Genomic DNA, 139583 nt, shown 5'->3' on the forward strand with positions numbered 1-139583 from the left:
CTGGATCGATGGGCTGAGGGCAGCTGTAGGAGGTTCAGCAAGGCCAGGCGCCGGGTGTTGCGCTTGGGTCACAACAGCCCCGTGCAACGCTACGGGCTTGTGGAAGAGTGGCTGGGAAGCTGCCTGGCCGAAAAGGACCTGGGGGTGTTGTTTGACAGCCAGCTGAACGTGAGCCAGCAGTGTGCCCAGGTGGCCAAGGCGGCCAAGAGCATCCTGGCTTGTATGAGGAACAGTGTGGCCAGCAGGAGCAGGGAGGTGATTGTCCCCCTGTACTTGGCACTGGTGAGGCCGCACCTTGTCAAAACTGTGTCCAGTTTTGGGCGCCTCAGTACAAGAAGGACATTGAGTTGCTGGAGCGTGTCCGGAGAAGGGCAACGGAAGGTGGTGAAGGGTGTGGAGCACAAGTCTTAGGAGGAGCGGCTGAGGGAACTGGGGTTGTGTTTAGCCTGGAGAAGAGGAGGCTGGGGGGACACCTTGTTGCTCTCTCCAGCTGCCTGAAAGGAGGTTGTAGTGAGGTGGGTGTTGGTCTCTTCCTCCAAGGAACAAGCGATAGGACGAGAGGAAATGGGCTCAAGGTGCGTCAGGGGAGGTTTAGATCGGGTATTAGGAAAAATTTCTTCACGGAAAGGGTAGTCAAGCATTGGAACAGGCTGCCCAGAGAGGCGGTGGAGTCACCATCCCTGGAAGTGTTCAAAAAACGGGTAGACGTGGCACTTTTTGGGACATGGTTTAGTGGGCGTGGTGGTGCTGGGTCGATGGTTGCACTGATGATCTTAGAGAAGCTTTCCAACCTTAATGATTCCTAGCTTTTACTTGCACTATAAATAATCCAGCCACCAAGCCAGGGAACATGAAATTACCGCTCTACCCTTAACTGGTTTAGTGGTGGACTTGGTAGCGTTAGGTTAATGGTTGGACTGGATGATCTTAAAGGTCTTTTCCAACCTAAACGAGTCTATGATTCTATGATTCTGTGACTCCAACCGGGGGAGTCTGGGCCCCATCCAGCCCCAGCGGAGCCCAGGGGACACCAGGAACTGAACACAGAAACCCTCCTGGAAAAGTGACCGCGCCCTGGCGGTGTCTCCACAGGGTGTGTGTGGTGCAGCCACCTTCGTCAAATGGACACCCAGGGCTTGGGACTGGAGGCGGCCATATGATTTTATTCCCGTCTGGGTGGGACAAGGTCCCTGAGAGCGAGCCAAGTGCTGGCTGTGACTCCCTGTGGGAGGAAGCGGGGGAGCCCTGAGGGCCGGCCAGCAGTGCTGGGGTGTGTGTGGGGAGAGCCTGTGGGACTTTGTCCTGCAGCCTCCAAGGGAGGCACGAGGTGTTCCCTTGCCGCATGTGCCTGGAGACGTCAGCCACGGCCAGAGTGACTTGATGGGGCCCTGGGAAGACATGCCCGAGGCCTCGGTGACCGGCGTGAAACACCAATGCCGAGCGCAAGACAAGCGATGGGGGGGACGGAGTGGACAGTGGCGTTGCAGTACCACCAGACACAAGGGCGAGCACCGCGGGTGAGGACGGCCCGTTGTGATGTCCCCGAGCGACGGATGGTGACATCTCCAGCGACAGACTATGATGTCCCCAGGCAATGGATTGTGACCACACGTCCCTTGCTGCTTAGATCGGGGTGCTGAGTCTCACCCAGCTGGCTCGTGCCCGCACTCCAGCTGAGGCGAGTACGTGAGGTCGGAGTGTGGAGCGAGGCTGTTGCTAGTGCTGAGGTCGTGCTCGGGGAGTTCTTCACTGCAACTCTCAGTGCCCGACCGCAGAGCCATTGAAGGGTGTTCCTGGCCCTGACTGTTTCAGGCAGCCAGGGCACCCAGGAGGCATGCTTGCAGCAGCACAGGTGAGCCGTGGAGGGAAACCTCACCCTGGGGAGCTGGGAGGGTTTCCTTCTTGAGGGGCCTGGACTTGAGGGGCCTTTCTTCCATCCCTGCGTGGACCAGCAAATGACCATGGCCTCTCTTCATTTCCTAGCGTGACACCCGCTGCTGCAGTGCCTGTGCTTCCCCCAGCCCGCCACAGGGCGTGGAGAGCATGGCCATGGAGCTGGAGAACCGCTGTCCAATATGCCTGGACAGCTGGGAGGAAGCCAGCTACATACTGCCATGCCTCCACCGATTCTGCTACGTGTGCATCGTGCGGTGGGCTGAGAGCAAGCCCGAGTGCCCCCTCTGCAAGAGGAGGGTGACCTCCATTTTGCACTCGGTGCGGGCGGATGACGACTTTGAGGAGCATGTCATCCCACCACCTGCAGCACCATCAGTCATCCGCCTGACAGGAGGAGCTCCTGGACACCCAGCTGCCCACAGCCCCCATCAGGCTGCAGCACCCCGGCCTCCAGCCGCGGGGCCGCTGCCCATGGCTCCAGTGGGCGGCTTCTATGCCCACGTCTGGGCATCCATCTTCCGCGTCTACCCCACTGTCCTCCATCCCCTGCTGCCCTGGCTGCATCAGGAGCTGGGGCAGCTCTTCGAGGGTGCCCAAGAAGCAGCAGCAGCTCAGAGACTCGTTGTATCCAGCCTGCACTACTTTGGCCTGGATGAGGAGGCTCTGATCCGGCTGCTGCAGGCCTCCCTGGGCAGGCACACGAGGAGCTTTGTCCGGCGGCTTGTTGACACCGTCGTGCGTCGGTGCAGCAGGGAGGTCCGACATCGGCTGGGCCTCGAGGATGCCCGTGCTGCTGGAGGGCAGGATGGCAGCCCCGAGGCTGCTCCCAGCCCTGCTGCCTCCCGAGGGAGGTCTCCTGCCCCCGGCCCAGCCCTTCGCGGGGGTCCCAGCGGCCCCCCCAGCGCCCCTGTTCGTACCCCCGGGGAACAAGAAGAGCTGCAGGGGGACCGAGAGGAGGCTGTGCCCGGGCCCTCCACTCCCAACCGAGGCAGCCAACGCTCCGCTGGGCGGCCCCAGCAAGCCCCGAAGAGGAGGGCCAGCAGCCCTGGGGACCACTCCCAGCCCCGCAAGAAGCCACCCCGCCGTCGGTGACAGTGGGAGGGTGCCTCAGGGGCTGGCCAAACCACGGCCAGGCCAGCAGCTGGGGCTCAGACCAGTCCCCCAGAGATCCTGGACCCCTACATCTAATTATTACGAAATAAAATAAAACAAAACAAAATAAAACAAAACAAAATAAAACAAAATAAAATAAAATAAAGGCATGAAAACTGCAGACAAAGTCTCAGTATTACTAACAGTCTCGGTGGCATTGCTGTCCCCACCTGTGCTGCTTTCTCCCCCTTTTCCTGGTACTAGGCGCACCGTTTCCTCTGTTTCCACCGTGTCCACTGGGCTCTACTACCTCCTCCACCCAGAAGCCTTGCAATTTGGTAGAGAGCCTGTGGTCTGGTACTAGCAACGGCAGTGCCATGTTGCTGGGCCGTGGGACTGGAGGGACGGGGTGCCCCCACTGTGGGTCCTGTTGCTCTGCGGGGCAGAAGAACAGGGGCGGGAGATGGGACGAGGCTCAGGTCCTCTCTGCTTCAGTTCCCCTGGTGAAAGGTGGCAATGCCTTGCACCAGCCGTTTCCTCAGAGGTGCTCTGGTTGAAGCAGCGCTCTTGTTCTGTGGAAAGACCCCCACCCCGGTGTGATCGGGAGGGTGTTAGAAGTGCTTCAGGGAGGTCTGTGTGGAGCCCCAGCACGGATGCCCTTTGCAGCACACAGAGAGCGAACGTTGTGGTTCAACGACATAGCAAGTGTTTCCCAATGCTTGTCAACCCATAGAAATTGCAATGCCATCAGGCTGCTTTATCTTGTCGTCTCCACAGGGTCTTGCCTAATGTGCAGGTGGGCTCTTCTGGGAAGAAATCTGCGGTTTATTCTTGTGTTTGTTTTTGAAAACGAAGGCCTGCAGCCATAACTGACCTGCTGCAGGGCTTGTGCTGACTGGCAGTGGAAAACCTGTACAGTTCACAGCCAGCAAGAAGACTGGTAGGCTCTCAGTGGTAGTCTAGGTCCAACTATTAGACTGTATCAGAAAATAAAATATTGAAGATGACAGAAAAAAGGCCTCAGCTTTACTAACAATATTAAAGGCAGGGATGTTGAAGTTGATGGTTTCTACTTGCTCGCACTAGGATCTCCATGGCATCATTGTATGATTTGGTAACCTGCACTCTGTTCTTGCCCTTTTCTCTTTCATCTGTTACTCTACGTTTCCTCTGGATATACTGCATGTTTTTCTGGAGACACCAGGTACTATTTCCATGTTCCCTTTGCTCCCCCTAGAAGCATGTTTTGCCCAGCTCCAGGCCTGTATCTCTGTGCTGTTTCTAGCTTTGGGGTTGAGGACACTGCAAGGTGTCCTGCAGGTCTATTACCTTGCTTAAGAAGTTATCTTCAATGCACTCCAGAAATCTCCTGGATTGCCTACAGCTCACCGTGCTACTTTTGCAATAGATGCTGGGATGGTTGAAGTTGCCCAGCAGGACGAGAGACTGCAAGCACGATGCCTCTTGTAGCTGGAGTAGGAAGGCTTCATCAATAGGCTCCCCTTGATTGGGCAGCCTGCAGGAAACGCCAACCACAAGGTTCCCTTTGTTGCCTCGGTCTCTAATTCTTACCCATAAGATTTCAGCCTTCTTGTAGCTATTCTTCAGAGACAGCTCTTCACACTCTTTCTATTTCTTGACATAGATGGCAACCAGTGCTTTTACAGATCCTTTTAAATGACTCTGTGGCCAGGTACTAGTGGCATGCTTTTGGGATTAATACCAGAACCAAGGCTATTTAGCATCTTTACCCACTGGGCTGATGGGATGGCATGCACCCTCAGCAAGTGTGAAGATCCATACACACCTGTGTGGAGATATCCAGCGAGCATTTACTGTTAGTTGTAAGCTCTCCCAAATCAGGGAAGGGAAAAAAATTTTGTGTGAGGGGAGAAGCAGTGTTTGAACTTCAAGAGCTGAGGCAACCAACCTCACACTTGTCCAAAGAAAGAACCCAAATTCAGTATCCCCGCAAATTTTCAGTACTCCTGAAATCCAAGTGTGAGGCTTGTCAGAATGTGTTTGTGAGCAGGACAGTAACCTTAGTGCCATCCAGTGACCGCTGGATGTCAGAAAAGAGGAAAACTGCACAAAGTCCAAAGGGCTAAATCAAGAATGAGTTCAGATTTCTGGCCAGTCTTACTCAGATATTCACCTTCAGTGCTCAGGGGTATTTCCATCTGGTAAGCCACTGAAATACAGCCACCACAGAGCTTTACCAGCCATTATGGCTGTTCCCAGAATAAAACTGTGAGGAAGGCAGGAGAAATATTTTATCCAGTTGTAAATTAAGCATTTAGTAAAATACAATTACTCAAAGTGATCAGACAAAAGAAATTGTTCAGGAATTGTACTTGCCTGACAATTGTAAGGTTAGCGAAGTGTTCACTTTAAGACTGCTTGTTCACAGAAGAGCCACAGCATGACAAGCCCTCTCATCTGCCCTACAACGCAAGGAAGCAGTGCCAGCAACTCTCCTGCCTCCTGTATCTTGGCATGGGCTTCTCAGAGAGGTTACCCAAAACCACACTGTGACAGCTGCACCAACAGGAGCTTGCTGGCACACTTCATTCAGCATTCCCCACCAGGATGTCCACCTCAGCACTTCAAACAACCAAGACACAAACAGAAGAGAGCTGGTAACATCTTGCAACACCCACCTCTGAAAAGACTGTATTAAAGCTGGAAGTACACTGTGTGGTAAAATACATGGGTATTACATATTTGTATCCAGCTCACTGACTTCTCTGGTCTAGAAGGCTGCATTAATAATGCTCCTTTTTAGAGTATGCTTTAGCTGTGGTTTCAGTTATGACATTTCAAGTTATTTAACATGACCTTTTGGGTCAAAAGAGAGTGAACTGTGGCCAAAATTGCATTCAATCTCACTTTGCTATGGTTTCTTTAGCAAGTAGTGTCAAAACTAGCGGCAAAACCTCTTAAATTACATGCACGTAACGCACCATTCCAGACCAAATCCTGTACGGCCTCTTTTCCTGTGGTGTCTAGGACTAGTTACCCTTGCTTCAAACCTTTCTTGCTTCAAAACCATGTAAAAGGAGTTAATGTTCGCCACGTTTGCTAACATTACCTGTTCAAATGCACCTGTTTCTTTTTCCCACCTGATACCACCATCTGGGTGTCCAAGTCTGGGTGTTAGTATCATTGTGTCAACCTGCATACTTGCTACATCATGTGAAAATGACCCTTCATGTTGTAAACTGCCTGTAAGATCTTTTTTGTGCATCTTGAGATCCGGGACTTGTCTCTGCATTGTCCCTACTATTAGAGGGAGTTTGAGACAAGGAACAGCACTTGCTATAGAGTTTCCTTGGTTTCTCCACAAAACCATTGTGAGGACAGCCCCAAAACTCCCCTCAAAGCAAGAGTGGAGGAGCAAAACTGTGTGCAGAGCTGTGCAGGGTCTGGTATTTCCAGCACAGTGCCAAACAGTTAGCTGAGTGTGTGAGTTTTGGAGGTGTAATGGCTCTGAGTCTTTCAGAATTCCCTTGCTTCCACTTTATGGTCTATCACTGACGTTTGTTTCAGATCTACTAAGGTTTTTCCTGTTGGCCACTGCCTGGGGGACATTAATTGAGACTTGGGAGGTTGTATTTTATGACAGGCCATTTCTTTGCTATGGAGTGCTGAAGGCCCTCTCTGTAGTGCCTGGAGGATGTTCTTTGAACCTGAAATAAACACTCATTTCACAGCTGGTGCATCTGCAGGATATGAGATTTAGTGATCCAGGTAATCCCTGTTTTTGTCTTGCCATGTTCCTAGGAGTTCAGTGGAAGTGGATGGCTCTATGTGCCATGAAAAACATAGATCCCCTTGAAGGATCAGGACCCAAAAAGCATGCACATCCAGATGGTCCAAGCTAGCCTCAGTCTCATGGGGTTTTCATTATGACTCTAGAACTACTTTTAGTCTAAGTTTATTGGGAATTTGTGCTGTATCTGTATGCACCATAGGTATCACAAGGATGGATGGCTTTATCATTATCTATCACATTTTAATATGGTGTATTGGGTTTGCATGTGTGGTGGTACATCCCCCCCCCCCCCCCCCATTTTTCTGTTCTGTTTTTCCCCTTCACTTCAGCTTCTTTACAATCTCAGGAATTCCAGGCCGCAGCTTTTGTGTAGCGAGTTGGTCAGTTAAGCACCCCTTAATTGTACCAGAAACTCCTACATGGCTGAGGCAGAGAGCGGCCCTGTCCTTATCAACATTCATATTATGGCTAACGAGGGGAACGAGAACAAACAGCTACCCCTGACAGCCTTGAAACAGGGTGGTATCATCGCTGCTGGAATTCCAGCAACAAGCTGACCCAAATTGTGGCTCAGATGGAAATTTACTGGTGATTAAAGTCAATCATCTCACAATCCTATAAACAGCAGTCCTAAGTGAGGCCCTTTGAGCTCTCCTGGACTGCCGCGGGCTGCACCAACATCTCCCTCTGAGCGAGACGCCTCTCAGAGCCAGCAAACTGTGAAAGTTTGCTGCAACCAGAAATCCATTGCCAAAGACTGACAGGGGAGCTTGGGCTGAAACCCTTCACTCCTCGAGGCTCAACCCTCACCCACTGAGAAATGCCAAGACATTAGATGTGAGTATTTCACTGAACTTGAGGGGAATTTTTAACAGGTATACCATTTTCATATATGCATTCATATTTGTGAGTGTGCATGTGTGAATCAATTTAAGTGATTTAATTTCAAAGGGAGTCTTACACTGCTGTATTATTCTTATAGCATTACTCTCATAAACCGTTGACCAAGTCTGAGACTAGGAGTGTGCCCAGCCACACCTAGGCTCCTCTCTGAGAAAGAGTTTAGAAAGCAAGAGGGTCCATTCTGAATCTTGTGACTCAACGGGAGGGTTTCCTTATCCCCTACATACGATTTCTCCCTCTCTCTCTCTCTCTCTCTCTCGTAACCCAATTTCCTTTATACACTTCTTCTATGTACTAGATATATATATACACATATATATATTATCCTTATTCATATAAACCATTGACCAAGTCTGAGACTAAGATTAGACCTAGCCGCACCTAGACTCCTCTCTGAGAAGGAGTTTAGAAAGCAAGGGGGTCTAGTCTAAACCTTGTGACTCAATGGGAGGGTTTCCCCTTATTCCATATATAGGCAATCCTTTTATGAATCATTCTAACTCATTGTGATTTAATTCTCTTTTATGCGCTTCTATGTAGTAGTAGAGTGAACCTTGCTATCTTCGAATCTGTAACTAAGTCCCTGTTTTGATTGATTTTGTCTAATCACCTTATTAATCATTGATGATTGAGTGCTGTTAAAAATATTATAATCAAATTCTGTGATTTGCTACAAGTAAATTCTGTTACTAAATCAAACTGTGTAAAGTCACTCATTCATAGTGAATTGACATAATCAACAGGATTCACAAACCTGCATTTGTGACAGCATGGCAAGGTTTTGGGAGCTACAGGGGTGGCTTCTGTGAGAAGCTGCCAGAAGCTTCTCGCATGTCCAACAGAGCCAATGCCAGCTGGCTCCAAGATGGACCCGCCGCTGGCCTAGGCTGAGCCCATCAGTGACAGTGGTAGCACCTCTGGGATAATGTATTTAAGAAGGGGGGGCAGGGAGAAACTTCTGCACAACAGCAGCCAGACAGAGGAGTGAGAATGTGTGAGAGGAACAACTCTGCAGACACCAAGGTCGGTGCAGAAGGAGGGGGAGGAGGTGCTCCAGGCACCGGAGCAGAGATTCCCCTGCAGCCCCTGGTGCAGCCCATGGTGAGGCAGCTGTGCCCTTGCAGCCCGTGGAGGTCCATGGTGGAGCAGATATCCACCTGAGCCCGGGGAGGACCCCACGCCAGAGCAGGGGGATGTGCCCAAAGGAGGCTGTGACCCTGTGGGAAGCTCACGCTAGAGCACGTTTGCTGTCAGGACCTGTGGACCTGTGGATAGAGGAGCACACACTGGAGCAGTCTGCTCCTGAAGGACTGCACCCTGTGGAAAGGACCCAGGCTGGAGCAGTTCGTGAAAAACTGCAGCCCGTGGAAGGGACTCACGTTGGAGAAGTTCGTGGAGGACTGTCTCCTGTGGGAGGGACCCCACGCTGGAGCAGGGGAAGAGTGTGAGGAGTCCTCCCCGAGAAGAAAGGAGCGGCAGAGACAACATGTGATGAACTGACCCCAACCCCATTCCCTGTCCCCCTGTGCTGCTGGGGGGGAGGAGGTAGAGAAAATCAGGAGTGAAGTTGATCCTGGGAAGAAGGGAGGGGTGGGGGAAGGCGTTTTGAGGTTTGGGTTTATTTCTTGTTATCCTACTCTGATTTGATTGGCAATAAATTAAATTAATTTCCCCAAGTCGAGTCTGGTTTTGCTTGTGACAGTAACTGGTGAGTGATCTCTGTTGTCCTTATCTCGACCCACAAGCCTTTTGTTATATTTTCTCTCCCTTGTCCAGCTGAAGAGTGGGAGTGATAGAGCAGCTTGGTGGGTGCCTGGTGTCCAGACAGGGCCAACCCACCACATATGGCAAAAGCTTTTCTGGGCTTTCTCTATATAAGCATCCCAAGTCTGTGAGAGTGTCAAGTGACAGTTTGTATTCACCAAGCAAGAACCTCCTTGCTACAATTCAATGTTTGGTTTGTCAGTAAATGGAAATTACAGGAAGCAATATAGTTCCTGCTGCGATTTCAGGCTGTTGAAATTCTCACATTATAGAGAGAATCCCAATTTCAGCATTTCTGAATACCTTCTAAGGTAGATTCTGGTTCCTGCCACACGTGGGCATTGGTCTTCATTATGCAGTAGTAAACAAGGTGAGTTACCAATGCATTTATTAACACTCACTGCTCTGAATTAGTCTTTCTCACCTATATGAAACATTGCCTGTATGATTTCCGCAACTTCAATATTTCTATTTAATTTTTTAAATAAAAAAATTCTGATTCTTTTATCATGCACTAGTATAGGGATTTATAGCAAGAAAGTTCAGTCCTACAGAGATGAAATGAAGGTAGGCAGCAGTGTCTCTGTCTTGGCATTCATGAATTGTACTGATTTACACTTGCAGACATGTGTCATTCATCCTATTTCTTTAGGTCTGTGCATTCAATGTACTTCTTCCTTCACACTCTTGCCCAAGCAAGTGCATCAGTAAAATCAATGTTTACAGCCAAGTGCTCAAGAGAAATCCTATTTTATAGCAGTCCTGTATGCACGTAAGTTCATGACAAAGTGTTATGGAAAAGAAACAGATATCCCAGGTCCAACCCTACAGAGTGCTATGGACTTCCAGAACACCAACAAGTGTTCTTCTTTTCTGTTGACTGCAATGGACGTAGGACTTTTGGCTGCATACAAACTCAACTTTCAACTATTGGGCTTTTACAATATAACTAAGGGGAGGTTTCTTTTTTTGATTTTTCTTATGTGCAAATATAGTATTCTGTAGGAAGATGTTTTAACAAAGGAAATTCTGTCAAAATAAAATTTCAATATATTGTTTCATGTCGTGTTCTGTTACAGTGTACTGTAAATAGTAACAGTTTATAACAAACAAAATTGCAATATTTTGACTGACATACATAATTTTACTAAAAATATTGTTTTCCATTTCTTTTAAAATATTATGATTGTATTTTGAAATACAAGTGGATTTCTTATTAAGGTGGAATTTGCAAGAGGGTGGAAGTTCCCCTTGCTGTACAATGCCACTTGAGGTGTAACCCACTAAGAGCTTGGCCCAGGGATCTATAAAAGTGAGGAAATACAGCCTCATTTTCTGCCCTGTGAATTTTCAGCTTTTGGTGCTTTTGTTCTAGAGAAAATCAAGAGTAGTGTGGTACTAAATGGGGCCTTTAATGTCTCACACACCTTTGGCTGAAAGTGAAGGGGCCACACTGAATAAGTAGGCAGCTGACCATCTTATGCCAGGGCACAGCTCGGCAGCTGGCTGTGCAGGATGGGTGCTGTAGCCAGCTCTGTCAGGAAGCAATGGTATCTACCTCGCAGAAGGCCGTGTCCTCTCTAAACTCTGCACCCACCACGACTGACGCAGCTTCCCAGACAGAGCTCCGACGGGAACACGCCGCTGCCCAGCTGTCAGGCTGCGGGCTGTGCCCCGCTCCCATGCCAGCACCGGCCGGCGGCAGTGAGCAGCCCTGCGGGAGGTGCGCCCTGGGAGAGGAACCCCTCCGCTGAGCGGCAGGGCTCTGGGAGGAGGTGGGGAGGCTGAGGAGTATCGGGCAGTCTGAGAGGGAGATTGACTGCTGGAACCTCACCCTACCTTCCCTGGGACAGGCCTGTCAGGCAGACAGGCTCATTGCGGTGGGGCTGGACTAGATGACCTTTAAAGGTCCTTTCCAACCCAAAAAATTCTATGATTCTCTGACACACATTGTGAAGGATTTCCTATCCTCTCTCCACCCAGCAGAACGTGGTGACTCAAGGGATAGGGGGCAATGGCAACGAGTTTCTGCCCGATGCAGCAGGCTTGTCTCCTCTGTGACTGCCTCACCTTCCCAGTTGCCCTGCTACAACAGGTACAAGGCTCTGCAGGTGGAACCAAACAATAAGGAGGACAATGGTCCATCTAGGTTGGAGGTGTCACCAAGGTTAAGTCGGCCTACGCCCTGCATGAAAACCACTTCCATTAAGAAAAAAAGACAGGTCATTGTCATAACAGACTCTCTTCTGAAGGGAACAGAAAGCCCAATAGGCAGACCAGACCCACTTCTTACGGAAGTCTGCTGCTTCGCTCAGCCTTGGGTTAAAGACGTGACAAGAAAATGTCCTACCCTGGTATGGGCCTCAGATTATTATCTATTATTGCTTTTTCATATAGGCAGCAGTGAAGTTGCAATAACAAGTCCACAGGCAATCAAGAGACACTTCAGGGCCTTGGGATGACTGGTTAAGGAATCAGGAGCACAAGTGGTTTTTTCCTCTGTCCTTCCAGTTGCAGGGAATGATGTTGGAAGAAACAGGAAGACCCAGCTGATCAATACCTGGCTCCAAGACTGGTGTCACTGGCAGAATTTTGGGTTTTTTGATCACGGATTAGTCCACACGACACCAGGCCAGCTGGTGACAGATGGGGTACACCTGTCTCAAAGTGGGGAAAAATATCTTTGCGCAAGAGTTAGCAGAGGTCATTGAAAGAGCTTTAAACTAGATTTGAAGGGGGAAAGGGATAAAACCAAGCTCACTGGATTGGAGGCAGATTCCAGGGACATGGGCTAGTGAGGTCTTTCAGTCTGCTCTGTGATGCACTGAGTTACACTGGAGCACATTTGAAATGTCTCTGTACTAATGCACACAGCACGTTAGCCATCTCAGTGGGGGTAGTGGGTGGAGATCCACGTGGCAGCAAAGATGCAAGTGTTGTCAATGTGTTAGAAACCATGGAAGCACCTGAGAGCAGTCACACAGGAATTAGAGCTTCTCCCCTAAAAAAGGTAGCAGGATCAATAGCTCAACTGAAGTGCACACAACATAGGCAACAAACAGGAGGAGTTGGAAGCCACTGTGCAGCTGGAAAACTATGATATAGTTGCAACCATAGATTCATGGTGGGATGACTCACACAATGGGAGTGCTGCAATGGATGGCTACAAGCACTTCAAAAGGGCGAGGCAAGGAAGGAGAGGCAGTGGGCAGTGTTTTGACTGTCTAGAGCTTGACAATGGTGATGAAAGTGTTGAGTTTTTATGGGTAAGAATCAGGGGAAAGGCCAACAAGGCAGATATCATGGTGGGAGTCTGTTATAGACCACCCAGCCAGGATGAAGAGACAGATGAAATATTCTATAAGTAGCTAGGAGAAATCTCACAATCACTAGAAGAGATGTAAGGAGGGGGGTCAGCAGAACTGCTGCCTTGGACTCCCGGAGGGCAGACTTTGGCCTGTTTAGAAGACTGGTTGACATGACTGGTAGTCCTTTGGGAGGCAATCCTGAGGGGCAAAGGAGTCCAGGAAGGCTGGACATTCTTCAGGAAGGAAATCTTAAAGGTGCAGGAGCAGGCCGGCCCCACACGTCAAAGGATGAGGCGGCAGGGAAGAAGACCGTCCTGGCTGAACAGAGAGCTTTGGCTGGAAGTCAGGAAAAAAAGGAGAGTTTATGACCTCTGGAAGAAGGGGCAGGCCTCTCGGGAGGACTGCAAGGATGTCATGAGGTTATGCAGGGAGAAAATTAGAAGGGTCAAAGCCTGACTAGCACTTAATCTGGCTGCTGCTGTAAAAGACAATAAAAATGTTTCTACAACTACATTAGCAACAAAAGGAGGGCTAAGGAGAATCTCCATCCTTTATTGGATGCGGGGTGAAACACAGTGACAAAGGCTGAGGAAAAGGCTGAGGTACTTAATGCCTTCTTTGCCTCAGTCTTTAATAGTAAGACCAGTTGTTCTCTAGGTACCCAGCCCCCTGAGCTGGAAGACAGGGACGAGGAGGAGAATGAAGCCCCCATAATCCAAGGGGAAATGGTTAGTGACCTGCTACACCACTTAGACACACACACAAGTCTATGGGCCTGGATGGGATCCACCCAAGGGTACTGAGGGAGCTGGCAAAGTGCTCACCAAGCCACTTTCCATCCTTTATCAGCAGTCCTGGCTAACCGGGGAGGTCCCAGTTGACTGGAGGTTAGCAAATGTGACACCCGTCTACAAGAAGGGCTGGAGAGAGGATCCAGGGAACTACAGGCCTGCCAGTCTGACCTCGGTGCCACAGAAGGTTATGGAGCAGATCATCTTGAGTGCCATCACACGGCATGTACAGGACAGCAAGGTGATCAGGCCCAGCCAGCATTGGCTTATGAAAGGCAGGTCTAGCTTGACTGACCTGATCTCCTTCTATGACAAGATGACCCAATGTCCTGGTTTCGGCTGGGTTAGAGTTGGCATAGTGCTGTGTTTTGGATTTAGTATGAGAATAATGTTGATAACACACTGATGTTTCAGTTGTTGCTAAGTAATGCTTACGCTAGTCAAGGACTTTTTCAGCTTCCTGTGCTCTGCCAGGTGCAAAGGAAGCTGGAAGGGGGCACAGCCAAGACATTTGATCCAAACTGGTCAAAGGGATATTCCATATCATATGATGTCATGCTTGGTGTATAAACTGGGTGGAGTTGGCTGGGGAGCAGCGATTGCTGCTCAGGAACTGGCTTGGCATCGTTCGGCAGGTGGTGAGCAGTTGCATCACTTGTTTTTTCTTGGGTTTTATTCCTCTTTTTGTTGTTTTCCTTTTCACCACAATTTTTACCATCATTATTATTATTATTATTATTATTATTATTATTATTATTATTATTATTATATTTTATTTCAATTATTAAACTGTTCTTATCTCAACCCACAAGTTTTCTTACTTTTGCCCTTCTGATTATCTCTCCCATCCCACTGTGGCAGGGGAGGGTAAGCCAGCAGCTGTGTGGTGCTTAGTTGCTGGTTGGGTTAAACCATGACACCCTCTTAGTGGATGAGGAAAAGACTGTGGATGTTGTCTACTTGGACTTCAGTAAAGCCTTTGACACCATTTCCCACAGCATTCTCCTGGAGAAACTGGTTGCTCATGGCTTGGATGGGATGTACTCTTTGCTGGGTAAAAAACTGGCTGGATGGCTGGGCCCAAAGAGTTGCGGTGAACAAAGTTAAATCCAGTCAGTGGCTGGTCACAAGTGGTGTTCCCCAGGGCTCAGGATTGAGGCCAGTTCTGTTTCATATCTTTATCAGTGCTCTAGATGAGGGGATTGAGTGCACCCTCAGTAAGTTTACAGGCCACACCAAGTTGGGTGGGAGCGTCAATCTGCCTGCAGGTAGGAAGGCTCTACAGAGGGATCTGGACAGGCTGGATCGATGGGCCGAGGCCATCAGCTGTATGAGGTTCAACAAGGCTAAATGTCGGGTCCTGCGCCTGGGTCAGAACAACCCCGTGCAATGCTACAGGCTTGTGGAAGAGTGGCTGGGAAGCTGCCTGGCCGAAAAGGACCTGGGGGTGTTGTTTGACAGCCAGCTGAACGTGAGCCAGCAGTGTGCCCAGGTGGCCAAGGCGGCCAAGAGCATCCTGGCTTGTATGAGGAACAGTGTGGCCAGCAGGAGCAGGGAGGTGATTGTCCCCCTGTACTTGGCACTGGTGAGGCTGCACCTTGAATACTGTGTCCAGTTTTGGGCGCCTCAGTACAAGAAGGACATTGAGTTGCTGGAGCGTGTCCAGAGAAGGGCAACGGAAGGTGGTGAAGGGTGTGGAGCACAAGTCTTATGAGGAGTAGCTGAGGGAACTGGGATTGTGTTTAGCCTGGAGAAGAGGAGGCTGAGGGGAGACCTTATCGCTCTTTCCAAGTCCCTGAAAGGAGGTTGTAATGAGGTGGGTGTCAATCTCTTCTCCCAAGTAGTTAGCGATAGGACGAGAGGAAATGGGCTCAAGTTGCGCCAGGGGAGGTTTAGATCGAGTATTAGGAAAAATTTCTTCACGGAAAGGGTAGTCAAGCATTGGAACAGGCTTCCCAGGGAAGTGGTGGAGTCCCCATCCCTGGAGGTATTTAAAAGACGTGTAGATGTGGTGTTTAGGGACATAGTTTAGTGGTGGACTTGGTAGTGTTAGGTTAATCATTGGACTTGATCTTAAATGTCTTTTCCAACCTAAATGATTCTATGATTCTATTTATTCACCATTTTCTCCTTGGAGCATCACCGAGTAGGCAGCATGCATTCTGTTTTAACAGGTCTATTCCCTTTTGTTTCATCAGCATTCTCCTCTTCATAGTTTCTAGAAGGTGAGTATGGATTATCACAAATTTGATTCATTGTTCTATTGCAAAGTGTAGGAGCTTTCATGTGCTAATGCATTCTTGTCATGTTCCTTCATGTTCTTTCCTTATTATAGGTGGAAGAGGGAGAGCGGTAGTAGTCAGGGTAATAACCAGGGATTTCAGAAGATGTACTTTCAAATACCTGTCCTATTCTTCAAGATGTGGCATCCCAAAAATCTTAACCTCAGTTCCTCTTTTGTAACTTCTATCTGGTAACATTTTGCTGCTGCAGAGCAGTATTGTAACAACTGCAACAGTGATTACTGGGAACAGTTGCAGTGGCATTTACTGGTACAGTAGGCAACATACAGTACCTTGCACCATGACAACAGTACATGAGTCCCTTTACATACCACAGTCTTACAGCAACAGTAAAATAGGCAAAGATCTGTACTAAGTTCAGCTAATGATTATTTTGCATATACACCATCAGAGGATCATTAGGTAAGTTTACCACAAGAAGAAAAAAACAGCATTAAATGCAGTATTTATCCCAGCTTTACTGCAATTAGAAAATTCTGTCCTTTGTCCTTCAGCATTTTTCCCTATACATAAATACAAGATCTCTGTTACCTACATATGAAATACCTTATCAGAAAGCATAGTCCCCAGTTTGCTGGCACCTTAGATGAAACAATGTTAAGAAAGCAGCGTTCTCTGGAAAGCACTAGAACTTTGATCTCCCCATTAATCAAGAAATAGACTTTGTTTCCATGAATAAATTGCAGGTTTTTGCCAACTTGCCTTAACATGTTCATTATCCTGTTTACCTCATGAAATACCCCCAAAATTATTTCAGTTGGAATTTACTTTGCTTTATATATATGTTTCTATGGATGCAGCCTATACCAACTGCCCCTTGAGGTGGGGGAGTTTATACACATTCTGAGTAACACAAATAGCATCACTTAATCAAGTTATTTGATATTTTGAGTAAAGAAGCCTCCATGTTTGTAGCATAAGGCCAAGACCTCAAAGGTTCTCATTTAGGGCTCTGAATCAAATTTAACAGAGCAGAGAAGTTTAAGAATCTAGTGTAGTAGTTACCGCTGTGTATAGGAAAGTAACTTAAGAGAGGTTTTCAAATCATTGTCATCAAACAATGAATCTTTTTCATGTAAATCCATGAGGAAAAGTGACTAACACCGTTTTTCCCCCAACATTTTCCTCTTAGAACATCTCATGACATGAGACCAGGTCTCCCCTTTCCAGAGGTCATAATAATCTAGTGGGCATCGTTTGCTTGTGTCATTGGGGAAAAAGTAACTGGACTGGTCTCCATACTACCTTCACAATACAGCAACAGAGGAGGTAATCTTAATTTATAGGTAAAGTGAAAGTAGCACCACTTTATGCTAGCACACTGGATGGTAGAAAGAGATGGAGACCAGAAAGTGTGAAACACCTTGTCCAGCTGTTCCTGCCTGTGGAGTCAACAATCTCACACTGACAAAGGTGTAGCTCATTCACCCTATTGGATTTGCCAGTTCACGCACACAACCTATCTAAAAAACAGGTACTGTTATTTACATGTCTTTGCAGGATGTACAATGGTACTAGAACTCTAAATTGCCTTTGAGGGATCAGTTAGTTGCCTGATACCTATGGCTTGCTATGCGCTGAACAAGCTGTATTAGGTCTTGCCATCCTTTCAGTACAAACCAACACAGATGAAATACTGCTCCATGGCAATAAGCAGAATTCTCAATTATTATAGAATCATAGAATGCTTTGGGTTGGAAGGGACCTTGAGAGATCATCTAGCCCATCCCCTCTGCAGTGAGCAGGGATTGATTACAAGTTTGATACTGAAATAAAGCTCTGACCCTCAAGTCAAGCTGACAAGGATCCCTTTTTCTTTAACTCTGGCATGCAGTTGCACTTTCAGAGCTAGACATACCAAAGCTAATGAATCTTCCACCACCACATGACCTGAACACCTCTCTGCCTTTGAGAAACCTTCATCTGATACACTTTTGTCTAATAAGTGAGACTTGCTACACTGATGGGGTGGGTTGACCCTGGCTGGATGCCAGGTGCCCACCAAAGCCGCTCTATCACTCCCCTTCTCAACTGGACAGGGGAGAGAAAATACAATGAAAAAGTTCATGGGTCGAGATAAGGACAGGGAGAGATCATGCAGCAATTACTGTCATGCGCAAAACAGACTCAACTTGGGGAATGAGTCAAATCAGAGTAGGATAATGAGAAATAAAAACTAAATCTTAAAACACCTTTCTCCCACTGCTCCCTTCTTCCCGGTATCAACTTCACTCCCAATTTCTCTACCTCCTCCCCTGAGCAGCGCAGGAGGATGGGGAATGGGGGTTGGGGTCAGTTCATCACATGTTGTCTCTGCCGCTCCTTCCTCCTCAGGGGAGGACTCCTCCTCACACTCTTCCCCTGCTCCAGCGTGGGGTCCCTTCCATGGGAGACAGAACCCCACGAACTTCTCCAACATGGGTCCTTCCCACGGGCTGCAGTTTTTCACGAACTGCTCCAGCCTGGGTCCTTTCCACAGGGTGCAGTCCTTCAGGAGCAGACTGCTCCAGTGTGTGCTCCTCTATCCACAGGTCCACAAGTCCTGCCAGCAAACCTGCTCTGGCATGGGGTCCTCTCTCCATGGGTCCACAGGCCCTGCCAGGAGCCTGCTCCAGTTTAGGGCTTCCCATGGGGTCACAGCCTCCTTCGGGCACATCCCCCTGCTCCAGCATGGGGTCCTTCCTGGGCTGCCGGTGGATATCTGCTCCACCATGGACCTCCATGGCTGCAGGGGCACAGCTGCCTCACCATGGGCTGCACCAGGGGCTGCAGGGGAATCTCTGCTCCAGTGCCTGGAGCACCTCCTGCCTTCCTTCTGCACCGACCTTGGGGTCTGCAGGGTTGTTCCTCTTGCATATTCTCACTCCTCTCTCCAGCTGCAGTTGTGCAGGTGGGTTTTTTCCCCTTCTTAAATAACATTATCCCAGAGGTGCTACCGCTGTCGCTGATGGGCTCAGCCTCAGCCAGCAGCGGATTCGTCTTGGAGCCGGCTCTATCGGGCATGGGGAAAGTTTCTGGCAGCTTCTCACAGAAGCCACCCATGTAGCCCCCCCACCCCGCCCCAAACCCTTGCCACACAAACCCAGTACAAATGAATATGAAATGCAGTAATTTCTGATGTAATTTAAGACTTTACCATCTAACTGTGCCATATGTATCAGTCTGAAGGATGCAAAAATCAAACATATTAGACTGAGGAGCTAATAGGTAGCAGCAGCAGCAAATAGCTAAGCACTTGCCTTTGCAGCAGTGCATCACATTTGCGGGTCAGTGTAACAGGCTGCTCAGAACAAAAATCCCACACTACACAAACATCATGTAAGACTTCGCAAAGCAAAGGCTTTCATTCCCACCCATAGTCAGAATACCTGCCATACCACTGTCCAACTGTACCATTGCTCAACAAGCCCTTAGTGACTTGTTGACCTGCTTTAAGATGCTTGGAGCGGTTATTGTAAGAACAAAAAGACACATTTATGATTACTTCCTCCCACATTTAAGTGTTTCCCAGCATATCACCAAAAAACACATTTCAGATGCACTCCTGAGCCCTGTTTTAAAAGCTTCACCACCACTTACTTTCAGACTCTCAGATGGATCAGCTGAAAGCTGAGTGAGTACGGTGTATTTGTCACCTACTAAGAGAACAGCAGGGCAAGATTTCTTTTTGTTTAGAAACAGCCCAAGTAGAAACACTGAAGTATCCAAAAGCATTAACTATACTTCATTTAAAAATGTAAGAAAGTGCAGTCAGGTGCACTCCATTTTCAAACCTGGCTGAAAATTTCTTCAGTGATTTGCACAAATTGGTACAGTAACTGCTGATCCTTCAGTACTGACAAAGCAGTATGCTGCTTCTGGAAATTCATGATGAAACAAAAGGAATTACAGTAAGGCCAGCCTCAGAAGCTTAGAAGCATCAGAAGCTTTTGGTTTTTTAGTATTTTCTCTTCAAGGCATCTGAAAATCCTCTAAACTCTTGCAGTGATTACCACAATGCCCCAAACTTTCGTAACAGCTTATGATCACTTTTTTAAAGCAGAGTTTGAAAGCCAATCAAGTAGCCCAGTCACACACTACGTAGGGTACAAATTCATCAGTAATTCACTCTATAATTCCTTTGTACCCCAAGTGACTTCTGTATCATACTACCTACCATTTATTGATAGGCCCAGCATAGTTAACTCAGATCTTTTTGTGCATCAGCTTTCCACACCAACCTCCCCAGACCATTCTGGGCAACTTCTGTCTCAACTACAGCAGATCTCCAATCCTTTTGTGTCTGGCCATATGAGTGCTCCGGACTTGGGAGTTTCTTTTTGCCCAAGAAGCACTGACCCACTGAATAAGCAATACTTTTGCAGGCCTTTCAGCACCGCAGAGCAGTGAAAAACGGCTAAGACTGGGAATCCCTCTTTATTTCATACCAGAACAGCATGTAGAGCCTTTATTCAAGTTACTGTCTTTAAGCTAAATCCTGACTCTGCATGCTAGGGCACAATGAAACTCAGAGGCAAGTAGGGCAAGTCCATAGTGTCAACATTCCACTGCTCTTGCAGGTGTTGAATAACACATACAAGCCTCTTCTTAAGTTCAGTGCAGAGATAATGGTCCTCTTCAAGGCAGAGGTGTTATCAAATGAAAAGTCAATTAAAGGATTGTTTTTAATGAATTGTTTCACTGCATACCATCAAGAAACTGTGGGTGTAAACATATGTATTTTCAGGAATCCTGCATTTCACTGAATTAAAAAACATGTATAAAAGGTGACATTTTCTGGATAAGACCATTTATTTTAACAAACAGATGAGTCTTTACGATGAACTGGAGGCTGCAACAGCTGCTCTCTTGGGCTTCGGTGTGGTTCCCTCACGGAATCCATTCCTGCAAGTAGAAATATGGTTACCACTTTTTGGAAGGATGATTCCTGCTCCAGGTTATTTTCTGACAAGTAATGTTTTAGATCAAGTTCACCAGCTTTTTTCAGCTTATCTCAATAATGCACCAAAACCACTACTGAGTTCATATGACCAGACATTTTTAGTAAGAAACATCTTGTTAACAAGTGTTTCAAATAAGCAGCATGCTTTCTGCTCTCTTCTGAAGTAAAATTTGACTTCTTCAAACAGAAAGATTTCAAAAACTGAGTGAACACTGCAAGACTGCATCAGATACAGCACACCTTACTTCATGTTCCTAATAAGCAACCCAGCTTAGTAAGAAGATGTCACATTTGTGAAGTGTAAGTCAATTTCTTACAGAAATCCTCTATGCCTCCAACCAGAGGTTAAGACAGGCATGACAAAAGAAGAGTCAGCCCCAAGCTTGCTTTTGGATATGACATTTCTACCTCAGCAACAGTCAGTGGGAAGCAGGCTACAGCTGCACACTGTAAGGTATTTTCTGTCTGTTGCTGGGAAAGATTGTGCTTACCAAAACAAACAAATGGGTGGATCTCTCAACTATACCCAGGTCTGGGACTTAAAATGACTCCTGCTTTTCACTGTTAAATCCAGTCCACATTTTTACAACAACACTTTTGAATGACTTGGTATTTTTCATCCAGCTTTCTTGTGTATTAAGCCAGAAGCTACAGAGCTCCATTTTAGAACATGGAGGTCATACGAAAGAAATTTTTAATGAGTTTAACAGTACAATTATCCCCACAGTTACCTTGTAAGTACAACTCAAAGCTCTGTAACAAATCTACAGAAACATCAGAAACCAGTAACTCAGAATCTGATGTTATAGCTACTTACTGCTAACTGAACTGCAAATAAGAGTGACTACTAAAGTTTTTCCAGTCCTGAACTTTTGTTTTTGTGGGCACAAGGGGACTGCAATGCATTTCAAGACTTGTCTCTTAAAAACGCACACTTCAGTGCACTGGCAATTTAGTTGACTCACAAATAGAGGCAATGCTACACAAAGCATATCTTTTTAAATGCGGGCATTTTATTGCAATACTCTGTATTCTGTACTATCTACACTTAACAGAAACATCAGAGTTTCTTACACACCCTGTATATTAACAGCAAGTGAGTGTTTTTATCCTCAAAGGAATATGCAACCGATTATATAATGCATAATTTATTTCATGCTATATTTAAGAAGAAAGACCACACCACATTAAGTGCCCTAAATAAATAAAAATGTTAACTTTGAATGATGAATTTTATAATGAAGTGGTATCTATGCAGGATTTCACACCACACTAGTTTGTATTAAAATGTTATACCTGAATCGACGGTAGACCTTTTTCAGGTGCCTCATGCGACCAGTACCAGTGGTGTTGCGTCTTTTCGCCTTTGCACTCCAGTTATCTAAAACATACAAGTTACTGTTACTCATCTGCACCAAATAATGAAGATGCACGTTACATTTGTACAGCACAATTATTCAAACTGACAGAAGCAAGAAAAAATTATAAATTAAGTTAATTTATACGTAGTAATACTGGACATTAGCTAAAATGTGGTTAAATTAGCATTAATTTGAAAAAAGCTCCAAACACGGTAAGATGACAATGTTCTTCCTTGGCTGGAAAAGAAGTCATACTATTGAAGAAGACAGAAAAACACGGGTTTTTAAACTCAACTCCGTAAAAACTTTATTACTTACACTTTCTCTTACGCTTAGCAGGGTAACCACATTTCCCACAGGTAGACTTCTGCAGATGGTATGCCTTGGACCCACATCGACGACACAAGGTGTGTGTCTTATTTCGTCGCTTACCAAATGACGATGTACCCTTCGTCTGAAAAGCGTTTCAAGACATGGCATGTTGGAAATATCACTAGCACTTGCAAGCCAAGTAACTAAAAGAATAAGCTCCCCTAAAAAACATGCACAAATCCACTAAGCCCGATAAAACACACCAACTCAGTTTCACCTGCTGTTTTTAGAAATTACTTCCTTACGCCTCTCCTCGCCATGTCTTGTCATCCGTCGTCCCCCCCCCTCCCCCCCGTGCTGAAATAAAACGAAACCACGGAGCGCTTATCTCCAGCTCCCTTCCCATCGCCCCCAAACTCATCACTGATAAACACTAAACCGCTTTTTCCTGAAAAAAGCTTATTTCCCTCACACAGATCAGCCGCACACTGATCACAAGAGACGTTGGCGACTGATCTCCCTCTTGCTACGTTATCCGCACGGCTGCCTCCACCACGGGGAGAGCGCCGGCCCGGCCCCCAGCAAGCACGGAGGAGACCCCGGAGAAGACCCCAGCGGCAGCGCGGCAGCGCGGCCCCGCACCGCCCCGCGGCCTCCCCGCTGGGGACGAGCCGCCCCGCGCCCCCACCCGGGCCAGGGAGGGCGGCGGCTGTCGCCCGGCCCTCAGGCCCAGGCCCCGGCCCTCAGGCCCAGGCCCCGGCCCCGGCCCCGGCCCCGGCCCCGGCCCCGGCCCCGGCCCTGGGCCCGGCCCCGGCCCCGGCCCTGGGCCCAGGCCCAGGCCCAGGCCCCGGCCCCGGCCCCGGCCCCGCCGTGCCGTGCCCGCCCCGCCGCCGAACCCGGCCGCACCAGGCTGCGGGGCCGCCCAGGCGCCCCAGACGAGGCCCGCGGCCCCGCAGGGCCCGGCGCGGCAGCGGATGGCGGCCGATACCCCGCGCCCGCGCCCCAGCGCTCACCATCTTGCCCGGCCGCCACCACCAAAGAGGCCGGGCCCCGCCCCGCTTCCGCTACGGCCCGGCAAGCGCTTCCGGGAGCGCGGCGGCAGCGGCTGCCCCGCCCCGCCCCGCCCCGCCCCGGATGTGCCCGGCGGTGCCCGGGAGCCCTTCCGGGTGGCGGCGGCGCCGGGGCAGACCGGCCACCCTGGGGCCCCGGGGGCCCGGGTGAGACCCTCGGGGGCCCGGACCCTGAAAGCTCGGTTGTCCCCGCTACCACCACCCCAAAACCGGTGGGTGGGGTGTGGCGGTGTGTCCTGTGCCGTGCTCCGACTGGTCCTGCAAGTTACGTGTAAAGATGTCTCTGCCTGGTAGAGGAAATGTTTCGCGCACCTGAGCTGCCGTACGGGCCCGTCGTGTTTAACTCCGCTGCTGCTGCTCTGCTGCAGTGCCCGGAGGCGCCTGCAGCTCCGCTTCAGGCCGCGGAGCCCTGGCCCTACTTACACCTTCAAGTGAAAATTACTTCAAAGAATGAAATTCAGGGACAGGGTAGTCTTGGCTGTAATACGTACTTTCAAAGTGAGCTGCCTTAAAAAACATGCAGCCCCTCCTGTGCGCTCTGCTTGTCCGTGTTCCCCCCGCCCCAGGCCCCCCACGCCACGTGGCGGTCTGCCCGCCGGCGAGAGCATCACAGTGGACATCATGAACGCAAAATTGGGCTTTTTGCAGATGCACCATTTAAATTCTCGCATGCCAGCCTACCACACATCTTCAGTAGATTCACAATCTACACGTGATTTTGTCTTAGAATAGTTAATGTGGGGGAAATAATGTACAGAGAGAAACTGAAGAAATTTGTGTTTATCTTATCACCAGTTCAACACCTTGGCATCTCAAACAAAGTCAGAAATTGATGATAAAGCCAGTTTATTTATCCTTGATTGTTGAATTGTATAACTTTGTCTAACAGCTCTAGATAAAAATATGAATTTATCTGGCAGGCTGGATCTCACTCCTTCTGCTTCTGGTTTGCTGACTATAAATACAGTTATTCCAAAACACAGGTGTCTGTGCCTGCTACAAGCTGGCAAACTGTGAGGAACACTCCCACGATGAACGTATGGACAGTTGAACCCCTGTAACATGGAGCTCGTTGTCCAGAAAAAGGGATTGTCCCTTGGCACAGTCCCCAGAGCCGTGAAGCTGTGTCCGACTGCTGCATTTTCACTGCTGGACAAACCAGCCTTGTATAGTTGCCTGGATGTTAATTTATCCTCACTTGTTTCCTGAGTGTGGCCTCTTGCTGAATTACTTTGGTGCTAACTTATGTGCTGGGAGGCTTTTGACCTCTGCTAAGGTTAAGGGATGGGGCAAAAAGCCATTTTGACTTTAGCTGCATTGATTCCAGACACACAAAGATGTGGCCCAGGCTGTTCACTCAGCTCTTTCATTTTGGTTGGCAATTTCTATCACCAAAATAACACCTAAGGCAGAGGCTTTTGCTCATATTCATTTTACCTCACCTGAAAATCAAGGCAAAAAGCCCATCCATGGTCCTGCTGTAGTTAAAGGAGAGAGATAAATGGTTCCACAGGGTAAATCATCCCATCTTAAATTAGGTGTCCAAAGTAGGCTAGAAAAATCATCCTTGGGAGAAACACTTCTCCTTCCGTTAGTTCTAACAGGAGCCTAGACAGCGCCCTTAGTCTAGGCACAGAGGTGGCTGAAGTTAGGTAAAATTAATTTTGCCCTGACTGACTTAACGAAAATGTTTTTATAGCAATTCTGTCTTCCTTGCCAAAAATCAATAGAGAAAACTCAGTGTCCTATGGATTAAATGCCATACAGGAAAAAAAAAATCCCAATTAACTCAAACAGTATGAATCTATCCTACAGGCTGGGCTGGAGTCATATTTCTCCCCAGCAACCTTGCTGTGTGTCTTTTAACTAGGGCCTCTTTTCCTCTTTCTCTCTCGTTAGATCTCAGAAATCTGGAAGATGCTATGAAGGCATTGGACAGATGCCATGGCAACAGCCTCCAAAGGAAGTACGTTGGTTTGGCTGCCTTGAAGGATATGGTGCCAGAGGAATTATTCTTGTCCTTTGTGGGATAAAAATAATCTTGTTCGTTTGCGTGTCTTCAAACCTGTAAGGAAAGAAAGATTTTTGGTATCGTCATGCAGTTGTCTTTAGTGTTCAGGAACACTGGACACTTTTAGGGTAGAGAACGGGCAGAGTTGTGGCTGACCCAGTACCTTCTCAGAAGCTCTTAGCCCCTGTGCAGGTCGCAGGTGAGGACAAAGTTCACTGCCCCTAGTGAATTCCAGGCTGCTCAAAACCCACAGACTCATGTGCTGGCAGCTGCTGAATGGCACCAGCCTAAATTCAGCGCTGGCTGATTCACCCTTCTTCTTTGATACATGGGAAGTAGTCCAAAATTTAGAAGGTGACACGTCTGAATTTCAGCGCTGTCTTTTTGAACATGGAAAACAGCAGTCTGTCACTGCAGCCGGTGTCCTATCACAGCTTCTGCACAGCACTTGTGGTCCAGACAGGCCTGGTGATGCGAGAAACTCGTTGTTGTGCCAGCAAACACTGATCCTATTAAGCATCTAGGTCAGGGTTTACTGAATACTATGGAGGTGAGTGCCTTTCAGTATCTGCTAGCACCATGTTCTGCAGCCTGTCCAATCTGGTTGGGGTTGAAAAACTGAAGCAAAATGCAACACTGGGTATGCCCATCCAGGGTGCAAGCCCCGCTGCCTCAAGCTGATCCCACCCAAGGCCCATAGACCATCCTGACCTCTGTGCTCTGCCCTGGCACTGTGCTGGGAAAGAGGAGAATCACCCACTTCCAGTCCCTCCCACAACTACAGCAGAGCAGCCTTACAGATAAGTCCAGCTGAAGGACAGGGAAACCAAAACCAGGGCTGGCTAGGCAGTAGAGAGGAAGGTGGGTACGAGTACCAAATAATCTCAGCGGCATTTGTTTTGCACGGGTTTGGTGTCATGCTACAATACACCGTCACCATGGTGCAGTACAGTCCCTGATGTGACCGTGGTGGGGTTTGCTCAAAAAATTGGGTAGTTGTACTGGTTCTACAAAACTTGAACACTCTGAAAGGGCTTGTGTGTGGCAAATGCAAGAGTGATATCCAAGCAATTTCTGTCTGATGTCATCATATGGCATCACTTATTTGTGCACATGTGTAGCACCCTTTGCATAAATGGGCTGACTTCAAGGGATAGGAATAGTGAAGATTCAAGCTTCATATATACTAGAAGCTAGTCAGTGCTTGATACCAATTATCTTCAGAGGAGCAGACAAGCTGAAGTCTTTATTTCTAAATGTAATATCTTAGATCAAAGGAATGCCTTTCAGTATCCTCTTGGATATTGATCACTTTGACCTGGGTAACTGTCTCAGGAGGGCTGCAGAACTGAGGAATTCAAAGGCAACATTTTCATGAGGGTCAGTTTGGATGCCTTTATTTCTGGATACCATCTTGGTTTGCAGAGGTAGACACCTGGGTTGGAATTAGCGGGGAAGAAACTACACTGAGTATCTGTTACCAAGCAGCCACAAGAAACATAACTTTATTTGTACAGTATCCAGTTTCTTCAGTTCAAAAAGAAAACTTTTATGTGTGAGTTTGAACCAGAAACGTTGGTCACCACAAGATGACAGTATAGTTCAACTAAAACTTTTCTCCTAAACAACTCAGTAAAAACTCTCTAGCAGTAACACTGAATTAGGTTAATAAATTGGAAACAGTATTATCTGTACAGTTCTTAAATCTCTATGACAATAACAGAAAATATGAGCAAGCAGCAATGTTTATGAAAAAGGCTGTTGCATTCAGCTAAGAAACAAATGAGTATAATACAGAAGGCTTTCTATTTGTTTAAGATGAAAATGGGTAGAAGAAAATTAAACAGCTGTTACTAACATGAAATTGCTTCTTACAATATAGTGGAAATAATAAAAAAAATAAAAATTCTTTGTATAACAAAGCTTATACAGTGTGTATAAAATACATTTGGTACTGTTGCTTCCTATAGCCAGTCCTGAATGGGAAGAGCCCCTTTATCACAACTACATACTCTTTCTATGCATTGAGACTCTTCTTTTCCATAAAAACCAGCACAAAATATGACCTCATATGTAGCACACAGAAATCAATGCCAGAGTTAATAATAAAAATCAATTATTTGAACTCACAGTAAAGAAAGTCTCTTGAGTGTTTTTCTCAATAGTGAATTAGAAATTTTCATAGTCAGTCATCCTTTCTATTTATGATGGCAGGAATAGGTTCATGCTGATGATCATATAACATCTATTCTACAATGTTCATAGGCAGTGCTCATACAGGTAAGTAACATTAGAAGAGCAATATTTCCTTATTACTACTCCTTAGCATCGGACAGAGAGACCAGGTAGTAGTCTTCAGACCACTGGCAAATGCTTGGAGTGTGGCACTAGTACTTGGTAGATCATGGTTGGAGCATGACTACCATCACAAACACAGCAGGAGCAAGAGCTCCCCACTCATTTCCAAAGCTGCCTTCAACCTTTACCTTAGGATAGCAGGGGAGGATCCTGGGTCCTCCTCCACCAGAAACCCCACTAAAGTCTTTCTTTTCCATCTAGCTAGGGGAACGGGCAGCATACCTCTGCACAGGACGGGTAGCTGCAAGCCTGGGACACACCTGTTACACACTGCAACAGCATAATTCAGAATTTTGAAATTTCCCTAGGTTTTTTTTAATGCTTATACTTAGATACATTACCGGTTTGTAGTGCATTGTTGCACCAAAGCAGTAAGTCTTTGAGGGGGATTTCACTGGCTAGCCTCAAGCTTGCAGAGGTGGTTGGGTGGCAGTTTGGGCTGAGCACCAGAAAGGGTGCATAGGGCAAAGCCACAAGTTCCTTTACAAGGTGACAGCCATTTTCTTCTCAGTTGTATAACAACTAAATATTCTTGTCTTGTATTATTTTGATAAAAAATAACATATATTGATCTTATTTTGTTTAATATTGTTGTCTTAAACCCTTGTTGCATTATTCATGCACAAATGTATGCACACACAAGCCTAGAACAAAATTTTCGCTGGAGGTGCACAAAAAGCATTTGAGCCACCATGGTCTGGAATTGTAGTCTGCATCGCATTACAGGTGGGAAGACCCAGCTTCTAACCACATTTCCCTTACATTGCAGCAGAAAATATTTTAGTTAGTTATTAGGAAAATTTTTGTACCAGTACAGACTGCAAAGCACTGGACTTAATTTTCCTTCATCTGGAGTTTTTGAGAAAAGACTCGACAAATGTTTGTCTGACATGGCTTGAGTGTAACGGATCTTGTGGGAAGGTAAATAGGCTGGATGATCTTATAGAATCATAGACTCGCTTAGGTTGGAAAAGACCTTTAAGATCATCCAGTCCAACCATTAACCTAACGCTACCAAGTCCACCACTAAACCAGTTAAGGGGAGAGTAGCAATTTCATGTTCCCTGGCGTGGTGGCTGGGTTATTTATAATGAAAGTGAAAACTAGGAATCATTAAGATTGGAAAGGACCTCTAAGATGATCAGTCCAGTCATCAACCCAACACCACCATGCCCACTAAACCATGTCCCAGAGTGCCACGTCTACCCGTTTTTTGAACACTTCCAGGGATGGTGACTCCACCGCCTCTCTGGGCAGCCTGTTCCAATGCTTGACTACCCTTTCCGTGAAGAAATTTTTCCTAATATCCAATCTAAACCTCCCCTGATGCACCTTGAGCCCATTTCCTCTCGTCCTATCACTTGTTCCTTGGAGGAAGAGACCAACACCCACCTCACTACAACCTCCTTTCAGGTAGTTGGAGAGAGCAATCTTCTGAGGTTCCTCCCAGCCATACTTCTGTGATGCTGTGATTTTATAAAAGGCCTCTAAGTATAAAGGCATAACTGTATCTCTAATATCCCTGGCTGTCATGTTCTCAGACAAATGCATTAGACCAATTTCATGTTTCGGAAAAAAGGTCAGATCTTCACGAATTCTGCCTTCAAATTTTGCCTGCTTGTCCCGTTATGATGGTTGGCCAAATAAATGCTATGGCTTCTGTCTTACAAGCTTGCCTTGCACTGACAGGCCTGCATTTTAAACATCCATCATTCCCCAGAGTAATGTAGGTCTCTGACTTGCATTTTCAGAATTACTCTAAAGGACATTAAACCCAAAAGTTTTATTACTGAAGAAAAGAAAAGCAAATGTTGCCCAGTCATATGTGTATATATGTGTGTATCTCTCTGTGCAGGCACATACACATGAATGGTACATGCTTACCAGTACTAGCAATGTTTTCTTTTCTTTTTTTTTAACTAAAAAAATTATCAAAAACTTGTCTGATTCATAGCTAGATACAGCCTATATCTAAGCCCAGACATTATGGCTGAAATTTGCTAACTTGGAAGCCAAGTGTCTGAACATAACTTGCAATGTCCATTCTTCTATACTTCCAAATGTTCTGGTAGGAATGATACATGGGCATACTCTTTGGAAAAGAAATATAATTTCAACTGGTTTGAAATTTAAAAAAAATACCTTTCCCGCTGAAATGTTGAAGTAAAAGTTTTTGCCAGAAGCTCAGGAAAGGAAGACATCTTAAATTTAAAGCTAGATTCAACAGTTGGCTATCTTATCCTCTCAATTTTCCCACTTTTTATATGGAATTACACACTTGCCTAGGTGTATCTCTACCATCACATTCCCTCTATGTATTACTCAGCTATGCTTTAAGTGCATATGTGAATGATTTTATCTTTAGTAAAAGTATGTGAATGATTTTACTTCTCACCAGCCATTCCTTAGAACGTGACTTGATGTTGTTCTCCTCCAAGAATACTTTTGGATAGAAGGAGATATGTACATGCATGCCTTATAGTGCCTTCTGTCTCCAAAGGTAAGCAACTAATTCAGTTTTACAAGACCTCTCCATGTTTGGCACCTGTTAGTGTTAAAAGCACTGGTACAGAATGTACATAGTACAGTACATTTTCAAATTTTTCATGTATGTTGCAGTTAGAAGTATCCAAATGTGTGAATAAATACAAAGCCATGCACAAAATGTGCATTAGGTAAATATATGGTGCCTGATTTTCTTTCAGAAATATGTATCTACTTCTTACAAATATTTACTGTTCATACATTTCAAGTTTTACTCTAGATCTAACATTCAGGGAAAAAAATACATGTCTGTAGTAAAGTGGAAGGTCAGAGAAGAAAACATTGGAGAAAACTGGGGCACTCATGTTTAATCTGAAAACTAGTAAAAGAAGCCTGATATATTATTTGTTATTTATTTACTTTATCTCATATCTCACTTCAGGCATCCTAAAGAATTCACATTTATCTTGCTTTGGGACTACTGCAAGTGACTGCTTTCCCTGGTCACTCTGTCCCTTCTCTAGAAATAAAAATACAAGCTCACTTCAAAGTAGAAAAACCCATCACTTGCATAGCACTCTTTACCCTGTATGGAATTGTGGGGTTTGCCTTTAATATTTGGATGTGAAACAGAAACTGTAAGAAAAAAAGGCTTTGCAGTGGAACGAAGTGGAGAAATGCAAGTTCTGTATTTATTGAAGATAAAGTCTGTTTCCCCAGGTAAAATAAGTTTGCCTTGCTTCATCAAAATCACTGTTGCATTTTATTATTTCACCAGCTGAGAACCTTCCCTAAGTACAAACACTTTGCTAACAAAGGTCAGCTCGACTCTGCAGTAACAAATGTTATCTTCTGTTTATTCTGGAATATGTTTTCCCTGTATCAGGCATTTTCAGCTTTGCATTTACTGGAACTGGGGCATACTGGCTCCATCAGGGAATTCCCCTAATATCCATGCACAATTTCCTTCTTACACTATTTCACTTTAATAAAAATACAGGACAAAACAGTGCCTGGCCCTAATAGTGTGTGGAAAGAGGACACAGAAAAGAAATGGAGCTTTTTGAACTTTTTCTTATCTGATCATAACGTGGAGGTCACAATCCTGTGGCCACGAGACCTAGATGGGACTAGCACATGTAGCACAGCCAGTCTGCTTAGATTGGATACTAGGAGAAATTTCGTTACTGAAAGAGTGGTCAAGCGTTGGAACAGGCTGCCCAGGCAGGTGGTGGAGTCAGCATCCCTGGAAGTGTTCAAAAAATGGGTAGACGTGGCACTTTGGGACATGGTTTCGTAGGCATGGTAGTGTTGGGTTGATGATTGGACTGATGATCTTAGAGGGCCTTTCCAACCTTAATGATTCTATTCTAGTTCTACTTTCATTAAAAAATAATCCAGCCACCAAGCCAGGAAAATGAAATTAACTATTACTCTACCCTTAATTGGTTTAGTGGTGGACTTGGTAGTGTTAGGCTGGTGGTTGGACTTGATGATCTTAAAGGTTTTTTCCAACCTAAACGATTCTATGATTCTGGAGGGGGAGGCTGCACACCAGCTGGCAGGGCACAGGGAGATGCCATTACTGGTCTGCCTGCTGAGGCAGCAGGTATGCAGAAATGTTTTCCAAAATGTTCAGTTAAGTAGCTCCCATTATTATGGTTGGAGCTACACCTTAGCACCTTTCTGTCTCTGAAAGGCTGCCTTTGGATGAACCAGGGCAAACTCAGCATCGCCAGCGCTTACGCAGATGGTGGAGAACATGCCAGTACTTACAGTTTTAGATTTGGTTTATCATGTTAGTTAGTACTTGTTAACTAATTGCTGTAAATTAGAAATGTTTTTCCGTTGTGCTTGAACATATGTTAGGGAGAGATGTAGCCTAAAGAATGGCTGCTTGAGAAAAGAAAAATGCCTGAGGGAATGTTGCCCTGTAAAAAGGTCACAAAACTGTGACAAGTCCAAGCCTACTTATTCTGTCTTACTGTATTTTAGCAGCAGAATAAAATGGGTAACCCTCAAAGCAACAATATTGGTAACTGAATTTTTCTGCTGAGTCTCTCAACCATTTTACAAGTTTGTTATTGACTTCAGTGAAAACCAACCACCAACCTTTCACAAGGTACCTTTCACATGGCTGGTGCATTTTTTTTTACATGGCACTATTTCCCTGCCCTGGCTTCATTTCTGCCTCAGAAGACATGATATATAGTCACCAATAAGTGTGCAGAAGTGCATACGTCTCTTGCCATGAGCCCACACAAAGGAGGAAACTGGAGGCTTCCTCGTCTGTTCCTATCACAAGCCTTACATTTTGCATTCTTTCCTTGGGATGATTAGTATTTAGCTCTTTTTTTGATCATTTTTGAAAATCTCAAAGCCATTTGCCAGCTCTAAAAAGCCCGGACATTGCTGTTTGCTGAATAAATTTTCCTAGCTATTAACTGTTCTACAGAACCTCCACCAATATTAGAAACACCATACTTTTAATCACTCTCATGATGGTCTTTCAACCAAATAAGCACAGAGTGGGATGTGTTTACAGGCTAATTAAGAGCAAGTGCCATCTCCAGAAGTGCAGATTCTTTCGAAGATATTTAGTGATATGGTCTCCACTACCAGATAAAAACATGTCCAATTTAGACAACTCCAAATCAACTTTTTCCATACTCATCAAAATTGGTACGTACTGGTAATTGCATGGCTTGATAGGCAGAAATTTTCTGAGAGTTTTGTATCTGGATATAACAAAGTAAGTACATCATTAATATGGGCACAGAGATACGTATTCACCTAAACCAAAAAAAAAAACCAAACCATTGATGGCATACTTTGACCCTGTGCTTCAGTGCTGCTCCTTTGAGCTGAACTGCAAGTACAGAGAGAAGCCAGAATAACTCGCAAGAGGACATCACACCAATTTTAAGGGCTTATAAGCTTGTTGTAGAAGAAGCAGCAAATGTTGAGCACACCTAAATTTCTCTGGAGCTCAGGGGAATCTCTACAACTGCATCAGCCCTTTCTTATTACATGTTTTCATTTATTGCAGTCTGATAGTTGTATGCGTAGACAGCCCAGAATCAGGGAGGGCAAAAGTCAACACTATGTTATGTCTGTTTCTACACAATGCTCTGCATCTCGTTTGTCTCTATGAAAGTTTGCAAAAGCTTACTTTATTTGTTGAACTTTGCTTCCAGCTGGAAGATATCTACAAAAGCTTATTCCAGAAAGTTTCACAGTAGCAGTTAGGGTTAATTACTGACTTCTCGAGAAAGCTGACAAAATTTTAATGAATTTCAGATGGTCCTAAAGAAGTGTTGTAGTTCAAAAAGACATCCTATAAGATCTGTTTCTTTGAAGTCCTGCCTTCATTTTCTTCCCTAACTCTGCTTTATAGGAGAGGAATCTTTGTTCTTCGTATTGAAAAACATTTTAATTTCAAGATACTTGGAAATTTTCAGAGGGAGACTGATGGACTTTGATGAAAGATTTTTGTTCAAAGTTTGCTGCTTGAAGCATTTTAGCTTTCCAACTAGTTACAGTAATAATTCTAAAATATATAACGCACATACACCACTGATTCAGAAAGAACCGGAAATGTAAAAGCATGGGCAATGTTGCTAATGGCTGATGTTTGACATTCTATTCACTCTACAAAGAACAATCAGAAAGAGATGATATTTTGAAAAGCACCAAGACATCAGGCTAAAAGAGACCTTCTGGATCATCAACTCAAGATACTGCTGTGTCAGGCAGTCATATAAAGCTGTTTATTAATTTATTGAACTGTATGAATTAAATTCATAGTTAAACAATGTAGAAAAAAAAAAATCATTGGATACTTGTGAAAAATTTGCCTCGTCTGGTTCTGAAGATGCTTGTAACAGGCTCTGGAATCCTCCATGTGATTTAACCTCTGATACACCCCTTTAAACACTATGTGTAGTTTTGTGTCACTGTTAACACAAATGCAATAATACTTCCACTTTAGCCCGTTTCATGTGACTCTTTCTGTGTTAGCCTATTTGAAGTGCTAAAATCATGAGATCAGTTCACTGGTTCATGAAATTCACCTATTTTATGCATGTGCGAGCCTCTCTGTTGCTGGGCAGGCATGTGAGGGCATATAGATCTGTTGTAGACACAGTACCTCTGCTTCTGCACACAGCTGGCAGGTGAGCTCTCAGAAGAGCTTGTGCAGAAGCCCTGCCCCCTGTGAGCTCGGTGGGCATGACATTCAGGTTGAGAAGGACTCAGGGTGGACCTGAGCCTGCTTCCAGCCCTCAAAGATGAAGGCCATTGAAAATCTCACTCATATTTACTATCCATACTTTGGCTGCAGTCATCTCCAAAGACAGATGGTCTGAACCTTAGCAGGTTTTTCAGCCTGAAAGTGGGATGTCTCAGGGAAGCAAGTATCAGTAATGGTAGAAATGAAAAATAAATATTCAACTTCAACGAACACCTAAATCGGGCCTGTCTGGGCAACCAATCACTAGATAGAATGGTGAATTTGGATGCCACCATCTTGTCCAGGAGAGTCCTGTGAAGTAGTGAGCAGTGGGGTGGTCTGTATCTGCTAGACTAGGATGAGCAGCAACCAGAAGAGTTTGTGCAAGGTGGTGGTTCACTGGCACTTGAGGAGATGCAGTGGCTGCCCTCCCTCCTCTCACGCTTCCCACCTGTTTTCTCCCCTGTCTCTCCTCCGTGGCTATATATTGTTACCCTCTCTCTGGGTCTGTTGCCCACCAGACCTTCCAGGGAGATGATCTAACTCATTAAAACAGCACAAAACCACCCAGATCTTTTTGCTGAGTTTATTTTCTGTCATTGTAATAAATTAAACTGTCTCACAAAGAGGACTGAAATGTGCCAAAGCCAGCACCAGATGTGCAGAAGGAACGCATGGTGGGGATTGGAAGGGAAGGCAGGGAAAAATGTGGAAAAAACAGAATAGTAACTCACCATTTTAGGCAGTTTCAAGCTGCTAAATTTGTTCACCATGTCTTGTATCCTAAGATCAGAACCTAACTCTAAAGAACCGTAATTATTTGTTTGCCCAGTGATGACTTTTGTGTACACACAGGCTGAAATGTCTATGCTCTAGAAAAATCTGATTTATTACCTATATACTACTAAAGCTCTCTGACTTTTGAATTAGAATAACATGAGCTCTTCTCTTCCAACCCAGTTCATTCAAACCAGAACTCTCACAGCCCTTGTTTGTTTGGCATAGTTTTTGCAGCATATGGATTCCAGTATGAAATATCCTTCTACAAGGTCCCCTGAGAGGTAATAATTTGCATTACAGTTAGCACAGCATTAATGCTATTTGACATATTTCATAGAGACACATCCCAAGGCATTGTCGTTAATCCTTGAAACGTGACAAATATATTAAAAGCAAAACAAGCAATTAAAATGCTTTTTTTTAAAAAAAAGTGAGATGGCTTTACCAAACAGAAACCAATCCAAAAACTCTCCAAGTCTATTTCACAATTTAAAACCATAATGACAAGATGTTCTTTCTCTACTCAGTTGTCACTGGATCCTTGGCATTTGCAGCAGTCACAGAGCACAGACTGTCTTTAGGGCTGTAACACATAATGAACTTGGACAATGAGGACACAAGACTATTTAAAGCTTGGTAAACTATTGAGTAACCTTAGCATCAATCCTATAAAAGGCTGGAAGTCTACAGGGAAATATCTCTGATATAATTATATTCTGGCTGACCTTAGCGTGAAGTAGAATACAGACAATACCATTTCATGCTGTCTCCAGACCAGGCAGGGTATCATTAGCCCAGCAAGTGAAGCATTGCATTAATCATTCTTGTGCTAGAATTATCATTTGGTGCAAGACAAGAAATGCCTTGCCTTATGGCTAACTCTTTGTGTCTCTCCAACTACTCCTCTTTTACCCCCCTAAAACATTGTTTTTAAGCCTAAACACCGTGTATTTCTGAACAGATGGTAGAAATGTTTAGCAATAACTTAAAAGTTGCTGTGATAAAACACACATTTTTAACTGCAAAATGGTTAGTAGATTGTTGCTGTTTTCACTAACAGTAAAGGAAAATCAGCCCCTTCTGCCCTATAAGTTACACTGTCCCTCACTACCATGCAGTCAGGGGAACTAACTGTAGAGCTCCCTCAGTCAGGCCTTTTATTATAATTTATGTTATTGTAGAAGTGTCTGTCAGTCAGACAGGGACAGTGCTATGTACTGCATAGTCCCTTGTCACAAAATTGCAGTGTAAGTAGATTCTCATGCAACTGCACATAGCCTTAAGTATCAATAACACACAAAAGTAGGAAACTATCTAAATGGTCCAGAGGCTAAATGCTAAGTAGAAAAAAGTTACTATAAGTACCCTGTGAAATGAAAGAAGAATCAGCCATTCACAGTCCCACTGTTGCAGAGGAGACTGAACATCCATCTGCTGCAAACCAGTAAAGTGCCACAGGACCTGTGGAGTTGTAGTCCTACGAGTGACACAAGTCCAGCTCTAACCTCCCTCCTTTGTGCACCTTGTGGGTTCAGTCTCTTTGCTTTTGTTACTGCTGAAGCCAGGATCAATAAAAAAGCAGGATCCTGTTTCCAAATGAAAGGAGATAAAGTCTTTAGGCTGAGGTACCTGAAAATGTGTGCTAAAAGAACTGTTATAAAGCATCTGCCAAAGCAACATTTTTGTCTTACTGAAATGCTTCTTGCAAGAAGACATTCCATCAATATAAACACATTTGAATATGATACCCATTACTATCAATGATTTTACTACCTATTAATTAAGAGCAGACCCCCACCACCACCACACATACTTTCTTTGCTAGCTGTATTTGTCCTTTTATGTTCATTTGCATGTTTTGTTTGTGAGCAAATTACAGTATATCTTTATCTTGAGGGTTACTATAGCTAATGATGTACTTCCAGAAAGTGAAATTGCTATCTAAGCCATTAAAACAGCTAACTGCAAGATCAAGACATAGGTCTGGAGAGATAAAATATTCATCAGAGTTCCCGTATTCTGGGCCAGCTATTAAAGGGCTTAACTCAGTTTTAATCATTTCCCTCATAGGCAAATGACCACTGACAAAGTTACACAAATCACTCATAAAACTTAATAGGAGTATGAGGATTTTGATCAAAAGCAGTAAAATATATACAGAAGTGATGAAAGCATATGAATTACATCACCAAAGATTTTCATAGTTACTAAAACTGAAAAGTCACAAAGACAGGCTCTGGCTTAGCTAAAGTGGCTCTGGGGTTGCTCACTTCTGAGGAGTGGACAAAGGCATCCCTCATGTGAATGGAGTAATGTGACCCAAGATCTAGACATCTTCTTAAGGAAAGCAGACCATGCCAACAGAATGTAGGGTTTAAAAGTCACCATGTAGTGATGGTGTGACATGAAACATTTCGTTTTCTGAGGACTGTGTTAAAGTCTTCAAAATAGATGTAGTATCTGAGATGTAGTATATGAAGAGTTTTCATAACAGGGTGCTGCTTTTCCACGAGGGCTTCATCCAGGCTCCACTAGGATAAATTCATGTAAATTTCCCCAGCAGTGGCATTTTCTTACTGTTACTGGAATGGATCAGCTCTGGAAAGTGAAAAAAGTCAAAAGAAAAAATAAGAGGGCATGGCAGGGTGAGGAAAGAGAAAGTGCTCTTACTTCTGTAAGGGCATCCCCACAAAAAGCCATCTGTTGATGTGTCATTGAAACTAGGGGCTGTGTACGATCTCAGGAAGTCTTTCACAGGCAGGACCATGCCAGAATTGGCAACACTTGCATTCAAATCCATAAGCTGATTTTCAGTGTGAGAACTCATACACAAAAATCAGCACAACTGCAGAAGTCAAGACTGAAGATTCATGATCAAAATTAAACCTTAGCAACATCAGCCTAATTCTAGAGCAGCGCTTCCTACTGAAGCTGGGGACTCAGCTGTGGTGTAGTCTGTGTGACACCAGGACTGGTCTGGGATGTCTGAAAAGTCTTGTTCAGGGGAAAGAAACTGTGAGAGAGAAGATAAGGAAAAGACGATGTTCTTCCAGTAAGCACTGTTCACAACTTTGTGCCAGCCCGTCACTACTTCCAAGCTTTGATTTATATCTCTTAAAAACACTGAGCAGCTCCCAAAGCAGTCTGTGTCCCTAGAGAGGACTTGATGGGTTAAGATTAAAATTCCTTGGCAATATTCAGCCTTTTTAGGGAAAGAAAAGCAGAATAGCAAGGCAGAGTGAGCAGAGACATACAGTAGCAGACAGACTGACTGACTCCTTTGGCTGCTGAATTGAGTGGAAATGCATTTTGCCTGATACTTGCTGGACATCTGAGTACTTCATCTAACATGAAGGTAAGACAATTGCTTACCTAATTTGTACTGAAGAAGTGAATATGGCAAGTGCAATTAAATATTAATTTATATGGAGAAATACTTAGCTGAAAATGTAATTGGGCAGTATTGCAAGAAAGAAGAAAACTAAAAACCAACAGCTTGCACAAGAAAGCTAAGGAAAGCCAGTGTGATGCTCTCTTTTATTTCTTAAGCTGACTAGTATAAAGATTGCAGAAAGTTAGAACAGCTGCATAAGCTTATGGAAAAAGCAGAGAAGCAAAGTAAGTTTGCTTTTGCTCCTCTTTTTTCAGGTGCTGGGGATTTTTCTGTTGCTGGAAGTTTCAGGCTTCTCTTCCATTTTTTGCAGGTGAATATTTCTTTAGTAAATTACATGCTGAAGACTAAGCATATATAATTTAACAGACAACTTCTGGTGCATGACATGGGGCAGGGTTTAAGGGGTCTTCAGATATATTTCCTGGGAGAGGAGACACTGATATCAGTGCTACCACTGCCATCAACAGTGGCAAGAGTGAGGCATTATGGTGTCCCTTACCTCTTCCCAGAGGAGTCAGCTGCCTTTTGGGAAAAGAGCATACAGCAGTGGTGTGAGCCACAACAATGCCCATCTGTGAAACACAGCACAGCTTACCCCAAGCCAGCCCTGATCCTGGGGGCAGGAGCATCCTCAGTGCCTCCCACTGGCAAACTGGCGGTTTGAGAGCTGCCACAGAAAGGTCCGCTGCACGCCACAGCACACACAGCCCCTGGCAGCTCCCTGTGGATCTCCAGGTGTTGTCTGGACTCTCCCTGCTTTGCAAGGAGAAGCTTGTATTATGGTTGCACAAAGTCCTTGCCGATCTTCAGGCTAAGTGAATGTGTCTAGTTTCTTCTTTTCAGTGACCAGAAAGCCCAGGCTGGGACTGATCTCATTCTTACACATGAAAAGCAAATCCCAGTGGTTTTAGAGGGAGCCTGATCATACCCCTAATTGTTATTGAAGGCCTGCTTTGCTCTTTAGGAAGGTTTTGCACTAATGCTTACAGATGGAGATCCCTGATGATTTTCCTCTTTTTTTTTTTTTTTGTTAAATGCAAAAAATATTACTGGAGCAGCCCTTCTCCTCCAGTCCACTGCCGCTGGAATTCATTTGGCCCTTGGTCCGAGTGCGATGGCTGTACTCAAAAACAGGTATAGACAGACACACCTTTTTTGTACTCATGACTTCATAAGCATATGCAGTTTTTCCCAGTAATTAAGAAGCCACTGTATCTTTAAAAACCCAAATCAGATGTCGGACAAAAGCCCCAGCAGAACAAAGAACTCAGAAGGGAAATCCACCAGTCAGTCCCCAATATGTTGCCTTTCAAAGCTATGATATTCATGTTGTAAAATAATTTGTGTACTTTTTATTTTGGTTATAGTTCCAGAAAGCTCAACTGAACTGTTCAGTAAACTGAGACATTCCTCTGCTGATGCTGGTTTGTACCAATTCTGTTGATTTTTCATTAGTGGAGTCATGTCTCAAGGAAAGAAAACTTGCTTGCAAAGTATTATCCTCAATGAAAACATGTTGATGATTTTTACAGTGCAACTCTGCTGATGTGCAAGACATTTGCTTTTGATTTTCCTTCTCACTTACTTTGATGTTACATCAATTAGGGAGGGATTACACAAAATTAAAGATGCACCATGAGACAGTACTTACTCTTTTTAGAAGCAAAAAGTAGCCCACTTGATGTTAGGTTTTATCATCTTCCTTAATGACATTGCTTACTTTGAAGAACTTTAGCAAATTCGTATCAGGCATGATTGGTCCTATTAAAAATGTAAAATAAAACTGAAATTTGTCAGCAGCTTTCTCTTGGTTTCAGTTACATGTTAGATTTTTGAACAAACCAGCCAAGCTTATACATCAGTCTAGAGACCTTATAGATAAAATAGTTGTCTTTCTATTAACTTGAGAGTTTGTTACCAAATTGTGGTAATACCAAGTGTGGTTGTTCTCAGAAAAAATAGTGAATGTCTCATTTCCTTACAGCAGTAGAGTGGTAGCATTGTCTTCACACTAGTAAACTATTCCTGCTTTGTATTTGGATTTTCTAAGATCTCCCTTGATTTGCATTCAGATTCGGAGACGGACAGTAGCAGTTTATGGCCAGTATGGGGGAAACCCCTGCTCTGGGGATGCCTTTGAAACAAGATCATGCATCCCCACAAGGGGATGCCCAACAGAAGATGGCTGTGGTGATCGGTTCAGGTGTTTCTCAGGTATCATCCAAGATCTTTTTCACATTTTCTGGTCATAAAGTTAAGAAGAGAACCTTGTTATCTTTGAGCTTTAGTAAATGGGCAATGGCTTTGCAGAACCCTTGACCTACATATAAATTTGGTTTAGGAATATGTTTCCTTTTTTCCAGTCTTGACTATGCATGTTTTTAATTTCATCTGGAGTGTTACAGAGCTTTGCAGATAATATGCTGTAGCCCTGGTAGCCTCTCTTAGTCATTCTGCCTTACTAATTCGCCCCAGAGTACAGGTTTTTTTCATTACAAGAAGGTAATTAAGGAATGCAACCTTAGATGTGATTGTTCAAAGCTGTTCTAGGCTATATCCAAACATCTTGGAAATCACCTGGGTCATGGAAACTAATGCTCCCTAAAACAGTCTTCATATCCAAGCAACTTCCATTACCTTCACAAAAAAGTACATTATCTCAGTAGGTAAATGCTTATCACAGAAGAATATGATAAACATGTTTTGGTGCTACCACAGAGATAATCACAGTTAATCACAAGTGATAGGGTCAAAGGATGAAAGCTCAGGAAATAAATCTAGAAGTCAACTGTCTTATTGATATAACATAAGCCTTGAATGGCTGTGGTTCCCTTAAGTATACTATACACTATGGCTTTATGCCTACATTAACTGTTGTTTCAGAAGCCCTCCTGGGCAAAGACTGTTATTGTGGGAGTGAACAAGCTAATTAATGTGGCAGATAAGTGGGACTTTTGCTTTGATTTTAGGTGATTTGTTTTTAAATGAACAAACACTTCTTTCCCCATGCATTTTTGTTCTGATTTAGGTCAGTGCATTAGCAGATCTCTTGTTTGCAATGGAGATCAGGATTGTGAGGAAGATGGTGCAGATGAAGATCGATGTGAAGAGAAGATGACTGTATGTGATACTGATAAAACACCTCCGAATTCAGAACTTACAGGAACAGGGTAATGTTCTGTGCTGGACTCAATAGTACTGGTGCCAAATGCATTTACATTTTTGTTGTATTTACAAGCTCTGGCTGTACAGATAGGCTTCCTGGGCCTATGCTAAAACATCCCATATATAAAAGTGTTCAGTACAACGGCCTCCATCACACCAGTGGCTCAGCGCAGCCAGGATGTACAGGCCCTTTGATCTAAAGCACAGAATGAAGCTTTTTATCTTTCATTCGTGCTATTGAAAAACATATTTTAAGATATGAAATGAAATGTCAACCAATAACACATGATCATCAGCATGGAAAAAAATGAGCCAGCAATGCTCATTCTTTTTGTTCACTGCTGTTGCATTTAGTACTGTGGATCCATATGGATTTCTGTTTATACATCCCATCTGCAACCTAGCAAAATAATTATCTGAAGTTTCTTTAGCATAGTTGTATCACTTGGTATGGGGTATAATTCAGATACAATACAAAAAACATTTTGGAATGGATGCCCTGCTGCTTCTGTGTTGCATTAATTGCTGGAACAATAGAACTTAATAAAATCAGTTGTGATAGATATGTATGTCTTAACGTTAAGAGATATTCATATGCGTTCATTTTTGTTGACCAATCAAGAGCAACATTTTGCACACTGCAGTTCTGCAGATATAAAGTCTATCAGTCGATATCACCTTTTCTTGGGTAAATCAGTTTATAATCTTAATCTGCAGATACAGCATTCAGTTATAACGGCTGTGTAATTTTTGCCTCCTGTAAAATAATTTGCTACCTGTATGTCTTAATGGTCTTTCATGTTTTTCTTCTCGTAGCTTTGATGCCATTACTGGGGAGACTAGGGGAAGAGTCATTCATACAAAAAGCTTTGGAGGACAATGCAGAAAGGTCTTTAGTGGTGATGGGAGAGAATACTACAGGCTCAGTGAAAGCGTTCTTGCTTATACTTTCCAGGTACATTTCCATTAAGCACAGCTTTATATTTAGAGTCGTGATTAAAACTGGGAGAATGATGCAAAGCTTGCAGTGTCTCTTGGCAGGTAGGTTTCCCTAAATGCAGCTGAATGATACCTGTTCCCTCTTTGCAGTGGCTTAATATTTTGAAATACAAACTGGTGTATATCTTGCTAAAATGAAAGGAAAAAAAAGAAAAATTCCTTGGATGTGATTTCTAATTCTCTCACAGTTAGGCTTTACATTAGCCATCTCCTCAGCATAAGTGGTGGCCTGAATCACCCTAAGAAATGTTATGTGCACAAGGCTTTGGGGTGCTTTGTGGACATCTTCCAGAAATGTGCTTTGTTTGAAGTCACTGTCCCAGAGATTTGGTTTGTCTCACATTTATCAAAAGCATGCCAAGCAGTCCTTGATGTAATTCACTTCATAACATACTTAATATACAAATATATTTTAAAAATTGTGTAATGCTTTTCCAGTAGTGTTAAGTACTTTTCATGAAATCTGAAATGGATTCAGCCTGAAAAACACATCAGGTTTTTTGCATCAGCAAGGACTTGCTCTACTCTATAAATTGTCATTTTTAACATCCTTCATGAAGCTTTTTATACAGAATTCTATCTTTCATCTGCTAGGTTAAAATTCAGAATGATTTCAGTTATGAGTTTTTCAACAGCAGCTGGTCTTACATGAAACACACAGAGAGCTATGAAGATTCAAACAGTGGACACCGTTATTTAGAGAAAAAGAGTGATGAAAGCAATCAAAAGGTATGTATAAGTTGTCACTGGGACTTAGTATTTTGTGTAAACATTTTCATCATTTTTTTCATGTGCATTTATAGTGAGATGCAAAAATTTATTTTATCCAGATTTTTTGGTACAAAGTGCATGACAGAAAAAATCCCATAAAACCTTTACAAAGAGATCACTGGTTTGATTATCATGTAAGAAGTGTTGGCTGCTGTTTTTACTTTCTCCATTTTACCTCTTTATTAGTGATTTATTTATTTACTAGCTGTTTTCCTCCCTATTTGAGAAAGAAAAACATTAGCTGCTTCTCATAATTGATCAATCTTTTCCATTTTCTTCTAATGATATAGTGCCCTTTTTTTTTTTTCTATTACCTCTGTCAATATCTTGGAGCAAAAAAATGGATATAATTCTGTGATTAAAGTTAATTTATTTTATAATAAATTTTTCACTAGTAGAACTCCATTATGAGGAGTCTTAAACAGCCAGGAAGTCAGAGTGCTTATGCCTTCGACTTATTTAAAAAGGAGTGTTATATAAATAATTTGAGAGTAACTCTCAATTATGAATTATAACCTCTATCTTATAGCAAATAAAATCAAGTAACAAATTTATACATTTTGTGGCCCCCAAGCTGACAGAAGACAAGCTCATTTTACCACACTAACAATGACATATTTTGAGACTTAACAAAGTTCAAAAGCAACTTTGAGAGGCTGAGGTTAACAATATTGTGTAGGCATATGGAATTTTATAATTCAGCAATATCCTCAAAATGGCTAGAGCCCCTTACAAAGAAAGGCTCCTCTAGACAAAACAGGGTGCAAAGAAGACTCTCTAGTTCCTCCGATTTGCTTTCAGACAAGGCTTGTTAACTTGCTACTGCCAGGCTTCTGGTGTTAGAAACCACCATTAGCTTTGAAGAGTGATATTTTCCTTTCTTATTTGTCATGCTAGCTTTCACGTACACAGGAGGAAAAGAAAGATGTTACAGCAGTTATAAATAAAGGTCCAAAAGATATTTCCTAACTTCGCAGTATTCTTTTTGCATTCACCGTGTTGCTAGACATATCTAACAGGTCTGTAAAGCTGTTGGTTAGTAGCCAATATAATGTGCATGTCATCTGTCTAGTAGGAACCACCATGATAGTGACATGGAACATGACTGATGTCTTTTCCTTCCCCCAGAGTAAGCAGCTGATGGTTGTTGAGAACAGTGTGGAAGTTGCTCAGTTTATTAACAACCGCCCAGACTTTCTTGCTCTTGCGGAGCCCTTTTGGAAGGAACTGGCCAACCTTCCAGTCATCTATGATTACAACGTCTACCGAAGATTTATTGAACGTTTTGGGACTCATTTCTTACAGTCTGGATCTCTAGGAGGACATTACAAAGTTATTTTTTATATGGATACTGACAAAGTGAAAGCAGAAGGTAGAGTACTAGAGTATTTGTTACAAGAAACAAAGTGAATAAACAAGAATAAAAATTATTTGCATGTTCTCCCAGCTAATATCTAAAATCGAGTAAGAGACTTCTACTAGTCACCGCGTTCTCTTCATGGGCAAAAGAAAGAAGATTAGACAAAGTGCTCAAACCGCAATATTTAGTTCTAGATCCACATCTGTGTCCTGCAGTGCTCTGATTAGCAAAGGTTTACTAGTTGGTTCAGGACATCATCAGGCTAAATTTGAATTCTAGTGCCAATCTAAACCTCAAATAATGTTAAAGCTTAAAAGTTACTTGGAGATAAAGGTTGGATAAGACTGTAAATTATGAACAGAGAAAACACCAGAGTGACGCATATTATGGTACTCAGTATGGAGCAGTGCTGTAGAATTAGGGACTGCTGAGAAAAGAGATGAAAGAAACAAAAAACTTTTTCCAGATACACCTCGCATCTCTCAGCCTCCATCTTTAGTATCTTTAGCAACACATGGACCTTCCCACAGGATGTGCTAGTTAGTTGCCTTCTAATTTAGGCATAATACTTCATGACATCTCAAGTCAATGGGAAACTTGGAAAAGAATCCAACACACTTTATGTGTACAGAATTGTTAATGGATCAATTATCTGCAGGTATGAGCATAACAGACATGTACCGGTGCACCACATCAGGCTGGAACGCATTCTTTGTGAAAAAGAAAAAAACAGAGTGCTCCAAATTGGATAAACTGCTACAGACTTCTTCAGGTAAATGTTCAACAGTGACTCATACAGTTGTCATGTCTCCAACTTTCATCTCCTCCGAAATAGCTGCCAAAATGAGGAGCAGGTATTGATAGCTTTGTTGAACTGTATCTTAACACACTGAACCTAAACACCAAGTGCCTGGTTTAAAAGGCTCTCCAACACTCATCGAACATTGCTAGTTGTGTACATTGCTACTAGTGTAACTAGTACTTTTCTGGGCACCCTAAGTCAGGGCTGCCAAGACACCAGCAAAACCAGATACTTCTTATATATTATCAATAGATAAGAAGCTCTTGATCCAGGCACAGGTGGTTGATCTGCACCGAGTCCTTTCACTACTTGCTAGCATAGTTTTTGCATGTATTGTTTCTATTTCCATTTGTAAATATAGCAATGCTGGTATTTGCTGTACTTCCCATCCTGAATCTACAGGAAAAAGTGATACTAGGATTAACGGAGACCCCTACGTAGAAGGAGGAAGCCCAAGTGCTGTTGCTGGCCTTAGTTATCTAGACCTGAATGATCCTGCTGGGAACAGTGAGAGATACACCTTTTGGGCGAGATCAGTGACAGACTATCCCAGAGTAATTAAACAAAAGGTAAGGCTATTTTCCCAAAGGAGAGATGAGCAGATGGGATCACCTCAAGGGGAGAAATGATTAAGTTATAGCTGGTGATTAATCAGGCTGTAGCCTGCAATCATTTTGTTTTCAGATCACTTTGTAAAAAAGAAAAGAAAAAGGAAGAAAATGCCATGAAGCTGGCATGATCAGCTGCATCACAAATCTAAGTCCTTTGGCAGGCCAATACCTACAATGTTACCAGCCTTCAGTGACTTTAGTGGAGTTCTGCTTAAGAATAGAGGGTCACCCTAGCATTGGAGAAAGCCCAAATTTGAGATAGCCCCTTTCCTGAAATGCATATTGGCAGGTCTGCGTGGCTTACACTCAGTTTGCCAACTTCTGTGTATCCCTTCTCCTTCTCTCTGCATCCAGAAGTTTAGCATAACTAGAGATTCTGGAAGCCAGACATTTTAAAGTTGGGCATGGCCATATTCACTGCTACCTTGTCTAAGTCCCTTTTGGGACCTGCCCACATACTGAAGAATGGTATAAGCCCAAAAGGTGTCTGTCAGGAAGTTTTCAATTAAATGTAAAAGCACAGAATATCATAAAATAGGCAACAGAAATGCAAAATGTTTTCGCTTATTGTTACTTTCAATCACTGCTCAATGAAATACCATAATGGGTTGTTTAAATGTCCTGCCTTTTAGGCTGGGAATAGCTGGGTGAGAATTCAGGTTACTGTACACTGGTGGTCTGTGTTACGCTTTTATCTTGACTGCAATCACATAGCTCAAATATGTTTAAACATGCCTAATCTACCACTAGCTTTAAGGGATGCTCTTAAGCACAGTTGAATTTTCAGAAAAAAGATAATATTAAATACTAACATAACATAGATTTTAGCTACCTAGCTAGCAAATTAGAGCATCTGTCAAATCCCATGTGCAGGAGCATACATCACAAATTATTCTGCATGATGAAATGTGCTTATAAACTCTTATATTCCAATTATAACTATTTAATATAAATGTTTATCTACTGTGTGTAGCTAACACCATTATATGAGCTGGTAAAGGAAGTGCCCTGCTCCTCAGTCAAAAAACATTACCTAAAACAAGCCATTGAAGAATATATGGCTGAAAACGATCCCTGCAAATGTCAGCCTTGCCAGAATGGTGGTGAGCCAGCTGTGGAAGGAACTCGGTGTGTGTGTTACTGCAAGCCTTACACCTTTGGAGCAGCTTGTGAGCTGGGAACTCTCGTGCAAGATCACCCAGGTTAGCACTTTTTAAACTTGTGAGAGTTTAGAAGTGGCAAATTGTGTTCTCCTGCTTCCAGAGTCTGTTTGTCCCACTGCACAACCTGAATGAGTGGCTGATGTGCAGTGACTGCTTGGGTCAGATATCACTGCAGACATACAGCATTGGGAGGGTCATGCTGAGCCTAAGTCTTTGCTTAACATGTCCAAATAGTACTTAACAAAGAACTGGTTTTATTATTGTTGTTAAATGCAGGGGACAATACTAACCACTCAAAATGTAACCTTCTATAAATATGTATATATACTAAATGAATGAGTATCAATAACTTCAAAAATTTTTGCTTTTTGATTTTGTAAACAGTTGTAGCTGATACATATTTTTATGTTCTCTCAGACTGATAACATATTGACTCCATGGAATTATACTTATGTAAATGGCAAGTTTGGGAATGGCGAGAGGTTAGATCATTGCAATCTGGAATTCTCTCTAAGGGCACAGTTTGGACCATCACTAGCTTTGAACAGCCTGTGCCTTTAAACCACCTACAGAATGGTTTAATGTGAAATATTCCCAAATGTTGCATAGGTGGTGTTGATGGACACTGGAGCTGCTGGTCTGCCTGGAGTCCTTGTTCAGGGGGAAGGAAATCAAGGAGTCGAACCTGCAACAACCCCTCCCCGCGTGGTGGTGGGAAGGCCTGCATAGGAGAGCAGCATGAAAGCAGGCCGTGCGAAGATGAAGAGTTGCAGCATTTGCGGTAAGCAGAAAAAAACATTTGGAGCACAACTACAGGAAGATTTAAAAATTTATTTCAGAAGGGTGCATAAGCTATTGAATTCAGGGAGAAGATCACTTACTGAGCTTTCATATTTCAGTTGAAAAAAAATGAAATTCAGATGCTGTGAATCTCATACAAGGTAAGAGTAGAAAATGGGGTAAAAGCCAGTAAACTTGACACCATTTTATTTAACACTCTCTCAGATAGCCTGGCAGTGTGTGATTTAAGTATAATTGTGATGTAAATGGGATGCATAATAGTCTTGAAAATGTGCTTCACTGAGAAGTATAGAATTTTGAAAGGAAGGGAGACTAAATTCAAACTAAATCGTACTTCTGTTTGCTTCCTAGCTTGATTGAACCACACTGTTTTGATTTATCCATCACTCCTGAAGAATTCTGTTCACCGCCTCCTGCCTTGGAAAATGGATTTGTTCAAGTCAGTTATTTCTATTACTGTGTTATCTGTCCTATCCCTACATGCAGTGTCTCTGTTACAGTTAATATAGATATTCACTTGCAAATTTGTATTTATCTTGGTAAGCTTAGTATCATAGCTACTGTATAGCAGCTCTCTCAGCATTTCTCCTTGGCTGAAGTTTACACAACATTAGCCAAGACTTCTTATTTAAAAAAAAAAAAAAAAAAGGCACCCCACTCCCAAAACCAGAACAAATTCTTTGCTTTTCTGGACCATGTTACCTACAGATGAAAGTAATCTACTTGTCCTTTACCCTATACACATATTCAAAATTTTCTGAGCTACATGAATTACATATTGAAGCACAGGAAACTAGAGAAAAAACAATAGAGAAAGTTAAATGGTCCAAAGTCATCCAGCAAGTCCATAGCAAAATTATAAACATATTTTAGGAATCTTCACTCTACACCCTGTAACTCAGCATTGCACTATCTTGTTCCCTGGTGAAACTGTGATCTAGCAAGTTATTTGGCTGACTGTTAACTTGGGCCTATTTAACAAGGGAGACTAAATTCCTCCCTTGGAGGAATGGATTATGCCTTCTCCACATTACGAGGCTGTCAAGAGTCTTTTTGTTCAAGAAATAGATAAAAGGATTAGTTCAGAATCCATTAGTTGTCTCTGCACAACTGCAACCTGAGGCAAGATCCAAAATTTTGTGCTCCCTCTTTTTCCAGTGATTTTCTTTTGGGTAATCAATAGTTGTCTCCTATATTGATATTTTTGGTTTACAAGCTAAAGGTAAAACCCTGCAATTCATGGAGCAGTCTCAATTTTTCGTAAGATCTGTCCTTAGAAAAGAGTGGGTATAAAATGAGAAAAGACCTGTGTCTTCAAGTCCAGCTCTTTTGACTGACCATATCACATTAACCTTTAGCAAGCTGAAAACATGTCATCCTAAGAATTAGTAAAGCCATATACTCTCCACCGATCCCCCAGAAGGCTGTTCAAGAGCTTATGTTCCCCCTTTAATGCTTGATAACAGCCATATTTGCAGGCAGTTTATAACTGGCAGGAGAGCATTGTTCCATCACTGACATACCACTGCCAGACCCCTGTCACAGGGTTAAGATAGCCCAAATATTCTGTATTCTACCAACTTACTTGCAGCATCATCTCCATTTTGATCACATTTACTGACTATTGATAACAAGAATTGCCCCCAGTATTCCAGACACTCTCGTCAGTGCATTGTAGAGTCACATTAATATTTCTCACTGTCCTCAGCTACTGCATCCCAGAATCAAAGGGAGTTCAACGCCACTGGTGGTTCTTAGATTGTATATCCAAAATTTCACCTGTTTCTTTTCTTTCAGAATGCTGAAAACTCATACCCTGTTGGGAAAAGCATTGTTTATGCTTGCAGATATGGATATTCTCTTGTTGGTGATCCTGTTGCTAAGTGTGGCAGTAATTTCCAGTGGCAAGTTGGAGACATATATTGCCAGGGTATGTCTAGCTGGTTCCTGTTTTGAAATACAGCTCCATTGCTGAATTCCATCTCTGGACATCTGCTTTCTAATAACAACAGGGGGAAAATACACACCCGCATTTCCCTGTTCCCTAGACATAATCAGGTACAAATCGATTTTTATTTTGAATCCAGATACTGTAATACTGAGATAGAAACATGCTCATAAAGTCTGGTTTTAAGGAAGGCTGGAAGTGAGGGAGACTAAATTCCAGTCCATGAATTACTTCCTGTAGAAACAAACTTTTGTTTAATTCAATCCTGTGGCTATATCCAAGAACCATGGGAATGAGTCTATGTCTAAAGCCAACTGAGAAGAAGGTCCAGTGGGCAGCACTAGGCAACCACAAAGTTCTCAAATAACTGCCTTGTCATAAAACCACAGCTCCAAGGATCACTTTCATCTTGGATGATCTCCCCATTTCACTCTTTTCCTCTAACCTGGTCAGTAACCATTAGGGTTTCTTTTTTTCCCTGCACATTTTATTTGTGAGTCAACTTTGAGCATGATCACATAGACTTGGGAATTTTCAGACCTGCTGTTCAACACCATCCTTTACTCCTTCCAACCAGGACTGACTGCCCACAAATGCTAGTCTACACTGTTTAAATGCCATCTTTTTGTGTATCAGTACATGATCTCCCAGGGTACTGTATGTATGACCTCTCTCTTCTGGGATGTTACTGTCTAGTATGAACTGTCAACAGAAGCATCTAAGAACAGAGAAGCCCTCTTCAAGCTAGGGCTGGACCTGCAGGCAGTAGGAAAAGATGTTGTCACTCTCTCCTTGGTATTGCACATGTTTGGCTGGTGTGATGAGTTAATATCCTGTGTGAATGTGATTGATACGTTTCTACAGGAAAATCAGCTAATCTTACCATTCAATTTGTTAAGGAATTTAGGAGAAGGTAAAATATGTGACTGCTTTCTGCAATCCACTGATTCACTGTGGCTATCTCAAATGCTTCAATCCTTAGAAACCGCTTGTCTCCTGCCCGTCCTGGAGTGGGGTTTGCAAGGAGAGCCATGGAAACCTGTGTATGACATCGGTGAGAGAATAACTCTGTCTTGTCCACACAGCATGCACTTAGAAGGGGCACGCTCCATTTTGTGCGAGCCCAGTCTCAAGTGGTCTCCTGATGTGAAGAATATCCAGTGCAAGACACCAGGTAAGCCATTGCAGTCCTCCAAAAGCAATGCAGGAGTTTCTTTCCTGGACAGACTATGGCTTATACAGATAAGATATAGACAGAGCTATAGCTGATATAGTGATAGAGAAGCCATACTTATATCACCAGCAGGATGCACAGAAAACGTGAGTGTGTGTTTTCTGTTGGCTGTTCAAACAAGATGCCTTAAGACATTTCTTGTGAGGTTTCCTTACGGCTTTTTGCTTCCCACTCCCCTATTGCTATTGAGTATTGTCACTAACAATATTTTAAGAGATTGCCTGGAATGTGTGCTGCCTGTTCTGCCACCCAAATATACTTCACTTTCAACGCATGTTGTGTAACACCAGCAGCATGTGAGCTGCACCTTAGAGATACAGCTTTTCTATCTGGAAGCTGTTCAGTGCGTCATGGCCTCTCATAGCAGAGAAAGACAGGGATGGATGACTCCTTTTGCTCATCTGACAGTCACACAGCTGATATGGAGTAAATCTCCAGGAACTGGAAGCAATGGGAAAATGCTGCTTCAAGTTCATGGTAACAGCTGTTTAAGCTCTGGGTTGATACTGGCAGGCACTGGCAGAGAGGGGAATAGGTTATAGCATACAGCAGCTCTAAGTCATCTTTTCCACCTGTGGAAGACAGACAGGCTTTCTCTGGAGCATTCCTATGATGCTGATCAGTGACATACAAGTATTCAAGCAGCTTGCTGCTTCAAGCCAGTTGCATCTTGGGACTGATGTCCCAAGGTCCCAGATGTTCTCATACCCTTGGGGAGACCCTTGCTTGAGGACAACAGCCACTGCTATGGAAGACTAGGCATATCTCTTACATTTCATCTGTCCTCTCCTTATCAGCCAACTGCTGCCTGAGGTTGCTTCACCGGAGGGAGGAGGCAAGTGACAGTCAGGCTTAGACCTGTGATATTCCCAGTGTAAGTCATCTGCCGCTGTGTCATATTCACATGCACAGGAAGCGTAAGGATTTCAGAAGGAATAGCATAGCTGTAGATAAACAGCTCACTGCTGCTAAGGTGCTGAAGTACCAGTGCTGAAGTACTGTTGCCAATTACTCCTTAGGTTTAGCCTTAGTGACTGATTTTCATCTTTTTTTTTTTTTTTTTTTTGGTTACATGATGTATTCAAATTCCAGTAAAAATTAGAAACAGTTTCAAATGCTTCCATCTTTAGAAACAGCTTGTTCCTGGCTGTATGGGACCATTACATTAGTATAAAAGCTAGAAAAGGGAAAAAGGACAACAATTAAATTAGAATAACAGAACAACAGTTAAAGAAACAAGGAATATGAAATAAGAAGGATAAAAATTAAGAGGATATGTATACACAGACACAGTGGCACGCATACGTTTGGATGAGAGTATTTAGTCAGTAATAGTGTCAGTAACAGTCAGCTCTACAACCAGCAGGCCCAGGGATGGAGACAATGCAGTGATTTTTTGTGGAAATTTCCCCTCTGCAGGAAGACAGGGTTATGCCTGCTGTCTGTATTGCAATGCACTGCAACTCTATTTTTGGTTCTCTGGCAATTTCTGCCTGTCTATTTTGCTTAGCAAGCCTTAATCCGTAAGGCAGAATTTTCTATTTTTTTTTAAAAAAAAGGCAACAAAGTTCAGGGGTATTAAAGTTTCATGTTAAAGTAGAAAACTGCAGACACATAATCTAAAACACAAATCAGGATAAGCTTTCTCAGAAAGTGTGTCTGTACAGATTTAGCAAAGTCTTGCCATCACTTGCTACAGAAATCTCCAGAGGAATGTTTCACAAAGGCCTGTTTCATTTTCAAGCTTGGAATACAACTCAGCACTCAAACAATAGTACATGTGCATTGATGAAAATTCCCCAAGAATCACTATTGCTTTTATTTTTAAAGTTAGTGCAGACTGAGGACTAATGATGGAACTTTTAGTTTTCATTACCATCAGTGTATAAACATATTCAGGTTCACATTTCTACATAGGACTTCAGAGCCTTAGCTTTCCCAGTGACAATAGTGAAGCTAGTAACTCTGAAACCTAATGATGAAGCTGTTGCCAGCTATGATTCAGCACGGCTAAGTTTAGCAGAAACAAACATCTCTGAAGAAATGAGATGAGTGTTTAAGCTTGAACACAGTACCTGTCTCCTTCCATCAGACTTGTGACCTGTGGATAAATTACTGAACAGTAACTTTGCAAAGTGTATCATATCTTTTTAATAGTGTTGATTCCTTCCATGCAGTAGATACTTTTAATGAACATGCAGGATGTGACTTTATGTCATGGTTGTATACTTCAGTGCCTTTTAAGCTCAACTGATAGGATAATCTCAGAGTAGACCTTTAACAGCCCTTGTTTTTCTGACCCTTAATAGCACTGTCTGTGTTCTTGTACTTCAGTGCCCAGTGTGAAACCAGAAGTGACAGAGCCTAAATGTCAGCCATGGGAGAAAGTATATCAGTCGCAATGTGTGTGCAAAATGCCCTATGAGTGTGGGTAAGTTCAGGCTGAATTGGCAATGACTTTCTCACTTTATTCAAGACCAATTAAATTTCTTAAGTCTTCAGTCCATGACAGATGAGAAAGCTTTACCCATATGAGACAGAAGCATTGTGCTTTGTTTGCTTTACAGCTCAATCAATGTCCTGTTCATCACTTACCTGCCTTGTCAGAGCTGTCAGTGGGCTTTAGCAGTGATGGAATTTGGTTGGATGACAGAAGGTGAAGGCATAATTTCAGCTCCACTTGATCTGTGAAATAGATGGAAAAAGATAAAATGATATTTTGAAGATTCAGAAGATTGAGGAAAAGTTAGAACAGAGGCCCTTGGGACATAAACTATCAAAGCAGTAAGCTAGTGAAATAAAGCAGATTTCTTTTCCCTGCTGAGAGACTGGAGAGTTATGAAAGGCACAATAATCTAATCTCCCATTTACACAGCAGTTTGCGCAGACCAGTCACGTCATTTTTCCTGACTTCATAACTTGCAGACTAGAGCTTATTTTTTCCTGTTTGATCTAAGCCTACATTCTGCAATACGCAATGCAGAAGAAATGTAAGGAAATCAGTAACTCTCTCAGTTCTTTGCTAAACATGGAGGTAACAGAACCAAAACAGAGGAGTAACAAGAAGACACCTGAGACCACCTGGCACTGATGGTCAGGTGTGCCAAAGAGCTCAGCACTCCAACATCTGAGCTGCTTTGCACAGACTGGATGAAGTCTCCTATAGTCATTACAGTGGGTGTAAGCTCTGGATATGAAATCTGGCCAGGTTTGTGTCACAGCAGGAGTAACAGGCCAAATTTGTCTTATCCTTGTGTAGTAGGAGGAAGAAATTTTGAAGTCATCTCAAGTGATATCAAGGTAGCAGAACTTCTCATTGGAAGATGTGTACTTTCTTCCATCAGCCACATAGTTCAAGAGTGCCCTGCAAGGTGACTCTGGTTCTAAGCCAAAATGAGCACACTTTCAACATCTCAAAATTAAAATTGGTAAGCTTAGTTCAGGTTTTGTAGATCCAGTGGGCACTTCCGTAAGGTCTTGTCTTGCATGCGAAGATAAATGCCAGGTTTGTAACAACTCTGCTAAGACTCTATTCCTATCCTTAAACACATAAATATTTTAAATAATCTGGTCCTACTCTTTTTTTGTCTCAATACTCATTAAAGTGAGGCAACAACCCCTCCTCTGTTTCATGGGTATGTTGAGGTTAGTTACACAGAAGATGAAGGGAGTCGACAATGCTAGGGAAGGCTTTGGGCAGAGTCGCAAAAACCTTGGAAGTTAAATGAATTACATTCAGTTATGCATTCAGGCTTCAGTTATAGTTAATCTTCTACTTGCCTGTTTCTATTTTTTATAATTATGTTCAAAATGGCAGGAAGATAGATAACACTCATTTCTGTTATCTGATGCCATCTTGTCACTCTGTCTTGAAATAACACATCTAATAATAAACGGATAAATCATCAGCTGTCAAAGCAGACTAATCTGCCAGCCTCCTAAGGCTGTAGAAGTAAGGTATGTAAGCAGATCTTGGTCCTTCCTCAGAGAGCAGAAGTAACTTGGCTTGCTGTGGCAGTGACTTTCAGCAGCGGCCTCTGCTCAGAACAGAGCTGGGAAAGAGTTCATGTGGGAATTCTGGAACACTGTGGTTTCAGACCCATCCTACATCCTTTCAGTTTCCAAGAGACTAGCAGCTGAGACTTCCCAGGGCAGCATAAGAACCCCACAACAGGCTGGTGAGGGGTAATTTGTCCCTCATGATGTGGTGCCTTAGGCTACGTCTATCGTCGTCAGTTAGAGCATGGGAATGATAGCGCTCTCTGCGTATGAGAGCTGCTGAATTGCCAAAGCAATTAAATCTCCTGGTAGAGATTGGCAAGGGCCAACTCCTGGATAATTCCCTGGCATGGCGCAGGAGTTACTAGGCTCAGGGACCGTTCCAGTCTGATGCAGTCCCATCTTTTGGGGGCAAAGAGAGTTTAACAGTATGGACACCAGCTATTCTGTGTGAATTGACCCAAGTAGGAAAGGGCCAGAGCAGAGTTAGCATGTTAATACAGATGAAACCTCAGCCTCCAGTAGCTAAAGATTGTCCCCACAGTGAAACATGAGATTTAATAATTTTTAAATACTATCCCCTTTTTTCCTCAAAATTTATTTACGTAGCATCTACGTCTCTCCTAATAGTTCTTGCCCTGTGTTATATTAAAACTTATGGACTTGAATATAATTCTAAGAAGTTAAAATAATTTCCAGCATGCTGAATTTTTCACTTTTTAGTTTCACTGAAAGTTGCCTGCCTCTCATGGTAGGGGAAGGGAGAGAAGGTATTTGCTGACTTACATATGCTATTTCATTTCTCACAATATGTGCTTTAGTAAAAGCTTGTTCTTATCCAAGCCTTCTTTTTCAGGTAAAAGGTATTGAATTTCTCACATTTACTTTGCACAAGTATTCTTCCTTGCCTCTAATAATTTTTATTGCACTGTTGTGATGCTCCCAGCCCCGTAATATCCTTTCTCAGCAATGAGTGCAAATTATTAATTTCTCTTATGAGTACATATTCTCCATCCTTTTTCTTATGCATCTGAACATGTTGATTTCCACCATCTTTCTCCCAGCTGACCCAGATATAGCAAATATATGAAGCACTCTCAAGACAGTTAGAGGGATTATACTGTAGTGAGAGATTGACAACATGGACCATGAACTCCCTGGGTTCAACCTTCAGCAGCTGGTTAAATCAGCCTCCCTCTTGGGTGCTGCTAAAGTGGTGCAAAGCAGACAGATTAGTGCACTTGTGTCTGGCCTTAATCTTTTCAGCTAAATTAAGCTGCCTTGTATACAAGATTTTGACCTTAAGACTCAGATATTGAGATTTATCACTCAGGAAAATAAAGAAGGACTCTGAACAATTTTAAACATAATAAACAGTTTAATTACAGATTAGGTGCTTTCCCTGCATCACACTTTGTTCTTCCAAGTTTAAGATGATATTTAAAGATGAAGTTTTTCTTATACCTCTGTCTGTAAAGATAACTTTCACATTATAAATCAGTGCACCACTAACTCATAGGCTATGCAGCCAGGTGAACAAACAATATAATGCAGACAAATGCAATGGCTTCCTTCATCAGCTGCTTGGTGCTATGTATCCATTGGGCTGTCGTCTTCTTGTGCCTCAGAATAAGAGGGTTAACCTCATTCCTTATGTTAACAAAAGAGCATTAAGGCAAATTCTGGCAACAAACTTTAGTAGGGATTTAGTGGCTGGTATTTTGACTAAGCACAACAGTTAAGGGACCCATCGCAGTTGAGGATGTTGACTTAAGTAGGAGATGTAATACAATTAATAACCTTTGAAGACATATTTGGTTGCAGGTAGATGCAGCAAAGTTTTCAGGCTCAGCTAATGAACTCTGGGCCAAATTTTAAATATCTTAAAGGTGCACTATGTTACAGGTAGGTTAAACTTCCTGTAAAGCCAGCTTTCTTAAGAGGCTTCAAAACCATCTCTGAAAGAACCATTCCCAAAGCTTGGATCAGGTGCTTTTCCTCAGTGCCTTACTTGCAGATCCACCAAAACCCACTTCCTAATTCCCAGGAAAAAAAAAAAATAAAAACCTTAACACTTGCCCAGCAAGTGAGCAAGGTTTGAGTCAGGACTTTATTACTAGGCCTTCCCTCTTCCAAATTCCTCTTCCCTACTCTGACAAGCTGCTTTCACAGGGAGTGTTACCCTGCCTTTCAGGCAGCCTCATGAAGCTCAGCAGGGCCATTTGCCTGTTCCTCATCAGCTTCTCCTCCCCACCAAACACCTGTTTAGCTGAGGCTGACCCTCAGAACTGACCCATTAAACATTAAAAGTTTCTGTGGGAGTGTTTGTGAGCTCAAAAGGAGGAGCTGTGCTGAAAATAAGCCTTTGGGGACATATTTCAACGCTCTCCATCCCCTCTCATACTCTGCACAGCAGCTTACCTGTGGCTGTAAAGTGCATCCAGGAGAGCACAGGCATGCCCTGCTCTGTAGAGGCACTTTTTTTTGTTGACTCCACACAGATGCCACTGATTACATTGCAAACAAGTGGAGAAGCCTGGGGTTTGAGATTAAAATCCAGAAATAATGGAAGGGCTTTTTCCTCCCTTCCTACACAGCATGAAACACAAGTGCTAACAACTTCCTGGAACTGTCCCCAGAGCAAACACCATTTAAGGTTGTTCAAGAATGGTTATTTCCACTTTTACAAGCTAATTTTTGTGGGTGTTAGAACAATATCCAAATTTCAAGAAATAAACAGGCAGATTCCCTGCGTAAATAGAACAGGTTTTTCATAAAATTTCTGTGGAGATGTATGCATATTTCCAGAAATATCTTCGGTCTCTGATGTTGGATCATAACATTTTATTTAGTAAAAGCTGAGGCTGTTATAGGACAACAGAGAAAAGGTCTTAAGTATATTCTGATGTCTTATAATTAAGAAATCCGTATAAAATATTCTAATATATGTGCATGTATGTATACATCATTATATATATATGAAATGTTTTCTGTGTATGTACTTAGGTGCATGCATGTGTAATATATAAAAGAATCATTGAGATCTGAACTGTTTTTAACTAGAGTCTCACTCTCACTGCTACTGACACCAATGGCAAACACTCAGTAATACCCCTGTTGTTCAGAGGGGACAGATCCTGATGCTGCTGAGGTGCAGCATCCTGTGGAAAAGGAAGGAGTCTGAATTATTCACATGTCTATGACTGAAGTTCCCTTGCTGCAGTCTGAGGATGTACTTCAGTTAATGGGGAAATTGGAACTGGACCCTGAATGTTTTCCACCCTTTCAGGTCTTTTTAAGAGGTGCCAAGATAAAACACATTTAAATAGCATGATCCCTGCTTTTGTTTTCAGTCCTTCCCTGGACATCTGTGCTACAGATCAAAGAACCAAGAGAAACACACCTTTAACTGTTTGCAAGATGCATGCCTTGGAGTGCATGGGCAGAAAATATTCTCTTACTAATGCAGAAAACTGCAAAACACCTCAGGAAGTTGAAATATCATGTGGATCATGTCGTTCATGGGAAAAATGTGATGGTAAGAGATTCTTCACAATTGTAAGCAAAATTGTTTATATGACCAAGATGAAATCTTTATCCCCAGTTATGCATTAGCTGTAGGTCTATCCTTGTATGGTATGTCCAGACCCTGCCAGAAGCACCAGGCACTGCTAAGCTGATTCAAGCCACCAGCGTAGTCTTTGGTGTTCAAACATGGCAGGAAGCTCTAACCATGGAAAAAGAAACCCCGCAGGATATCATAACAAAATGCACTATCTACAGGAAAAGCTTATTCCTAGTTCCTGTTAAGTTGGTTACCCTGTTGGTCCTCTGGAAGTTTTGGGTGAAACCCTTGCCCTACTCTTTTTTCACTGTATCCACCTGTTTTAAATTTCTTAACACAGTAATTGTGGAAGTCCTTACTGCCCACAGGAATAGTTAATCCTTTCCTGAAATTTCCCGAGCAGTCTCCCCAGCAGTATCTTGTAGCAAGGAATTGAATGTCTTATTCTATACTATCTAGGAAAGCCACTTACTTTTCTTTGTACTTCACTGCCTATCCCCAGTTTCTCATATTATGATCAAAGGTGAATGTCTCTTCCTTCAGAGGAAATAGCCCCAGTCTTTTGCAATCTGCCTGCAGTGGAAGTTTTCAAATTCCCTGATCTAATTTCCCTGAGCATCCTACACTACACTGCATTTAATGGAGGGTTGGCAGAAATGGGAAGATAAGGAAGTAAATTAGGTTTTTAGAAGTGCCCCAGATAGAGGCACAGTTATTGTCATATTTTGAAAATAAAAAAAGATTACTTGATAGGAGTTCATCTGTTTTGTCTAACAGGGTTGAACAGACAAAAATAATAACAAAAAAAGATAATCAAAACTGGCTGGAGTTTCAGCAGATATAAACACAGGCAAAAAAAAAAAAAAAACAACCCAAAACCCATACAACACCAAAACAAACACACAGTTATGAAAAATAAATCTCAGACAGGCCTTCTTCTTGTCTGATTATTTAGCTGTTGTCACTGATACAACTACGCACATTTATTTGTAGGAGTAGATCCTTTGGTCTTAGTGAAACAGCCTGTATGTAAATAAAGATACTAGTTGTAAGTGTCTGCATGATCAGTTTGTTACTGTCCAAGGACAGATCTCTCACCTTACACATTATCTGGATTCTGGAGCAGTATATACATGAGCTGGTTCAAGCAGTAACATCAGAGAAACCTTTGAGAGCAATATCTCAGGCACCTTGAGCAAGCTTTTCCCACAAGCGCAATCAGCCTCTCCAAGCAGAGGAAACCCCAGCAGTGCACCACTCATTGCCACTTCTAGTTTTTCAACTGAACCTGAATATCTGCTAATGTTACTTCTGGTTAGGAAAAGAATGGTTTGGGTTGGAGGGCACCATTAAAGGTCATCTAGCCCAACCCCCCTGCAATAAGCAGGGATATCTTAAACCAGATCAGGTTGCTCTGACTCCCATCCAAGCCGACCTTGAGTGTTTCCAGGGATGGGGCATCTGCCACCTCTCTGGGCAACCTGTTCTAGTGTTTCACCACCCTCAGCATAAAAAATTTCTTCTTTATATCTGGTCTGAAACTACCCTCTTCTAGTTTAAAACTATTACCCCTTGTGCTATTACTGCAGACCCTACTAAAACGTCTGTCCCCATCTTTCTTATAAGCCCCCTTTAAGTACTGAAAGGCCACAATAAGGTCTCCCCGGAGCCTTCTCCAGGCTGAACAACCCCAACTCTCTCAGCATGTCCTCATAGGAGGGCTGCTCCATCCCTCTGATCATTTTTGTGGCCCTCCTCTGGACCCACTCCAACAGGCCCATGTCTTTCTTGTACTAAGCACCCTCCAGAAAATTGCTGTCAATCCTACAATTTTGCTGGAAATATTTTAGCCTGTTATTTGTTGAGTTGGATGCCATCCTGAGTGTTTTTCCTCTGTGCTTTTACTTAGCGCAATCCAACAGCTGTGTTTGTGATGAAGACAGACCGTGCAAGGAAGGAGGCATCAAGATCTGTGTTGAAGTGAGTGGCTCTGCTGCCCGTCGGACCATGACTGAGTGCGAGGCTGGGCAGCTCAAATGCCAGGGGGAGACTGTCACCCTTGTCAGCATAAGACCCTGTGACGTACAGAGCAAATAAGATATGTTACGGTTCATTTTGCTTGTTGCCATGGGATATGTCAAAATATGTCAAGTCTTGGGCAGGACATACTTTGAACCTTGCTCTGTCAAATGTAAGCTCTGCTGTGAAGTCCACCGCAGCTGATGAGACTGTGTGCATCAGCTCTGGTCGGCTCTGAATCAGGGTCCGAGGGTCTTCATTAGGCAGAGCTGCACTGGCTCCTACTGCTCATGGCAGGGCTCCTGCTTAGGCCCCAGACTTAGCACTGGCAAGTTTACTTCACATTTCCTTCAGAATTAAAAATTGTTGCTGAAGTGTGATTGCCAAAGTAGCATTTATAGTGATGGATTACAGTGTGTAACATTGTAAATACATTTTACTTAAAGCCACACAAACATATGCATGCACTGATTAGATTTAGATTGCATAAAAAAAAGAATAAGCTTTACAAAGTAAGACACATGATTCTTCTAATAAATTAATTTCTTCCTACTGTACCTTATTCAGCTGAGCAAACAGTATGCACAGCATTGAGCCTGTTGTTGAGCCTGAAGCTCTTCAAGGTCAAAGCAATGTGCATTAATAGTAAAGTCAGCTTAAAGTAATGAGAAGACTTCCTATGCTCGCAGCTTCTCGTACACACAACTGCTTAATGAAAAATCTCCATTTTACGTTCTCATAACTATCATCATGATCTACATTTCTAAGCACAGGTAACTCCATTGCATTTGTCACATGCATTTATGTTTGTGCCAAGACCAGTTTGCTTACAGACCATTGCACATAGAGGCCTTCCACCACAGCAAAACTTTCTCAAAGGCAGCTATTAGGGAAAGTGCATGTTCACAGAAATGGAGACACTCTGCATACAGTCCTCCTGGAGATACCTTTGGACAATGTCCTAAGACTGTTCCTAAATAAAAGGAGTCTCTTTCTTGCACTCTTTCCTTACACAGCTAAGCATGCTGTCTAGTGCAGTCAGACAGTGACATCTTTGCTCACATACAGAGTACCTTGCAAATCTGTTCAGGTACCTGTCCTGGCAGTCCAATCCCTCCTGCGTATTCTCAGATGCAAAAAAGGATGAAGAGATGGTGAGCAAGTGGGTAATCAAGCAAGTGCGGTACTTTCAGCAGGAAGCCTGTATGCTTTTTAAGTGACAGATTTTATTTCTTACTATCAATAAATACCTACCAGATAAAACATCTCTCTTGGTTTTCATGTTTGTACCTGTAGCTTCCTCACATAAACCCTACCCTGTATGCTTTTTAAGTGACAGATTTTATTTCTTACTATCAATAAATACATACCAGATAAAACATCTCTCTTCGTTTTCATGTTTGTACCTGTAGCTTCCTCACATAAACCCTACCCTCAGCTGGAAAAGCTTTGCTTTCCGTGGTGCTGGCAAAGAGGATTAAGCCAGGACAGGAGTGGTATGCTTTCCCTTGGAGACTCCCTCTCCTGGGAGCAGCTGTGTCAGAGGGCAAGGTTGCCACTGTACTGACTGAAAGAACCTCCTGACCTTTATGCTTTCTGGAACTTAATGGCACTTTTTTGGGTTTTGAGCAAATTGTGAATTTTTGCAAACAGCTTACAGATGAAAACAAGTGGAATAAAAGCCAAATGAATTTAATCAGTTATTTGCTCTGTGTTATTTTCTCAGGAGTAGCATGTTTGGAGAGCAGCCTGATGTTTGCCCCTTGGTTACTCCCAACTCTCTTGTCCACAATTTCTAGCCTTTTTCCTGGGGCAGCTGGCACAACATGTGATCAGACCATGAGCCCATTAGGTAGCAACAGCTTCTGTAGCTGCCGGAGGCAAGAGAAAATCACCTCTAAATTTCCTGGTAGATAGCACAGAAATAATAGTGACTTGGTGATTCATGTCTTCAAACATAGGGAAATGTAGAAAAACAGCACAGGGCCTCAACAGATGTTGAGAATTCCTGCTTATGAAACAATTCAAAAAGACAATAAGGTTGCCTGATAATCATCTCGATACATCAGCAGGAACAGATCTCCATGTCCATAAAATAAATTAGCCTGAGACAAGACAGACAAAATATTAATGAAGGCTGCATTTCAGATGCTTCACCCAGTCCCTTTATCTCACTGTTTATCTGAGCCATCTAAATCTTTGCAGGGATCCTTTTACTCTCCTTTTTCTTTCTAATTACCCACTTCATCTTTTCCCCTCCTTCTTCTCCACCCAGCCAGCTCCTTCCTTGTAGACACTTCATAGACCCTTTCCCTCCCAGCTGTCTGCCCACAGGTGTGCAGCAAGGATCTGCTTCCCTTCATGCTGTGATTCCGCAGTCCTTTCCCTGCAGCTCCATCATCCCTCCTGAAAATCTGATGACATGATGCCTTTTTTTTTTTTTAAAAAAAAAAAAGAACCAGCTGACTGACTAATGCTGCCTGGGAGAGGGGAAGAAGTAAGGTGAGTAGACAGAAGTCTTCTTCAAAGTAATATGACTATTTAAAAACCAGGTTCATGTAGGACCAGTGCCTGCAAGGATGATCATTCATTCATCCCTATGGCATGCAAATCTGCTGGCCACACTTTGTCCCTTTCAGAACAGAAGTATCCCCAGTCACCGTGGTCAACCTCTTCACCATACTGTTGTTAAACTAACAAGCAACTGTAGGACGTTTTCTCTTGGTGAGGAAGCAAAGTCAGATAAACTAGCATCAGGTGAGAAGAACAAAGAGGGGACCATGGTTCCATGGAGTCAGTCAGCTTAGCAAAATTAGCTGGCAGAGAGTGGTGAACCCCTTTGTTTTACCTGAGTATTGGGTGAGCGTTTGCCCCATCACCATGTGTTAGGATACTTGGGAGGAATTTGATATTAGATGACCTGAGCTTTGGGCAGCTGAACTGTGAAGACCAGAGATAGAGAGCAGCAGGACACTTCTGTGTCAGACAATAGGCTTTTACAGGAACTGGGCTCTTTCAAGTTACTGAAAGCATCACTCTGCCTTGCCTTCACATTATCCAGTCTATGATGCCAGATCCAATGAGACCTGCAACGCATACATATCCCATGAGGGAGCACCTTAATGTTAATGTTCATGCAGTATCATAAATATCTGCCCCTATTATCAATGAGATGAGACCCTCCCAGGGATGTGTAGAGGCATCAACACTTTCATATATTGGGTGAAGAGAGAAGGTGAAAGAATGAAGGAGAAAACTCACAGCGAGCTGGTGAATTTTTGCACATGACATTCAACAAAAAAAAAGTATTACCCTATAAGAAGCTGCTGAGAGACAGAAACCAACTGGGAAATTGAACGATGCTGTGGCAGATGAAATTTAACTCAGATCGAGGTAAGGTGAACTTGTTATCCATATTGATGAGCCAGACTCATGGGATCATCTGAGGCCAGTGACTTGGAAGATATCATCACAAACTGTGCAGTAAAAAGGCTTGCCTGATGCAGAGCAGCAGGTACAAGGACAGAGTGGAGGGTCCTTTATAAAACAGTAATGCTGAAAAAATTCCTCCTAGTTAACACTATTTGGTGAACAGTACTAGCATGTGGAGTGAAATTCAGCCTTGGTTGCTTCCTTGCAAAAAAGTGGTCCCCTGAGCAGCAGTACTATCAAGACCTGGTTTTCTAGGATTTTTTTTTTTTTTAATAGATTCTCTGATGAATAAGAACAAGTCTGCATGCGTTTCTTCCCTTGGGAAAGATACAGGAGAGATCTTCCTCTACCCAGCTGCCTATTTTCATGAAAGATTCTAAAGAATCAATACCTTTGGTACATCTAACCTTCCATTACATGTTGTTAAAAGGTAGACAAGACATTCAAATACTATTGAAGGGGCCACAGAGGTAGATAGATTCCTGCTCAAATGGCCCTGTCACAGGCTCAGTTTCTGAAAAATGGCAAGCTGGAAAAGGAAGAAGGAGATGCCCCAGAAGTGAAGGTGGGAAGAATAGAGCAGGACTGGCACAGAGCAGTAGTAGCCCCAGGTTAAGTATAAGACATGGAGTATTTCCAAGCAAAACAGACAAGTATCTCGCAGAAACTTAGAAAAAATAAAGCTCTTCTGATATACCTTTTCCTAATCTGGGAGCAGTAAATTAACACCTGAAGAGTGACAGACACTTTGTCTTCCTATACAGTGACATGGCAGAAGTTTCCCGACTTCCTCCCAGATGGGAACCTGCCTGCATGGAAAAGATTTGGGACCAATGTGCATCTGTAGACTAGCTGAAGGAGAGCAAGTAACGTCCACCAACCTGCTGTTAAACTAAGAACGGTAGCACTAGTCATGTGAGCTACCATTTGCAAATCTCTTTTTCACTGGAGACTGATATCCCCAGTGTGCTTCTCACGGCTCCTTGAGCTCACCTCCTGGCACCCATAGGTATCCTCCACCTTGCAGGGTGAGAGACACATGGAGCAGGACACTGTGGTTTCCGAAGCACTCCCTGATCTGCAGCCCTGGACAGGAACCTCCCAGGTGACAATGGATCAGCAATTCAGTTCCCTGCCTAAAGCAAAACATCACTAACTAAAACAAAAATATTTTGAAGAAAAACATAACTTGAAAACATTAAAAAGCCAGTGTAAGTAACATATACAAGGTATATTATTCTGTGCCACCAAGAAGTCCCCATTCTCTCCTGTTCTGCTGATATCTTCTTAGGCAGCTTTGGTCAAGCACACTTCCACTGTTCCATCCCTCTTCTCATAGGGTTTAACTTGCTGTTTTCCCTCGCTTGCCAGTTCATAATCTGATGAAACACACTTACAATCTCTTTGGGGACAGATCTTTATACCTGATGATTTTGCCAATTGCTTTCAACCTGGGAGCTGTTGTATCGCTTCTGCATTCATCCTCTCTCCAGCCCCAATAGAAGCTCAATCAATAACCTCCTGCCATGGTCTTGTCACCACCTAAAGCCATTGCATCACCATATTCATAATGTTATTACAGATCAGCTCCATTTCCGCCACACTGTGGCTCTGCCACATTGCTTACTGTGATGAGCCACCACTGTAACAGCAGAGCCATTACTGCGTATGATAGGAGGCACAGGAATATAAACTGCTTTTGATTTCTTTCTCTCTCTGCTGCAAAACACAGAAGAATTGTCTCTGACCAGCAGAATATGGTGCTGGCACCCTGGATCTTCTGGCCAAATTCAGGAGAGATGTTAACTGCTCGGGGCTCAGCCTCCAGGTCCTGCCCTCCTGCATGTGTTCCTCAGGCAGCTGTTTTCATTTCTTGTGGTCAGGAGCCAGTGGGCAGACTCCTGCCCCACAGCAAGCAAGAGAAAACAATCAACTCACTCTAGCACTTCTGCAAATGGATTTTTATTGTACTCAAGCTTCTAAAAACTGTATTAAATATGAATGTACAAAATAAAATTTAGCAAGAGGGAAGCAGTGACAAACAGCTGCAAATAGCGCTTTTGAGGAGAGTGATAATTTAACCAGACTAGATCACTAGCTTCTGATAAAGCAAAGTCATGGGTTTACGTTTTACTGTTGACAGCAATTACACTGAGACTTTTATAGTGATTGTAGTATTCACTTCCTGAATAATTACACAATGTATGATGATAACTGAACTTGCTTGTACTACAGGTCTTATTGATCTAAAGGCAACCAACAAACACAAGCTATGTTCTTTTATTTTGAGAACTGTTACTCAGGTGATCAAATCTTCTGATGAGGAGAGCTATATAAGTACTGTCACATGCATAAAGCAGGTTATAGCGTTCTACTTGTGCAATTAGTCCAGGAACGGGTAGCTGCAAAGGCTGCTGCAAATCCTCTCCAGATAGAAAAAGACTCCAAGGCTGGCATTTCTCAGGTGAGAATGAATTTATTTGGATCATCTCCCAGGACATGTACATGCTGATACTTCCCTGAAAACAGGATTGCCATCTTTGCTTCAGCACATAACATTGCTCCCAGCACATACCATTGCTCCCAGCACACAAATACTGGATATTGTCTTTCTGCGTGAAGCTCCCACCAAGATGCAATCAGACTGCTCCTAATCCTTGGAAAGCTGGCTGAAGCAAGAGGAGGAGGTATTGTGACTCTCAGTGGGAAAATTTGGGGACATTATCTACAGAATAGTTGGAGTTTTATTCTTTTTTTTTCTCTACATTCTTTCCTCTACCAGATTTTATGGAAGCTCAGCAATAAAATGCTGTTCCAAGAAGGCCAAATCCCCGTAAGTCCCAAAGATGGCCTTAGGCTATGCATATCTACTCTGCCTGCTCTTTAAGCTGTCTAGACACAAGACAGCGTGATCTGGGGACCATGAAGCTGCACGAGGGTAATACAGTGGCTGAGCTAATAAGCCCTGGGGGGATCAGGATGGATTAACTTCAGCACAGGGCAGTGTTTCTAGGCTTCAGCCAGTTTTCAGCCTGAGAAGAGGTGACAAATACAGAGCTGGGGCCAGCAGTGCCAGCCACAACTGCATCCAGCAAGGACTGACTGCTCGTGCTGTTTTGCTGCTGCACTCAAGATGTTTCTCAGTATTTACAAGTCTTGTTGATTTTAGAAAGAGACGACATAGATCATAAGGCTAAAAAGTAAGCCAAGGTCCTGACATTGAGTTTATACCTACAGAGGCAAGAATGATTAAGTCTCTGGTGAAGTCTCTCTGTTGTGCACACTCACATATGCAAGCTAGCTGCAGCCTAAATGGTGACTGCAACATCCAGGGCTATATCAGTGATGGGAGCATGTGGTAGTGTTGGCCAGTACTAAAGCATTTTCAGTCCCTCCAGTAAATGTGTATTTCTGCACATGTGTGCAGACACGTACCTGTATGCACACCCAAGCACACCCAGCAAGGAATGCAGCCACTACCCAGCTTTTTCTTGGCAGGGCTCTGCACATTGTGTCAGCCAAGAAAAATTTCACATTTACAGGAAAACCCACTGCTGTTCTCACCCTGTTACACAGTAAATAAAAGCATTGCACAACAAATGTTGACACAGTAACTCTCAGAGGAATTTCACAGACAAAACAACCATGTATTCACAGATGTTAACAAAATAACCCCAGATTTCACATGTACTTACTAAGAAATTATTCTCTAGTGAACTAAACCAAGGATATGAGATGATTATCATAAACCATCTGACAACATCAGGTACTGTACTATGCAGGTTTAATTTAAGAGAGCTTGAAGGAACATACGGAGTATTGCTTGAGGTTTTGGCCAATGCTGAAAAAAGATCTTTGTTTCTTAAAATTTCCCAGCCCCATTTAGAGATTCCAGATGACTGAAACACTACTGTCAAGTTCCATTTATACTTCAAAAACTGGAACATTTCTCTGGCCCTGAACAGTGACCCTTTGGACTGTTGTCTGTCCCTAGTGCATGCTAGAGAGTTTCAAAACAGATACAGGAATGTGAATAAAGTAAATCAAGTCTAGGAATTCCTGGGAAAGAGCAAATAACCAGTGCTTATAACAGTAAATAAAACTGTACAGGCCTCATTTTACAGTCCCAGAGGCAAAGGGGTATAGGTCAGTTCACATCCAGCCAGCTAACCCCTTGCCACAAGAACAGTTGTCTTGCTGGAAAAAGTCCTTGGCCCAGTTAAGGGGTTGAATTGGGCCCAAATGCTCTTTAGGGGAGGGCTAGCTAGCACAGACCAAAACCACATTAAATAATTTGACAGGAAGGATAATCATGTGCCCTTTCCTGAAGCCCATGACCTGGTCGTCTTTTGTTTAAGCAGCACAGACACAACCAGGCTGCTTGACAGAGGACAGTAATGGCTGCAGTGTTATGGTGACCCCACTCTGCTGCTTCTGGGGACACAGGACAAAAAATGCTCCACTCACAAGATACCCTGAACTTACATGAGCAACGAAATCTTTAATAAAGCAACTGCTTTATGAAGTAACTGTTCTGAAATAATTCCAGAAAATTAGCCCATTGCTAAGATGCAACTCTAAAGTGCTATTTATTTGCTAGATCATTTTTACTTCTTGGATGATTGCTGTGAATAACAGTAGCTCCCAAAATGGTTTCATAAGAGAAGTCCTTACTTGCCAGACTCATCTCTATCTTTCAAACCTCTGCAAATTAAATCAGCACATCATTAAAGTCAGTACAAAGCTTTGTAACCAGCAGTCACAGAACTTTTGTGAATCCAAGGACTCACCATCAAATTTAGTTTGGAAAATGTGAGACCTAAGTCAGGGCATTTGAAAGTTATTCCTAATGCATTGCCCAGTGGTAGCAGTTGTCAAACCTGCAGGGCTGTTTCTTTCCAATCCTCACTGAACACTATCTTTGCAATAGCACAATTCATGTCACTGTCATGATTACAGGGACCAGGACACAGGAAGAGCAGTTACTAGTCATCCAGACATTTTCAACTGAATACTGGCAATGTGGCTTCATTCTCTTCTATTCTGCAAGTTTGACAAGGACACAGATGTCTCCAGAGCTGTTACTATAAAAAAAGAAAAACTTAAAATGAAGCAGAAAAAGTCCTTAGTCCCCAAACTTGATAAAAGGCCAGTTCACTTCTGCCTCCTGAAATCTAAAGCACACTTGTTGAATCTGGCAGCGTGACTGGTGTGTGTAGTGGTTCTTTGTCCCTGCTCCTGTTGCAGTCCTTAGATACCTTTTTTTTGCATAGATATTTTTCCTCGTGCGTGGCCCTGGTGAAGTGAGACCACCATTTTTCTGTAATGCAATCTAGCATTACCTGGCATATGTTTGGGTTTGAAATCACATCACCCTGGATATAAGTACGGTTCATTTTTAATGGGTTATTTTAGAACAGCAGTTTCAGGGTTTCTGGTTATTTTTAGCTCATGTGGTAATAAACTCAGGGAATGGAAGCACGAAACTTCCCCACATAATCTTATCCACAGTCTTCAGCTGTAGTCACACAGATGCATTGGGATCCAACCTGCCTTATCCAAAATTACAATTATCCCCTGAGCTGCCCTGAAAGGCAGCAGGAGGTGGCAGGCAGCAATCATTGCAGCTCCTGGGGGGAGCACAGATGGGCTCCAATGCAGTCAGGGCCTGCCTCAGACTTGCACCCCCCGAGTGGCCGGGAGCATACTCAGTGACTCATTTCTGGAGAGAGACTGTGGCAATGGCACCTATGCCACCTGCTTACTATAACCTGCATCACCCTGATTACGTGTGTGTTGTAAACAGTAACTGTGGAAATTAGGAAAAAGAATAATCAAGTGCTTTCAACCAGTCATGGTTTATTCTGCTGTAAGTTTCAACTGTCTCTAGCCAAGCTGATTTCCAGGAAGAGATCTTCTAATTTCTGCTCTGCTGTTAGTTGCAGCTCTCTCTCCAGATGGGTAATCTGAAGCTATGGACCAGCTGCTTTGCAGTGCCATGTCATAAAGCCTCCCTGAGACACAAGTAAACAGCCAGTGAGCTGAGGAAATGGCAGATAATCGGCTTTATTTTCTCCCTGAGTGGGTTTTAACACATGGGTCACATTGACCAGGGTCTGAAGTCTCCCAGACAGCATTTGACAAGACCTACTTGTTCATCAGGGGCCTGAAATTCCCAGCTGGTGCCCAGTTACCCACAATCACTTGCGTGTGGTAGCTTTTGTAGTTGATTTGTCTGAAAAGTAAGATATCACCATGGGAAAACTAATGCTCTCCTGTCAGCTGCACTATTTACACTATGCTCGCAGAAGGATCTAGCAAAAGAGGAAGACTGGTTTTATTCTTTTAGCAAGATCTCAGCAGCAGAGAGCAGTAGAGAGAGAAAGTCCCTGGTAACTGGGTTTTATGCCCAATAAAGAAAATATCATTAGAAGTTTGCACTTGCTGACACGTTTATGACTTCCAGCTAAATGTGCACTTCTTTACCTTCCTGTCAGGGTGCTGTGGGGGCCGGGGGCTCCCCGGGGACCCCCAGGGCAGCAGGCAGTGCCTGGCAGCCCAGGCCTGTCCTGCCCCACAACCAGGGAGCCAGGCAGCCCCAGCCCCAGGCACCTCCCTGGCGATGGGGACAGTCCAGGGCCATGCCGGGACATTGGCCCATGGGCAGGCACCCCAATCAGTGAGGTCCATGGCCAGGCAGGGCAGGGCCTGGTGGCCTTGGGGGGCTGAAATAGGGTCCTGGGCCATGGGCAGGGCAGGGGAGGCCCCTGGGAAGCTGCTCTGGGCCGTGAGCGTGGCTGGTGCCCTCAGGCCCTGACGCTTGAGATACCTTGTGTACTCTAGGTACGCCTGGGGATGGCGCTGGGTAAAGGTCTCTGCTACCCTGCAAGTTATGCAAGTAACAGCTTCCAAAACCAAAATGGGAATTTTAGTATCTCTCTCTCTCCAGTAATTTCTTGTCTTCCTTTAAGCTCATTTGTGTCAGACTGAAGACCCCTTCACTCTCAACTTAGGATGTAAGGGGGCTCTGGGGAGGGATGATAATAATAATAATAACAAAAACAAAAGGCAACCAGGCTGCATCTGAAAAGCAATACGTTAAAATCAAGTCCTTTCTTGCCCTGGGTTTGGTTATTGCAGGTCCTGGAACAACTGAGCCCCAAACCCCACTGGGTAACGAGCAGGGCACAATCACTAAAATCATCTTGTCCTCGGTTTGCTGGTGGCTGGCTGTGTCTCATACAGACACGCTCATCTCTTCCACCCACACGTGAATAACGCTTGACAGTTTCTGGCTCACAGAGCATGCAATGGGAAGGAAGCACAGGAACCTTGTTTGGTGCTCAGCACCGTTTTGGGAGCCAGTCTCTAACTTTGAGTTATCACAGTGCCAAGCCCCACAACAGCTTTGGTCTTTTGTGGATGGAGCTAGTGGCAATATAAGTGGTGCTGATCTGGAAGACAAATAATCCAGTGCTGGAAATGAAATGTTAGGAGTGTATATATATATTTATATATTTTAATTTTTTTTTTTTTTTAAATAGAAGAGGTAGGATTAATTTCATCCAATTTTAGGCGCCTATAGCATAAAGATTTGTATTTGGCCTAGTCGCCCCCCAGCTCCCTTCACAGTCAACAGAGGAAGACAGACACCTTTAGGGTATGATTCACCCAGCCTGGTTTTAGATGTCTACATAAGACAACAGAAATCCTGTCCTCTAAGGGACTGTTTCTCTCCTCCACTGACTAAAAGGGCAGCCAAAGATGATTAGCTTGGATGCAGACATACACCTTTAGGGGCATCTCACTCCCAGTAACCAAGGAAGGAAGATCAGCTTACCCAAACCCCTCCACATCAGAAATCTTCACACCTGCCCACACACGAACACACAGCCTTGGAAGCGAGTTGAAAGACCTCCTTATAGTCAAAATGACACTTCTGAGCAGATGGTTTATTAAATCTAGTTAAGTTTTAACTTATAAACAATCTTATTTGTAGAATCTTTATCCCATAACACTCCACCAGCAGAGCTGAGTCAGTTCTGTCACAGATAGAGCTGAATCCTCCCTTTTCTGAAAAAACTAGCCAAAGCCTACTGCTCAGGGATCTTTGGGTGAGGAGTAACACGATGGATCTCTTCCTCTAAATACGTAAACTGAGTATGTTGAGCTGGAGCTATCATGAATGCCACAAATTATGCTGCTGCTAGGCATGCATCCCTGCACTCCCTGGAATGCAACCTCAGGAGTGCGTTGGACAGCAGTGAGCTCTGCAGGAACCCAGTGGGAAAAAACTGGCTCAGATCGCCTCTGGTTTATCACTCATTGGGAAAGTGGCACAGGCAAAAACTCTGGTACCCATCTTCTACTGTGCACGCTGCATCTAGCAACTTTGCATTTAGTAGTCACAGTCATATTTTGCACCAAATTCTTAAATTAAGAGATGTTTAGCAGCTGAAATAAAGACATCAGGACTCAAATATTTAATACAACATGTTTTCTCTCATAGCTGTAACAGGAAACAGTAATTGCTATAAGCAGTGGCTCATTGGCAAACGTTTGGTGGTTGATATTTAAACCTACATATCTGCCTTATCTTCAAACCCTTGAAGCAAACTCTGGATTACCCCTTTCTGAGGTTGCATAAGGATAAACATCATAACAGACACTATATATATATTCAGTTCTTTTCTATATTTGGTCAAATTTTGCATTCTATGTTACAATTGCAATAACTATTTTTACAGAAGCTCGCAACAGCAGCTGCTAATTGTCCAGCCATCGAATCATGCCTCAGCTGTCTCAATGTGGTAAGTGCATCCTACATAGACTTCACATACTCTTATGCTAGTGAAAAATTAGATATGCTGGGATGTTGTATGGAACTTTGAATCAGTGGAAAGGCTCATTATATTCATTTTGGATAATGCCTCCTCTCTGATGTTAAGAAGAAATAGATGGGATTTTTCTGTGCAGTGGAGAAACTGCATTACTCAGAAAGCTGTCCTTCAAGAATCAGTAAGGTCTCTGTGACCCTGGTTACCCTGGAAGATTCAGTTCAAGTTTGCTTCATCTTTCCCAATTATAATTTATGACCCAAGGCAATGATCCATCAAGCCAGATAACATTACGTGGAGCTTACAATGGCAAAGGAGGGTAGGCATTTCCTGCCACCAGTGAACAAGAAAACTCTATCATTAATATAAGTTACCACAGTAGAAGAGGAGAGCTTATCCAAAAAAAAGATAGATGTTGCAGGAAACATTAAAGAGCTGCAGTCTTTGATGTGAGGGTTGGGGACTGCTGTGACACAGCACAGCAGCAAACCCGAAGTCCTTGCAAGTGCAGTCCTGACCCTGCTGAAGCCAACAGCAAAACTACTAATTTCAGCAAGCTGAAGATTTCCTCTGGATTCAGTTTATGGCTGAATCACCACCTTATTTGTTAGTGGCAGATGATGTCTCCACTCTATGCCATGCTCAGCTGTAAAACAGAATATACGGGAGTTATCCCCATCAGCAAGAGAAAACAACAAGTCTTAATGTGAGCGCTCACACAGCACACAACCACTGAGACCAGAGGTGCTGGAGAAATGGGGGCAGCCAGGGAGGTCTCGGCTGCTTTCTGTTTACCAGGAAATAACTTCATCTGGCAATTTATCATGGTGTGAAGTGGCAGGGGAAAAAAATTCCTCCTATCAGAAACATTGCTAGACAGTCACACTGGAATCAGAGTCCTGTAATGAAAAGCTAGTATTAAAGTTAGAGGGTCAGGAACAAGAAATCTTCATCGCTTGAGGGTACAGAAGGCATATGCAGCCATTTTGAGTGATTATTCCCCCACAGAAAGCAACCAGCAAGAAGAAATAGGGGCACTAAAAAACAATCTGGGGACAATCAAATTTGCAACCCTCTCCTGGACCATCAGCAGAATATTAGTACATATCTTCAGGTGAAGGAAAAAGCTATAGAAATACAAAGGCAAACCTGTCTCAGTTTTTTATAATCATTTTTACTATTTATTTTAAGCAAGAAAACATAATGCTTTATTGTATTTAGCAGCAGGATTAATTGCTTCTTTTCCTTGAGCTCCATCCAGTTGAGACTAGCTGCTGAGTTAAGGAGCTTGGCAACATCCCAAATATAGGGGTCTGATACCTCCTTGGAGGGAAAATAACCATTTCACATCCAGCCCACTCCCAGCTCCCAAGTGACTGCCTAGCCCCTGGCGAGGTGTGACATTTATACATAGGAAAGGTTATTCACCAATGGACACTTCTCACACTTTTTTTCCTGATTTTCATTGTTCTGCTGACTGCTAGTAAAAAATAGTGATGTTAAGCTTTCCCCTTCTTGGAAGACAGGTTTCTAATCTACAATTTTATAAAGTTCTGAGTGTTGAAAGGGAAATTCTAATTGTAACTGCTCAGCAGTGGTAATTTGTGACTGAGGAATATTCTGGCATATAAGACCCAATTACAAGAAGGGGTTAAACTGGCTGGAAGCAGAAATGCCAGAGAAAGAAAGACTCCTTGCAAGGGAGTGGAGTTTCCTTTAGTGATGAAACAAGAAACGGCATCAGCATTGTCTTGTAGCCATCCTGGAATGGGAGCACTCAGGAGCCTCCTTTGGGCAGCAGAGCTGGGCCTGGAGGATGGACCCAGGGCCAGGTGGAGATGGTCAACACAACTGCTCTCAGGACTGGTGCTGGTGCAAATGTATATAAGGAATCTGCTTGTGATGCATCTTTGCAGACTCCTTGTAGAACCACGTGTTGCAGTAGAACTCAGACAAAAGCATTGTTCATTAAATTTTTCTTTTATATTTAAGCACAAATGTGTGTTTAACTCACCTTGGGGGGTACCATAAAAATTCCCCAGCAGCGTCTAAGGCTCAAAATCAGCAAACCAACCCAGAAAGCAAACACCTCCTCCCACCAGTTATTCTGATTAAAAATCACATGGTTTTGAAGACTTCACTTAATCATTGCGTATTTGTGGTTTTTAGTATTTTGTATTGCTCTCTGAATTTGTACCACGAGTGCCCGTACAGGTAGCCTCCTTCATGATCCCGTTAGGTGTCAGAAGGAACGTGCAATGATGCTGAAATGCCTGGTCTGCCTTCCTAGATGATACAGCAGGTACTCAGCCAGCGAGACAACCAGGGTGCACAGCAGTCACAAGCATAGGGACAAAGCAACAAATGGCTGAGGAAAGGAAAAGTCTCATCCAGCATCAGGGGATACCAGAGGCAATGCTCCTCTTCCTCCCTTCCCATCGGCTCCCCTCCCTCCCTCTGCACATCCACAGAGTTACCAGCAGTGAGAGCAGTCCCTGTACCCCATGCCCCAGGTCATTTTCAGACCAAAAAAAAAAGCCAATTGCCACCCTTGTCCCAAAAAATCTGTTAAGTGAGCTCTATTTTTTTTTTTTTCATCCTTGGTTTTGATCTATTTGTCCTTTCATAACCAGCCAAGTTTTTCCTAGGACAGCTCAGCCTGAGTGCAGTGGGATGATCATGGTGGCTGCCAGGAGAGCTGATGGGTTATGCCAGGCAGCTTCCCTGCTCCAGCACTTCCAGTTTGATGCCAGCACACTTCATCGTTGCCAGTGTGCAATGACTGACTGCCCTCTTCCTCCCTGTTGACTCCATTCGGATGCAGTGAGGGCGGCTCTCTTCTTTGGGGCACTGGTAAGGCATCAGACAGGAGCACTGGGTCTGTGTCTCTGGGAATGAACATGTTGGAATTTTAGCTGCAAATGTCATGACTAAAAACATATTTTATAGTTTGACAACATTTTGAAGTCCAACAAGGAAAAACAGTATTCGACGTTCATGATACATTAGTTACAAAAAACCTATAGTGCATACACTAGATGGTAGGATGTTAGGAATAGAGGCAAAAGCAGCTTTAAATATCAGTTTCTGCAGCAGTGGCCCATATAGAAGCAGAAATGAAGTATCTATCTATTTTTATGCACTAGCTTTCCCTGACCTTTCTTCTAAACAAAAAGATATTAAGTTGACTTTCTGTTCCCAATTATCCTTGCACACAATGTTGCTGTGAAATGGAGTCTTAAGGTCCATATTGTGTCAGCTCCTATTTCATTAAAGCTCCCTTTATGTATGGTAAGCTACCTGCTGTTGGCCTGTGGTAAAGCTCAGTCCTGCCAGTTATTTCATTACCCATTTCTGATGTAATCAGATTCTGAATCTTTATATTCTTTCCCAGAAATTCCCTAGGCAGGAAACTAAGTTTCTGCCTTCCCTTTCTTAAAATAAATGAAAAATGTGTGTTTTCCTGTTTAGCTGCTTTCGCATGGTACTGCAGTATCTTCTGCTTCTGTGTTGATACCAGCTACTTGTTCTCAGGAAAACCAAAACTTCCATTTCCTAAATGTTTGTGCATACTCATGAGAAAGAGGACTTTTGTGGAGATGGTGAGGAGGAAAGTCCAATTCAAACCTCTTGAGCACCACAATGAAAACATATTTTATTCAATGTATTTTTCTCCTCTGTCTCTCATTTTTCCTCACTGAACAGGGCTCCTCTGTAGGCTTTCGAGAGAAAAACACGGAGGTGCTGGCACAGGATCCAGCTTTAAGCCATTTCCACAGTGGGAGCAGAACTAGGCTTCTTAGGGGCTCTGAAATAAATAAGCCAAATAGTTTTTTTTAAATTATAACCACCTTCTGAGGAGCACAAGGTGCCTAGAGGCTCCACCACAGCATGTCCTTGAGGGGCACACTTGGTCATGCCCTCTGCTTCAGCCCCACAGGGAACAACATCTTATGCAGTAATATTGCAGCCACCTACTTCAAATCCCGTGCTGCAGAAATCCTGCATCTTTGAAACAGGGTTTTAGGATTGCTGCACACTACTGTTGCTTTATTTATCATAAGTAGACAAGGTGTGATAAGGATCATATTTGTCTCTGGAAGCAAGTGTAGGAATGAGCATGGCTGCCACTCAGCCTCTTCCCAGCAAGGGCTTGATGTGCACGGAGCCAGCCAGCACCTCAGACATTTACAGGAAAACCCACTTCTCTTATCACCAAGTTACACAGTAAATAGCCAAGTTGCACAACAGTGTTTATAAAATAATCCTCTCAGGGATTTCACCAGCTTCGCTAGTTCATTAAAACTCTTAATAAACACAGTTTTCACATATGGGTATTTGCAAATTTTAACATTAAAATCCCATTAAGCCTGATGGACCCAGTCTTGCTTTTTAAGTAGTATTGTGATTTAATTTCATAATTTAATTATATGCTATAGAGGGTGTGGCCCAAATTAATTCCTCAAGTACAAACTAGTGGTTCTGGTAGCCTCACAGGAAATGGGTGCTGACATTGCTGACTACATCTTTGTGATTAAAGGTTCAAATGTTAATTCTCCTGAAAAAGTTCCTTAATCTCCAAGTTCCTTTTGTGACTTATACTAATGGCAAGTGGCAATGCTACACCACTTGTGCCCAAGGGAAAAAGCACATATCTAAGTGTAACACTTGGTAGCAAGGACACAGGACTGACTACACTTCCACACTCCTTGCACCATAAATAGCTCAGATGGACCACAATGCCTGTAAATCCCATTCTTGGAGCAGTGAAGATGTCAGCACATTTTATTTTTAGATCCAAAGAGCTGGATAAATCCTACCATTCAGAAGTCATACCTGAACACTCCTCCCAGTCATAGCAGGTGTCATAGCCACAGGGCACTTTCTTCAAGCTATTTGTAGAGAGCTTTGCCCTTTCAATAGCCCAGTCTACGTTGGAATCACCATGACAAGGGCCAGCATGCAAGAAATGAAATGACTGCTCTCCAAGGCACATTTCAGCTGAATACTGACAGCTGGGCTTGGTCACATTCTGTTCAGAAACAGCATGTAGCACACAGATGTCTTCTGAATAGTGGCTGCCCCAAGGGAAAAAGAAAAATTATTTTAGCAGGCTGTGGAACAAGTCCGTGCTTCTAAACGCTCCACCAGCATTGGATGAAATACTGCAAAGCCATGGCCAGGTTGGATATCTGTCTAAAGACCTAAGGCTGTCCCAGCTACTGCAGGACCTGGACCTGATACAGCATAGTACTGTGAGATGAGGAAGCTTTGGTCCTGTCCAACAGATGGAAGGTGAAGGACATGTGCCTGCACAAGAAAACAGGAGATGCTGTTACCTCCACAAGGCATGTGAAATTTCCACAGGCCCTGGGGTGGCTTGTCTGAGTTAATGCAGCCCTGCATCTGTGTGTGCAAGTCTGCCTCTGAGGCAGAATTAGTTTGGTACCAATGGCAGACAAACACAGCCATGCTGCTTGTAGTTTCTTTCTGTATTGCTCTTGGTTCCTGAGTGGATTTGTTCTCAGCAAGTGCAGGCATTTCCAAGCAGCATCATTTTGTGGAACTTAGTCATTTCCCAAAGACAGGGAGCAATACAGCTCTCCTTGTTTATGTTCCTGAGCTAAGCTTATAGCTTTAGTCAACAAAACCTCTCCAGTTTTCAGATTATTTGGCCTATGTGTTTTTGACAATGTCTATCACCCTCTGAACATGCTCTTTCTCTACCCAAGGACTCTTGAGAGAGAAGGTACCTGGTTATTTGGGCATTGACATGAATGAGATAAATCGCATGCCAAGGGACTTGCCTGTGGTCACACAGGAGCCTTGTGGTGGAATGTGTGTGGATCTCGGCCCTACAACTGCCCAGTTCATATTCAATCTGTGCTCATCTTTCCTATCTCCAGCCCCACACCACACCTCCACCCTGGCCAGTCATTTACTAAAAATCTTCTAGGATAACCCTCTATTCACTTGAAGGCTCAATGGTCTGTGCAGGTCATATTGTGTAAAGAGACAGTAAATCCAAGTCTTACATATTTTTATATGCTCTGGAGACTGAAACATACAGTGTATTTTGCACCATGTTCATCTGAAAAAGGTGAGTCTCAAACACAAGGTGCATGACCTATTGTATCAAGGTGATGACAGTGAAAATATAGAATTGGAGAATAAAGAGAGGAAAAGAAAGAGTTGGGATCTCCAGTAGCAGATGGTAGTGTAGATTAGAAGGATGTGCCATGGTGTGCCATTTGGTTAACGTCATTGTCCTTTTTTTTTCATAGGCTATAAATGGGTCTGTAATATGGATACAGACATATAGCTGGCTAATATCTGAACAGAGAGTAGCCCTGAATTGCTGTTGTCTTTTGCTACTCTTCCTATTTTGTGTCACAATGGACTCGTGGTCTATCAGTGGAGAAACTTCATCTTTTCTTTTTCTAATTAAAGTACTTAACTTACCCACAAGCTTCTTCTGGAGACATACAAACACACTGTGATCCAACCTGCTTTTGTCCTAGATTGCAAGCACCTCTAACTTTAATTTGCACATCTGAAACAGAAGAGTGAGAGTTATTCTAACTAGTAACAAAGTGAACAGAAATATCTTCGACTCCTGCCATAAAACCTAAACCAGATTTATTTCCATTTATCCCATATTTCTCTCTTCAAAAGCTGCCATGGTTTGGATTCTACAAGTACATATCAGTCTTTGCAAAAATTACTGGAAAATTCTGTACAAGAAGAGAAGCTGAAGTTTCAATAAAGTGCATTCTCTACTTTGCTTTCATAAAGCCTTGTTAATAGAGTTGAGGTTTGTTTTGTTTTGTTTTTAAGAAAACAGTTTCAGTATCTCAGTTTCATAATTAAAGCATACAGTACATTGCACCCAAAAATAATTAACTTAATGCAGAAGTTTGGGGCTGAAATTATACGGCACTGTGGTAGGCACAAAGTAAAACCAAAATTAATGAACATTTGCTATAAGTCTTAAAACCAGTCATCTGCCTCCTAGTTCTAGCTAGCTAAAATAAACTGTGCTGTTAATAACAGCAGTATCGAAACAGTAAAGAATCTGCAGGCATACTAACCTTTTTCACATGTAATAGATCTCAAAATAGGAGGTACCCAGGACAGGTCTTTCCCACAGGTATACTTTGTTTGACCAGTGACTATAAATCCAGGTTGGCAGCTCAGCTTCATGGTTTCACCAATGTTGTACTGTTGCTTAAATGGGGAAATTGTGACACGGTCAGATGTTGGTGGCTTGAGGCATACCGAGGCTGTAATAAACAAGAATAAAGTGTAATTCTTGTTGTTTTTATGGTGTGTGGATATTTACAGCAAGTCATAATGCTTCAGCTGACACACCATAAAGACACTCAATGACACTGAACATTTGAATGACATTCAAAACTAATAAATACTTAAAATAATTAAGTCTAGAAATTTTCAGTGCACTGTTGTAGTTTAAAAAATATTTTTCAGTCAATAACTAAATAATTACAATGTGTTTCTAATATATGCCAGTATTAATAATTTAATTTTACAGTTTAAAAATAATAAACTGCATTAACAGTATATTTTCATTCTTCCTTTGTAAATTAAGCTATTAACAAAACAATTAAAATTAATGGCAGTAGAAAGGTCATAAGTGTATTCAGGTAAATTTTTTTGACAAAATGATCACTAAGTCAATGAAATCGTACTAAGTTCTAGAAGACTACTGGAATCTCTCCTGTTAGCAAACCCAGGTCAGTTCTAATCCTGAATTCTTAATTGAACTGTAAATACTTTGAGGCATTGATTTATTTGGGGGATTTTCAAGGCAGCCGGTGGGGGGGGTGGTGGTGGTTAGAGACACATCATCTGTTTAATATAAAAAGTGGTAGACAGATTCCTCTAAGAACGCTTTCTTCAGCATAACTGTCATCAACTGAAAGACACCGATCTAAGTCTGGAAACAAAAGATGAGTCCTTCTGTTAAAGATTTTTAAAACTAGACAAGAGAAGAACCTGACAGCATCTGAGGGTTTTCTAAAGCACTGAATATTACAATAACCTTACAAAGCATATAATGGTAACACTTCTGAATTGAAAGAGGAATGATGTAGTGATTCAGTATGTTTTTGCCATCTCTAATGTGAATACATGAAATACCTTCTTAAAATGCTATCTTTTCAGATATCATTACAGATTCTTCTGTTAAAACCTGTATTAAAATCTATTTTGTGTCTTTTTCTTCCACTTCCATTTTGTTTCTGGGCTAAATTAATTTTCTCTTTCTTACGTTGACATTCAATGAGTTGCTGCGTCCAGGTTTGATCTGGCAGGCACCGAAGGAATTGATAGCCACTGAGGACATGACCACTCACACAGGCAATTTCTGCTTCTTCCCCCACAGCATACTGGTTCTTTTCATTCTACAAAAAAGAAACAAAAAAGCCCCTCAAAAATCTATGGTAAAGAGGCTGGACATTGTCAAAAGAAACAATGATAAAAGCCTGATTGTATGATGTAATGAATGTTTGCTTTTCCTACTCTGAAATAGGAGTCATCCACTCACCTATATAATATGTTTGTCCAGCTGCACTAACTGATGTCATGGTTACAAAGGAAGGATTCAAGTATCACTGTTTGAAATGGATTTTACTTTGCCTTTGCTTCAGTTGCTGGTGGACTTTGGTGGACTAGAGCCCCACAGCATGCCACATACACAGCAACATGCTCACTAGCACAGTGGCTAGCTTGGGTATCAGGCACACATAGCAAAGAAGTTGTAAAATTTCCCAGCTCTGCAACAACTACCCTTCTGTATCACTCATTTTTCATGCTCACCCTGATAAAGCCATTTTCTGGTGGGTCTGGCCTGGAGCATCCAGACTCAGGTTCATCAATCAAGACATCCTCTTCTCTCCTGTCTTCATCATCATTTATACAAGGAGCACCTCTGAAAAGTAAAAATTTGTTGGCAGCATGTTTCTTAAGCATTGGTGTCACCAAATAACAGTGGCAGAATGTCAGGAGTTTTCAACAGAAATGCTGTGAGTGTGTCCCGCCCTTTCCCCCAATGGTGAAAAAACTTTATTCTGTTAAATAAAAGATGGTAGACATCAAAAGTTGCAGGTGTTGATAGGAGGGAGATTGTGAGAGCACTAAAAAGTATAGATACAGGGCTACGATTTCTATCAACAAAACTCATTAAATATTTGTATAGAGTAAGAAAAAGAGGCAAAGAATAGCAGATGGAGGAAGTCTCTAAGGAGTCCACATGATTTGGTTGGGTTTAAGATATTGTAGTCAAACCCCTCCTGTTGCCATCGTGCAGTGGTTAAAGGAGGCTGGTCTCTGTGAGCATGGAGCTTTATGGCCCATGGTGTCTAACTGAGATGAGTAAAAAAGAACTGTGGAGCCCATTCTTTTTAATCCTGTCCTATCCACTCCAGAATCTCATCTGTAGTCATTACGGTAGGGATGATGAAAATCCTGCTTTGGCTCTTGGTTCCAGTAGAAAAACTGAATCTGTACAAAGCCTAGCTCTTGAAGATGTGAGAAATTGAGCCAGTTTGGGGTTGGGGCTATGATTTTAAGTTGAAATCATACAAAACTGGTACATCAGACATACTCAAAGCACGAGTATGAAAAGCTTGGTAGTTTCAGTGGTATTCTCTCTGAGACTGAGTTCAAAGCTAAACCTCAAAGACAAGAGGATGTGATATTAAAATAACAGAAACTATGAACTCCCATGAATGGAAACAGATGAGTTCTCCATGGCTTTGGACAAGAAGCCATGCAAAGCAGCATAAGAGATCTACAGGCATACTTTAGTATGTAGTTCATCAGCCATTTTCTAGGAATAAATAATTAATAAATCCAAACTTGAAGCAAGTTGCGAAAATTTTCAGACATTTCCTTCTCCCAGCCCCCACCACAGAAGTCCAGACAGGAGAGTTGTCAGCTATTTCTCCTTGGTAGTCACAAAACCACTCTGGAGGGCCCCTTAACTCTGCCCCATGACTACAGAGATCTTTTGATCTACCATCTTCTCACCTGTCTGTGAACACAGAGACATAACAGTCCTCCTCCTGTTCCCGTTCACCTTCACAGGGCTTCCCACCATTCATCGGGGAGGGGTTATTACACTCCCGGGTCCTTCTTGTTTTGAAGGAAGCATCACATGAACTCCATTCAGACCAGCAACCCCAGCGGCCATCTACAGCAACTGCAAGAAATAAAAGAAAACCCATCTTTTGGTAGATTTGTACCATACAGAGTATTTCTCTTAAGGCCACATACAAGAGGGATAGTGGTAAATTCAAAAGAGCCATTTTTTAGAGGATTTAAAATTGTTACTGTTAAGGGAATAAATTGTGCCTCGAATGTGAAGTTTTCCAAAGAGATGGTCAGCCAAATTCCAGCTACTTCATGAAAACCTAAAATATATCTTCCTTTCTAGTTTTGATTCCAAGTAACATTCAAACCCAGAAGCAGCTTATTTTCCACTTCTGTTGCACACATGGATGTTTGAGTTTTCATGGTGCTGACCACCTTTTCAGATAGCTCAGTATTTAATGAGTTATTAAATAAATCTGAGATCTAACACCACATCTAAACGTCAAATCTACTTCCCATGCAAGCTAAACTAAAACACTACTGTCTTTTCTTAACCCCTGGGGTATTTTGTCTGTGCCGCCATGTAGCGTACATAAAAATTATTTACACGCTCTTTCTTTTCTGCATGCAATACACTTTCTACATGCATCTCTATCTGTATATCTTCACTTGTTTATTTCTTTCAAAATATTTCTCTATCAGGGTCAGATAATGAGACCTGTAGCTTCTCTGTGACTTTCTCTTCTGTTCCCTTTTGGTCCTGGAATATAAATGTATGTAATAATAAATATAATACTTCAAGCCTCTTCTGTTTCCCATAGGTATGGCGCTAATGTCAATTCCATTCAAAAACCTGTTTGCATTAAATTGTTCCTTAAATTCTTAAGAATGATGATTATGTTCCCTCTCCTTAAGACAACTGAGTTTTCCTTCCACATTGTAATCAACGATTTTTATCTCCATTAGCCATTTAGTCTTAAGCATAATAGACTATAGGAAAAACTAAGGAACGGGTTTCTTAATTTTTGCATCAATTATCTTTGATCTCAACTTCATCCGTATTGCTGAACAGCTCATTTCCTATTCTTAATTATGTAGCTAAGAAATCTTTTGGCATGTCTTACAATTTCTTTTGAGCCGTGCCTATTCAGTTTGATTTTTTATTTTTAATCCTACCTTTACTCTTGTACTTTCTGACCATCACTATGGGGTAAGAAGTGCTATGGATTTAGTAAGAGAAGGTTATGTCAGGTTCATCTTTGACAAATACATACCAGAAGGACCATATTTACATTATGACAGTATCAGCCCAAATACCTGAATTGTAACCCGGAGCTCGTGTCTCACAGTTTTTGCCGTAGGTGCCAGCCTGGCACAGGCAGAGGCACTCTGTCCCGGAAAGCACAGGCCTGCCATTGTTGGGGCATGGGGCACACTGGCAAGGATCAAACCTGCCCGCATATTCTCTCAGGGCTCTTCTCAGGTTGCGACGTTTGGTCACAGCACATGGCACGTTCTTTACCAAATCTATGATGGACGACACCTGGTAGACAGCCATTCAGTAAGCAGTTACCTAGACACAGCAGGGTCCTACTGGGGGTAGCTGCAGGATTTTAAAGGCACTAAAGACTACACATGAAGCTATATCACACAGGAGTCAGGCAGGTTGAAAGTTATTGGATGCTTTAAAGGAGCATGACAATGCTATACATCTATATTATCCTGTTCATATTGCTTTTATTTCCCCAATTTAGGGCTCTGTAAGCCAGTGGAAAACCAACCGGGAGACCATGTCTAAAAATTCAGGGCACTGTAGATGATGTGGGGTTTGCTTACACCCAGTCCCTGCCATGTGAGACATCCCTGCACTGCCTTCAGGAGCTCAGCAGCTGCAATGGGAGAAAGACCACTGCATGCTGCATTCAGGCAGGTTTTGCTGTTTGTCTCGAGCGCTTTGCCACTGTTGCTGAGCAGCAGTTCAGTGCATGCTCAACAGTGCTGGCATGCTGCATTAAATGGGCAGGACAGAGATACCAGGGGATTGCTGGTTTGTTTCAGTTTAGCTATGTGCCATACCTTGCAACACAGGCCTGACAAGGGCAAAAGCACAGGGAAAAAAGTGTTCCCAGCCCCATGCACTGCCTTCCAGCACAGTAACTAGCCCCTGCCCATGCCTGAGCTCCTGCTAGTGTGGGAGTAATTCACTCACATTCCTCCCTCTTCCTCTAATTGTCCATGTCCATTATAAGCCTGGTGTGGCTTATAAACCAACATGCAAAAGTAGTTCTAATAAATGTTTTTTATGTTTATGTTATGCGCATATGTATGTGCATTCATATCACACCCAGCATCATCCTGATTTAAGACAAAACACTTGCAGAGCTCTCTGAAGTGCTGCTAACTGGTGAGTGCTTTGCCATCTCATTGTTTTTCTTGTTCTTCTCTTACCTCAAAGTCAATCACCACGGGATTGTCCTTTGTTGATGCCAGCCAGTTTGTGAAGACTGGGTGTTCTGGAAAAGCCCCCTTTTTCTCCCAGGCCAGAGCTGCTGCAAACTCTGACCTGCCACCTTTTACCAAGGAGAATGACCGTTCAGCTGACTCCAAAATGGAACCTGAAAGGGGATTTCATCACAGTATGGTCAGACAAAGGCCTCCAAAGACAGTGGATGTAACAATAGAGTTCTAAGAAAAAGTGTAAGAGGATATACAAGAATATACAAAGATTAATTTTTTGAAGCTACCCTTGGAAGAATGAAGTCTAAGCTCAGAAAAACAATCCCTGCTATGACAGCAGCCTGTCATAGTCTTCCAAATGAAAGTGTCTGAGACCTCAGCCATGGAGATATTCAGAACTACACAAGACACTTGTGGAAAATGCAGGGGATACAGCAGACTCCTCTAGAAGAACACACTGCATGGCAGGATCTTTAGTCCCAGCTGTAAACACCTGAATAACAGAAATTGATCATAAAATGAGGACAAAAACATGGTGGAGGTGATGAAATCCCTGGTTTTAGTGATGCAGAACATGGCTCTTGCCATCTTGCAGAAAATGCACCAACTTTCTGCTGTTCCTGAACACATTTCTGGCATTGCCAGGGAACTCCTGCACCTAGATGTCTGCTTGGCATGAGGAAGATGGGAGGGGAAGGTCAGGGAGTGTGTTTTTCCTGCCCGACTCTCTCAGTGAGCCCTAAGCAACCCCTAAAGATCAAGGACTCAGTCATGATCACAAGTTTCTAGTTGTGCCCATTTCCCAGTTCAGCATGCCTAGCCCTGGACCCAGGGCCAGGGGGAATGTTTGTCAGATCTGTGACTGATTGGAAAAGCCAGTGCCACCAGATCCCCAGTGATGGTACTCCAGAGCAGAGGAAGAGAGCTCCTACATCATAATTTCTTCCGCAAGTAAAAGGATGTTTCCAGTGCTTGCTTCAGAGACAAACAGTGAAATATTGGCTCCTGTGACAGTGGTGGAAGAGCATCTGTAGTTCAACAAAGCTGGGAGGTCACCTGGGGCACCTAGCTGAGGGGAATGGTATCTCTCAAGGTAAGTAACAGGATGTGGGCCCCGTTCTCATCATGGTCACCTTCATGTTTCACAGTCATCCTGTTTGTGGTGCATCTGGTATGGACTTTCTTCACCTTTATGAAGAAAAACACGCGTGTTGTTGTTTCTCTTCGGACACACTCCTTTGATTCATCCACTGTCAGGCCTAGAAATACCACAGAGCAGCAGCTTCATCACCATAATCGTGCTACATGATGGCACTATACCCCCAGGCTCCCACATCAAGGGGAACCATCACAGGTCTCCCTGCTCCTCACCTACTACTGGAGACTTCACTACTGCAGGCACCTGCTTCCTCAGGTACAAACAGCATTGGACAGTCATGCTTACCATGCCCTTTAGGTACCCTCCCATAGCCATGCAAGTTACAGCAGTAGCATTAAAGATCACAGCTTTTAACCTTAGATTTCCGCTTTTGTGGTATTGTCTTTTCATTTTGACAGTCTGGCAGTCATGGGAATATTTTTAGAGTAATTTCTGATCAATACCAACAACTTCAATGACTGTATCCCAAAAAGTGCCACTTACACCTCTCAGACTTCAGTCTCACACTGAAGTATGCTGCCATACCTTTTTCTGGTGGCACCTGGTCTTGATCTGAAGGTCTTAAGAGGTTTCCCTGAACACAATGGTGTTTACCAAGTAAGGAACCTCTTGAACTTTTCAAATCAAGCCAGTGTAGAGCAAAAATTTCTTCTTGCTCTGTATTCAGGCAGTGTGAGTAGTTCCTGGGTCTATGCAAGTCTAAAGGTTTTTTTGCTGTTGGAGAACTTACTATGTGGTGTGAGACCTAAAAACAGTGATAAGAAAAGCTGGTAAACAAACAATGATATTTTCCTGTTAAAGACTACATACCTGAGTTCTTCAGTTCCTCAGAGCTGTACTGGTAAAGCATGTCATAGGAACCACCCAGCTTCCCAGAGGTGTAGTAATGAGTGCCAAAGTCATCAAATATTCTGCTGTATAAAGCATAGTTGTACTCCAGGGGTAAGTGGTTAAGAGCTTTTAAAAAGACGTCTGAGAGTTGCAGATCTGACTGTTTCATTGTGAAGTTTGCAACAGAAATGACTTTATGGACTCTAATAAAGTTGGAATTCTAGAAATAAAAATACAAGGGGATTCTTAGCACCTTCATAGGTAGTTAATTACAGAAAGTAGGGGAGCAAAGAGTATGTCCTGACATACATTGCAAGAACGAATTAATCTTGTGTATCATGCTGCTTTAACCATGAATAAACTAACCCTGGAGTTTCCAAGAGCCCTGTGATGTTCTTGAGGACAAAGCTCATTACTCCTTGACATTGTGGGAGTAAATAGCGTTCCAACAAAAATTAGGACTCCCTGAGCACGTACCAAACAGAAAGCAAAAGGATTCCCACCATAACAAAGACACCAGCAATTGATAAGACAACCAAAAGTTTCAGCAGAAAGGATTCAGCTTAGAAGCATCAATAGGTCGTTTGCAACTAATCTGGTGAGTGGGTATTTTGGATACTAACTCACTGTTATGAAGTTTCACAATTTATCAGTCAGCTAAAACTAAATCACAGGGACAAAGATCTCATTGAGTTCAAGTGTCAGGCTGTCAATGTGAGAGGCAATAAAAAAGAGAAAGTTCAAAAACTGGAAACATCTCTTACATTTAGAAAAAAATGATGTTTTTGAAACAGCTAATTCATATATTTTTTCAATGTTAGAGGCTGTTTATGTGAGAGTTTAACTAAATAGAAAGGAGAGGAGTAGAAAATACTGAAAGAAGGAATTCATAAAGTGACAGAGAGAACTGATGGCACAAGGCCGAAGCAAAGAGATCAAGAGCAAAAGGAGGGGCAGGAAACTGGAGCAATGACGAACCAGCAGATAGGAAAGATTCATTATAAAACAATTTGTTACTGATTTATACATGGGTTCTTCTGCTGAATTTTGCTGCTGGTAGGTTGACTCTACTCCACTTATGTCTCCAAGATCACTTGGCTTAGAAGACACAAGGATGCATCTAGACAGTGAGTTCTCCCAGCCAGGATTGAGCAACATAACACACGAGCTGGACCTCAGCTCTCAGTTCTGCACAGCACTGCTCATTTCAGTGCTCTCATCTGCACATTGGAAAATAAGCTAAGGATACTTAGCTTTCTGCTGCAGTGAGAATAAGAATGGAAGAAATAGTATGTAATAATTCCCAGATTATATTCAGCTCCCAAAATACCCTGTGGTAACATCATGTTCAGGATTTTCAGGTGATTTAGGTTCTGATCCTCAATTTTCAGCTGTGCCAGCTAACATTTCAGTTATAACACACAAAATTGCAGGCTACTTTGGCAAATATCGATGCTAAAACCCTATTTGGTTTTAGCATGCACTTGCATGCTAAATATGAATTTCTGCTTGACATGCATCTCACATTTGCATTTTCTGCTAGTCGAAGTATCTTAAGTGCTTTTATTACTAGCAATTAAGCACTTTTATTACTAGCAATTTATCTTACAGTTGTAAAACCCAGTGATTTCTGCCGGAAACTGGATTCCAAAGACTCCAGTCATTTCTGGGCACATGTTTAATCATAGTGCTAAACCCTGGTATCTGTAACAAACTTGACCCCTGAGTACCAGGTATTAGTACAATATATTAGTAGATCGGGGGTGATTATTCCCAAAGAAAGCCTGGTCTAAATCAAACATGAGTACTTAAGTTCAGTTTTGTTATACAAACGACTTTATTGACAAGAAGTAACCAAACACAAGCTGAGCTGGACTGATGTTGAAACCAGTAGTTTTAATTGGAAATTTTCTAACAAAGCAGGGTTTCACCCAAACATGCTGATTCAGTAATCTTTCATCCCAAATACCATAAGGAGAGTTGCCACAGAATCATGTCTCTCCCTGCCTGACATCCCCAGGGATGGAGATGGCTTCCTATCTTTGTGGTGTCAGTTTTTGAATTGTAGTTCAAGCAGTCCAACTCAATTAACTGCTACCAGAAATACTAGGAACATGGACTAAGGGAATGGGCACAAATTCTGATAGAAAACCTTCAGAAGTCCTTTGATGTCACAGTGTGGGAATTCACTGACAAAAAGGGGAAGAAAATAGTATATAAAAATAACAACATGGAGCAGGATGGGCAAGATTAGTAAAGTAGTTTATAATCAAATGTGTTACATAATATTCCAGTCCACATCACGAATCTTTCCTTATATTTAGTACATACAAGACTGAGAGGTGGTCACCTGGGCTCCCTCCACAGCCCTACTAGGGCACTATTCAGTTAACAGACATTTATGCAGAAACCCACCCAATTTCTCTTCATCAGCACAAAAGGACAGTGATCAGCTGAGATGCAGATCTCTGTGGAACTGCTGTTACCTATGAATATGTAAGCTGAATCCCATCCTAGATCGTTACCACAATGCAAGCAGAGGACACCAGGGAAGTCATGAGGATGGTCTTTAAGGATGTTTTCCATAGAGCACAGGAGCTCTCAATCTACCTGGACTTCAGTAAAGCCTTTGACACCATTTCCCACAGCATTCTCCTGGAGAAACTGGTTGCTCATGGCTTGGATGGGTGTACTCTTTGCTGGATAAAAGACTGGCTGGATGGCTGGGCCCAAGGAGCTGTGGTGAATGGAGTTAAATCCAGTCGGCAGCCAGTCATGAGTGGTGTTCCCCAGGGCTCAGGATTGGGGCCAGTTCTGTTTCATATCTTTACCAATGATCTGGACAAGGGGACTGAGGTACACCCTCAGTAAGTTTGCAGATGACACCAAACTGGATGGGAGTGTTCATCTGCCTGAGGGTAGAAAAGCTCTACAGAGGGATCTGGACAGGCTGGATCAATGGGCCAAAGCCAGCTGTATGAGGTTGAAGAAGGCTAAGTGCCGGGTCCTGCACTTGGGTCACAACAACCCCATGCAACACTACAGGCTTGGGGAAGAGTGGCTGGAAACCTGCCTGCTGGAAAAGGACCTGGGGGTGTTGTTTGACAGCCAGCTGAACGTGAGCCAGCAGTGTGCCCAGGTGGCCAAGAAGGCTAACAGCATCCTGGCTTGTATCAGAAATGGGGTGGCCAGCAGGAGCAGGGAGGTGATTGTCCCCCTGTACTCAGCACTGGTGAGGCCGCACCTTGACTACTGTGTCCAGTTTTGGGCACCTCAATACAAGAAGGACATTGAGGTGCTGGAGCGTGTCCAGAGAAGCTGGTGAAGGGTCTAGAGCACAAGTCATATAAGGAGCATCTGAGGGAACTGGGATTGTTTAGCCTGGAGAAAAGGAGGCTGAAGGGGGACCTTATATGATGCTCTACAACTACCTGAAAGGAGGTTGTAGTGAGGTGGGTGTCAGTCTCTTTTCTCAAGTAGCAAGTGATAGGACGAGAGGAAATGGGCTCAAGTTGTGCCAGGGGAGGTCTAGTTTGGGTATTAGGAAAAATTTCTTCATGGAAAGGGTTATCAAGCATTGGAACAGGAAGTAGTTGAGTCACCATCCCTGGAGATATTTGAAAGACATATAGATGTGCTGCTTAGGGGCATGGTTTAGTGGTGGAGTTGGCAGTGCTAGCTTAACGGTTGGACTGGATGATCTTAAAGGTCTTTTCCAACCTAAACAATTCTACGATTCTATCATCCCCAGGTGTAAGAAATCAGGAAAGGAAGGCAAGAGACCAGCATGGATGAGTCAAGAACTGCTGGTCAAACTAAAGGTTAAGAAGGAAATGCACAGGCAGTGGAAGCAGGGACAGTTATCCTGGGAAGATTATAGGGATGCTGCCTGCTTGTGTAGTGATGGGGTTAGGAAGCCCAAGGCACAGCTGGAGCTGAACTTGGCAAGGGATGCAAAGAATATAAGAAGTACTTCTACAGGTGTATCAGCCAGAAAAGGAAGGTCAAAGGAAGCGTACCCCCCAAATGAACATGACTGGCAAACTGGTAACAATGGACAAGGAGAAGGCTGAGGTACTCAACATCTTTTTTTGCCACAGTCTTCACTCACTGGCAATCTCTCTTCCCACACCTCTTCAGTGGATGGACCTCGAGGCAGGGACTGGGGGAGCAAAGTCCCTCCCACTGTAACAGAAGATCAGGTTGAGGAACTTGAACCTACAGAAGTCTATGGGACCTGACAAGATGCATCACAGAGTCCTGAGGGAATTGGCTGCTGTAGTTACCAAGCCACTCTCCATGATATTTGAAAAGTCATGGCAGTCAGGTAAAGTCCCTGGAGACTGCAAAAAGGGAAACATTGTGCCCATTTTTAAAAAGGGAAGAAAGGAGCACCCTGGGAACTACCGGCCTGTCAGCCTCACCTCTGTGCCTGGGAACATCATGGAACAAATCCTCCTAGAAACTATGCTAGGGCACATGGAAGAGAAGGAGGTGATTTGAGACAGCCAGCACGGCTTCACCAAGGACAAGTCTTGCCTGACCAACCCAGTGGCTTTCTGTGATGCAATGACTGCATCAGTAGACAAGGGAAGAACTACAGATGTCATCAATCTGGACTTCTGTAAGGCCTTTGACACGGGTGCCCCACAACATCCTTTTCTCTCAATTGGAGAGATACGGATTTGATGGATGAACTGTTCAGTGGATAAGGAACTGGCTGGATGGTTGCATCCAGAGAGTAGTGGTCAATGGCTCAATGTCCAGATGGAGATCAGTGACAAGTGGTGTCCATCAGGGGTCTGTACTGGGACCAGTACTATTTAATATCTTCATCAGTGCATAGACAGTGGGATCAAGTGCACTCTCAGCAAGTTTGCAGACAACACCAAGCTGAGGGGTGTGGTTCACGTGCCTGAGGGACAGGATGCCATTCAGAGTGATCTGGACAAGGTCAAGAAGTGGGTCTGTGTGAAGCTTATGAGGTTCAACAAGGCCAAGTGCAAGGTCCTACACCTGGGTCGGGGCAACACCCAGTATCAATAAAATATGGTATCAATCCCTTCATAAGCGTTTGCGAGCAGCCTGGCCAAGAAGGACTTGGGGGTACTGATGGATGAAAAGCTGGCCATGAGCCTGCAATGTGCACTCACAGCCCAGAAATCCAACTGATCCTGGGCTGCATCAAAAGAAGCGTGGCCAGCAGGTCGAGGGAGGTGATTCTGCCTCTCTACTCTGCTCTGGTGAGACCCCACCTGGAGTACTGCATCCAGCTCTGGAGTCCTCAGCACAGAAAAGACATGGACCTGTTGGAGCGGGTCCAGAGAAGGACCACAAAAATTATCAGAGGGATGGAGCAGCTCTCCTATGAGGACAGGCTGAGAGAGTTGGTATTGTTTAACCTGGAGAAGAGAAGGCTCTGGAGAGACCTTATTGCAGTCTTTCAGTACTTAAAAGGGGCTTATAAGAAAGGTGGGGACAGACTTTTTAGCAGGGCCTGTAGCAATAGGACAAGGGGTAATGGTTTTAAACTAAAAGAGGGTAGATTTAGACCAGATATAAAGAAGAAATTTTTTACGCTGAGGGTGGTGAAACACTGGAACAGGTTGCCCAGAGAGGTGGCAGATGCCCCATCCCTGGAAACATTCAAGGTCAGCTTGGACAGGGCACTGAGCAACCTGATCTAGTTGAAGATGTCCCTACTTATTGCAGGGCATTTGGACTAGGTGACCTTTAAAGATCCTTTCCAACCCGAACTATTCTATGGTTCTATGACTCTATGATGCTACAATTCTATGATTAAACGATCAGAAACCAAGAGGACCAGTCAGCATAGCTAAAAAAGTTTCTGGTAAACAAAAATAAATTTGAAAAACATCACGTTTTCATATTTCTCCATGCAGATGTGGAAAAATGCATGACCTTTCAAGGGGCTACTACCGTCTAGAGACCCTGGGATGCTCATGTGAAACCCTTCTGCACAGAGTTTAATATATAGGTTTGAATCTGACCTCCCAAAGTCCAGGTAAGTTCCCCCTCCTTTAAGTGATCTAAAAAGCTTTCTATTTTCACTATTTAAGAAAGTATTGCAAATTCATTTATAGGTCTCTCAAGCATATGTAAGTATACATCTATCCACAAGCACACATAAATAAAATTTATACTGACAGAGATGAAAAGAGAGACTTCCCATATGATACAGTAGACAACATGAGGAAGACCCAAGTTAGAACTCCTGCTATGGGTCCACTAAGATGGGATTTTAAGCTGTGTCATCTTTAGCCAACACCAGACTAAGTTATTGGCTATTTCAGGTGGGTTTCTGGGATGAAAACCAACATGCATCCAAAAAACCTTCCTGATGAATTAACATTTCCATAAGTAGCTTTCATGTGGGTTTAAGCCAATAAGAAGCCACCAATCCACCAAAATAAACTTACTAGTTGTACAAAAGAACAGCCTGATCTGTATACAGGTATCTACATGGGAATGAAACTCAACAGCTTTCCAGTAGCTGGGACTTCAGTATAGTTGAATTCAAATCAGAAGTTATAGACTATTTAAGCAGTCAAGTTACTTAACCATTAGGACAAGTTAGCAAGGCCTGCAGTAAACTTGAATCATAGGAAGTCTTAATATTAAGACTGATATTTTTGTGAAAGATTCATTCTAATTTTATTAGAACTCCTGCATTTCAACAGGCCTTAGTTTTGGTCAGTCCTATGGCCTCTTCCATGCAGAACTGCAAACAATAGCCCATCCTTTACCGCCATTAAACTACAAAAGTACATAATCTTATATCCCACTGGGTTATCTTATATCCCAGTATTCATCTGCATTAAAGGTGCAGAATTTTGTGGGGTTTCTGTTCTCAGAAACTTTTCTGTGGATGTGTTATTTCTGAGATTACGTTTATGACCAAGTGCATCTTGGCAACCGTAAGACTCCACTATGTAAGTTAGTTACCAAATAAAAAACTAATGTAGATTAATTCCCAATAGATGCATATGTTTAACATTCTTGAGTGTACTTCGTTTCTTTTTAGAGTTGTCTGTTACTGTTACTACATGGCATTCTGCCTTCTTAGTCTATAACTAGGACAGGGAAAGGAGTGGTTTACCTGATCTGATGATCTCAAATCTATGCCAAATCTATGCTTTAAGTGGAATAAGCCTATGATTTCTGTACTAAAACCAGAAAAGCATATTGCATTACAGAAGGTACGTTACAACCAGGAACATCCTGTAGTATCAGAAGAGGAACTTTTTAATGTGTAGTTCTAGTGGTTTTTTAAAAAAAATGTAATGCCAATGCCTTGATAAGCAAAGTAGCCTTTGGTAGCTCAGTTCTGAAATGAGCAGACAGAATTTGAATGAAAGGAAGAAATTGGAGGCAATGTTCAATTACCTTTTCATGTGAGGCTTCAATGGCTTTCTTGAAGGAGGAAGACGATGTGCTTGCAGCCCGTGACTTCGTTGAGAATAACAATGGGATACCAGAAAACTTTTGATGACCACTACTGGATGAATGACTCCTATCAGCACTATCACTCAGGGAAGTTAAATCTCTGTAGAAATGTGATGTTGCACCATCCTCTTCATCTATTACCTGGAGATTCAGTAAAGCAAAATACATTTGCCCAAATAATAATCTGAAGCAGAAATCTATTAAGCAATGAATTCTTGATTTTTTTTTTATGGAAGAAACATGCCTGATTATTTGAGACATGGCAGTAAGCTAAAAAACTGTTCTTAACACAAAAGATGAGGCTGAGAAAGGTTAATAGGTGAGATGAATACAAGAAAAGAAGTAGACTATTAGATATAGGCATTTATACAAGAAAAAAAAAAAAAAAACATGTAACACTTTCTTATAAAATTCCCCACCCCCATGCCCCAAAGCTTAGGAATAACTTTCAACAAGTGTTTCAACACACTTTTCAAAGACTCTCAGACCTTCATGCTATGTCCGCACTATGACTAAGTCCCAGTCCCATGGCTTCTATATTGTACAAGGCAAAGAGCTAGATGTTTTCTGTCCTTTCTTCTTAATTCCTACCTAGAGGAATGAACAGGTTTCCTAGAGGAGAGCCTTAGAGTGTACTCACAGTGTTAGCACCCATACTGCATCATGGATGAAGTGTAGGTGGAGAGAAACTGGGAGCAAACCTGCCTGATCAAGTTGGTAAATCTCAGTGGTGCTGTTGTGCAAAGCACCAAGACAACTTAAGCATCAGTTCAGAAATGACTCATTTCCCAAAACTCAGGCAAATCCTTGTGGGTGCTTGAAAGATTGAATTTTTTCCCTCTTCCAGACTTGTTTAATTAATAGGGCTGCTAAGGACCTTGGTTATGAGGCGGTCCATTGCCCCGATCCACCTCCATTCTCCAAGTCATATGCTTTTGCATGAAAACACACTGGAGTTCCAAGAAGAAAGCCTGATCCAGTGACCCTTCTATACCAAAGGCTGCTCTACATGTTAAAAGATACAGATGCACTCTCAAAGGTGATATTCACAAACCTTAACAGTTCTGCAAATGGACAGCAGTAACTTAATAAACCACACAGCTTTAAAGAGACCTGGGCAAACCAAGGCTTGTTTTTCCCCATTGAACATTCCTGCACACAGTAATTTTTCACCATTATTGACAAAACCTATATGTCATGGCCAATCCAATTGTAGTTTCCATGGAACATATTAGGATGTCCTTTGTTCAGTTGCTCCTGTTGAAGTAACACTAAAAACCTCACAGCACTCATGGCAAAAATCAGCAGTTCAGATTTCATCCATTAGTTGAGCTTTTTCACATCCTGCATTCCTTCCTTCCCAGCGCAGTATCTATTAGCTTCAGACAGGGCCTGCCGATATGTGCACAGCCAGATGTTGTGCCCTAACCATGGTATTCAGAGTATTTTCTAAATATCAGTGGCTGAAAGTCTAAAATATCAGGTCTAAAAAAAATCAGTGATTCCCAGATTTTTTATAAGATACAAGCCATGTTCATTTTGTCCTTGGCCTGTCCTGCAAGACTCCTCCCCAAACTGTGTACTTCTTGTCCTCCTGCCTCCCAGACTCAGTGTCTGCCTCGTCTCCTTGCTGCTCTTCAGAGGGGCTGGGCAGGGAACACGCAGGACTGAGGGGCTGAAATGGCTCAGAGAAGAACTGTGTCCCAAGGCTGCAGGTGACCAGAAGGAAGCTGGAGTTAGGACAGCCATTGGTACTGCGAGGATTCAGCAATGCTGAAATGAGCTTTGGACTTGAAGAAGCCTCTGGCCAGACTATGGCAGGGTTAGGAGCAAGGTCCTTGGTACCAATTCAGAACACAGACATGGCCACAGCCATGAGGAAGCAGGAGAGAAGCCCAGATCAATCATGTTGACTCTGATGTATCATGCAGTGAGTAAACACAGATCTGAAAGGCGTGACTGCTCAATTTATCCCATTTCCACATGTCAGCTGAACCACGTTCAGGCCTCACCAGGTTGAGAAATCTTGTCCTAAAACACATGTTACTGCCTAAGACTTGAGCTCATAACTTAGATTGTGATTATGGCAATGTTTTTTCAAGTAAGAGTTGCTGCTTGAGAATACCTGAAAGCTGACAGCCTCCAGGTTCGCAGGAACACGGTACAAATTTCTTGTCTCGTTGCGCTTCACTGTTGTGCATCGTCCTCCATTGAATGAGTTGCCAAGGACTTCCCCTCGGCTCTCTCCTGCCAGAATGTGAAATCTAACAAAAAGTTATTTCCAGATATTAAACAATCCCAGAAAGACACATAGACTTGAAACATTTAGTGGTATATAGCTGCACTGAAGATTTTGTGGGTTTGAATGAAATGGTATGAGTATCTGGGTTATATTACTGCTTTTAAAGAAGTTCCTCTACAAGAACTTCTCACTCACGCTGAATTCACCTGAAAAATGCTGTAGTAGCAATCCTGTTTCCTACCTTCCAGCAGTGCCTAACCCTCTAGATAATCCCAATGTCAGTGTGAGACAGACACTCTTAAGCAGAGAAACACTTAAAAATGGCCTAGAAAAATGAACAAGCAGTTGTCCATTTCTACCATAAGTGATGTTACCAGAGTGCACTGAGTTCAAAATCCAAATAAAAAATTCTTGTCTACCTGGGACCGCATCCCATGTTTAGGTTTTACACTGCTTAAATTAGTAGCCTGGAAAAGATGATGATTGGTATCATCTGTAGAGGAACATCCTCCAAATTTCTGAAGCACTTGGTGTAACTGAGCTGGAAGTTGCCCGTACATGGTGCTCTGGTTGCTGTGAGGCAAACAGCAGTGCTCCCTGACAACTCTGTTTCCAGTGCACCAGCAGTGCAGAGCAAGACTGGCACATGCGGTGGGGCAAGGCCGCACCTGATGGTGTGGTTGCGTTTTTATAATTTCTTGTTAACTTTAATTTGAGAGATTATGTGTTTTAATGGGATAGTCTCACATGCTAATTGGGAATTATCTTGTTTATGTAAATTAGTGAGATAACAACCTCAAGTTTGTGAAAAATAAGTAAAGCTGGCTTACCCACTGCCTATTAACTGCACACCTGGGATGCTGTCATACTTTCTGTTACACACGGTCTTTTTCCTCCCACAATTTCTTTCATCAGAGTTGTCCCCGCAGTCATTTTCTCCATTACATTCCAATTTTTTTGCAATACAGCGACCTGCACCAGAGAAACAGCAGCAGCAAGAAACTTTACGTAAAGATTCATCATGTCTGAATGCAGAAAAGGGCAGTCTGTCTTTTTCCCTAGTAAATCTGTGAACTTGCTGTAGGAATTAACAATGAGGCAGTATAATACCTAGGTTATTCCAATAAGAAACAGTTGTTTCAGTTCTGCCAGTTTTGCCTTGCTTTGAAGCTGAAAAGATTTAGCAAAAGGATATGTGGATAAAGTTATTTTGAAGCTAATCAGGTATATTTAAATTGAGGCAAACAAGAAATACCCACAGATTTAATAAAAATAGTGTGAGTTTATGTTTAGACAATCCCTATGGATATGTTTGTACATAAAAAATTCGTGCAAAGAAATATTATTGGAACAGTGCTACTGTCTAGCTATCATGGTCATACTGACATCCCAGGCTAAAGATTGCACCTGAAATATTTTTAGTTACAGAAGAAACTGCAAATATAAGCTGCTATTAATATATATGAAATCCTTAAGTAGACTTTTCTCCCTGCTCCTTTTCGCTGGAATTTGTGCATGGAATATACAAGATCTGGATCATCTGGATATTTTTTGTCTCAGTGTCTAATCTTTTGACTATCTAATAATGCAGCAGTTACACAATGAAGATTATCATTACCACTTTCACACTGAAATTTATTCTTGCAATCAAGTTCCACTATGTTGCAGAGCTTAGTTGGGAAGCATGGGCGGGAATCCACCAGCGGCTCAGTACAGTCCTGACCTCCAAACTGGGATGGTCGCAGGAGTGTCCGGACACGAAACTGAAAGGCAGAAGAAATAAAACCAGGGCTGTTTGTGTAAGCTGTTTTTGTAGCTAAGTGCCCCCACAGGCAGAGACACATGCCTCAGTGCTACTGAAGCTTTATCAAAACCAGAGACCTGAGGGAAATAATCAGTTATTTTTGTCCTTACGTCCTACTGCGCCATCATCCTAGGTAAGGCAGGCAGGGAACTGAAATCCAAGAGCCTCAATAGCCCTGATGGAGCACACATGATTAAATGCTTGACAACCTGGGCTACATCACTGGAGGAATCAAAAGTTAAGTCCCTGTATCTTCAGTTTTAAAAGTACAGTAGGAAATGGTGTGTGACCAGGCTTACAGAGATTTTTCCTGTTCTTTATCATCTCTGTTGAAATAGAAATACTCCGACAGTGGCATGTATCCCCATCCCCAAATCAGGTGGCTTGGTGCCCACACATGGGGCCTCTTGTCTAAGGAGCACTGGATGACTGGGGAGGACGAAAGTGGTTTTTCTGAAAGTTTCTGTTACTAAAGAAGATCGGGGAGCAAAATCTGGAGCTCACTGGGTTTTCTTTCCCCAGGTCAATACCATCCATGTAGAATAACAAAGCTGAAGCCTGCTAGACAAATCACTTCAGATATGTTTTCCACTCCACTTCAAGGGACTGCTGGTGAGACCTGTCTGCATGTGACTGAACAGTTCCTCCTCTAAGAATTTTTCCCCACTGGAAAAGCACCATTTCTTGCAGACTTCTTTTACTTCCCTCCCTGTAGACAGACTCTGAACTCAAACAATGCCAAAAGATATCTAGTAAAAATCAGTAACCGACTGACTATGAAGGGAGAGTGCAAGGAGCAAACCAGACCATCTGAAAGCTTTCAAGCTCAAGATAACCCTTTCTTGCACTCCATTTGGGATCCGTAACACTCACTATATTGTTTGTAGTAGCTTCCACCTCTTCATCCCTCCCCCTCACTGGGAGCTTGCTTACCTTGGAAGTCACCTCCTTCATTCTGATGGTTGTTTATATTTACAAAGGTCACAAGCAGTGATCTTTATAGGTTGGAGGGAAAAATGGATCACAGTCCACAAAAGTACCTTTTTGCTTGCAGCAGCAAATGTGTTGCATCAATATTTAAAGTTAATAAATACAATTAAAGTTCTATATATGGATGCGTAGGTAAGAAACTCAGCCATTTAAGAGGATATTCATTACAAAAAAAATCATTTCCATTGAGAGCAATGCCCCCTTTCAGCTCTTGCAGCTTGTTTGTTGTCTCCCACCCTATCACTGTTTCTCCCTGCTCTGCTCTCATACTTTCCATCCCAGTCACAGGATGAGAACCCCACAGGGTGGTTCACATCTCACGCCTAGAAAAGCTTCTTCATGCCTTCCTCATCCTGCATGGGCATCAGAAAGTTATATACGTATATAAAGATAGACCTATGATGTCTGACAGGTGTTTCAGGATTGCTTTTCAGGCGTGAATTTCTGAAGCTGAGCAGGAGAGCTGTAGGCTGCGTCCGCACAGAAACTCAGAGCTGCTATCATGGTCAGCCTCAAAGCTCAGACTCACCAGCCACATGACTACCCCAAACAATCTGCACTCTGCTCGCCTCCACTCCCTACAACCTTACATTTGCCAGGTCTTGGTTTCTTTACGTCAAATTCACTTGAACCTGACTTTTCACCTGTTGCCTCTCTGCCATCTCACTCCTAAGTCCACCACCGGTCAACAGACACAAGTCCAAGAGGAAAAACCACCATCCTGTGGCTTTGTTCCACAGATATTAAGCACATCCACCTATTTTTTGTGTAGGATATAAAGGTTGGGGGAATGGTAGACAGCCGGCTGAACATGAGCCAGCAGTGTGCCCAGGTGGCCAAGAAGGCCAACAGTATCCTGGCTTGCATCAGGAATAGTGTGGCCAGCAGGAGCAGGGAGGTGATTGTTCCCCTGTACTCGGCACTGGTGAGGCTGCACCTGGAATACTGTGTCCAGTTTTGGGCCCCTCAATACAAGAAGGACATTGAGGTGCTGGAGTGTGTCCAGAAAAGGGCAACGAAGCTGGTGAAGGGTCTGGAGCACAGGCCTTATGAGGAGCGGCTGAGGGAACTGGGGTTGTTTAGCCTGGAGAAGAGGAGGCTGAGGGGAGACCTTATCGCTCTCTACAACTACCTGAAAGGAGGTTGTAGTGAGGTGGGTGTTGGTCTCTTCTCCCAAGTAGTTAGCGATAGGACGAGAGGAAATGGGCTCAAGCTGCACCAGGGGAGGTTTAGGCTGGAAATTAGGAAAAATTTCTTCACGGAAAGGGTAGTCAAGCATTGGAACAGGCTGCCCATAGAGGTGGTGGAGTCACCATCCCTGCAAGTGTTCAAAAAACGGGTAGACGTGGCACTTCGGGACATGGTTTAGTCTGGTCTACCCTTGATTGGTTTAGTGTGGACTTGGTAGTGTAGGTTAATGGTTGGACTGGATGATCTTAAAGATCTTTTCCAACCTAAATGATTCTATGATCCTATGATTTCTTAATAGCAATCTCAAAATGATCCTGACTATCTGTAAGATACAGCCTGAGCATTTCTAGCCACTGCTGATTAGGATTTGCCAGTTTACTCTTTTCAACAGATGATTTGAGCTTACTATTGTTCTTGTCTTTAGAAAATATAGAATGCTACGGATAAGTTAAAGATTCTGTGACTTTCTTCTGCTTAAACAGACATACAGACTCTACAGGTTAATTTATCATTTATGTGGAAAATTCATCTTTAATAATGACAATGGAACTTTTGAAGCAAGTTCTCATAAATGGATTTACACTACTAGATCACTCCTTTCTGCTTTGATCTGCTTATTTTAACTTGTCCTCTCCCATCTTCTACTATTATAATTCATAACCAATTTCCCTCGTTAACTTGAACTGTCATTTTGCAGATCAATTACCATAAAGTCAAATGTCTGAAACAAAGAGGTCTCTTAAGCATAATTATTTGCATTTAACCCATAACCACATTTTCTACCTACTTGCTTTTTAATGCATGGGTCACATTCTGACCAAGGGCCAAAGTCTCCAAGCTGACAGTTGATAGGACATGCTTGCTGGTTACATGCACGAGATTCTTGCTTTGTGCACAGCCGGTCACAGAAGTTTTGGGTATAATATTCATCCATTCTTAATTGCCTAAAAAAATTTAACAAGTTTGGCTAGGAAGGAATCATAGACAGATCATACATGTTCTCTAACTGAGGGTGAAGGCTGATAAAGAAAATTATTTGAGCCCAATAAAGAAAACACTTGAGATAATAGGTAGTTGCAGAATGTTAACTAAAAGAAAAATCCAAATATGCCTTAAGTTTACAGAGCAATTCTTTTTGATTCATGTCACTTCAAATGTCCCAGAGAATAGCTACTGAAAGAGCCAGGATTCACCCCCCACTGAAACAGGGGATTTCTCACAATTTTAGAGTATACCACTGAATTGCATCTAATTTGGTGCTGCTGAATCTTTATTTGACTTTAACTGTTGTCATAAAATTGATTATACAGGGAGGAACTTTCTGTAGGCTTGCCTTGCTGAAGCTCACCCCTCCCATGCCATTGCTCTGCACTGGGCAGAGCTCCCAGAGCAAGGCACTGAGTGCTGGCCCCGTGTGCTCACAGGGGCCGGTTGCTCAATGCACGCTGCTGGCAAGGCCATCTTAGGACCTGGCTGTTCTCACTACATGTGTTGGCAGATACAGGTTTGTTTGGAGGTACCATAATGTTCTGTATACATAATCTTGCAATTAATAAATCTTGCAATTCAAATATAATTTATTCATCTGGTAAACACTGGGATATGACAATTTTTCTCAGTATATTATGGGAGCTGGAGCTTCAGGCACAAGCCCCCCCCCACCTCCCCAGAAGCTGTATTTTCTAAGGGAATAAATAGAAACATAGAAGTAGTGAAATAGTTTGGCCCTACCTGTGCCTGGTCTGTGTGCCATAATTGCAGGTTTGTGAACAGGCAGACCACGACCCCCATGGGTAATGTTCACAGTAGCACCCCTGGCTGCTCCCAATCACCAGGCTCAGCAGGATCAGGTGTGTTAACATAGTCTTGTCGGTAGTGAAGGAGTCCATCTACTACACATGGACAGGTAACAAACATGCAAGAAACTGTCACTTATGGTTGTGCCTGTATCCTTAGAGAGACATCTCTTCTAATTCGCAGAGCCTATAAAGCTGCTTCACAACATGAAGTTACTAAGCAGTGTACCTAGAAAGGGTCAATAATGCATGATACACATTTATCAGTGATTTAGTTAATACTTTAAGGACCAGAAGTCACAATGGCTTTTTATTTATCAAGAGTCCTAATTATGACTGTGCATTATTTTTATTTAAGAGTTGCTTATAAATGATTTTGAATGTGGCAAATAAAGACCTGCTGTTGCTCTTCATTGCTTAGAAGTATTCTCAAAAAATATTTTCTAGGAATAACAATAAAGGCATGAGACAGTTCTTCCCATAAAACATGTAAGCAACAAACAGGATCTTAAGAGTAAGTAGACCCCATCTACTACCCTGTAACGAATTGATTTTCACATGCCTATAAACCCCCTTTGCATAAGCGTTTTGCTGTAGTGAATCCTTCCTTCAGCTTTTTGTTCTTAGTTTTGACTAGCCTGTCTAAACCACAAACCATCACTATTCAAACCTTATCTGAATTTTCTGCCAAAAGCTGAAGACAGAAGAGCTAACCTATTTCTCACTCCAGTGGTCAATCAAACTTTATTTGATGAGGCAGAAGGTTATAGGCAGTCTTTAGGAAGTAATAATGCTTAGTAAACTTGAAAAATGTTTTCCAGACAAATTATTTGTTCATTGAAAAATGCAAAAGATTTTTGCCCCTTATCATGAGATTGAATCAACGCTAGATTTGATAGGCTGAGCAGAACATTATCATTTTGTTTTGCCTCAGAAAAACCAAAACCCAATAGGAAGTTTTAAAAGCAAAGTATTTTAAAACAATACTCCAAAAAAATTAATTTTGAAAAGTTTGAAATGAAATGTGCAATTGTTTTCTATTTTAGGCTTTTAGCCATGTATGTTATTATGATTTTTATACCTTGCTGAGAAAAATGAAATTGCATCAAGTCAAAACATTGCTTCCTCCTTGAGTAGGGAAAGGCAGTAAGTCTTCACACAGCTGTCATAGTGAGAACTCAGAGCACTTTTTACACAATAATTCATATTATTCAAGTCTTATTATTCATATTCATATTAGTCATATTCGTATTAGTCATATTCTTATTATTCAAGCCTTTCACAGAGATTTAAATATAAACAAACCCAAAATATGGTAAAACTCAAGACAGAGAAATCAGTCTTGCCAAGGAACCAAGAGGGGGACAGATATTACATCTTTTTTCCTTACCTGAGTTCCTGGCTCCTTGCACCAACGCTGCAGGCTTAGAAAAGAGATGAAGCCCTACAGGACTCCCTCAATTACTTTGTTCATTCCTTCACTGTACTGTATATAGAAAAACGCTGTTTATTCTCACCTGTGAGCAAAACTCTGACCAATCAATACATCAGAAGCATATCAACAGCCATATAAATGTAAGTACATGAGAGAGTAGTTCAACCTTTTAAAGAAAAAAACTCACAAAACACTTCCCCATATGTCTTGTAACTTGTGTGCATTGAAGCCAACAAAAAAGCTTCCTTATTAACTTACTGTAAGACTGTTAGCTGCAAAGTCAGTCAGCTTTGCAGACTGGTATGACCTTGGCGTCGTTTGCTGCAGTCTTTTAAATGAAAGGTTGGAGGTTTTGTTTGATTTGGTTATCCGTTAATGAAGGCAGATCTGGTCTGGTGGCAGAAATGGTCAGAACAAAACAGCCTCTCCACCACCACCCCCAGAGAGACATGTTCTAGAGAATTGTGGAGGAACAGCTCTTAGTACAATTGTAGCTGCCCAACATGAGCTGAAAGGAATAAAAATACCTTTGCATTAGGCCACAGTGGCTCAATGCATTGCAGGTCTCCTTGTGCTGCCCAACAGAGCTGCACAACCTCTCTGCTCTCAGTTTGAAGGTAAGAGAGTGAGAATCTGGTAAGATGGCACATGCCCATGATTCATTATTGCTTTCACTAAGAAACAGAAGACAGAGGCCAGCCCAGGCCAAAATACCTGTCTGCTGCTGCACCTGCTCTGCAAAAGCAGGGGTCCCAGGGAAAGCAAAAATCCAAACACATTAGAGGTTATTTAGAGCTCTTTGCCTTTTGCCCTCTCTGGTGAGGTCTGGGCACACAGTGACCCTGGGGAAGTGCAGCCATCAGACAAGAGCTGCTGAGTGCCTCTGCCCTGCAACATGGGCACCACCTCAAGACTGAGGCGCCAGGGCAGGAACTAAAATGCAAAGTGAGAGAATACACCCATGCAGAACAGAAACAGCAATGACAAGCACAAAACAAGAAAGTAGTCTGCCCCCCAAAAATAATCAAAGTCTGGAACAGAACCCAAAACCTTCCAAATACCCAGTGTGCATCCCACCCAGAGGGCAATGCTACATTGAATCCCTCTTCACTCCAGCAGACTGGCAGAAACATGTCAAGATGTCAGAGTCATCCAAACATATTTCCCAATTTGTTGGGACCCAAGGTCATATATATCCTTGAAAAAGGAAAACAACTCAGAGCTTTCCAGTTGCCTTTGCAGGTTTGGGGTTTTTTTTAATTCTGAGTTTGGCCAGTGAAGTGGTGTTACACAACTTGAGGACACAATTAGCCAATTGATATTCTGCCAAATCCTTATTACATTGTATAAACTTGCCATAAGAAATCAAAATAGTCATCACTCTGGCTCCATGGTTGCTGCTGGGTGGGATTTGTAAAGTTATGTGAAAAATACCGGCTTCTACTTTTCAGAAAGCATCTCCTAACCCTCAGCACTTCCAGCTCACTGAGGGCAGCCCCTCCAGCCCCAGTGGGAGTCCAAACAGGAGATGCCTAGCTTCTCCCAGGCTTGTAGAAACAAACCACAGCTGTGAGCTGCGAGTCAGTGTTTATAGTAGTATAATGCAGATGGCTAAAAGCTTCTACTTAGAAACTACTTTTACACTTTTTCTTAACAGGAAAACAAGGTGTTACTAAAAAAGTTTCTATGTTTTAAAATTATTACAAGGAAAGGGTGCTTCACACAGTCTACAAGCAGTCTGTGCCATTCATAATCAGAGAACAAGCTAGCAGACAAGCACCACAGTTATCATTAACAGAAATGTTAGGTGGAGACTGGCACTGGTAGACTTCACACCAAAGTCAGGGCTTGAGGGACAGCGTGAGTACATCCATATTGAATCCTTAGATGGGGGTTCATATGAACTTAACTCAGTTGCCTGAAGCTGATGGGCCACAGCAGCAAAGAGCACTGCTTGGGCTAACACACATTTTGGCAAAGCTGCATGCAACTGCTGATGTGCCCCAGAAGGTTGTCAGCTCATCTGCAAGCAGATCAGAGGAATGAAGGGTCTGGACCAGGACAACAAAGCTGGTACTCATGTAACAAAAGTGACTAGGGAAAGGACCTTTTCCCGAGTGTGGCAGCTCACTTCATGACACGGCAGGACTGCTTTACATATATATATCTCAGTTCTTCACAGGATTTGTCTATAGGATATTGTCAGATCAATCCCACTGTCTTCTGCCCTGGCTGGAGATCAGCACTTGCATATGTGTATCCTTCCCTTATACCACAGAATGTGTTAGGGCATCTGAACAGCAGGCAATTCCCTAGCGCTGACACCACTTCTTGTTCACTTTCTGTCTTCAGTCAGCTACTCACAAGGTTTCCACATGACCTTTTAAAAGTATGAGAAATCAAGTAAGTCTGCTTAGAGATACAAGCACTTAGAAATTTAGTCAGCTATATGGCAAGTCGTGGCTCATGCAAAGAAGGGTGCCTTCTAGGACTGTTTTTCACATGGAAAAGCATCAGCACCAAAAGATGTTCTTCCTCTGGACTATGGTCCTGCAAACTTTCACACCCACATGATGCTGTGCCTTACCAAGTCTCTGGTTTCAAGCTCTGGTGCAGTATTCCCCAACGACCAAAGCACTATTGCTGGAATCAAACTGGGAGCAACCCAGAGAGGTCAGTGCACAGATGCATGCCATTTATGCACATATCCATGGCCTCAGTTTCATTATTTCTACAAGAAATATTCTCCAGCAAAACGAACATAACATTCCTTCATCTCTGCTGCAATGCGTTTATAAAGAACATTTTTCAAAGAGTGGGGAAATGTTATCTCAAAGGGAGAGGAGAAATACAATGACTGTCCTGCCTGAGATTGTAGTGTTGCTAGCTGGGTTTCACAAGGTCACACCTCATCTATTTTATCCTCTATCTAATTCCTCCTACTCAGAAAAACCATATTATCCTCTCAAGTCAACCTCTAACCCCACTCTGAGAGCAGCCTATGTTCTCACCCCAAAGCTCTGCTCAAGGGAGAAACTCCAGAACTATAAAGGGGAAAGAGCAGAAGGGAAGGGTTCCCCCTTGGTTCCCCCCAATGTTGTGGGAAGGGTTCCCACAACATTTTCTAGGAGGTAAGCAAAACAGAAGTCAAACAGCTTTTCAATTTAAGTGACATCCCCTGGTGCTTTCCAGATCCCCTAGGTGCAGAGAGAGGAAAAACCATTCATCCTGTTCCATAGAATTCACAACTGTGGACTGTTACCGCCTACCTCCAGTTCTTTGGATGATGAATAACAAGAGTTTACTGAACTGCGCCCCTCATCCCACACAGCTCTTGCAGACATGTCTTCAGCTGTCTGCTCTCTGACAAAGTCTGGACTTTTTAATGCTTTTTTTATGCTTTTTAAAAAAAAAAACAAACCATAAAATATGTTTTTTTCTTATGCTTTTTTTTTTAAAAAAAGCATAAACTGACACTATATTTTTTTTCCCCTCAAAATCTTCCTGAAAACAAAGTACAAGAGGAATCTCTCATCCCTACATGGCAGATTAAAATTTAATATCAGGCTGGACTGGGAGGAAAATACACTTTGCACTTAATTCAATAATTCATTGAGGTATTTTTCCTCCTCTTTAAACTTTTATCACCCTATATGCCCCCCATGAGAAGGGATATTGAAAGAAAAAAATGAAGGCATCTGTAAGCATGAAAGGCCATCTGAATGACTTCAATACTGAGCTGCTTTGACATATCCTGTGGCAATAAGAAAACTGAACCATAAAATATCTTATTTACTCTGTCCATCACCTGCCTGTCTGATGACAGGGGTGGCACTGCCCCTGGCATGGCACGGAGGTGGCGGGCAGCCTTGCCTGAAGGCAGGCACCCACCACTTGTGGTCTTCTTCACTGGGAAACCTGCGCTGCTGCCTCCTCCCTGGCTGCCACCATTGATCTGAAGGAGGTGTGGGATCTAAGAGCAGAAGCAAAGGTTTTGAGAAGAGGGGTTGCTTCAGCACAGAGAATGCTGTGTGTCCTGGTTTCAGCTGGGATAGAGTTAATTTTCTTCCTAGTAGCGGGCATAGTGCTGTGTTTTGGATTCAGTAGGAGAAGAATGTTGATAACACACTGACGTTTTTAGTTGTTGCTGAGTACTGCTTATGCTGTCAAGGACTTTTCAGCTTCCCATGCTCTGCCAGGTGCACAAGAAACTGGGAGGGGGCACAGCCAGAAGAGTTGATCCAAACTGACCAAAGGGCTATTCCATACCATGTGATGTCATGCTCAGTATATAAACTGAGGGGGGTTGGCTGGGGAGCAGCAATCGCTGCTCGGGAACTGTCTGGGTATTGGTCGGCAGGTGGTGAGCAATTGCATTGTGCATCACTTGCTTTGTATATTATTATTATTATCATCATTATTGTATTGTTATTATTATCATTACTATTTTACTTTATTTAAATTATTAAACTGTTCTTATCTCAACCCAGGAGTGTTTCTCGCTCTTACTCTTCTGATTCTCTCCCCCATCCCATCAGGATAGGGGGAGTGAGTGAGTGGCTGCGTGGTGCTTAGTTGCTGGCTGGGGCTAAACCATGACACTGTGAAACAGGAGCACTTGTGCAGAAAAACAATTTCTGTCCAAGGATTGTGTTAGCAGATTCAGATTTTATGCTGCAGAATTTGAAAGCATTGAGTTGCAGCTGCCCTCTCCAGCTGCTTTGCCAAATGAACAGTTAGGCATTCCCTCTTTTATACAGCATTTGCTGCTCCTTAGCTTTAATTAACAAGCTGGAAGTATTTGGTGCATCAGTAGTAGCACAGGACTCATGACTTCATCATGGCAGGGGGGTTGGCACCAAGGTCACTCTGGGGCAGCAGCAAGCAAACCGGCCACTTCTTCTGAAAATGTGTTCAGGTGGCTTTGCTCTGGATCAGGTGCATTTCAGGGTCTTTAGCTTTAAAAAGCACATTCACTTCTTGCATCACCAGGAAGACCCGGTGCAAGCTTTGTTTGCTGAGCCTCAGCCCTGTTGCTTGCATCCCCTGGTAATGGGTGGGCTGGAGCCAAGGAGGGAAACCCAGCTCAGCACCTTCCTTCATATCCATGCTTTCAGGCTACTGTTTTGTCACTTCTTCATCCCACAGATCACCTGGAAATTACATTAAGACTTTTCACCTTTAGACACCACATTGGATTTCATCCCTATTAACACCCAGCAACTGCTCTGACAGACAAGCATGACAATGCGATGACCCGAGCACAACTTAGAGCACAGGCACATTCCCCCAAAGCAGCAAAAACACCCCTTCTGCCAGGGGCTGAAATGCTTTTAAGGGGGTTTTATCTACCACACAGTGGAAAAACAAAATTCTGGGGAAACTAAATCCCAGTTTCCATGCTTGTAAGGCACCTCGCGAGCAGAGGAGAGGACAGGGAACCAACCAGAGACACTGTATTCAGGCATTCACTCAGCACTTAGCCACCTCACCTCCTCATGTGATAGAAAGTCAGCTGGCCTTTACATAACACCCTGCTTGCCAAACCAGCCACCAAGGAAGGAGGAAGCAGCATTTGAATGAAGAGAGTCTGAGTTGGTCTATCTCAGAAGAGAGTCACACATCCTCCTTTACATGAGCAGCAGGATCCCTCCTGCACCACAGCAACAAGCCTGCAACAGTGACCACTGCAAGTTTTATGGAGAAGGAAGGACATCAGAAAGCATCTGGCGCTAGCTAATGATTCATGTACACAGCTGGAAGGAGGATGCATGAGCTGGGCTCCTTGACCCACACCTTGAATTAGCCCAGGTGAACGTGACCTTACCTTATAATGTTTTTCAGAATAAATAAAAGATATCATTAAGTAGCTACTATTCAAGCTGCTTGCATGTTGAGAAATTTGCATCTAAACATGTCTACTATATGAAACAAGTGATTCATTTATCTATTTCGTTTCCTGGTTAACACTTCTCAAGTAGTAATGAAATGGCATCATTAGTGACCAGCTGAAACATACTATGATTATTATTATTATAAAAGAACATTTAAAATGCTTGTCAAAATTTTAATGGAAATTGGCCTTTTAACATTTTTCATAGAAATACCCACTTTCCCCTATTTTTTTTTATTTAAAAACTTGCATTTATGATGACTGACATTTTTAAAAGGGGAGGGTTTTTTTTCCTTTTTTCCCCTCCTCAAGAAAAAGTAGAAATTTTCACTTGAAAAATACTTGAAATTAATTTTAAAAATATGGACATATTTTTCCATTGCCTTGCAATTTTTTTCCCACAGTTCTCTCTGCAAAATAGATCTAATCTGTGGTGTGCCCAGGAAAACCTGAATCACACATGTATGCAGCCCCCTTCCTACAACCCTATGAGTACTTAAATCAAGGTGATTAAGCTTGATGAGAACAAATCACAGAGCAGAACTCCTCAGTACAGTTATCACTCTGTTTTTCATGCATCCAAATCAAATAAGACTTAAAATACACCTGCAAGAACCTTGGGAAAAAATTATGTCCTAAAAGAAGCACCAAGAGAGGTCTCTTCTTGCCTTGAAAGGACTGTAAATCAGCTGGAGCTGCCAAAACTGAAAACAAATTAGCCTCTGCTGATGCCAAAAATATGCCCCTCCCCATACTGGTTCTAATAGTTGGCTGCCAGCGCTGGGGCCCCCTGCTCCTGCGTCAGGTAGTCTGCAATGCTGCTTTTCCCTCCTGCAGTCAGAAACCTATACACATCCCCTGAGGCGTGTCCATGGGGGCAACAGCATTTTCTGTTCATTGCACCCCTATTTTATGTGCAGACTTGGCACCCAGGATAATTTGGGCCCACAGATACAGGCAGCATCTTGGGGTAGCCCCTTTCCACCACCCCTGCCTGGGCTGTCTGGACCAGTCTATAATTTATATAATTAATAATTTAATTTATAAATATATTAAATTATATTAAAGGTATAATTTATAATACATATTTTATATAATTTCTGATTTCTATAAGCACAAAATTTACTGGGGTGGATTCATCTGTGGAGGACAAGTCAAAGAGGGGCTCGTATCCCAGCAAATAACACAAGTTACAAAATGTGGTCTATGTGCCCTTTTTTCATCTAGGAGGAGCTGTAAAGGGCAGGTTTCCCCCATGCAGTCCAAAGGAGATGCGTGACTTCCACCTTCACAGAAGTGCATGGTTTTTGCTGCATCGAGGCTTTTAAGGACCACCCAGATTACCACAGGAGCCCCCAACCTGTGGAGGGGTGAATGTAGGAGAGGGATGGCAGGTTTTTGGCCCCACACTTTTGTTCTGCTTCATCAACCCAGCATTGAGGGCCTGGCCCACGGTTCATGGCTGGACCACAGGCATTGCTGCACGTGAGCTGGCACCACCACTTTGTCCTACATCAGTCATCTATCACGTGGCAATGTGAGACCATGGTCTCCCCCTTTGCAGTTGCCTCCTAAATTACTTGCAGTCACTGCTTAAGTCATTGAGCAAATTAACAGTCTCTTGGTACCCCTAGGCACTGGAGCACTGGAGTGAAAGATGGGTGCTGAGGTCTGAGACAGCAAATAGGGCTGGAGATTCAGGACCCCTGAAATATCACCCAGCAAGTCATGCTGGAAACTGCATCTCTGTTTAGTTCTACAAGAAATGACAGTACTTCTGGACTGCTAGCAAACGGGAGCAACAACAGAGCTGTGAAGCATTTGTACCCCATAGCTGACCAGGTATTCTAGACAAAAAATATGAGAAAATACCTGTCATTTAATGTAACAAATAACTCTGCAGCTCTATCACTGCTCGATGCAGATGGCGGTACTGTAAGTACCTGTGAGCATACCTAGGGTTCAGGAGACAGCAGCTTGTGCCACGGCTGATTACCCTGATATTTACAAGGGCAACTGCTCCCCATCTGCAGCAAGGGAGCTGGGGTGCGCATTGCCTGTCTACAGGCTTTGGGAACTCCCAGGGAACCAACTCTCAAAAGCTGACCCAAGTCATGGAAAGTACATGGGGAGAAGGCTCTGTTCCAGGCCACTGGAAATGCACTTTGCAACTGCGGGAGCCATCTGCTGTACTGGGCTTTCTTGCATTGGCAGGGAAGGTCTAATAATGTGCATACATAAGGTGAACACTAGAAACTGAAGTTTTCCTGTACAGATTCCACAGACTGATTGTAATTTGCTTCTAGCCAGTTTGCTGGAAGGTCTCTACTTCCTGGAAGAGATAACATGGTAGTGAATGCTGAAGGTAGGAAGATGAGATCCTGCCTGATAGAAAAAAGGACAGAAAAATCTTCAAAAGGAACAATGTGAAGCAATAAGGATCCCTGATAAACAACAGTATTTACTATCGAAGACGTTTGATAATCATCAATCAAAGCATCTGGTAATCACCTTGTTTGATTAAACCAGCACCCACAAGCCACCCCACAGGGAAGAGATGAAGGGAACTGGGTGCATCCCTAGTCACTGCTCCTGTCCCAGTGCTCCCATTCCCTGCTCAGACTCACTGCCTCTGTGCAAAAAGAGATGATCCTCTGACTCTGCTGTTTTCTCTGGGGCCTTTCAAAGTCCTGGGACAATTTCCCTTTCTCAGCAGAATCGAAACTATCACAGTCAGCTTTGTCCTTTAGTGGACTGGGATTAGTGGCAGTTCCTGGGGCAGAAGCATCCCACTGCATCTGCATATGTGGTGCTGTGGTACTCCCTTTCCTGCAATACAGGCTTAGCAACCTTTCATATAAATGAACCTGAGCAAACACTATTGTGCTGGGCTTGAGTGTTTGAGAATGGTGTAATTAAAAATGTATATACATGTTTTATAGGCATATATATACTACATACAGGTATTTAAAAGATATCAGATCTGGATATATAGATTGCACTAACTTGTCCTTTTGTTCCTTCATTTGCCTGTGTAGAAATAAATCCCCATGTCTTCTGGGGAAACCCAAAGGCTTTAGGGGGTTCGTGTTGGAGGAGGTTGATGCAATGAGGATTTACCAGTGCAAATCCAGTCTGCAAGGCTTTGTCCACCAGCTCAGGCTCAGAGTAATTCCTGTACCATGGCTGGCAGTGGATGAGGGCAGAAGAGATGTTTTTTGGCTTAACTGCCATTGCTCAGGGGCAACATGGTTATGCTTGGCTCCTGCTGCACTATGGAGCTGTGGCACTTGGCTGCGTACAGCTATTTTGCAGGCAAGAGTAGACTCATGACTATGGGGTTTCCTCCTCTCTCAGATATTTTTCAAGTTGGTAACGTTCAGCCCACCAGAGAGGCATGGGTTGATGCCAGTTTGACATTCATCAAAGTCCTTTTTGCCAGTGCTTTGACCCCAGCCTGGCACATTTATGGGGAGGAAGCCATGGAGCCCAGCATGGGAGTGACCACCCTACTGGGAACTGCACCGCTTGCTGCTGGAAGCGGACCCCAGGGATGGGTTTGAGAGCAGAAATATTCTCCGTGTGTGTGTGTGTGTCTGCCTGACTGCGTTGGTGCCTGGCTTTCTGTCTGAGACAGAATGAAAAAAGAAACAAGAGTGGCATATCTCATCTTATTTAGGAAAGTTTAGGTAGCATGTCAATGCTAAGGATAGATATGAACAGTCTAGGAAGGGAAAAGGATTTTCTTTGCTGCTGTGTACATTTTTCACATCACAAAGGCCTTGTGCTACATGAAAGCGCAGTCCTGCAAGCACTGATATGTGTGAATGACTTTATACCCCCAAATAGGCTTTTGAGGGACTTAAATTTAAAGCAATTAAGATATGGAATTGCACAATCATTAGCAAAATTCCTGCAGCTTTACTGCAGGTAAATTCCACCACTAGGGAGCACCAACAGACAAAAGTTTTTTAGAGCTTTTCTGTACTGAAATCAAACTACAACTATAAAATACAGAATGCATTTAACACTGACACAATACATATTTTAAATTGTGATTTTTTTAAAACTGCCCACTGAGAAACTAGATGAGTCAGGAGTAATGGGGCAAAAGATTTGAATTTATTTGATCACTAGGCAAGGTCTGTAAGTTGATACCAATCAAGAGCTCTGCTGATTCATCTCTGGAACTCATGGATATTTTTTCTGAGTTTCTCTATGATTGGTAACCGAATTTCTGTATGATTGGTAATTTTATCACAATAAAAAGACAAATACCAGGCACCAAAAGAGTCTTTCTCCACCAGATATGAACCTTCTAGGTCAAATCCGAAGTACATTACAGAGCTGAGAGAACAAACAGTTTGTTTTTTTCTGTGACAAATCAGGATCTGAGGTTCCTGACAGTGTTTGGCAGTGACTCAGAGGCAGATGGAGAAAATTCAGAGCTGTTGCTCAAATCCCAGTCTACAGAGCAGAACTGACTGACCAGAGATGGTGGCTAACAGCTCACCTCGTACATCTTCAATTCCTCTTCCTTTTGCCAGAAGCACAACTATATGTCTTCCTTACCCTCTCTTTCTGTCTGAGTTGGACACAAAACATCAGCATTGCTGTCACGTCTGTGCAGAATGGGATGACATTAAGGACAGTGTCAGACTATGCTGTGAAACTCTGGCTGTTCTGGTTTTAGCTGTACGCCCCATCGGCTGGGTTCCACAGGGACATTCAGGAGCCTCAGGACATTGAAATGAAGGCAAGGCTCAAGTCAACACAACCTTGACTCCTAAGTAGCTTTGTGGATACAGACCAATGTGTATAATAAACTGAGCATTAATGTAAAATTTCACATCTTATCTTCTGGTTCTGACACTACAAGATGGGATTAGCCTTGATTATTCAGTAACTCAGGAGCCACCCAAGTTGCAGCTCTTCCGAGTCTTCATTTTCCCCAACAACCAGGATGTGCACTCATGACAGTGCCATCCATTTGGAAAACAGCCTTGGTATATCTCACACCAATTCCCACAAAACAGAGAAGGTTTGACTGGAGACTAATCTATAGCTACTGCTCACAGGGGCTCTCCTCTGTGGCTGGAGCCATGACTGCAAGGAAATTCTCCGAGCAAATGTATGCATGCCGTAGCTGTCAAAAGATGCAAGGTGCAAAGCTCTACAAACCTCATGCAGTGGATGATCGCACACTGAGTGCTCTTACAAAAATCATTTTGGTTATTGTATGGAAATTAAACTGCATTCACCTAGCTTGCTGTGATAGCCCATCTCCAGTTGGATTAAGGCTCTCCCCTTCCCCAATGGCATGTTATTTCTTATCTTGTTCTTCTCGATAGTCATATCACTGTAGTGAATGTGCTCTAAATATCAACAGAAGGTGTAACTGAATTCAGTAGGAAAGCTCCTGTTCACTTATACATTGCAATGACCTTTAAGGTGACATTCCTGACCACACACAGAGGGACGGCTTCTGTGCTGTGGTACTGCTAGGCTCTCCAGGGACACCAGTCCCCACCTGGGGACTCCTTAGTCCACCCAGGCACTGTGTGCTTGAGGGCAATGGGGATGGGAGCAGAAATGGGGCAGCTGAGATGAAATTGAACTGAGAACAGTAGGTACATACCTGAGTTATGCTTGATATGCTCTGCAAATCTGGATAGAAGAAGCCATATGGAGGGTGAAAGTCTTGAGGGTTGCTGGGCATTGTATGGGCTGTACAATGTGGTACAGAAACAACGCCCTATGCAGGTAGAAGCTGCTTCCCCTTTAGAATCAGAACAACTATCCTAAATATCATATCTCAGAGACCCGGTTTCTGACCTCCCTTTATAGTCATACCACCCATCTAAAGGTTATCTCTCCAAAATGACTTGCAAGTCACACACTCAGTGGAACAGCTGAAGTTTGGTGAGGGTCAGGGGTGCGTGAAAAGGGCCCTGAGCTGTGAGGGGTCCCAAGGTCTCTGCTGCAACTCTGCCATGCTTTGACCAGTGATATTTCTGAGCAGATCTAAAAATCAAGCCATTGCACTTGTCAACTGAGATGCAATTGCTTAACATCAGGGCTCATGAAAACTGTCAGCCTGGAAAGCTCTTTGGCTGGCTGGCTGGTACACACATGACCCGGCCTCTTTGCTTCTTCATTGCTGACTGCTAAAGAGCTGAAGATCAGCCTCAGCTTTGCACAGAGCCTATCTGTGTCTGACAGGACTGCTTGCCCTGCAAGGTCCCAGAGCCAGCAAACCCAGCTTCAGCAAACTGGGGAGTGAACTCCAAGGTGCACATGCAGACTAGTTTACCTCTGCTCATTTGGACTCATGTCCTGTCCTGGTTTTGGCTGTGACAGAGTTAATTTTCTTCCTAGTAGCAGGCATAGTGCTGTGTTTTGGATTCAGTAGGAGAAGAATGTTGATAACACACTGATGTTTTTAGTTGTTGCTAAGTACTGCTTATGCTAGTCAAGGACTTTTCAGCTTCCCATGCTCTGCCAGGTGCACAAGAAACTGGGAGGGGGCACAGCCAGAAGAGTTGATCCAAACTGACCAAAGGGCTATTCCATACCATGTGATGTCATGCTCAGTATATAAACTGAGGGGGGTTGGCTGGGGAGCAGCAATCGCTGCTCGGGAACTGTCTGGGTATTGGTCGGCAGGTGGTGAGCAATTGCATTGTGCATCACTTGCTTTGTATATTATTATTATTATCATCATTATTGTATTGTTATTATTATCATTACTATTTTACTTTATTTAAATTATTAAACTGTTCTTATCTCAACCCAGGAGTGTTTCTCGCTCTTACTCTTCTGATTCTCTCCCCCATCCCATCGGGGTAGGGGGAGTGAGTGAGCGGCTGTGTGGTGCTTAGTTGCTGGCTGGGGCTAAACCATGACATGTCCTGAAATATCCGTGTATGCACCAAAACACCTGCTTGCAGTGAAGCTGACCATCAGCTATTGGCATCTGCTAACAGCCAGCCTTCTCCAAAGGAAGTGTTGGATGAATCCTACTGCATCTTTCCAAGGACATGGACTCCCCTTTCCCGCCACCATCCCCATGGGAAGCAGGGAGATGGGCTCAGCCCTCCCTGCCAAAGCTTTTGGCTTGCCTAGGCCACCCTGTGTCCCCTGTCCCAGCAGCAGCAGCAGCAGGAACTGGCCCTGGAGGCAGGCAGTGCTCCGAGACATCAGCTGCGGCAGGACAGTGCTGTTTGTCCAGGCTCCAGCACTGCTGAACCTGCATTTAGGGAAAGGCGCAGGAGAACATAAGGCAGCCCTGGCCTGGTGCTAATGAACTCAGCTGTAACTGTACTGCTATAAAACAGTTTCAACACCATTCAGCTCAGCTGAGATATTTTTGTTTCATGTTGGTGCAAGCGGGAAATGTGGAACTTTAATGTGCATGCAGTGATTGACAGGCTCACGAGGTGATCCAAAGATATCCCACTATCTATCTGAGACAGCTTTTAAAACCAACCTTACAGTAGTCAACCCTTCTTTAGAGACTTAATGAGTTTAATGATCATCCCAGTAGGCCAATGCTCACTTTACAAAAATAAAGGGTGAATTCAGGTAGGTTTCAGCCCCTTAAACTAGCCCCACTGAAGACGAAAGATGAGTTATGTTGTACCTGTTCTGCAGATAAGCAGGAGACTTGAGGCACTTCTGTAATTACTCATGTGCCCTCCTCTGGAAGCAGTGGCTATTTTCATACCACAACCCAATAACGGAAATGTGAGAGGCATCTGTGCTTTGTTTATAGCTCCATTAGCCTTTCTTGAACTGTAAATTACTTGGCAGCAGCTGAGACAAAAGGGAAAGACAGGGCTGGATTCCAAACAAAAAGTTTGAAGTTCACAGCTAATTCAAGTTTTTCAGATTTTACTGCCTAAAGTTATAGTCCCTTTGAATAGTTACTCCATAATTATAAAACTCATTAGTGGAAACTGACACATTTAGTACACATTTAATTGTAGAACAGACTACTGTAAAACATTTTTTATATGCTTTATAACATTTCAACTATGACCATTTTCCATGGCAGTCTTCACCCTTGTCTCCTTCTTACTCTGCATCAGTCAGTGAATAGAAAATAGAATAGACAAATGGGTTTGAGGTCTGCCTAGCACACTTGGAATTTTCAGAGTGAGGGGAGTTAGGAACAATAAATTGTACTTTTCTCCCATTTCCAGCCCCCTGGTTTAACCACAATGACAACACTAGAAGAACATAAAGGCACAGCCTGTGATGGCCAGCATCAGGATGCACAGTGCCGTAATGGCATCTAGAGCATTATCAGTAGCATAGTTGTGAGTAATTGCATTAATTGCCTTTAATTACACTCTGTGACCTGAAACAGGCTGCTTCCAAGAAATATGACACACTACCAAGCACGATGGATTTAAAAAGTAACTTGAACAAGTATATGGTTACATCTTTCTAATCAGAGATGCAGCTGGAATGACAGATGTGTGCATGCGTATTTGTGTGCTTGTTTTACAGGTCACCCACAACAGAAGTAGAGGAGCAAGCAGCAGGTCCCTTCTTCACATAGGAAACCCTATACAAAGCATTCCCACAAAAAAGGGCAAATTTGGAAATGGGGCTTTGCCTTCCTTTCCCTGGTACTAACTATCATCTCTACCTTCTGCCATTAGTGTCCCTACCCTTACAGAAAGGCTTTGGAGACAGCAGGTTACACCACAGATCCTGCTGGATGGTAACATCTTTGCCAAGGGCATGGTAAGTTACCACAGCTTTCCACAAATCCTGAAAAGAATTTTGTCTTGAAGTCATCTCTGTCCCCTTTTTAGTTACAGTTCTGCAAACATGAATAAACATTTACATGTATGCATTTTTGTGGTAAGGCAGTTCTGTCCAATGCTGGACAGAATTTACTGATGAAATCCAAAAGTCAGTGGAGCAGTTGCATTAGAAAGGCATGCTCTCAGCTCTCCACCCAAGTCTTGGGATGGAGCTGAACTCCCAGTCCGGCATCCTGGCGGCAGAGCCAGGAGCTGTGGTTGTAGATTTATCTAATGATGCTTTGCAGGTGTACATATGCCTCTATGGCAGGCAGACAGGGTCCTGAGATGGCTCTGCTGATGGAGCCGAGATGACTGTTCCTCTGTCACTCCCTGTGTCCTACAGTGGGATGGAGTTGGTGTTGTTGCTATGCCATCTTTACATCTCTCACCTGCAATTATGGGAGCTGTGCCCTTCTCCATGACTCAGAATGGTTTATTCATGATCCATTTATGGTAAGACAAGGCACAGGGGACTCTGACGATACCAAAACTCCATTGCATTCTAATAGCTAGGTTTTCAGCTGTGGGTCTCTAATTCTCATGCTTTACGCTGGCATTTGTGTGTCTGAAGGAGAGCTGCACGCCAAACTTGCTGCATGTGCATTTACCTGCATGTGACCTGCATGCAGAGCACAATTGGCTGTGCAAATTAAAGGTGCATGCTTCTGTATCCAAGGATAACTGTGTGCATGACTCCTTGAACACCTGTATGAAGATGGGAGAAAAATTATATGCTATGTTGTATGGCTCAGGCAGTCATTCTGCCAGACACCCGCCATCTCACCCTTCCCACTGAGCTCCTTCACAGTGTGTGGTGAGACCCTCAGGCTGACCCAACTCCCAGCTCAGCCACATCTGGCAGCCTTAATCTCCTGAGCTGCACTATAAATGCTTGCATATCAAGGAAAATAAAGGGGGATCTCCATTATGCCTATATGATCTACTCATGCTGCTAAGTCCTCTGTAGCAGACATGGGTGGAAACTCACATAATTAGACTGCTGAAGAGGGAAAAATGATGGCTATGTGCAATGGCTGACAAATACAATAATCAACTGACAGCTCTACTAGGGTCCACATAATTATTCTGACTTCCTGCTTTGCAAGCAGAAGGCAAATAAAAGATCTTCAAATTCCCTAAGCCACCACTTAGAGTAACTGAGAGCTTGGCTTTCCAATAGGTTTTAAAAACAACAAAATTGCCCTGGAAACCAGCAGTGAGTCTCTGACTCCCTCAACTGTCCTTGAAAATCACAGCCTAAGGTCTTGCTCCTGTTCCTATTGAAGTAATTAAATTAATGAAATTCAAGATAGAGCAGCAGAGGGAAGTGTAGTTCAGACAACCGAACACAAGGTTAGGAACTAGAAATTACAACACCCATTCCCATGCCTTCTTTTCTATGGATTATGCCAAGTCACTTACTTTTCTTGCCCTTTTCCTCATCTATTTTTAGACTCAGGGGTTTACTCACCTATCTAAAAAAAGGTTTGTTCACCTCTAAATCCACTACATGATCTTCAAGTTATTAATTTCCTTGGATAAAGACATCACTGACAACCAGCTCTGCTTCTCATCACACATTGCAGCACAGCCGAATGCAGCCTGGACTCCCCTCTCTGCTCCCTGCCAGCTGCATTAACTCACGCTGGAGAGAGAAAACAAGTGCTGTGCACAAGAGGGGAATGTACCAGAAGGGTTTTTGTTCTGTGCTTGTGAGACATGAGGATGCAAGGAGGCTGCTGATGAAGGAAGCTGGTGAAGATGCAAGCCCACCCTGCCCTCCAGGATTTAACTCCGCAGGAAGGAGGTCTCACAACTAACACACCACACTTGGGCCCCTGGTGTGTCAACATTGCTAACTGCAGGCATCTTGCAGCTTGCTTTCCCAGCCACACTTTCTCCACTAAATCTTCCTGTTCACAGTGCTTGGGCACAGGCAGCCCTGGCTCCCAACTTCTGTATACATTCCTGGTACATAACCAACCCAGCTGTGACATTCAGTCTTTGCTTGTCCAGTCTACAGTGCAGCAATGACCTGCTGCCACTGTCCTCCACTGGTCCTGTTCTCTCCATCCATCCGTCCACTCACCCACCCTGTTTTCACAGAGGCTTGGCAGCACTCTAGGTTGCCCTGGTTATGGTTTCTCTTCCAGAGGCTGCTCCAGACTGCCATCACATCCCTCTCTGCTGAGGAACCACAAGCTGCTTCACAGCCAACCAGAAGGGCATGTAGGCCTTCTGATGACTATGAAAGGGATATTCCAATATCACAGTTTTGGCTATACAATTTCCTATTTTGACATTTGAAGTCAGTCTTGGTGAAAGAACCTGGAACAAGGTGAACACTGACTGCAGCATCAGCATATTGCAATTGCCAGACCCATGGTACATTACATAAACACTTGCTTAACACCACCTTTGCCCTGTAAAGATATTCATAATGTGAGGGTTTTCAGCACTGCTAATGATGATGGCAGGCCTTGTGAAGAAAGCTGACTGCACCACTGCAGTAATTTAGCCCAAGGGAACCTGTAGAAACAAATTAAGCAACATATATCAGAGATTTGCTTCCTTTTTTCTGTTTTTCATCCCAGCCAAGAAGGTCATGCAAAATATCTTTCATTTCATTAAAGGCAATTTAAGTCATTAATGTCCAGCTGACACTGTAGTGTTAATTCTGCTCTGCAGAGGTGAGAAAATGGCCAGTGACCTGAATTGTTTAAGCTGCATAGAAACAGCACAGTGCAATTACAATGCTACAGCTATAGTTAGCTCCATCTTTAGGTATAAACAGGCTATTCCTGCAGACAAAAATTAGAAAAGGTCAAACTTAAAAGCAAGGTCATAGGCAGAGCATTGGGAAGAACAGTAAAGGACTCTTCATTTCAAAATTCTTTTGATATTTTGTGTTCATAGCAGCTAGAGCTTTTTTTAATTTTTAAAAAAATTAAGAGCAAGTCAGGTGAGAAGCTTCTCTTAGATGAAATGTCAGACAGACTCTGAGTGTAACAGAAGGTGAGTATGCAGTGGAGGAATTAGTACAGTGACTAGGGCTGGAAATTTGGAGAAGGTGATGATAACAAAGAGGACCATGTTCTGTATGAAGCCCATGAAGGAATTTTAATTAGGTATCTTTTTGAACAAGATACCTAAATAAAAAAATTAGGGTTTTGGGTATTACCACATTAACTCAGCTTCATTTTACTTATGAATGAGCAAGGTGAGATTCAGCTTCACTAACAGGAATTTGGTTTTCCTGTTTTGATGATCATAAAGGTCTTGTGGAAGAATTAGAACAGTTGAGGAAAAGAAGGGGAAAAAATTAATTACCCAGCATGTGCACTATCTAATTAGACATGATACAGCTGATATCTCATAGCAGCTGTGCATAAAGACTTCCCCTTTCTAGAATCATCACAACCTGAATAAATGAAAGCTGATGTGATCCAGAGGCAGTTTTTAGGATTACTAAATTAAATAAACCAAAATACTACTGAAACTATATGCAGTGGATTTGTAGGACACATTCAGCTACAGGTGAAGCGAGAGGTGCTGCACAACAGGGAGCTTGTGCTGAATGCTCTTCCAAGAGAAATCATGACTTAATTAATACAAATATTGCCTCATGTACATGTGCATGCATGTGTGTTCATTATAGCCAGGCTTACTGTTTTCTGCCTAACACGAGGCAAGAATGCTGAAAAGGCGCTACTAAAATACTGATTTATTTTTTAAAATATCACTTGAAGCCTAATTGCACTATTCACTTGAGAATTTACAAACATGAGCAATAACTGATCTTTTTCAAGTCCTCACAGACAACCATGAAAACTAGATCTGCATTAATTGTCACAGCAGAACCTTGTTATCTGCATTAAGGTGAGTTATTTGCAGCCACACCATCACCCTTTGTAAGAGGAAGCAAACACTGCCATTCATTTAGTATTCAGCAGTAATCCCAGGGCTAACATATGCAGAGACTGTATGGATCAGTGTTGCAGTAAAAATTACTGTGTTTTATAATTCATGACAATATAACTTTTAGATCACAACACTGCTGAATCAAACAGCAGAGACTTATAAGGCAAGTCATGGCACCCTTCACAGTGGCTGGCACTGGAAATAATACTCTGAGCACTTGCAGAGCAACAGTGATGGACTTCAGGACAAAACAAGCACATCTCACATTATATGTGTTTGGCTCCTTAATGTAGGATTTTATAGGTTGCTAAGCCACTGTAAAGCACTCATCTCTTGAATTGGTCGAAGTACCACACAAACACATTTGAATGTTTGGCTGGTGGCACTAAGGTAGATTGTCCCTGCAGCCTCACAGCTCGCGACATTGCACATTCACTGTTTTTTTCCCAACAGCCCATTTTCTCCTGATTTGGTCCTTGAGCAACACTGTGAAAGGAATTATCACAGACTGATGCAACCCAGATGCTCTAAATCCTATCAAACTTCAGTGTACTTAGGTTTCATAAGCACATTTTCAAGCAGGGAGAGGATGAGGGAGGGGTGGGCACTGTCTTGAAAGTGGATGTTTTCTTGTCCCCCTCCTTGCTAAAAAAAGTCCATGCTAGACTTTTCGGTGTGAAAACAGAAGGACCAGTAGAGGTGTCTGGGTATAGCTTAGTTCACAATTAGCCACTGCAAAATTCCTGTAAAACCCCCAATACCAGTGCAACATTCTTTGCATGGGACTTGCAGGTCAGCCTGAGTGGCAGTACTTTGAACCCTTGATGATTGCCAGGCGGCTGGATTCAGTGTGATTAAACATAAATGAGACAGAAACATAGATGAAAGCCAGGAGATAAGCTGGTACATACGCTGCTTTAGTAACTGCAACAGGACCACGTGGATTTATAGTAACCAAGAACTGTGTCCTTGAAGGCTGAGATTTATCCAAGCCCCAGGTCTGGTCTGAAGAAGGAGCTCATTTCAGAGTCAGATGTCTCTCCTGAATTTCCTGAAAATTCTTTAATTTCATCAATATGCAAATACCCTCAGAATTGCACAGCTCATCACCTTCAAAGCAGCAGGATTAGTGCAGCTTGCAGACAGTGTTTTAAAGAAAGTATTCTATCTGCCACCAGCCCACACAGCTGCAACATAGAGACACCTGGACATGTTATGGAGCCATGCTCATATCCTGACATGCACAGGAACTATCAGGGATGTGTTATCCATACAGGAGAGCCAGCTGCACCTTTGAGAGCAAACTTTGAGATATAGCAAAGAAACGGAAGAGCCATCTCCATCTACCATAAAAATTGAATTAATGGGATCTCAAATAACAGAGCTTAGATACAACAGGCAGACAGACAAAGAAAATGCTATTGTTTAAGAACAGCTTGAAGGTATAGAAACTGGCAGTCATATTATAGTTTAAAAGGGAATCCTTTGCAATATGATGGAGCAGATGTTGTCTTCCCCAGTTGATGGGAAGGCTGTTTCTGCTCACCCATGGGCAGCTGGGCACATGCTGGACCCCAGGCCTCCCACCACCACCATCCCCAGCTGCCTGCAAAATCCACAGAGAAGCTCCTATTCCCAGGTCTTTATGCTTTTGCCAAGTGAATATGAAGTACTAGCAAACTAGAGCACCAATATCTTACCCTCATATTGCAGAGGTATGAATGTCAGGCAAGCTCCAAGGTAGTGGAGCAAATAAACTGAGAGCAGGCCAAATAGAGCAAAACCTGGTCACACCCTTACACCAGAATGCTGTAAGAGGCAAGCACAAGGCAATCCCATGTTAAAAGATGGCACCTGACCCCCAAACAGCTGCACATATGCAAATACATATAACACAGACAGGGAGAATCAACAACTGTTTTTACTCAGAAAGGAAAAGAGTTTTCTGTTTGGAAGGTCAGTCTGCTCTGAATCATCTGCCACACAGGTTTTGTAGAGCAATTCAAGGAAAGATACATGAGAAACAACAGGAGACAAATGTGTTTTATCTTCTCCTTTACTCTTCTGAAGCTATCCATCCCCTTTATAATCACAAAAATAGCAACAGAAAGGTCCCCAAACCATTTTGTTCCCTTCTATCTTGTCCAATTATTAGGGGAGTATGGCCTTGAATCAAGATATTCTATTTTCCATGTCTACTGGTATTAAAGTGCTCTATGCAACACAAAAGAGCCTGAGGAGAAGAGAACGGAGTAGCTGCAGACCAGCCGGCACATGGACCTGTTTCTGAGGAGCTGCCTGGGGCTGGAGCCCAGGGCTCCAGCACTGCCAAAATACTTGGCTAACATGATAGAGAGTAGCAATTTTGTGTCAAAAAAATGTATGTTTCAGGAAACAAACTTCAAAAAGGGAAAAAAAGAAAAACGACCAAACCCATAGGTAAGCTTGTAAAATACAAAAACACAGGACAATTCCTCTTTGGAGGGTGTCACCTCTCTCCTCTTTAAGTGCATACTCAGAGGCAAGTGCTCACACATCTGCATGTATGATGTTTACAGGGCAGAATCACTGTTTCTTTTTTCTTAGAGGATAAAAATATATAGATTTACTGACAAGTCTTTGTGAACATAGTGTGGCTCAGGTCCTTTACATGGCCTTTCAAAAAAATTGACAAAGTTCTTGCAACACAGTATCATAAATTCTCAGTGCATCAAAATAGCACTCAGGCCATTAATGCCACAATTATTTACCACTTGCTTTGAAGTAAGAGAGAACTTGTGCAGACCTGTAAATAAATCCCATTTATGTTTATTAACAAACTATTTCTGAGCATACACTGGGTCCTGTAAGACACGCAAGACCAAAAGTTACCACAGACATTTTGCTCCCATGAAGGTTCCACTAAACTACTTCCTTCCACTCACCTGATCCAATAGATGCAGCAAAGGCTGTACGAGGAACTGCAGGACATTGGCATTAAACACCACTGATTAATGGTATCAGGTTTTTGTCCTGTTTTTGTCCATGATGCCCAAGAAAGGAAAAAAAAAGAGCTCCTTGTAGCAGTTGCAGGTCAAGCGTTTGGTTTGATATGAAAAGTGAGACATTCCGATCCAATTCTCTATTCTTCTCCACAATACTATGGCACTAAAAGTTACTACAAAATTGTCAGTGCAATTCTCCAAGCTATTTATTTAATTCTTCTGGAAGGTCAAGAGCTTTTTCTGAACGTCTGGAAAAAGGGCAAATTTAAAAAAATAAAAAAAGTAGCAGGAGGTTCACTGAATAATTAATTTAGTACAATATATACAAGTTCTCACATCAGTAACTTGGTCTTTTCAATTACGCTCCTTTTTTACTCTTAAGAGTTGTATTTATTAACCCAAAATCTAATCTTAGCTGCACATAGAGAACATCAGGGGAAAAGCTCCTCAGAGCTCTACTGTGTTAAACATTATGATTGCAGGCAAATTAACACACTTTCCACTTATTTGTTAACTGCAGCCTTTGCACAACTGACTCTTTAAACATACAGAAAGAGCAGCCCTGAAAGTTAAAAAGCAGCTTCATCATAAATTGTTGATTTATGTTTCTATTTGTCAAGTCCTTTTAGGAAACTCTAATTTAGGACTCAGGCTTTATTAAAAAGAAAGCAGAGGGAAGATGACAAACATTTAAGAGCAGCAGCAGCAGCAGCCGTGTTTACTCCCTTCACCAGCAAACAGCATCCTCTTCCGTGGCTCCAGGAAGGGTGGGGTTGTGTTTGCTTTCATCTGCTCCCATTTCTGGTTTTAAATGGCCAGTTTGTCATCATCAGGCTAAACTGCAACCAAATTTTACAAAACCAGAACTGTTTAGTTGAACCCTTAGAAAGTTGAGATCCTACCTGATGTCCTTTCTTCTGGACAGAGTGGTGAGGCAGCCCAGGGCACCAGCTTTTAATAAATTATTGCCAGTAAAACCCAAAGCCTAAATTTCTTGTATCTTAAGTACTCCGTAGTGGCTGGCTGGGTGGCTTATGCTCCTCTTCTGCAGTAAATGAAAGGAGCCTTAGTTTTCACTAAAAAAGCAAGTGTACTTCCAGCACTAGATAGTGATGTGTGATATAACAGCCCCCATTAATTTTCACTGGCTTTGAGATACACCAGCTTTGCTTTGCTGCATTTCAAAGAGAAGGCAGCTAATTGCCCCAACCATTCTCTGACTTTCTACTTCGATTTTGCTATATGCAAGCTGAAATGCCAGTGTTCAGACTGTGTAGTTGGTGCTTACAGTGGTGCTGTCGAATTTTGCAAGTGGCTTTTTGAAAGAAGTTCACCTTCCTTCCCCGTTACATGCAGACTGATTATGCACACATACAAAAAGGTTCAGCCAAGTTTAGCTTGCACATTTAACTGTTCTAGTAAGGAGAATACAGATTACCTGATTTTCTTGCAGAGTACATTGTCTGCACAAGCAGATGTACAGAGTAATAATCCTCACGTTACAAAAAAAGCACCTGATTTGACCATATTAGAACTTTAGTAATGCTGTAATTCAAACAGATGACAAATTCGTCTCTGAAAGGTTTGATTAATTGGAGCACTGCTATTTTGTGCAAGTCTGTGAATCATGGGTATGATTACCTATTTGTATAACTACGTAGTTAATCATCCCAAAGCATTCAATGTGGAAGCTTGCTTTTCATCTGGAAAAGGCTATTGCGGTCTTCATTTCATTGAACGCGGAGCATGAAGACACAATAGCTTGTTAGATTGGACTATGGAGACAAGGCATGCAGGTCAGTTTGATACTAAGCCCTGTGACAACCTATGACTACAGCTAATAAAGTACTTCTGGCTCTCCACTCTGCTGTAAATTATATGCGCAAATCTTTAGCCCACAAAAATACTGTTACACAAATGTGCGTTGGGTGAATAGCCAGGCAGTCTTATGAAAATCAGTACAGCAAATAGATGAAGGTATAGCAGGCTCTTTTCCTCCAAGATAATGTTTTTGGCATCTGATAATCCTGTCTAGCTAAGGGTATTAGGAAGGATTAAATATGGAAATAGATGAACCTGCATTATTCTGTGACCCTATGATAACAAATCAGTGGGGCGCTCAAGGGTGAGCTATCCAAGCAGAGTTTGCTTTCACATCTGTATAACATGAATTAACTTTTTTTCCTATTCAGCACTAGACAAGTTGTGGTTTTTATTTGTGTGAAAGATTACACTTTATTTACCATCAAAAGTAATAATTTTCCTTTGTGTTATGAAACAACAGCTCCTAAGCACCCTCCCATGCCCCAACTATTCGCAGTTCAGGAACTCCCTGAGATGAATCCACTGACTGTGTATTTAGCAACCTTCAGTAAATTTATTTTCCATGAACTTGCCTAACCTCCCTTTGGGCTGATGAAAACGTTCAACATCCCACAGCAAGGAGCTCCCCAGAGTAACTACGCCGCAGGTGCAACCCGCTCCCTTTGTTTGCTCTAACCATGCCTTCAGCTAGATTCAACTGACGTCTCCTCCCACTTGTGGGCCACCAGTTGCAGTCCACCCTTTCCATGCCACTCACAGTTTCATAGCCATCTATCATACCTCCTCATATCAGCCCCTTCTCCAGTCTGAAGACCCCTGACCCTAGTCTTTCCTGAGCTGGAAGTGAGCTGCAACTTTGCTCATCCTTGTGGCCCTTCTCCGAGTCTTTTAAGATCTGTCACATGCTCCTTAAGACTGGCTAACCAAACTGCACTCAGTATTCAAGATGCAGATGCAGCTTAGATGAACATACAATGATGTGCTCTGGTTTGTTCCTATTTCTTTCCTCATGATTCCTACTGTGATTTGCTTTCTTGACCACCAAAGCGAATGAATTTTATGGCTCCATTATTTAAAGTTTGTTTCAGTGCTGATGCTAACAGTCATTAGAGGATCAAAAGGTAGAGAGATGACAAATACATGTTTCTCAATAGCCTGGAGAATAGGCTACAGCCATTCACTGTCTGTATTCACTGCTAACTGAATATTTAATTTCAGTTAAAATATAAAACCAGACACTTATTCTTGAAACAATCCAATGCCAATGGGATTATTAAAATGTATTGGCCACTTTGGGCGCTTGCAGTGACTTTATATGAGCTACAAGGCTTGAGCATGTAGAAGTACATCCAGTATGCTTTATTTCTGACAACTTCTCATGCTTTCTATTTTTTGATGCTGTAATTAGAGGAAGAGCAGAGGTGAATTTTACAGGGTAGCAGATACATGACACAGTGGAAGAGTAGTTAGCTCAGATTTTGGGTCAAGTGTTTTAAAGAACATGGGCAAATCTTCCCATTAATGCAGGGAAATAAATGGTGATTTGCTATCAAGAAACTAACCCTCAAAAACCTTTTGCAAGATCCTTGATGACTCTCGTCAGATGACTGCCAGGTTGATGAGTACAGCACTAGAGAAAGATGAAAGCGCTAAACCCTGGCTGGTGTCACTGCTCTTACCTGCAGCGCCTTGTCTACAGGATAGATCTGCACCAGGGCAGGCAAGGCTTGGAAGCTCAGGAGTAAGGAATTCCTTCAGGTATCACCCAGTACCATAATGCACCATCCTCCTGGATTTGAATGCAAGCTGAGAGATGGGTTTCACATTTTTTCTGAGTTACTACAAAAGCAAAGCCAGATGACTTAGACAATTGGCTAATAATAAGCTTTTGTACTCCAAGGTAAGATCTATTCTGGCTGTTTCATCCATGTGGTACCCAACATATCTAAAATACACCCCAGCTCATGCCCTCCAATTCTTCCTCACAAATTGTACAAGCTTTATTTTAAGATGTTTATGAGTTTCAGAAATGTGACAGCTACTCAGGGAATGGAAGAGGTTTGGTCAGACAATAGTTTTGCTAATGAGGATGATGCTTCCTCACCTGTGCAAACTGCACAGGAACAAGAAAACAATATATCTGCATAGATCACATGGCGTTAATGAGCAAGGACCATGTGCATCACATAAATCAAGCACAGGAGTTTTTTAAAGCTCTCTCCTTTTTAATCTGAATGCTGTGAGGGAGCAATGGCTCTCCCAAAGCCCTGTGAGTTCCTATCTGCCTGCAGCTCATTGTTCAATCTTAATGATTTTCTATTTCCTTTGCTTGGTCTGGCTTGAATATGCTTATTTGAAGGTGAAGGTGTTCAGGTATGTCTTTCAGGCCATATTGGCTGGGCCAAATCTGTGTGATCAGCCAGGCAGGGTATTTACATCTGCGTCTCCCAGCGAAACAAAACACCTGGAGCATTTACTGTTCCATTTTACGAAGCAGCAAACCCAGTCCCTTCCCATGTGATGCCTCCTGAGGCACTAATTCCCCTCTCAGGTGAAAAAAGCCCCCACTCTTAGATTGTCCCACTTTCTTCATTGACTTTCCCCAAAATACATGTCTTCCACAACACAGCCCCCCAGGACATCCCGTTCAGAGCCATCCTGTGAAATTCAACCCCACACTTGGGTCCCTTCCAGCTGATCAGCTCCTTCTGCAGTTTTTGCCACCCCCACCATGCTCCTCTCCGCCAGCACAAGAGTCAAATTCTCCCTCTCTCCCAAGAGCTGATGATTTTATTCCAGCTGCCCTCATTTCTGGGCAGGTTTGCTAGCTATTAATGACTATATGAAAATCAGGTATCACTTCTGCCATTTTAAAGGAGAGATGGAAGCTTTGTTGATCGATACTGATCCAAATTAAAGCTTATATTTACTATTTAGTACTGTGAAATAATTTCCACTTTGTTCACACTGAAACACAGACAAATGTAAAAAGCTGAAATGAATGAGGTACCCAGCTCTAAGAACCGAGGAATAAAGTTTCCTGAAGTGACCAACTTTTTTAGCATGTGGAATCTCTGCAGCAGAGATCAATATGCTTTCCTCTCTTCAGTTTAATTCAATAATTAGCTTTTTCAAAGCTGAAAACAATTGACTTAAAAGCCAGGAACACTTCCCCTTTCTGCTCATCTATGAACAAAAAGTATATGCACATTTTGGGGGCCTTTTGGTCCTAAAAAAATAAGAGAATTTGATAATTAAAAAAAAAAATCCTACTCAAATCTTGAACACTAGATCAAACATTTTTCATTTAGTAAATTACTTTCCATAGATCTCAGTGTTGAGTGTTGATATAGATTTTCTTTGGGATCCAGCATATTTAGCTCCATTTTATTTACAACACTTTTTTATTAGCTGTAGTGGCGATTTTATGTGTTAATTCGCTCTAACCATCTCCAGGAGATAGCATGAAAAAACCTCAAAAAAATGAATTTCATAAATAAGAAATGCATATTGCTGTTTCTTCACAAAATAAGAGATGAAATAACAATCTGCATGAATGTATGTTAAAACAGATAGTTGTTTACGCATGTGTATTAGCTTAGCTCCTGTTTACAGCAGACATACAAAGTCTAACGTGCTATTCCAATTAGCTGCTATCTCAGGTCTTAATGGTTATATGTAAGGATTAACCTGTCTTTAGACCACAAAAAACTATGATGAAAAAAGGGAAAGCAAGACTAAAATTCATTATCTAAATTGCTGTTTTGTACTTGAAGATTTAAATCTGATTAAGCACAGTTATTTAAGTTACTTTTCTTTCAATCAATACATTTGCAATGCAATCATTTTTTCCTCAGAAATTTCACAGTTGCTGGAAGAAAAAATAAATTAATAATGCCAGAAACTGCAGCTAGGGCACTAAAGAGCAAGAAACTGCGCCAAAAATGTGGAAATCCTGTTTATCACTTACTCTGTGCCTATGCCCATAAACTGCTTAGTTCCATAAAATCTATTTAAAATTGACCTTCTGAGAGAATAGTTGCATTTTAATTGAACTCTCTTATCAAATTAAAAACATATAAACCATTTCCCCACCACCACCACTCTCAAATTCCATGATTTAATATACAGTTACTTTCTGGAATCAGAACCATTTACTAAATACCTGTCTCACCTAGTGTTACACATGCTTTCTTAAAGGCATCAGCATCTCAGCTGGCTGTGTTCTCAGGTATCAGTCCACTATATTAACAGTTAGGATAGAGGCAACCTGTATTTGGAATAAAGTAGCTATTGCAGCAGCAGGATAAAGTTGGCCTGCTGATTCTTTTATTGGAGTATGAGAGGTGGTGGAGTCGCCATCCCTGGAGGTGTTCAGGGAACGGGTGGACGTGGCACTTTGGGACGTGGTTTGGTGGGCGTGGTGGTGTTGGGTTGATGGTTGGAGTGATGATCTTGGAGGTCCTTTGCAATCTTAAAGATTCCTAGTTTTTGCTTTCATTATAAGTGGTCCAGCCACCAAGCCAGGAAACATGAAGTTGCTACTCTACCCTTAACTGGTTTAGTGATGGACTTGGTAATGTTAGGTTAATGGTTGGTCTGGATGATCTTAAAGGTCTTTTCCAACCTAAACAATTCTATGATTCTATGTTAGGGAAAAAAAAGGAGAGAGAAGAAAATCACTTTTGCAGTGAGGAAAATTCATTCCGTGTACTGAGCAACCCATATGCTCCTGTTGGTAAGACAGTACCTGTGGGACAAGAAGAGGAGGGGAGATGTTTTAAGCATCAGGCAAATTTAATTCATGGGTTTCTGCAGGGAAGCACTGACAGCGAGGCCTCCTTAGCATTGCTCATTTCATGGCATCTTCTGCAACCCTGGCAGCCTGCACCTGGCTCCTTGGCTTCAAACTGTGCCAAGCGAGAGGGCATGACGAGTGTGAGAGCAGAGCACTTGGTCTGGGTTTGCCTGTGACTCGGTAGGAGAGGTGAGAAAAACAGGTCTGTCCTGGGAAACAACACTTCTGGCCTCGCTAGGTAGAAAAAGTAATATGAACCTTAAACTCCAATCTGCTGCCATGCAGAAAGGCTTTAGCTTCTAACATGCCACCCTTCATCTTTGCGGGTATGCTGCAAAGCCCAGCCTTGCCGGCCATGCTCCTGGGTGCAGAGAGCTCTTGGTGGGGGCTTGCCTGCATCCCCCTCCAAGAAACAGGTCCCCGAACCCCACAGCAGGCACCAGGGAGATGATGGACGGAACTCACCTGCTGGGTGGCACATCCTGGAGCCAGGCTGGAGGCAGTGGCTAGTCTGCTCCACCAGCACCTGCAGGCAAGCTGAGTTTGCAACAGTGGTAGGCAATCCTCGCTGTGCCTATGTGAGCTGCAGGCAGCAATGCTGAGAGGGCCCGGGGAAGCAACGGGACAGGCCAACCTTTCAGAGGTCTGGTCCCTGCTTTCCATCTCCCTCCTTCTTACAAGATACCACCAATGGCCTGAGTAGTAGCATGGGCTTATGCAGGCTACAGAGCTGGGTCATACTCTTTGGTGCTTGAGGCAAATTGGGGCTGCAAAGCCCTGCCGGGGAAAGAGGTAGCAGAGAGCCTGCTGTGTCCCTGGCAGCACCAACACATCACAGCGTCTTGTGGTATTCAAGGGTCCCACAGTAACCATGTGGAAATGGTACTCCCGCTGCAATGCCCTCATGGGACAGTCCACATATACCCCTACCATAATAGCTCAGCCTGGGTCTAACATCTGACTCCAGCCCGTATCGCAAAACTGCATTTAAGAAGCCTCCTACATGTAAAGTCTTGAATGCAGCAATGAAGCCATAAACCAAGAATACAGGTACCAGAGCTTTATTAGATGTTTCACTGGATACAAAGAAACTGGATTTTATATTACTCTTTTTTTTACATTAAATACACAGTCTTGTCATAAAAATTCACATTTGCTATACAGAACTGTACGCATTTTTTACACAACGTTTATTAAAGTACCATTGAATAGATCCTAAAAAGAGAAGGTGCAGCTCTGTGAACCTTTGTGGGCACAACACACAGGGAGCTCCATGTCCTCAGTGTTACACAATTGTCCTTCCCATCAAAATGGAGAAAAGTCATTCAAATGCATTAATGCTCATTGGGAATAATAAGGCTTCTGTACAGAGACCCTGAACAGTGTCAGGAGGCAGTGTGGCAAGAACATCCTAATCATCACCTACATCATCCTAAAGCTATTGATGACTGAGGCAGTCAAAAAATTAACAACTGTCCTGGCAAGCCCAGATATTTCTTCTTTTTCTTTTTAAAATTGTGTTTTCAACCATGTATTTTTATTTTCAATAATAATAATTACACATAAACCCAGGATTCTGCTTTAAGGATCCCAGCTTCACAACAAAACTGATTTCAGCTACTCAAGGAATCCCTCCCCATCAAACTGACCTTTGTAGACCCAGAGATGAGGAAAGAGATTAGTACGTGTCATGTCACTGCAGAAAAAAAGCCTACGTGTACCTCCATCTTAGGAGATACTCATCGGCATATCATCCAATCTGGTTTTAATCTGGAGGGAGAAAGTTTATAACCGAATTCTCATCAGCCAAGGTGAGGCCCATCTAAGAGGACATGTATACGTAACTTAGAGTGTGGAGATAAAGACATCAGATATGGGACACTGCCATCTTTTAGCCCCGTACTTAACATCTTATAAGGACTTGTGGATTGCTGTGGTGTACTGAGGATGCCAAACCTCTAATACTCACTTTGAGCAGTGATGCTCACAGCTGGCAGTTAAAGGGATGCATATGCAGAAGTTGAGACAAGGAGCACTGAGCAGAGGCAAAGGAGAAGAGTGGGAAGACGCTGCATTTTAACTAGACAAAGGTAACAGAAGAGGGTCTGAAATCAGACTTCTGCCTTCCCTCAGTCACTGTTCAGGTGGGTCTGACGGAGGCTGACCTCACACCAAACATACTGTAGGGCAGGCATGCTCTGCCTACTCCTGTCCAACCAGCCAAGCATGAGGTGGACTCTCTCTGTTTTCAGTACGTCCTTCAGAATTTCCCTTGGCGTCAGGCAGAGGCATCTCAGACAGAAACCATGAAGGGAGAGCTAGACCTGGCTGTGGGAATGGTAGAGGGGTCATACCTGTGGGCAATGCAGAGATTCCTAACTGGAGCACTAGGTCCTGTCAGCCACTGGGAAATTATTATAGCTTTTTTAATTAAAGCTGCTTTGGCTCCTGAAAGCAGAATGCTTTATGTGGGCAGGCCAGGCCAGGCTGCTCAGCCTCTGACATTTATCATTTTTACATAAGAATTTTTACACTCCAATCTAGATTGGAGCAGAGTTCAAAGCTCTTCCTGCCAATTTACAGCTATGTTCCAGCACAGGACATGAGCAGTATTGCATAGCATCCAGGCACTTCCCCAAGACCAGGGTACCACCACCCTTCTATCATGATTGTATCCCAGAAGATTAATTTGAGGCCATTCAATTACATGATCAGAACTCCCGCTGGCATCGGCAGGGGCTGCATGTGCACGGAAGTGATTTGATCTGTATCACACTAGAAACCACGTCTTTGCCACCTTGTACAATCAAGGTAGTCAATCAGGCAAACATCCTATTTATTTACCAATGTGTAAGTGAGCTCCAAGTAACTTCAAGTTTAACTCCTTAATGCTGAAAAGTGAGGGAGTCAGCCCTATGGACAATCCTTGGTAACATTTGAAATCAGAACTGATAATCATGGGATTTAAACAAGATTATGCAAATGCATTAAGGCAGGTTACATAACTGCCCTTTTCCTTTAGGATTAATTATTATTTCTTTGTACATTGTAGACAATCCATACCCTGTACACACACACCTACAAAACAGCAGCACAGTAAAAACTAAATAGATCACTGAACTCCAACACACTTGTAATCAATACATTGCACATACTACACAGCATATTTTAACCTCATCATTGGGTAAACATATACAATTCAGAACAACGCTGACTGCATGTAACACAGAAGCTACCACTGAGACATGGCAAATACAGCATATACACTATTAGCTTTTACTTCACTGAAAAGGAGTTTAGAAGTTTAAAATGGTGTTAACCTAATTGCTGAAATCACCAGATAGCCTACTCAGTTGCTAATACCTAGTGCTCCATATACTACATTCAGGATAAATAGCACTGGAGCTATGTTTTCAGGGCACTCCACTTTTTAGACATGGTAGAGTTAACTTCCACAATTTTAAATTTCCTTTGCAATACAGCATATACTTACTATACACTGACTATCTGCTCCCTCTCATCCCAGGGTAAAAACTTTAGTAACTGCTCTGAAGTTAGTAGAAATGGTCTAGACTTCTATCAGTGTGACAGAAAGACTTAGCCCAGCATACAGGATCATACATTCCCTCTCACGCACATATACGCACATGTGTATGTTCAAAATAATGGCTTGAAACGGCAGGACCTACAAAACCAGCAATGTAACCAACAGCAAGCAAACGCAAATAACCCACTGATTTTAAAACTAGGCTCCTGTGGTCTGATTCTGATCTTTCCCCTCTCCACACAAGGCAGGAATCAGACCCCAGGCCCAGCTGCTATGTGGTCCAAATCGCTGCAGGTTGGATCAGTTCTGAACAAAGACTTCTCAGCTTGTGTAAACTGAAAAATGGAGCCAGGTAGATTTACACCAGCTGAGAGATTGCCTGTGTTGGGCAGTGCAGTCGCAATTTTTCAAGTATGACTGAAAAGAAAGGATAAAGTAATCACGTGAAAATGTCAGAAGACAATACTACTTGATGTGTACACAATGAACATAGCAAGGGGGAAAATGAGCACAGGAAAAAAAAATGTTTTGGGGAGAATGACATGACAGTTTGAGTGAATAGATGCTTACAAAGATCAGTAGTGTAGACAGGTATTTTTCCTCTGATAGGCTGATTACAGTCATCTAATTTCCCATGCCAGATTCCTCATAATAAATGTGTAGAAACCTCCTAAATGAGTAAGGTCAGACAACTCATCTGACCCAACCCCACAAGCACATTTCCAGTTGAAATCAAAAAGAGTTTTAGCTGCATATGGGTGGCAAAACTGGGCTCTCAAATGCTCCAGTTGTGCTGCATAGTCCTTTCTGGCTTGTTCCTTTTTGGCAAGATCTCCCAAACCGTATCAACAGGGAGTGCATCCCTATCAGGACAGTTCAATTGCACTTTTGGGGCCTTGCAGACGAAATCGCCAGAAAAGCATGAATAGTATGCCCCCACACGCACTTTTTGTTTCAGTAATTAAGGCAAGTTTGTTTACCTGTCCCTAACATGAAGTGCAGTGCTTCTCCAACAGAAAAGAGATCAACAGCTAAATGAAAACATAATTTTTCTGACCAAAGGTAAAATTTTGTCAAGATTTTTTTCCCCCAATAAATGGAGAAACTATATGATTTGTCTAGTATGCTTCTTTTCAGAGGATTTTTTTTGCCTTGCTTTTATTTTCCAGCACCCAAATGACAATGAGAATAAAACTGACGCTAAGCAAACAATGCTAACAAGCTCAAGATAGCTCGATATTTATTCATATATACAGGTGCACACGCGTGCACACACACGCACACACTTTTCTTAAATACAGCATAACATTTGCTTTGAGTACACCTCTGTGTAAGCGAAAAGCTTGGCGTATGTTTGAATGGGGGGGTCCCAGGAGGAACTCAATGTTGTTGGTGCTCTCAGATTCAACAGAATTTCAATCTGAAGCCAAAAAAAGAACTTATTTTTTGCTCTACCCAAGGATTCAGACTACTATATTAAAAGAATAGGTTAACTCTTTTGACTACACTTAAGTGGCAAAAGGATGACAAGGAGCATCTGGAAGCAAACAAATCCAGCTAAACGGAAAAATGAAAAGAGCATTTCACACCACATCACCAATAAATAAGCAAACATTTTCATGTTTCTATGTGGGACACCCACATAGGTGTATTAAAAAAACCCATACGCTCATGTTTCACTTAATGTGTCTGTTACATGAATTTTGCTTGGAGAGCCTGTGAAAACTGGAAACAAAGTGCATCAACCCACCCCATATCTTGCTTAGCCCTGGGTGAAAGCACTAGAGTCCTATCCCTTGTTCAGTGTAACAATGGGCTATGACTCTTGGTAAATTTGGGGTGCAGCTCGGGTAAAGTTTTAATGCTGTAAAAAAACCTAACTGGTTTAGATCACAGATTTCACTGGGGATGAATCTTACAGTCCTAACCTATATAGAAGAAATGGCTACTGAAGGAGGCATCATAACTTTCTAACACCTGCACAGTTTTTTTCAACCAAATTTATAATATTCCTGTCCAGAAACCAGAACATCATTATGCAAGGTGTGTGGATGTCTTTGTATCATATACATACATTTAAATGTTTCTTTATAGTACACATACACTTAAATGTTTCTTTATAGTACACACACACACATTTTCCAAGGCACCCTCTCAGTACAAAATAGCAGCAAGTGTTCATTTTATTCCACTTCTTCCTAAACTAAAAATAACAACAAAAATCCTATAACCTCCCCATAACCCCCCTGTTCGATAAGACCATTTTTGTTTTTCAAAACTCTGATGGCAGATGGTAGTCCTTATCATCTGACAGAAAATAGCAAAGGACTGTATGATGCCATTCTCTTTTCTCACTCAACCAAAAGTTCTAGTAACATCAATGGAAACTTGACCTTAGCCTTATCCCATAAAGCCCTGCAATATTTCAAAGAGCATTTTCCTTGTAAGACAGTATAGCATCTGTTGTTTGGCATAAATGAAATGTTTTGCTTTCCAAAGTCATGTGCCTGTGCACTGATGTGTCCAAGAGATAGGACTGATTGCATTGTATCCAGTTAGGTGTCATACAGGGACAATGCTCTCATAACTCACTAAGTTTTCCATGTATTTGAGTTTTATATATGTTTCATTAAAAGTAGGATGATCAGCAATTCTGCTGCTAGAACAGTGCCATTCAGTAGACTTCCAACCATCCGTTATGCAGTATTATATCCCACAAACAATTTAGGGACCATAGAGTATTGTTATTAGCTAGAAATTGAACTACTACACTCTTTAGTACAGCAATTTTTCAGTGATGAAACTGTCACAGATTTTTTTGTAATCAGCAG

At 42.9% G+C, this 139583-nt stretch overlaps 3 protein-coding genes across 3 annotated transcripts; 1 reads left to right on the forward strand and 2 right to left on the reverse strand.

The window, feature by feature from the left end:
• Positions 1-20603: 20603 nt before the first annotated feature.
• On the reverse strand, positions 20604-23494 carry RPL37 (ribosomal protein L37). The gene is made up of 4 exons (XM_075725813.1): positions 23461-23494; positions 22454-22589; positions 22071-22155; positions 20604-20716 (listed from the first exon to the last, which is right to left on the reverse strand). The coding sequence occupies exons 1-4, from the start codon at positions 23461-23463 to the stop codon at positions 20647-20649; spliced, it is 294 nt and encodes a 97-aa protein (XP_075581928.1). The 5' UTR covers positions 23464-23494; the 3' UTR covers positions 20604-20646.
• Positions 23495-38730: 15236 nt separating this feature from the next.
• Positions 38731-61290, forward strand: C7 (complement C7). The gene is made up of 18 exons (XM_009481949.2): positions 38731-38736; positions 39030-39085; positions 39834-39909; positions 40848-40989; positions 41804-41945; positions 42757-42895; positions 43534-43668; positions 44839-45082; positions 45729-45842; positions 46275-46441; positions 47457-47685; positions 48256-48427; positions 48799-48886; positions 50245-50377; positions 51378-51569; positions 53964-54060; positions 58982-59166; positions 61103-61290. Exons 1-18 carry the CDS (start codon positions 38731-38733, stop codon positions 61288-61290), a joined length of 2505 nt encoding a protein of 834 aa, XP_009480224.2.
• A 14897-nt stretch (positions 61291-76187) lies between these two features.
• Positions 76188-103624, reverse strand: C6 (complement C6). The gene is made up of 17 exons (XM_009493477.2): positions 103467-103624; positions 102523-102679; positions 99369-99513; positions 98581-98722; positions 97634-97772; positions 95449-95649; positions 88021-88261; positions 87185-87310; positions 86043-86209; positions 84912-85137; positions 83532-83703; positions 82320-82431; positions 81772-81904; positions 80573-80764; positions 79944-80034; positions 78318-78559; positions 76188-76369 (listed from the first exon to the last, which is right to left on the reverse strand). The coding sequence occupies exons 1-17, from the start codon at positions 103622-103624 to the stop codon at positions 76188-76190; spliced, it is 2826 nt and encodes a 941-aa protein (XP_009491752.2).
• Between the last annotated feature and the right edge of the window lie 35959 nt (positions 103625-139583).

Source organism: Pelecanus crispus, chromosome Z (genome assembly GCF_030463565.1).
Source record: "Pelecanus crispus isolate bPelCri1 chromosome Z, bPelCri1.pri, whole genome shotgun sequence".
Lineage (NCBI taxonomy): Eukaryota > Metazoa > Chordata > Aves > Pelecaniformes > Pelecanidae > Pelecanus > Pelecanus crispus.

Bases quoted from the DNA above. Each gene is read 5' to 3' on its own strand.
- RPL37 (XM_075725813.1), bottom strand. The intron at 22,156-22,453 runs GTAAGTAATAAA...TGTATGTTTTAG, and splicing joins TGCTAAGCGTAAGAGAAAGT to ATAACTGGAGTGCAAAGGCG. The intron at 20,717-22,070 runs GTATAACATTTT...TTCTACTTGCAG, and splicing joins AAGGTCTACCGTCGATTCAG to GAATGGATTCCGTGAGGGAA.
- C7 (XM_009481949.2), top strand. The intron at 39,086-39,833 runs GTGAATATTTCT...TTACTGGAGCAG, and splicing joins TTCTCTTCCATTTTTTGCAG to CCCTTCTCCTCCAGTCCACT. The intron at 43,669-44,838 runs GTATGTATAAGT...TCCTTCCCCCAG, and splicing joins GTGATGAAAGCAATCAAAAG to AGTAAGCAGCTGATGGTTGT.
- C6 (XM_009493477.2), bottom strand. From the start codon at position 103,624: ATGGACTCCTTCACTACCGACAAGACTATGTTAACACACCTGATCCTG. The intron at 97,773-98,580 runs GTAAGCCAGCTT...ACTTTTTGTTAG, and splicing joins GTGCAGTTAATAGGCAGTGG to ATTTCACATTCTGGCAGGAG. The intron at 83,704-84,911 runs GTATTTGGGCTG...TATTTCTTGCAG, and splicing joins AGCTCCGGGTTACAATTCAG to TTGCTGTAGATGGCCGCTGG.